Below are 133,625 nucleotides of genomic sequence, written 5' to 3' on the forward strand. Positions count from 1 at the left end.
AAATAACATTGTTCATACCAGAGCGTAGTGTCATACAAGATATGTGACACGGATAATTGATACTCCATATAAGAAAATAAAAGTGTCAAAATGAGAATGTGACACACCAAAACTTCAATGAAAACTACTCTCTCCGTGTTTTAAAAAGTGTTACACTATGTGCAGGTCAAACTGTAACACTTATTAAAACACGGTGAGTTTAGCTTATCTGATAGCAATAGTACGGAAGTTACTAAGCAAAACTTGATGAAATTGGTGGGAAAATCACATTGTGACTTTAAAATTACTAATTTGAGTCTCACCAACTACAAAATGATGCTCGGGAGTAGAGGGATTTCCTTACGTATCCCTCTACTCTCAAGCGTCAGTATTCGGGGTAGAGATGGCAATGAATCGGATTCGGATCGGGTGGAGCTTCACCCGCATCCATCCATTACTTTAATCACTCCATCCATATCCATCCATCATCCGCTTCACCCATCATCCATATCCGTCCGTCCATCATCCGCGGATGAAACGGGTGGAGCGGATGATTAATGGATAAGTATTAAAATGGAAAAAAAACTCACATAAACTCTAAATTCGGTTATTTGTACAATAATTTTTTTTTATTTTATTAATTAAAAATGAAACAATAACAATATATGTTTGAAAAATTAATTTGCAACATAAAAAATAAGTAATTTTCTTGCACATTTCATATTTTATTATTAAAATTCTTAAATTAAAAAATCTAATATATGTTAAATAGGTGGGTGGATGGTTAGCGGATGAAAAAAGTATCATCCACATCCGATTTGATCCATCACCCGCTTCATCCGTCACCGGCTTTTCATCCATTTAATTCGGGTTTTCGTCCATATATTTATAGCGGGTGGAGCGGGTTTGTGGATATCCACTTAATATTGCCATCCCTAATTCGGAGTTAGGCTGAAAAAAACGGAGTAGCGTTATTAAAGAAATGGATCCAAGGTCCAATTAACAAAAATAACAAGTAGATAATCCAAAAGATATTGATCAAAAACCGTTGTGGCTCAAATTCTTACACGAGGAATAAACAACACGACGCATCATCGACTCATCGTCTTCAATTTCTTCATGTTCCCTCAATTTTATAGACACTCAAAAATACTAAAAATAAAATAAAAATTGGAGCTTGGTTTGGTATTGCAGAGCATCAATGGAGGTTTTCAGAGCCACAAATCCTTTGTCTTGGACTACATCAATCTCTAAGCCCCCTTCTTTTCACATTTCCTCTAATTCCCAGGTTCCAAAATTTTGTCTTTCTTTGTAAATTAATCCAATTTCAAGCTTATTAATTGTCTTAGTTTTGCCCATTTTTTTCAGGGTTTCGAGACCAGAAAGTTAAGTTTATGGTGTCTCAGCAAAGAAAATGGGTCTGACCCATCTTCCAAGGTACTGCATTTTTCATAATTCTTCAATTATGAGTGTATTATTTTCTTTGATATTGGTTATTGTTGGTTCATGATATTTTGATGATTAATTTGTGATTGGCATTTACATTGTATTCAAATTATGATTATCATAATCTTCTTTCTTGTAAGATATTCTTATGTTTGGTGGATTGGGAGTTGCAACTAAAGTGATGTTGACTGAGTTTGATCTTAGGTTTTTGATACTAACCCCTAGACTATAACCATTTAAATTATACTTTACATTAGGGAATTGGGGAAGATTAATAGCTGGAGTGGCTAAATGAATTCAAAGTGATAGTAGAATGTGAAATAGTATTACATAAGGTAGCTTATAAAGCATATATTTCTTCAGAAATTCATTTGATATATTTTATTTGTTCATAATCATAGGGCAATCAGATGGTTGTATCAATAACAGGGGCTACTGGTTTTATTGGCAGGCGATTGGTTCAAAGATTACAAGAAGGTAATCAAATGAATGTGTATTGTATTGGCTTTGTATCTTGATAATGATTATTTCTTTTGATTTTTTACATGTTGAGTTGAATTTTTATAGTTTTGGGTGCTATATTTGGACATTTCACTGTTTAATTTTGTTGAAAGTAGGAGCCTTTATGGCTTGTCTAGGTTGCTACAATATAGTCCTTGCTCGAATAGCTAAGCGATCATTCTCATGTAGATTAAGTGATTGGTTATTTAGTTGGCAGTGGGTCTTAGTACTATGGATGAACATGAATAAGAAACAAGTTGAGGTTTAAGGACGTTTTGTAAAAGTGATGATTATGATGGCTAAGACTTAGGAACTATTTGCTAAGAGTAATTCTACCTAAAGGCCTAAACACATTTGGCTTTGTACTGCGCGTAACAATGTTATGGACAACAACAGACTATTTGCTGAATTCATATAATGTTTTTATGACTATTTGCTGAATTCATATATTTTTTCTGTTATCAAAGATATCACAGCTGGTTTTCTCTGTCCTGCACGTGGGGCAATGGTTATGAGTTACTGGGGCTAATTTCCTTCTTATTATTACTTCAGATAAACATCAAGTTCGTGTCTTAACGCGATCCAAATCTAAAGCTCAGCAAATATTTCCCGGTAAGAAGGTAATGATAATGCCTATAATGTATACTAAATGTGTGTGCACAGCTTTTGAATATTAATCTTAGAGTTTACGTCCTATAACAAATAACCGATTTTGTTGTTCTTAATTCCAAAAGACATTTTTTTTTTTGACAAGAAATTCCAAAAGACTATACTTATCCAGTTATCCTTGTTTTTACTTTTTTCATCTGCAGTCAACAAGTTCCCAGGAATTGTGGTTGCAGAGGAACCACAGTGGAAAGAGAGTATTCGAGATTCAAATGCTGTTGTAAATCTGGCTGGTACTCCTATCAGTACAAGGTGGTCATCAGAGGTATGTATTAGTAGCCTCAGTACACCTATATGGCTACATGTATTACTGTATTAGTTTCACAGTCATCAGGATTCCGAGTATGATTTAATTCCATTCACTGTCAATATACATAAATGTCCTCTACCATTAAATCCAAAAGAAGGATCTTTATTTAGCTCATCAGTGAGTCTCAAACCTAATATTGTTATTACCATATTTAAAGAAGTGCAACACAAGATCTCTATCTGAAATACAGTCCAGACCTTAAAATAGTTGATTGCAATTTCTTTTCCTCTATAACAGATCAAGAATGATATCAAGGAAAGCAGAATAAGGGTCACTTCTAAGGTTAGCCCCTTCAGTATATTTTCATCTGCAAATTGCTTCCTTCTTGTTTTTTCTTGGAGAAGTAAAATTGCATATCGCCTTTTCTGTTTATTATAGGATCTAAAAGGTTGCTATACCATTTTCATTCCTTCTTAATTGTGACATTCTTTTCCTTTCTGAAGGTTGTAGAGCTAATAAATGACTTGCAACCTGATAGCAGGCCTTCTGTTCTGGTCAGTGCAACAGCAGTTGGTTATTATGGTCAGTCTGACAAACCATTGTCTTGGCATATTATGTACTTGTATATTGCATCTCCACTGGGCTCAATATCATACTTATTATTTTGTATGTTGCATCTCCTTTGTGCTTGGTATGGTGCTTATAATGTTTTCTTATGTCTTAATATTTTAAATACCTAGGCACAAGTGAGACGCAAATATTTGATGAGAAAAGTCCATCGGGAAATGATTACTTGGCTCAGGTGAATAATATAACATTGATTATGTGCTATTTCATGCTATTAAGGATAGATGCATCAAGTTGTAAGACTTGTGAACCATATTTTTGGATTTAAGACTCTAATATTGTTGTTGCTTGGTATCTAGCATGTTCCAAGGATGAATTTTCGGTTCCCTTTTGATTGTTTTTGAAATGCAGCAATTTGTTTGATGACAATGCATAAGAAGCATGTGGTTTTATTCTAGCCATCTCACAAGCCTCTGTAGTATTAGATCCTTGTAAAATACGAGTGCTTTATTGCTTTTAGAATCCCTTAGTTTTTTAAACAGAAAATCCAACTTAAGTGGAATCGTCTTAACTCTTTAAGAATATGCAAGGAAACAGATATTATTTAGTGGTGGTAGTTCATGATGAGTCAATATTTAAAAATATGATGGTTACTTGTCAGCAGCTTTCCAGCCTGGTGTAACTGATGTTTGAGGCCATTAGATGCAATCCTTAAAGACTTTATTTTCAATTTTTTGAGAATTTCCCATGCTCTTCAACTGAGTATAAGCTTGTGGTAAACCTTTATTATTGGGCTCTGGACATGAGGCAGCCAAGGGAAGTCTCTCTCAATTTCTGGGTCTAGGGTCTAAGTGTTCTCTTTTTGGAATTAGCTGTCCATGTCTGACTGGAAACTATCTTCTACCTTTGATCCTGACCATTGTCGTGGAAGTCTTTCAAATTCCATTAAAAATTTCTCCTGTTGTCCTGGAGTTGGGGGTTTATATATGTTTAACTTTAAGATGTATCCTTTAGAATTGGCCTATCTACAACACATTGTTGGATTTTAGTGTTGAGGATAAAAGTTGTCTGCAATTTTCTTAAGATTTGCCATCTAGGGTCTAATATGCTTGATTTTAGCCTTTGGAATGGAATTTCTTGCATAATGTTGGATCCAGGTGCAACATTGGTCTCAGAGACTAACTCCTCTGAAAGTTGAAATCTGGGCGCCTTGCACTTCTTGTCTTCATGAGATAAGGATGATTTTGTATGCATTAGAAGTTTGTGGCTGTGAATGCTGAGTACCTTTCTGCCTCCTCCCCACTGCATCTTTTAGGATGTGGTAGATCATCCTTACTGACATGCATTTACCTAATCGTGATAAGCAATTCTGTCTTCCTTCCCCTGCATTCTCAAGGATATTGTTTAATTTATCCTTATATACATCATGTACCTAATATTGATAAACCATTCTTCAGGTTTGTAGAGAATGGGAGGCCTCGGCACTGAAAGTCAACAAGGATGTAAGGCTAGTACGTATTCGCATTGGGGTGGTTCTAGGAAAGGATGGCGGTGCTCTAGGTACTCATTCATCATTAGAAACTGGTGTTATCATTTCAGCTGAGCTTCTCTCAAGAGCATTATCTAATGAATCTTTTTTCCTTGCATCATTCCTGAGTAAAAGATTTATGCGATAGTCAACTGATCTTGACTTTTCTTCAATTATCTGCAGCCAAGATGATCCCCCTTTTCATGATGTTTGCTGGTGGACCTATAGGGACTGGAAAACAATGGTATAAAGTTTACTCCTATCTTCACTCCCTTAATCCTTTTTATACATAAATGGTAATGCTCTCAAAAAACAGTGATTTTTCTTTGTTATATTAGGTTTTCCTGGATCCATTTGGATGACATTGTAAATCTGATTTACGAAGCTCTAGTAAATTCGAGTTATGAAGGTTATATTCTTTTTTACTTGGGCTTTAAATCTGTATCATAATTATATCTTGACTGCTTATAGCCAAAAATAATACCGTCTTATGACTCTTATCATTAGTCCTTTATTATAGCCAAAAATAAGATTCAGCCTTTATATATGAAGCTTTTGTTCTGTATTTGATGATGTGCAATTGATATTTAGGAGCTAGGTCGTGTAACTTATCTCATGCGGCTTAGTTGAAAATTTTGGTGTACTAAACAGTGGATGTCATTTAAAATTCAGGTGTTATCAATGGAACTGCTCCAAACCCTGTTAGACTAGGAGAGATGTGCCAACATCTTGGAAATGCCTTAGGCCGACCCTCATGGCTCCCAGTACCAGACTTCGCACTCAAGGCAGTTCTTGGAGAAGGAGCTACCGTAGTAAGTTTTTTCTTCCTTCTGGCTCCCGTGCGCCTGTTCATTACTTCCTCTCCGGGTTGCTATTTGTGCTGATTCGTAATGGTATACGAAAGGAAACAAAAGACTCATCATTCATTCATTTGCTCTTGGCCCCTCGCAGGTTTTGGAAGGGCAGAAGGTTCTTCCTACAAGAGCCAAGGAATTAGGTTTCTCTTTCAAGTATGCCTACATAAAGGATGCCCTGAAAGCTGTCTTATCATCGTAAAGTGCAAAAAATTGCTTGAGAAACTGGTCATCATTCTTTAAAATATTTTTTGGGCAAACATGCTAGAACCATGAAGATCTCTGTTTCAATTGTGTAGTAGACAGAGAACTGGGTGTCTGTTTTGTTTCTCGCCTTGTTGTAGATTAATGAATACTTATACGATGGCTACGTGATGTCTCCGACAGTCCGATCAGAGTTTGTGAAAAATGCGCATTTAAGGTAAACTTCTTTTGTTAGTGAACTGAGAAAGCTAAATTGCATTTTGCTCCTCAGTAATAGGAACTTTACCAATTTCTGCATAATATTCACAATTCTTACTATATACAACTACAAATGTTTCTCATACTTCTGTTGCTGCTTAAAGTGAGTTTTTTTGTTTGCATTTCTGTTTATCAACTACGTCCCGATTAACAAACTAGCTGCCCTGATTAGAACCGTGCTCGGGCTGACTCTTAAGTCCTGATTCCTGATTCGGTAATCCTGGCCAGTTAAATAGTTAATAGGAAGAACAAAAGAAATACTGTACCATGAATCATGAGCAACTACTTTTGAAACTAAACTTGAAATTTGCAATATTAAGAAAAAATCCGGTGCCAGGTGCTCGATTAAAAAAGGGTGAATTATATCAATGTTAAACACGCCTAATTAATCCAAGTTAATACATAAACTAAAATTAAGTACCTCCGCAATTTGCACAACGTTTAACCTGTGCTAGTGATTCAAAGGATATTTACTTTTAAGATGCTCGCTTTAGAATTCCCTCAAAGAGATGCCTACTTTAATGTTTATATAGTTGACAAAATTCGTTTCATATACTATCCCTCAATTTGTAAATACTCGCAATTGTTTTACGCCACGTTTATATGAAATATTAGGAATTTGTTATAGAAATACTTGTACAATAATTGTGTTAGCTAATGTACCTTTAATCAGAAAAATTTTGAGGGTAGAAACAATCAAACGCCATGATCTTGATTCTAGAACACAAAAAGAGCAAGCATAATCTTGATTCTCCAACTAGCTTGACGTATCATTGTCATTTTTGCTAACATAGGGCTCTATAATTTGACAACGTAAACTCTCTCAATCTCCCCCTCTTGTGCTCTAAAAGTCTTAACATGATTGAGGACCCACTATAGATACTTTTTATTTTTTATGGTAAGAAGAAGGCCCATCGAAAGGGAAATTCCTCTTAGAATGCGCTTGGTGAGATTCGACCCTTGGCTTCACGCCTGAAAGTAGGAGAACTAGCCAACTACTCTAGCATCCTATCTCAAACCTACTAAAGATATGAAAGGGCAAAGGGGGTTATTCCTTGAGAATCAGGTGCATACCTAGTGGCCCCTTGACTTCTCTATAAAAGAGTAGACCTAGCTAATACAAATAAACAAACTCACAAACAAAAAAACACATACATACACCAAATAGAACCAAAAGTTTCCAAACTAATTTGCAAACATGCAATGCTATCCTCCCCCTCCAACTCAAGGGTGTCCTCAGCAGCAAGTTTGTCCTCCACAATTCATCCCGAACCACGGGTATGGAGGCGGCTTCTATTCCGGGGGTGACGTTAACCATTCCGGCATACAAAAGAATGGAGACATCAAAGTCGGAAATAGCAAGGTGAAATCCGGTGGTGTTGATATTGATTCCATTGGTGGTAACCATAACAATCAATGTGGACAACAAACCACTGGCAATATTTCATTAGGCAATATTGGTTGTTGATTTTGATTACATATATAAATATCAATTTCATGGCCTAATAATATTACACTTTCAATCGAATACTTACTTTTAAAATAAGACTGCTTGAACACGAGTGAAAATTCTACTAGCTTATTATGTATTTACGTGTTAGCATATATGTACGTACGAAGTATTACTTCGTGTTATCATCTATTATATAAAAATTAATTACTACGATAAGTATATATTATTCCTTATTAGTCTATTGTGAACCTTTTGTTCTAAATTTTTAGCTATAAAAATAATATCTAATTAATTGTTTACTTCATTTGTACTATGATTTTTAAAGTACAAATTCTTTGATGATAAAATGGCATGATGATGAAGTTGACCAAGTGTGAATCTTAATTTCGGTTAACATATATCAACTATTCTATTATTGTTCGATAATCATTTTTTCTTTTTACAAGTTAATAATCATGTTCATTTTTAATATTAAATGTTCATATTTTTTTTTTTTCCACTTTTTTCCTTTCCTTATGAGATAACTCTTATGAATAATGTGTAGACAATTATATCCTCTAAAATGTTTATATACTTTATTACCCCCATTAATGCTAATTAGCTATTTTTTAAACTCTTGACAATAGTGTGCGGACATTTCTACCCCTACAAATATTTGTTTACATACTTTCCCTTATTAATGCTACTAAGTACTAACAACTAAATTTGTGATGTAAGGCCAAACCGAAAGACCTTCCGGCCAATTTGTGATAACTAAATTTACGCTAGCTATGACGCGCGCATCGCACACGTTAGCCACCCTATTATTACTAAATGTTCATTTTAACATGTTTATTTTTATTACTAAATGGTCAATTTTTTACGTAATCTTAATTTTTACTAAATGTTCATTTTATAGAGTGATTTAGTCATCCTTTGATTATATAATAATCATGCTCATTTTTAAATAATAAATGTTCATTTTATTAACATATTCACTTTATAGCGCTAAATATTCTTCATTTTACGTGTTCATTTTTTATTACTAAATATTCATTTTTTTACATGTTTATTTTTTATTACTAAATATACATTTTTGTACGTGTTCTTTTTTTTATTACTAAACTAGTTATTGGCCCGGGCGATGTCTCGGTACATCGTATTTATAATTAAGTTTGATCAAAATTAATTAAAATAGTTAATGTTAAACAATATAGATTATAATAAAGTGATTGATGAAAAATATAATAATCTATATTATCTTTTATTAATATATATACTTAAAATATATGCATGTCAAATTTAAAAATGGAGGTTTTATACATATGAAAAGCTTTTTATGAAAATTAAATATTATTATAGAGAATAAAGTTTTAAAGTTATAGAGTAATATTAATTAACTACACATTAAATACTACATACAGAATTCAATGTAGTGAGAAAAAAAATGATACACATAAGATGATACATGTCGCACTTGCAGTGGCGGAGCCACTATAGGAACATGGGGGGACAACTGTCCCCCATTTTTAAAAAAAAAAATAAAAAAATTATTTTTGTAAGCATAAACAGCTTCAGTAAATAACAATATATATATTATATGTGCAACTAGTACCATAAAGGCTGAATATGGTTTGGTGGTTGTAGGGCTTAGAATAGGGCTTGTTTCTTCCTTCATTTTTAGGATCGAGTCTTCACAAATACATATTTTTATTTAATTTAAATTCCTTTTTCCTCTTTTGAGAATTTTTTATTTCATTTTATAGTTTATACAAAGTGCTCCCATTTAACTTTTTTTTCTTGATTTTGGATTTTTCCTTTTTATTTACTTGTATTTGGATTTCGTTATATAGTGTATGATATATACTTCGTATATTTAAAGTACAGTATTATAAATCTTCAAACCTCTAACTACTCTCATTTAGCTATTTAATCAAGTACCGGCGTACTGCCTTGTTGATAATGATTACTAATGTGTTATTCGACTATATATGATCTTTTGATGAATACATATTTCCGTAATTTTTTCATCTCTTTAATTATGTGCGCTTAAATTCTATTTTATTATTTTTTGTAATTGTTTGGAACTAATTTTACTTTATAGATTACATTGTAATAATTTCAATAGTCAAACAAAGTTGTGTTTATTTTTTTCGAATGTAACTCAAATCTCTTTATATCTATTATCAATTTATTTAAATGCTTGTTATTTGATTAATCATATTTATTACATAACTTAAAATTGGGGTTTACCAACAAAAAATTATTTTTTTGGTTGATAATTTTCTTAATATATATGCAATGAATCTTTTAACCACTCCTCTTTTGTCATATAAGAATATTCGTCATATTTCATATGCGATTTTAATTACATATTAAGCAATTATGTTATCAAAAAATTTTGTCGATTTATTAAACATTTGAAATTTGTCCCCCCGTATTACAAATCCTGGCTCCGCCACTGCACACTTATTGCACTAAATAATAATTAAGGGTGACACATGCCGTTAGCAGGTTGTTCGTATCGTGGAGAATAGCACATATGCGACAATGCTCGACTAACGTTTACGGCAGCCTGTAAAATAGGTTGAACAAAAGCAAATTCCTATTTTTGCATCAAAAGATCAACATCATATAAATATATGTTTGGTATTTCTCCAATAATTATATTCAAAGTAAGATAAGGTTAAAAGTGGTTAAGAAGGCTTATAACCACATATATTCTAAGGCATTGTTTCAGGCATAAAAGTTTTTCAAAAAATATTCCATGTTTCTTCAAAATCTTAAAAATATCAAGTGTGTAGCCACTGTATGTCTGTATGACCAGTATGAGTAAGGTAACACAATACCAATTGATTGTTGGTGTAGTGGTGGATTGGAACTGCACCTGAAAGGGAGGATCCGTGTTCTACTCCCCACAACAACAGTAGGGAAGGGACTGAACCCAACCTCCCATAATTAATCCCCGAATTCAGGTTATGTGAGAGTTGCATAGTTAGCACGATATGATTAATTAATTAATTACATACCAACATATATTGATACTTGATTGTGTTCTAGATCATTACTTGTAATCTTATAATTAAACGAATTTTGTAACCTTAATAATATGCATATTTTTTTAAGAAGGTGACCATTCAATGATGAGGTGCTCATTTTCAAATGTGAGTGAGTGACTAATCGTATCATTGAAGGTTGACTGTTTGATTCTGAGGCTCCATTCCTATGAGTTTATTTCACCCATAAATGAGTGATACACAATTCACTATAAAAATTTCGCCTTTTAGCAACAGGTGAAATCCGTTGCTAATTGCTAAAAATCCGTCGCTGGACATAGCTAGCTACGGATTTATCCACGGAATCACTCCGTTGGTAAAAGCCTTGTCGCTAAATGAATTTAGAGATGGAAAAAAAAAAATTGAATCGAAAAAAAAGCTGCTATTTGGGTCGACCTCACTCGGGTCAACCCGATTCGGCTTTCCATGTAACGCTCTTTGAATCTCAAATGCAATATTACTGTTAGTAGGAGTCAAACCCGTGACCTCAATGTCAAATATTGATACTCTTACCAACTATACCAAATATTATTTGTTTACTTTTACGCACATAATTGATAATAAATGAAAGAAATATTAGAGACGGAATTTAAAATCCATCTCTAGTTTAGAAACGGAATTTAAAATTCGTCTCTAATTTAGAAACGGATTTTCAAATCCGTCTCTAATTTAGAGACGGATTTAAAAATCAGTTTCCAGTTTAGAGACGGATTGAAAATCCATTTCTAGTTTAGAGATGAATTTAATTTACATAATTTGTCTCTAATGTAATATTTTAAATAAATAGTTTCAAAAATTATCTAGAGAAGGAACAAAAAATCCGTTGCTCATATTAGCAACGGAAAAAAAAAAAATCGTTGCTAACTTAGCAACGGAAAAAAAAATACGTCTCTAAATTTACCAACGGAAAAAAATCCGTTGCTAGATTCATCAACGGAAAAAAAAATCCGTTGCTAATTTAGCAATGGAAAAAAAATCCGTTGCTAATTTAGCGACGGAATTTTTAATTCCGTTTCTAAATTAGAAACGGATTTTTAAATTCCGTCTCTAAATTAATTTAGAGACGGATTTTTTTATTCCGTCTCTAATTTAGAAACGGATAAAATTCCATCACTAAAATTCCGTTTCTATATGGACAGTTTTTTGTAGTGAATGGACAACCACGCGCACAAAGATCACATAAGACTAATTAAGGAGGAATAATGAAAAAAGAGCCCTTTCTGTCAAATGACATATATAATTCATGCATCGGAATATATTATTTGTTAAAGGTAGTAAGAAAAATACCCTATCGAGTTAGCACCTAGTACTGTATGTCTGTATATGTTAACTTGTCAAGGTTAGTGAAGGAGTCGAGCTATGGGTAAGGGAAAAAGACCCCACCCCAAAAGAGTTTTGCCTTGTATCATGATTGCTTGTGAGTTGAGAAATACAAATCCTTCTATTAGCTAGGTCAGGCCTTGCTTGATATTTTTTTTAAGATAAGATAAATGATCCTACTGAATCGACATCTTTCAAAGGTTTAGCCAGCTAGTGCTTGATAATAGAGGGAGAAGGTTAGGGGATCCCACTACTCACAAGCATTAAAATTTGTAGTTAGTGAGGTTCGAACTTGTAAAATCAAATTCACAAGATGAGTTTCCCACCAACTCCACCAAGCAGACCTTGCTTGATGCCTTGATGTGTATTGCATAAGAATAATCTAAAGTAGGTAGAGCTGTCAGTTTCTAACCTGAACCGTAAAACCCGTTGTTTCAAACCGATTAAAAAGGAACTGAAACGTTAAAAACCCGTTTTCGAAAACCGAATTTGTGCGAACCGTTAATGACGACCCGACCAGTTATCAACCCGAAACTGAAAACAACCCGAACCAATTACGTCTGAATTCGATAGTAACCCAACCCATTCTAAATAGAAAACTGTTAAAACCCGGTAAAAATCCGATAAACCTGAACCGGTCTAACCCGTAACTCGTTGTGACCGAACCATTTATAACACGTAACCCGTAATGACGACCGAACCATTTCCAACCCGTAACCCGTTGAGACTGAACTGCTTATGACCCGTAACCCATTGAGATCGAACCGTTTACGACCCGTAACCCGTTATGACTGAGTCGTTTACAACCCGTGACCAAATACGTTTATGATTTGATCTGTTTCAACCCACTACTCGATAAACCCAACACTTATTTATGACTTAATTTGATTATAGCATGACCCGTTCCCACCCATTATCTGATTAACTCGACTCGATAATAATGATCCGAGCAACTCGATTTTAACCCAATATGATTTGGACTGAAACCCACTTCAAATTGGGTAAACCCGTTTTCAAATCGACCTTTAATCCAAATCGATTATGACCGGACCCCCGATTTCACCCGATCTGTTTTGAACCGAAACCCATTTTCAAACCAACTTGGTTTAACCCAAACTGATTATAACCCGAACCGATTACAACCCGATCCAATTAGATCCCAAACTGTTTTGAACCGAAACCCACTTTAAACTGGCTAAACCGTTTTCGAACCGACTCGGTTCAACCCAAACTGATTATGACCCAAACCAACTACAATCCTTCCCGATTAGGACCCTCGCGCCTGAATAGAAACCGCAATGAATAAACCAAACCAAACTGAACAATGATTTTAATTTCAAAACTGACCCAAACTGACCCGCTACTCATTTCAACCCGTTATAATCCGAAATTGATAAACCGAACCAATTAACCCAAACCCTAACTGTTTATCCGAATTGACAGTTCTAAAAGTAGGATATCGTCCCGGGCCTCCTGGCCTAGCTAGGATAAATAGGAATATATTTCATGTTTTTTTTCTTTGTGCTCACGAGGGGCTTGTTCCCAGAAAACAAAAATAGGAATATATTTGATGAACGTAAGTCACATTGGTTAGATTCTTATATTCTATTAATCAAAATTATAGTACATTTACTTAGAAATTAGAATCGGCTAGTCACTAGTAAGTGCTTCCTTTACCCCTCTATAAATTGGTAAATTCATCAAGCAAATCTTACACAAAACCATACATTATTATAAACAAAAAAAAAAAAATAGTATAAACAAGCTAATTATTAAGCCTCCTCAAATATAGAAACCATGCAACAACAAAGGAAAAAACCTCAAGGAAGCACATTCAACTCGGGTGGCAACTCAAATGGATCAGGGACACAGACGAATGGAAATGTGAATGTTGGTAACAATACTAAGAAGAAATCCGGGAGTGTTATTCCTGCTGGAAGCGCATTCAACTCGGGTAACAACTCGAACGAATCGGGGACACAGAAGAATGGAAATGTGAATGTTGGTAACGGTACTAAGACTACTAAGAAGAAGAAACCCGCCAGAGTTACAAACAGGAATAATAATCCAGGCGGATATACTCTATGGTGGCCTAGAAGATCGTCCATCTGGGGGTGGCCATGTTAATGCTACCAACATTAACATTATATTGGTGTTAATGTTACCAACATTAACATTATATTATATTGGTGCTAATCAATTATCACATGATTTAAGGCCACCTAATTATATTTATAGATTTCGGTTTGGTGTTGTTCCATCTATCAAATAAGATGTGCGTGCTAAGATTAGAGTACACTATTAGTGACTAATTGTGTACTTAAATTATATTTGTATGTGTGCAATATAGCTTCGAATGTATGAATGCTTTTGTTGTTTAATTTCCTTGTCAAGCTATATATATAAAGCTTGTGTATTATTATGTAATGAGTGGAGTTGAAGCTTATATTATTAAATTATGTAATGACTCTAAGCTATGGTTTGTTGATGAATTGCTAAGTTAAACCTAGTTTTGGTACAACATTTCCCTTGAACAATTAATTATATATCTTAGTGCAAAATCCACCATGCATCATCTATCCGATTACAAAAGATTTGCTATAAATAGAGAATATAAAATGCATGTCATGTTCGTTAGGTCTTAATTTTATGGCACATTTAAATATTCAACAAACCACACGTAAAGCTAGCTTAGGGGGTGTTTGCACTCACCGGACTACCTATATATATATATATATATATATATATATATATATATATATATATATATATACTCCACTAGCACTACAAGAAATAAGATCAAAGAAGGCAACTCTAATCGCCCTCTTAGAGCCAAATTTCGCCTTTTTAGGCAAAGAGGGTGACTTTTAAATCGCCCTAAAGTCGCCCTCTTAGCATCGTTGTATTAGCTTCAGAGGGCAATTTAGATGTTTCGTCCTCTTTGTATGAGATCAAAGAGGGCAAAAAATTTCGCCCTCTTTGAATGAGATCTAAGAGGGGGAAAATTTTTGCCCTCTTTGACTGATTCAAGCAAGGCAACTTGTTTGTTCGCCCTATGAAATCAACTCAAACAGGGCAACTTAGTCGTCCTCTTTGTCCATTATCAAGAAGGGCAAAGCAAAAAATCGCCCTGTTTGTTGATTTTTTTATTTTTTATTATTATTTATTTTTTAAAAAATTAGTTCTCTAGTACAGGGCATATAATAATATTAAAAAGAAAAAAAGTAATACAATTATAAAATTATGTAATCAACATTATTTATTAGCAAAAAGTATATTACAAAAGAATGTCCTTACAAGAAATATATATATAACAAAAAAAAAAAAAAAAAAAAAAAAAAAAAAAAAAAAAACTACTTTCATAAACATGCTACTTGGACAACAAACATAATTAAGCTAACATAATGCACAAGTACAATATTATTTTCACTCCATCGCTAGTGAAGCTGAAATTCGAACAAATTAACTAGTGATAAACCCGAGACTTTGAAATTGATATATTCAATAATATAAGAAATAATACCTGCTAAACTGATTTGATGGAGGAGCTACTTCAATTGGAGGAGAGAAAGATCAGAAGCTGCTTCAATGAAGAAGAAAGCTCGAAAATCGCTTTAATGGAGAAGAAAGCTCAAAATCCGCTTCAATGGAGAATACGAAGTATGAATCCACACATTGTGAGGAGAGAGAAAGATTTTACAATTTTATATTTTTGGGTTTGTCTTACTCCGTAGTGTCTTACTGAGCACTCAGTCTTTGTTATTTGTGCGAGAAAAGAGCAAAAAAGACAATTTTTTTCAATTCGCCCTTGTTGTTTGATCAAAGAGGGCGAATTTAGTTTTATTGCCCTTATTGATCAAATATAAGACAACGATTTGTTTTTCGCCCTCTTTGATAACAATAAAATAGGGCGAGTTACGTATGCCCTGCTTGGTAGTTTATAAGAAGGCAAAATTCAAATTGCCCTCTTTGTCAAAATAAAGTCGCCCTTCTTGAATTGTTTTCTTGTAGTGTAGTAATGGTGTATTTCACTTTTAAGACAGTGGGTACCAATCCATAGTGTAACTATAGATTTAGATATACATTCAAGGAAAGTCCTTAATCTGTTTAAATGTCATTGATTTTCAACAATTATTTTACTATGTATGTGCATACTAAGCTATTTCATGATTGTAAAATACAATTAAATATTTCTACTAGGATTGGCGGCCTTGCTTGGAAGTTGGAATACATGACAATTATATAAGTTTCTGTCATATAAAATATCATATCATACTCGTGCGTGATTAAGACAAAGACAACGTATATATGCATGTCCATGTATGATAACTAGAAATATAATTCATGAATACTATATATTATTAAGTTAACATATACTACGTAAATCATAAACTAATTTAAGTAGTAATTTTATATCAAAACATTTAAAGTTAATACTACGTAAATCTATATTATATATAGATTTCGATTTGCTTGTGTTCAAATAAATAAAGTATATAGAGTTTGCTGCTGTTGTAACAAATCTCGCAGAATCTACGTATATGTACTTGTTTTATGTAACAAAAAAAAAAGTGCAATATAATTAATGTATGCATGGCTTGTGTTATCTCTTGTGTAATATCAAGCTATTATAATATAACTTGTACGTGTTTAAGTGTTTTCCCATGTTATGAATTAAGTGGATAGGAGTAGAAGCTTATTATACATCTATGAGCTAAATAAATTTTTTTTTCCCAACTATTTACTAATTAACAATTTAAATGTACTAACTTTGAAGCAAGGGGTTGTAATGAATGTTATGCATGCTTCAACATTAGTGGACTAGTGCATCTTATTAAATAAAGAAATTATATTAAATTGTAACTTAGCTGATTTTTGTTAAATAACATGTGTTTGTTTGGCAAATTTTAAGTTGTTTGTTTATGAGTTAGTGGGATATTAGTTTTTTTGTTACTAATTAAAGGCATTTTGGATAGGAATTTTTCTTGTAATTCCTCCGTTCCAATATTATTGCAACAATCGGACTTTTACATTATTCATCACCCTTGTTTAACCATATAATATGATTTATACGTTAAACAAACTATAGGCTTGTGGGATTTTATTAGATTCGTCTCATAAAATACTTTTACAATATCAACTTTTTATAATTTTTACTCTTAACGTATGAAATGTGATTTGGGATGCGTAATTTCATCCTTGTTGCCATATCATTGGAATGGAGGAAGTATGTAACAAAGAAAATTCTTGCGGGTTAGAGCACGGAGTAACAATATTTGTTAGTGGGTTCATGTTAACTTGGGGTGTTGCGGATGGTATCAGAGCCATGACCCATTTTGATGTGATGTTATGTTGTGTTGTGCCTTTAAGACGCATTGTCTTTAAAGAATGAGATAAGTTGCCTATGATGCTCCCACATTGGAAGTTATGTAGAACAAAATTTTCCTTATATTGGGACCTTAACAGAGACATTTTGGGTAGGAATTGTTTGATCTTGCACCAAAGCAAATTGTCGCGGGCTAGAGCCCAATACAAAGAAGATAATATCTACTAATGGACTCATATTAGGTCGAACCGAGCTAACTTTGTTTCAACTACGACTCTAAATTAATCAAAGATATTTTATCTTGAATGTGAAGTAGTTATTAATTTATATACGTAGTACAAAGTATAAAAGGGCCCTTGATGTGACAGAAAACAACTACTATACATAATCAGATAAATTATATTTGTTACAATAATTTGCATGCACATTTCTAATTAAGAATATAAAAAAACTGCTAAGTAGAGGAGTTAAATTCTCCTCCTCCTTATTCAGGTTGCCCAAGCCCATTTCATATTGTTTCAAATTGCAGAGTCGCGTAATATTTGATGTTTTATACTATTGTATAACTACAAAAGTAGGATGATATCTCCCTAATGATGATTAGAACACATTATTAGTCTCGAGACCATAATTGAAAGTATTCTAGATGAGCATAAAAAAGAAAGTGAGGTAGATAAAGAGAAATTAGCATCAATGCCCCAACTAACATTTACGGCCTGTGATATAAGTTGAACAAAAGTAAATTCCTACCCTTATTGCGTCAAAAGAACAGCATCATATAGTTATATCAGTATATGTCGTAATATGTGGGTTTGGTTACTTTGGTTTTTCTCCAAGACAAAGTTGTATGCGAATATAAGTTCAAAGGCGGATTTATAATGTGAACCATATATTCTCTCCTAAGGCATTGTTTTAGTCATAAATGTCGATTTAAATTTAACCTAGAAAATATCTAGTACAAGTGTGAACTTTTTTATGGAATTAATGTACATCTTTTATTTCGTTCCTTTGAAATACCAACTAATTTATAATAGATGGAGGTTATGTGACAATTGCATTGTTAACATGCATGGTACAAGTAACTGATTACATAATAGCATATGTTAGATATATATTCTTAATCATTACATGTTATAATCTTTTAATAATAAAATTAAAAAAAAAATCTTAAAAATCATTTAAGCTAGGGCAGACTTAGGGATTGGAGTAACGTTATGAATGCAATCACGAATATGAATATTTTTGAAGAAAATGACCATTCAAAGTGATAGAGTATAAAACATATTCCTGAGCCTCAACCAATAGCTGAGGCCCAGGAATATGTTTTATATTCTATCACAAAGATCCATGAGATGCTCATTTTCACCCATCAAAACTCTAACCATAAAAATTAAAACTTGTGATACCCTTTTTTTCTTGGTTCGTCTAGAGTGACCTACCATACTATTTAGGGGTGACTATTTTATTCCAAGCCTCCTTTGTTGCGAATAATCTCACACATAAATTGAGTGGAATTGATCACACCGATGGCCAATTGAATCCACAAATGGACAACCATGCACACAAAATAAGACTAGGAAGGAATAATGAAAAAAGCAAGAACCTTATCAAATGACATAAATTCATACATTTTAATAATATAATTTATACCAAATTAGAACCTCACAGGCTCATACAGATTAACCTGTCATGTACGGATTTGTGATGGTTAAGGGTATAAGGAAAGTATCTAGAATCCCGGCCCCACACCAACAGAGCCTCGAGTAGGATTTGTGATGGAGTTAAGGGTATAAGGAAAATATTACATCCTCATGATTGTGAGTTACATACCTATATCCATTAGGACAAGTCTCGCTTAATATATACATGAGAAAGGCCAGGTATACGTATAGTACTCTCAGCTCCATCATATCATCTTGTGCACTATTGATACAAGACAACATATTCCCGGCCATGATAACTAGGAATATATCTCAGATCAGCTCAATCATGAACAATAGTAATAGCTCATACTAATTAAAGTAGCAATGTCTAAGTTAGAATCAGGTGCTAATAAGTGCTCCTTTTACTCCTTTATAAAAGAGTTAGATTAACTCATTTATTCACCAAGCAAATCTTACACAAAACAAGCTAATAAGCTAATTAAGGCTCCTCAAATATGGAAACCATGCAACAACAACAAGTTTTTCAATCTCCACCTCAAACTCAAGGCTATACACAACATCCTCAACCATACCATCATCATCCTCCTCCAACTAGCTACTACCCTCATCCTCCTCCTACCCATCACTACGGCTATCCTTCGCCGTATTTTTACCCTGCGGCTCCTCCTCACTACTACAACCCCTCCCCTTTCCCTGCTGGCAGCACGTTCAACGCGGGTGGCAACACGAATGGATCAGGGATACAGAAGAATGGAGATGTCAACGTTGGTAACAGTAATCAGAAAACTGGTGGTGTAGATATTGGTACTATTGGTGGAAATCATGGCAATCAAGGTGGACAACAATCTTCCGGAAATATTACTGCTGGCAACATTGGGTGTTAATTAAATCATTCAATGATCACATAGTTAAATTAAAGGCCGCGATTTCGTGTTGTTCGATCAAATAAAACTTATATCAACTTATATAATTTGCTACTTACTCCCTTTGTGTACTACCATGTGCTACGATATGATCCAATCAGTTCCACTACATTAATCACTGATTGTGTACTTATTTTATGTACGTACCATTATAAATATGTGCAATATAATGTATGAATAATGGCTTGAGTTATATTTCTTTTGTGATATATATCAAGCTATTATAATTAAACTTGTATGTTCTCAAAAAAAAAAAAAAAAAAAAAAAAAACAATTGATCTGATCATATCATGCTTAAGGACTAATGGCTTATTTTAGCTTTTATCAACAAGATAGTAATTTAATGACATACTTTAAGCCATATATGATTGATGAAATGCTAAACTTAGCTTAGGTACAATTTTCCCCTTGAAACAATTAATTATTTTTAATTTGTGCTAATACACCATCAACTTATAAATCATACTCGTAAATAAATTATAAATAGAACTACCTATGATTATTAACCCATGAATTGAAAAGGATTAGCTATGACACCACCTTGCCGCTCCAATTCAGATTGCATATTGGCTTGAACCCGAAATCAGTCAAGTATATATCCAACCACACCAATCTCTCTAGTCATGTTGAGTTTCATTGTTAATTAATTGTAAGGGGTGTAATACTGTGTATAAATCAGAATATAACAACATACTCTAGGGCTTGAACTATGAATGTTTTTATAGTCTTGGTAGTTTTTCTGCCTCCTGGAGCAATGTGTATATTTTCATTGATCACTAGAGTTTTGGGTTAAAACATTTTTTTTTTTTTTTTTAAATATGGGTTAAAACATGTGGATTAAAGAAAGTCCTTAGTCAGATAGCTGAGGACTAGTTCGGTCCAAAGATCTTTGGGCCAAGGATTTCTTGCACAAACAAAAAAACACGTTAACTGGCCTCAGGGATAATCTAAGGAATGTCCTCCGATGCCTGAAGATATTTAGTGCTGGAAGGCTTGAAGCTAATAATGAATGTCTGAAATGGTGGTAAATTGAACAATTTATACCCATGGGGTAGTATATAATGCGGTACCCTCGGGACATGTGGCAACTCTCAGCATATGGGCTGATTTAGAGGCTTTCTATTGTCTTTTGGGCCTTGCTTGCATTGACTTGAGGCTCTAAACACACTTGTTTGACTTATTGGGCTTGAGAACCCAATTATAAACATAAGGCCCAATATGAAGGGCTATTTTGACATCCAAACAATTGGTTTCTAATGTCCATACCCATATTAGATTATTAGATTGGCAATACAAGAATCTGACAAAGGGTACTTGAGGTGAAACTAAGAGTCCGAAACTCCAAGTAGCTAGTATAGCATCACGTACCATTTACCACTATACGTGTGTGTATGTCACCATGTAAGACAAGAGCAACAACATTAGTCTATACCACTTTGACTCTTCAATAAAACTAAGGGATTATGGAGAATACTTCATGCAATATCAAGGAAAGTTACAATATCAATTTCATAAAGCACCCTTAATATGACAGGAAATACTTCATGCAATATCAAGGAAAGTTACAACATCAATTTCATAAAGCACCCTTAATATGACAGGAAATAACACGGTTATACATAATCAGAACATAAAACTTATTCCAACCATATACACGTTATTAAGAATAAAGAGCTCATTTTAATGGAACAAGAATAACATAATCGGCTCATTAAATAAATAACAATTTCATGTTGTTATACTTGTATCATAAAAAATCTTGAACAAATTCAATGAAAACTATTGAAAAGTACTACTCGGATCTTACTTTACTAGTCCAACAGAATCTGATACCCAACATACTACCACCTCTATAAATTATTGAACACTTAATATTAGTTCATCATCAAGCAAATACATACAATCAACAAGTTTTTGAAAAATCAAAATTTAAGGCAATGCAGTACGCTTTTCCTCAAGGTCATCAAGGATATACATATCCTCATTTTCGCGGTCCTGAAGAACCTCGTTACTTCTATCATCACCGTCCTCATCCTCCTCCTACTACTAATCACTACACTCCTCATAATCATGGTTACCCTGCAGCTTACTATCCTTCAGGATCGTCGAACTATATTAGTAACAATCCTTTTACCGGGCACGTGTACAATGCTGGTGGAAACCGCTATGATGGACATGGAATACAGAGAAACGGAAATGTTAAGATTGGAAATAATGGAAGTTCTAAGAAACGCAAAAATCGCAAGACTACAATTGTTGGGGGGTGTCATAACAATCAAGGCGGTCATCAGGTTTCAGGGGATGTAATCTTGGGTGACTTCTACTAGTTTGCTGCTACCACACTACGCGTCATGAAGTAATACTTGGTATTTTCTAGACTTGTGTGCCTGATGTAATAAAAGGTTTACTAACTGAAGTGCTGCTGTATTGAACTGTTACTGTTAGTTCGACTCTACTGATGTATCAGAGTATTTATTTCAGTCTGTACGATGATTGTACTATGTATTGTATGTGTTTTTATTTGTAACCCTACCACTTCAGGCTTCTGCTTAATGTCATAAATCATATTATTTGTAATTCATTTATCAGATAATTAGTCATTCTTATTGATTCATAAGCTACTGGTTTGAGTAAACTGCCTCTGACAATATATGTAACTGACACTTATTCAGTGAGCTGAAATGATCATCTTGGTTCCAAATCGCATAAAAAAAATTGTATTCTTCTAGCTAGTTTCCGGAAAGGCTGTTATCATTGTTGATTGTAGATCCTTCATCCGGATATACTAGTCACTATCCTAGTAAATTCTGGGCACAAAAGTGAGCTAAATCTTAACAGTCAACTAAAAAGTATTGTTTAAGAAATTGTATGTACTAGTATAATTAACTAAATGGTTATAAATTGAATAGGATTAGTTAAAAAATAACAGACTTGCATAGGGTAAAACTAAATAGTCCAGACTTCAGAATTACTGGTAGAAAAGTGGATCGCGCAACCTCAGGAGAACAATTGGTGCAATCGACATAACCACATTATAAGGCTGGCCGGCTAGCTCTCTGGCCTGGCCTAAAATTGTGTCCTGAGTCCTGACCCAATTACTCCGGCCATTTTTCTATGGTGCGATCAAGCCATACTATCTAATATGATAATATTATCATTTTTCTATAGCCTATATTTAGTGTAATGTTATTGATTCAGCCTATATTACTCTGACACGCTTGATCATCACTCGTATTGCATGTCTATGGTCCAAAGTTCAGATTCAGATTCGGCCATGATATGAATTTTCTTTGTACATTATGTCAACATTAAGGTTTTAATAAAATCTATAGACTAGACTACGTGTTGAGTACTCGACATAGACAAGTAGTTGTAATATAATACAGAGTAGCATACAACTATATTATTTCTTAGTGAAGACTAGTCTTATACTCCCATAAGCTAACAGCAGCCTGCACCACTATTTATCAGATCAATATGAAAAGAAATTGATCACATGTCAAGAAACTTCAACCTTATGAATCTTAATCACTCACTTTAGTATTGACAAATTATGATTTGAACAAGAAAAATAAAAGAGACACTAACACTATTGACCACTTTACAGAAATCAAACGTTTTATATGATGATTATGATTTGATCATGATTTTCTCTAATTAAATACATGTCTAAGAATAAAGTGTACATGATAATGGAGCAGAAATTCCAAGTTTTTAAATACTATTTCATAGATTAATATTATTAATTCTACATGCGTTTTATACCACTAATCTTGAGCTAGTACAAAGAAATTATATAACATTAATAAACAGAATCAGGTACCAAACATATTGCTGCATTTGTTTTCTATATAAAGACGTTACAAATTAACAAAACAAACAGCAAACCGTATTAAGCATAACTCGATTCTAAGCCTTCGAACTAAGCCAATGGAGTATAGTTTTTCTCAAGGTTGTCAAGGATATCCTTACTATCCACCACCTTCTCCTCCTACTGATTACTACCCTCCTCTTAGCCATGATATTCCTATAGATTACTACCCTTCTGAATCTCCAAACTATTATTACAATGATCCTTATACCGGGAATTCGTTTAATACTGGTGGCAATTGTTATACAGGACACGGTATACAGAGAAATGGAGATGTTATACTTGAAGCTGGATCAAATCATGGCAGTCAAACTGCTAGGCACAAACGTCGTAATCCCAAGTTTGTTGGTGGATGTCATGGTAATCAAGGCGGTCATCAGGTGTCTGGGAATGTTATCTTAGGTAACATGTAGTAACTGCACGCCAATACAACGCGCAGTTAATGATCATTTTTGCAATTTGTGTGACTGATGTAATAAACGCCAAAGGTCTAAGTTGATTTGAGTATGTAGTGTGTACTGTATTGTGTGATTTTTTTTTGAAGCTATTAATTGTTTCAGGATTTTTTCCAAGTTGATATTGAGTATAAGCTACTGAGTGATGATCATTGTTCTCTCACTATTTACTTTCGTTTTCTTAAATTAGTCTACATTTAAGCACTATTCGTACTCATAGTTCCGATTCCCGAGTTTAAAGTTTATTTTGAAACAGAGGGGTACAATTCTGTTGGGCTATAGGGTCCCTTCCTTTGCGGAGAAAACCTAATATTTTGTGTAATTGTGGAGTCAACTATTATTCTTAGCCCATATTAAAGTTATGTTTACCTTGGAGTTCAATTATTGAATTAGTAGCCATTGGATACGAATTTTCCATAAATGAACTACATGTTAAACTTGGAACAGAAATCCCAAGTTTGGACGCCAAATATACCTCATGAAAGTAGCAAGGGCTTTATAGCACCCGAATGGCATCACAAACCGTTCATACAAGCTTTGCTTTGTCACAAAGTCGGCTTTACACTCATCTCCTTCACAACATTTCCAGATTTGGAGATAACACATGCTTAAATCTATCTCACGGAATATAACCCCTAAATGGCTAGATTTAATTCTTGTGCAAACTCAAAACATAAATTGCAGCACTTTACTTGCAACAGAATCAGTTCTGCTGCATTTTCCCTTGCTCTATATAAAGAGGCAAATCTTACAAACTTCTTAGCTAAGAAAACCTCATTCAAAAAAATGCAGCCCTCGTTTCCTCGAAATTATTACTATCCTCCTCCTACCGCTAATTACTACTATCCTCCTCCTCCTCCAACTCCGCCTCCTTGTAATTACTACGGTCATGTGTACCGTGGTTATAATGTTGGTGGCAACCAGCATAGTGGACCTGGAACACAAAGAAATGGAAGCCTTATACTAGGAAACGGATCCGAGCTCGGCAATCATACTGTCAGGCAAGAATGTCGTCAGGCCACCATCATTGGTGGATGCCATGGCAATCAAGGTGGCCATCAGGTATCTGGCAATATTAACTTAGGTGACATTTAGACATTTATACCTCTTGCTCTTACTATGCGCGATCTTAGTCTTGCCTTGATTGGCTCTTACGAGTAACTAGTTTTAAGCTTTTTCATGCTTTGGGTGTTAGATTACCGTCTGGAAATTCAGTTGTATTTTCATGTACGAAGTATAATTGTGTGTATACATAGATGCCTGATTCTATGCGTTCCAATAATTAATGGCTTTACGTTTATACAACTCTCAATGTCTAGTTAATTCCCAAAAAAAAATCTGTGAGGAAAAAATAAAGAAATGAAACACATACAGAGTACCAAACAACCCATAAATGAAACTATGTGAAAGATACAAACTTGATAAAAAAAAGCAAAAGACAAAAGTCACAGAATCGGATCTTTAAAAATTTTAGGGGAAACATTTGAGCAATTTCGATTCGTGTAGACAGGTGAAAATTTGAGCAAATGCACCAAAAGTCTATAACTTATATAACAGGTAACTAGTTTTTTGGTCCAACTCAAAATCAAGAACCTACTCTAACGTTTTGATGGTACAACCAAAGTGTTCAATTTTTGTGTTTTCAACCGAATCAACACTGCAACAAGTGACATAATTATACCAGTAGATCAACCCCTCAGTGAATACTTCTTTCCTTGAAAAGGCTGGAACTTTGGCTCTTCTTTTTGAGGCTCCTCTGGTTTCTTTTCTTTAACAGGTTCCTGTATAAATCACGCAACATTGGTAAATAATTGATGTGTATCATTTGATCAAAGGTTTCACAGAACAAGATAACCGAAAAAAGAAAAGGCTTAACACGGGGAAAAGGGTGATATATAACAGTACCTTTGGTGCCTCCTTAGTAGGCCGATTGGCGTTGGAACCAAAAACAAGCTTTCCTTGTGATTGGCGATTGGTGCTCTGTGAGCTAGACCCTGCAGTGGACTTCCCAGCCCCAGAGGCAACAGCAGGCTGCTTATCTTTGGATACAGACGTAGAAGCAGGAGAAGGTGCCTGTTGTGCAGGCTTTCCATCCAAGCGCCTTCCAACACCAGTAAAGGGGTTAAACTTTGGCTCTTCAACTGGAATTTCTTCATCTGCACCAATGCCAACATTTACTTAGCTAAACATCTGTTGTACAACTCTTACCAAGTTAACATTATCCCATTCCCAAGTAAATCTAGTGGAATTCCACATAGTATAATCATCACCCTGCGCAAGCCATAAAAAATATATACCTTCCAGGAACAAAACTTACTGTTACGTCAAGCAGTAAATGTCACTGTAAGAACTTAACAAGGTTCAGCATATTAAGTTTGTCATTTCTGGATGATTTTCTCCAATATAGAAAAACTCCTTTATTATTAATCATCTAGTTGAGAAGTTCAGTACAATGAGTTAATAATTCTTGACAAGTTTTTCCCATCCTACTAAATTTTTGAGGCTTTGGTAAGTGGTAAGTTGGTAACCCAAGTAGATCCCAACACTTTGGCCGTAATGGTTCCTACCAAATTCGTTCAAACTATAATATATTCAAAGAAACTCAAAGACAACACCACGAAGATAAAATATAACACTAATCTACTAGTATAAATTAACTACAAAATCATGGGACAAGCACATTCACATTATGTTAACTAAGGAGAATTGGTACAAAATATTTGCTTCAATGGCATTTACTGCAGTCTCATGATTCTCAGCAGCTCCTACCATAGGCTAATAGTTTATTTATTTATGACTTCCAAATTAGTGGGTAAAACTTCTAGAACTATTTGATACATATCTAAGAAAAAGAGAAGAATTCTCCCATATATCAGAAATTAGAATGCAGTTATACTACAAAGATTATCACCCCATCCCAGTATATTTTACAAATTATATAATAAAATAAACTAAAATAAAAAAGTTTGCACAAAGTGCTTTCTACGATTGAGTACTAAAGAAAAAGTCATGTGCATTAGGTTTTGATTACTTCATGCAGCAGTCATAAAGCTATGATTCCCACTATGAAAGAAAGAAGAACCCAGCTATAATAGAGACTCAATAAGATCTCTCAGTATAATCAAACTTCAACTAGGAATAAAGTTTGACACAACGAAATTTATGGGAATGTGAAGATAAGTAACCAACTAAATCAAGGCTTTAAGAGAGGCTCTATACAATCTCCAGCATCAGGGAAAACTCTTGGCAGCCTAGTTAATGGCAACTATATAAAAGCTAAACATATACTACGTATATATTGTCAGAAGAAAAGAAAAGCATATAAACAAGCATGTTCCATCAAACGCAAAGAGAGTAAAGTGATTGTGCATACCTTGAGCTGGTGCCTTGCCAGGAGCAGATACCGCAGGTCTTTCAGGCTCTTTGTAATCAAGAGGAGGGGCAAAGTCTACCTCACAGTCTGTCTCGATTATACTAATTGCATGAGAGGGCTTTGTTTCAATAATGTCAATGTAATACTTCTTATTATTATATGCCACCATGATACTGTCTCCAGAAGTCAAGCAGGAATAATTTCTCAAAGTAGTCTCCAAACTGCACAAGGAATTAAGCAAACAATGGTAAGAAAATCTCGAGTATATTGACCAAGCCGGCGGCAAGCCACACATCATTACAAAAGATGCAGACAGGGGATGTCTAAACTCCAAAATGGGATAGACAACCAACTTGTGAAGTGAAAGAAATAGCCACTACAACACATTAATCATGGATTCAAGCAAGCTATAATATGATTCACGAAGTGTGAGTCAATCTAGCATTCTACTGACATGATCAACCACAAATCTGCCAACTACATAGAACTCCTTATAATCCTGGAAGTGACCATTGATTTCATACAACAATTCACTTGCAAAGGAATTTTATTTGAGGCACTTTCATAAGAATCAAAAGCACAAACATCTTTCCTTGTGTTTTCTCAGCAAAAAAATTTCAACATAAAACCCAAAGTTCCCACCCCACTTGCTCATCCAAATTTATCTGACACAAGTATGAAATGGTAGGAAATACCTAAACAACTGATTAGGGAAGCATGGTCTAATCTAAACAACTAGATAACAATTCACTTCAGCTCCTGAAAACAAAACAAACAAAGGGAGGAAAAAAACTTACATTGCCTTTGGATTGGAGATATCCAAGAAGTCTTGTGTGTGAGGTTGCAGTTTAACATACGTCCCCTTAGGCAGAGACACACTCTTAACCCTAACAATGTCTCCCTCTTGCAAAAGCATGTTTTCCATCATCTAAGACAAATAAATTCAACAAACAATCAGAAACTAAATCGGTCATAAATACAGCATTACCAAGCATATAGCCAAACCAGATACATGACTGCATACCCAATATGGCATATAAATCATGCCTTCCTCAGCGATGAACTCCAGAACACCACAGTGAGAAACTCGATTTGCACCATCATTTCGCAACTCAAAAAGCATTGGGTAGTCAATATGAAGAGAAGCTGCACAATGTAGAATATCAGTATCACAAAATAGACCACAACATAATTCAGAATGCCAATAGAGACTATTTTCAGTTACTGACCTAAACGATCGAGGGCTGAAGGAGGCATGATAACTGCAGCAGTATAAACAGAGTCAATATAATTTCCACAGAAAAAGAAAAAAAAAAAGATGAAATTGCACATATGAACTGGCTTACTTTTATCACCACTTTCAATTTGTGGCTGAAACAGAAAGGCAAAAAAAATATTAGAGGTATATCCACATAAAGAATGATGGCATGCAGAACCATAAATTTTCGCAGAGAAGTGGAAAACATCACTATTTAAAAAGTTGAGAAGGGCAACCAAACACCAAAAGATATCAAAGAGTAGCCAAATGATAAATATCATATTGACAAAACTAAGAAACACCCATAAAGGTACAGTGCAGATGCTATATACATTAAAACAGTATTTACTTCACAAAAAATTAAAGTAATAAGAGTTCATCAGTAATTTCAAAACCATATCAGTATTTACAAAAATAAGCTACTGAACAATTACTTTCTGCAATGTCCATTAGTGGTACAACACAAAAAAAACTAAGATGTCTAGTTACAAAAAGTATGAGAACCTTTTCAATAAAGGATGCTGGGTAACATCGATAGGATTGCTCAAATGACCCTCCATGGTATGGATAACCATTGAAAAACTGCAACCACAGGAAAATAAACCAAAGTCAGCAAAACAACTTCAACATATTTATAAGGAACACTTTACAAGCAAGTCATACAGCAATCAATATCCTCAAATTGAGCATGGTGTAACAATAGGAGCCATGAAGCATGTAACTTGATAATGATTATATGGTACAGTGTGTAAACACAAAAAAGGGCTAGTACTATGTGTACACTAGTTCAAAACACTCATCAAATATTCCAATTATCCCTAAAATACTAAGATGCAATTGAGCAAGAGAACGCTAAAGCTAAAATATACAAAGCTTTACAAACTAACGATACACTATCAAAATTCAACTAATAACATAGATAGAAAAGAACATGGTGCTCGCATTGAGCACCACGACTCAAAAGTATCCCTAGGTGTTTATCTTTGGATCCTATTCTTTGTGATTATAATAAACAATAATAAAGTGCAATATAGTGAACCCCCCACCAAAACCCACCCCTCTAATTTGAGCAGGAATTCCACACATTGAACAACTCGCATTATTTGCTGTTTTCTTTCAGAATACATACACGTTACTGATTAAATATAATTACTGCGGTATTCAATCAAAAGTTTTACACTCTTGCTAGAAATAGGAGTGAGAGATTGTATGTAGCTATATAGTTTGTCATTCTCATACGAAAGGCATCAAAACTGACTAACTGAGTCTTTATACTTATATCATTATAGGGAAAGTTGTCTTCAATTGAATTTACAGGATTGAATCTGTAAGTGTGCCTACATTCCGATTTTCTTTGTACCTAAAGAAGATTAATTCATCTTTTCTTCTTTGAATTGTCTACTTTATAAAGCTTTTTTTTTTTTTCCAATCCTCCTTGTTCTCAAGATTTTATCTTACTCAAAATTTAATCAAATTCAACCAAAATTGCAGTAATTCAACACGAAATCAACCAAAATTAACCTAGAAAACAGTTATTACACCCAAATCAAAGCGCAAAACTAGTAAATTCAAACCTAATTATAGAGTAAAACCTACTAACCATTTTTTCCTACTTAGCTTTAAAATTACGAAACCGCACACCTCAAATACCCTGCAATTCAAAACAAAAAAGATTAAAACTTTACACAAATCAACAAAATTAAATCACCGGAATAATTATAACAATGTAATAAGCTATCAAAATTCAAACTTTATCAAAATTAGGTTTAGTACAGAACTCAATCAATCGATCATAAACCAAAATCCAAACAATTATAAATTATTCGTACCGATCGAGCGAAATTAAGTATCAATACATTGCAGAATAAAATTAACAAATAATGAATTCAATCAAAAGAAAATAAAATTAGAATTGAAACATAAAGCAAGAAGTAAAGGGTACCTGAGTAAGGAGAGAGAGAATAGTGTAGAAGTGTAACGCTAGAGATTCCCAAATTTAGAAAAAAAAAAAAGCAAGAGGAGAGAGAAAGAGAGAGAGAGAGGTGGAGGAATATAGAGAGTTGTGAAATTGGCTGAATTGCAGTTGGATTTGGAAAGATGAATCGACGATCACCTCTCCAATAGGACTTCTTAAGTTCTCTAATTTTTTCACGCTTCTCTAATTTTTTCAGGTTTTTGTTAAGTTCGTGTGTTGTCCGAGTTGTATTATTCGTATTATGTTACGTTTGGGTCTTAGCTTGTTGAATGAAAATACAGAGTAATATGGTAAATTTACTTTTATTGGACAGCAAAATATTACAGTATGATAAATTTTATTTTCACTTAGTTTAGGAAATTTAATTTTGCATTAATGTCGATAAGAATTAAGGTAGTGTTTACTTTTCTTAAATGGAAAAATTAGAAATAATAATCCCAACTTTGTCTAATTTATATAGAATAATCCCAACTTTCGTTAATACTAGAATAATCCGAACTTTGGGGGTCTTCTTTTTCTTTAATCCCAAATACCGGTAACCGGTTGAATGGGTTAATTTTATTTTTTTTGCTAAAGTGACACGTGTCACAATTTAATTGATTAAAAAATAAATTAAAAAAACGAATTAAAAAAACCAAAATTAAAAATGAAAACCCCACCAGCCAAACCCCAACCACCCAACCAATCCGGCCACCTCCCTAGCTGTCGCTGGACAACCGGAACTCCCCCACCACTGGAGTCGCCGCTCCGATTCAAACTACCATCCCCGTCCCCAAAACTCCCACACCACCAGCCAAACCCAAAAACCACCAGCCTCAATCTCGAAAATCCCTCTAAAGCCACTAGCCCTACTCGAAAATCCCCATAAACCACCTTGCCCACATCGGAAATTGGCTACGATTTCGTTGGTTGCGGTTTCGTGGCTGCGGCTTCGTGGCTACAATTCCGTGGCTGTTATTTCGTGGCTGCGGCTCCATGGCTGCGATTTTGGGGTTACGGTGGTTTGTGATCTCGGTAGTTGCGTGGGGTTCGGAGAGAGGGGAAAACGGCGACTCGAGGGGTGGGGGAAACGCGGCGGGCTGGGCTGTGATGGTGAAGGTTAGGGTGTAAGGTGGGTGGCGGGGCGGGCTGTGGTGGTGGAGGTTAGTGTGGATCGGTTGGGGAAGGGGGAGCTGGGTGGTTTTCTTTTTTCTTTTTTTTAAATTTTTTTTTATTTTTTGACCAATCAGGACTTGACACTTGTCAAGTGACCTAATATAATAGGTCATTGAATTTATTTGTTGACCGGTTTGGGATTGAAGAAAAAGAAGACCCCCAAAAGTTCGGATTATTCCACTATTAACGAAAGTTGTGATTATTCTACATTAATTAGACAAAGTTGGGATTATTATTTCTAATTTTTCCTTTGTTAAATATCAACTATGTTACTCCCTCTGTGTTTTTTTAAGTGTTATTTCCGGATGTGTTTTTTCCGGATGTGTTTCAACTAATTAAAAATATCAACTATGTTATTTCCGGATGTGTTTTTTTTAAGTTTTACACTTCCTTTTTTGGCAAAAAACTACATTAAAATATTATATCTCTCTCCTCTCATAGTCTCCACTCAAACCCACTACTACTTTTTTTATTATATCTTCCCTCTCACATTCATTACTGTGTTCGAGTCGAGTTCGTTTCGAGTCGAGTTCGGTTCAAGTTAATAATTTGCGGGTTAGAATCAGGTCGGGTCATTCTCGGGTTTGAGTTGGGTTCGGTTCAAGTCAATAATTTGCGGGTTATAATCAGGTTGGGTCATTTCCAAGTCGGGGCATTCTCGGATTCAAGTCGCGTTATGTTCAAGTCAATAATTTGCAGGTTACAATTAGGTCGGGTCATTTCCAAGTCAGGTCATATTCGGGTTCAACTAACAATAAATAGATAATTATCATTTTTATCAAGCTAATTATTGCCTTTGATTATAATATATATGGCAATATACTAGGGAACTATAGTCTATAATTTAGGAAGATAATTATCTCCTTTGACCATGCATACAACAAATATATACTATATTTAACTCTTAAATTTGAGGATGATGCTCCTTTCTTTTGCTGGCCTGGACCGACTTGATCTCCCAATACAAAATGCTTTAATCAACAATAATAAGATGGTCTAAATTGTTTTTAAATTGATTTGAAATCAGGTCAGGAACAATTTGGGTTGAATTTAGGTCGGGTCAATAACAAGTAGTGTTAATTTTGAGTCGGGTTAGTAACAGATTAGGTTACATTTTTTGGTTGGGTAAGTAATAGGTATGGTAAAATTCGAGTTTGGTCAATAACAAGTCGTGTTGAATTTAGGTTAGGTCAATAACAAGTCGGGTTGATTTCAGGTTGGGTTTGTAACAGGTTAGATTAAATTCGGGTCGGGTTAGGAACGGGTCAAGTTGAATTCGGGTCAGGTTAGTAACAAGTCGGGTTAAATTCAATTTTTGACGGGTTAAAACGGGTTTGGGTCAATTTCGGTTCATTGGGTTCGGTGCAAATTAATTAAATTGGCCGTTGTAAACCGGTAAATCGTTGCAAGTTGTAAACCGGTAAATTGGCCGTTTAAAAGCAAATTGAATGGTTCAACACACCCAATTGGACTCCCGAAGGGTATTAGGGACCATGGTAAAAATTTTGGCAATTTTTTCCGGACGAAAAAAAGTCAAAAAGTTCCAAAATTGAAGACTAATATCCACGCTTTTTGAGAAATTTTGGAAGTTTTTAGGCCCGTTTTGGAAAAGCCTTGAAATTTTATGCGATACATTTCAGGGTCATATAATGCCGTTTGAAACCATATATAATCATTATGTGTTGTCATAAATGTTCGTAGTAGGCTTGAATTAATGAAATCGGTGCAAGTTGTAAACCGGTAAATTGGTCGTTTAAAGGCAAATTGGATGGTTCCACCCACCCAATTGGACTCTTGGAGGGTATTAGGGACCATGGGAAACATTTTGGCAATTTTTATTTCTGGCAAAAAAAAAAAGTCAAAAAACTTCAAAATTGAAGCCTAATATCCACGTTTTTTGAGAAATTTAGGAGGTTTCGTGGCCTGGTGTAAAAAAGTATTAATATTTTAGGGGATAACACTCGGGAACATATAATGCCGTTAAGAACCATATATGATCATTATATGTTGTCATAAATGTTCGTAGTAGGCTTGAGTTTATGAAATCCGTGGAAGTTGTAAACCGGTAATTAAATTAGTTGTTTAAAGGCCAATTGGATGGTTCCACCAACCCAATTGGACTCCCGGAGAGTATTATAGACCATGGTAAACATTTCGGAAATTTTTATTTCAGGCAAAAAAAAAAAGTCTAAAATTTCCAAAATTGAAGACTAATATCCACGCTTTTTGAGAAATTTTGGAGGTTTCAGACTCGTTGTCGAAAAGTCTTTAGATTTTAGGGGATACATCTCGGGGTCATATAATACCATTTGGAACCATATATGATCATTATATGTCATTGTAAATATTCGTGGTAGGCTTGAATTAATGAAATCGGTGCAAGTTGTAAATCGGTAAATTGGTCGTTTAAAGGCAAATTGGATGGTTCCACCTACCCAATTGGACTCCGGCAGGGTATTATAAACCATGGTAAACATTACGGAAATTTTTATTTCCGGGCGTAAAAAAGTCAAAAATTAAAAATTAAAGGCAAATATCCACACTTTTTGATAAATTTTGGAGTCTTCGGGGCCTGTTGTCCAAAAGTCTTGAAATTCTAGAGAATACATCTCGTGGTCATATAATGTCATTTGGAACTATATATGATCATTATTTGTTGTCATAAATGTTCTTGGTGGGCTTGAGTTAATGAAATTGGTGCAAATTATAAACCGGTAAATTGGTTGTTTAAAGGCAAATTGGATGGTTCAACCCCTCCCCCCCCCCCCAATCAGACTCCCGGGGGGTATTAGGGACCATGGTAAACATTTTGACAATTTTTGTTTTCGTGCGGAAAAAAGTCAAAAAATTCCAAAATTGAAGGCTAATATCCATGTTTTTTTAGAAATTTCGAAGGTTTCGTGGCCCGGTGTCAAAAAGAAATGAGATTATAGGGGATACATCTCGGGGTCATATAATGCTGTTTGGAACCATAAATGATCATTATATGTTGTCTTAAATGTTCGTGGTAAGCTTGAGTTAATGAAATCGACTGTGCAAGTTGCAAACCGGTAAATTCGCCGTTTAAAGGCAAATTGGATTGTTCCACCCACCTAATTGGACTCTCGGAGAATATTAGGGACCATGGTAACATTTCTGAAATTTTTATTTCCGGACGAAAAAAAGTCAAAAAATTCCAAAATTGAAAGCTAATATCCATGCTCTTGAGAAATTTTGGAGGTTTCGGGGCCCGGTGTCGAAAAGGCTTGAGATTTTAGGGGATACATCTCAGGGTCATATAATGCCATTTAGAAGCATATATGATCATTATATGTTGTCATAAACGTTCATAGTAGGCTTGAATTAATGAACTCGGTGCAAGTTGGAAATTGTTAAATTGGCCGTTTAAAGGCCAATTAGATGGTTCCACCCACCCAATTTGACTCTCAGATGATATTAGGGACCATGGTAAACATTTCAGCAATTTTTATTTCCGGGCAAAAAAAGTCAAAAAAATTCCAAAATTGAAAGCTAATATCCACACTTTTTGAGAAATTTTAGAGTTTTCGGGGCCCGGTGTCGAAAAGGTCTAAGATTTTAAGGGATACATCTCGGGTTCATATAATGCCATTTGACACCATATATGATCATTATATGTTGTCATAAATGTTCGGTAAATTGGTCGTTTAAAGGCAAATTGGATGGTTCCACCCAGCGAATTGGACTCCCAAAGGGTATTAAGGACCATGGTAAACATTTCGGTAATTTTTATTTTCATCGAGCAAAAAAAAAGTGAAAAAATTCCAAAATTGAAGGCTAATATCCACACTTTTTGAGAAATTTTGGAGGTTTTAGAGGCCCGGTGTCAAAAATTCTTGAAATTCTAGGGATATATCTCTGGTCATATAATGCCATTTAGAACCATATATGATCATTATTAGTTGTTATAAATTTTCGTGGCAGGCTTGAGTTAATGAAATCGGTGCAAGTTGTAAACCGGTAAATTGGTCGTTTAAAGGCAAATTGGATGTTTCTACCTACCAAATTGGACTCCCGGAGGGTATTAGAGACCATGGTAAATATTTCGGCAATTTTTATTTCCGAACGAAGAAAAGTAAAAAAAAATTCCTAAATTGAAGACTAATATCTACGCTTTTTGAGAATTTTTGGAGTCTTCAGGGCACTGTATCGAAAAGTCGTTAGATTTTAGGGGATACATCTCGGGGTCATACAATGCCGTTTAGAACCATATATGATCATTATATGTCGTCATAAAATTTTGTGGTAGGCTTGAGTTAATGAAATCGGTGTAAGTTGTAAACCGGTAAATTGGTCGTTAAAAGGCAAATTGGATAGTTCCACCCACCCAATTGGACTCTCGGAGGGTATTACAGACCATGGTAATTTTTTCGGCAATTTTTATTTTCGGACGAAAAAAAAGTCGAAATATTCAAAAATTGAAGACTAATATCCATGCTTTTTGAGAAATTTCAAATGTTTTAGGGCCTGGTGTCGAAAAGCATTGAGATTTTAGGGGATACATCTCGGGGTCATATAATGCCGTTTGGATCCATATATGATCGTTATATGTTGTCATAAATGTTCGTGGTAAGTTTGAGTTAATGAAATCGGTGGAAGTTGTAAACCGGTAAATTGGTCATTTAAATGCAAATTGGATGGTTCCACCCAATCAGTTGGACTCGTGGAGGATATTGGGGACTGTGGTAAATATTTCGGCAATTTTTATTTTTGGGTGAAAAAAAAGTCAAAAAATTAAAAAAATGAAGGCTTAATATCCACGTTTTTTGAGAAATTTTGGAGGTTTCGGATAGAGCTGGCAATTCGGGTAAATAGGTCGGGTTTAGGTTGGTTAGAGTGGGTCGGATCAACTCGGGTCGGGTCAATTCGGATTACTTCCATAACCTATGTGAATCAGGTTCGGGTTGGGTAATGCTTGAGTCGGGTCATACTTCTTATCGGGTTTGTGACGGGTTTAGGTCGGGTTAATAATAGTTCGGTTTATATTCAGGTTGGGTGAACAATAGGTCGGGTTAAAACAGGTTAGGGTAATTTTCGGATTCTAGTCGGGTTCGGTTCATGTCAATAATTTGCGGGTTGGAATCAGGTCGGGTCATTCTCGGGTTTGAGTCGGGTTCAGTTCAAGTCAATAATTTGCGGATTATAGTCAGGTCGAGTCATTTTCAAGTCGGGCATTATCGGGTCCAAGTCGGGTTTGGTTCAAGTCAATAATTTTCAAGTTATAATCAGATTGGGTCATTTTCAAGTCGGGTCATTCTCGGATTCAAGTCGGGTTATGTTTAAGTCAACAATTTGCAGGTTACAATCAGGTTGGGTCATTTCCAAGTCAGGTCATATTCGGGTTCAACTAACTATAAATAGATAATTATCATTTTTATCAAGCTAATTATTGCCTTTAACTATAATATATATGGCAATATACTAGGGAACTATATTTTATAATTTAGGAAGATAATTATCACCTTTGACCATACAACAAATATATAATATAATTAACTCTTAAATTTGAGGATGATGCTCCTTTTTTTTCCTGGTCTTGACCGACTTGGTCTCCCTAGATAAAATGCTTTGATCAATAATAATAAGGTGGTCTAAATTGCATTTAAGGTGATTTGAAATCGGGTCAGGAACAATTTGGGTTGAATTTTGGTCGGGTCAATAAGAAGTCCTGTTGATTTCGAGTTGGGTTAGTAACAGATCGGGTTGAACTTTTGGGTCGGGTTAGTAATAGATCTGATAAAATTCGGGTTGGATCAATAACAAGCCGGGTAGAATTTGGGTCAGGTCAACAACAAGTCGGGTTTGTAACAGGTTGGTCTAAATTCGGGTCAGGTTAGGAACGGGTCGGGTCGGGTTGAATTAAGGTCACGTTTTTTACAAGTCGTGTTAAATTCGGGTTTTTGACGGGTTAACACGGGTTTGGGTCAATTTCGGTTCAAGTAGGGTTCGGTTCAGGTCAATAATTTACGGATTACATTCGAGGTGGGGTCATCTCCAGGTCAGTTCATGTTCGGGTTCGTGTCTCACATACTCGGGGTCAACTCGGATCCAGGGTTGGTTTCAGGTCGGGTCAGGTCGGGTTTTGGTCACCATTTTTTCGGGTTCAGATGGATCGATTCATAATCGGGTTTGAGTCGGTATTTCGGGTCCGGTCAACTTTTGACAGCTCTACTTATAACCCCTAAAGCAAATGAAAATAAGGTGAGGATGACAAAGTTTAATAAAAATTGAAAAAGATTAATAAATATTATAGTTCAATAAAAACTAAAATAGTTTCCCATAAAATTCAATAAGCTCAAATAAGTTAGAGTATTCTTTAAAAAAAAAAAGTTAAAAGAGTAAAAGCTTCTCTATAAAACTTGAGAGATTATTGTGCTTTAGACACCTAAACATGTCTCATCTCTTTGTTTTCTACTTTTCTCAAATGTCAATAAAATAAATGTCTCATCTTTTACCAATAACAATATTTGTTATTTGATGATCAATTTATTTTATGTTATGGCTCTTTAGACACACTATTCCATTACATCTAAATAATAGTCTTGTTATCCTTCAAAAAAATATATAGCCACATTTACATGTGTCAAAATTATTTGCAAATTCTTAGCATTTAGTATGATTTCTTTATATTTTAAACTCATTATCTTACAAAGTATGACCCATCATCTTGCAAAATAGGACACTTGTAATCCACATACAAAACTTATTAAACAAGCACCTTTCACAAGTCAATAAGTCTAGTTGCACTAGTCAATTTTTGAGGTTAAGGGGCAAGGGAGAATTCTTAATTATATTTAGACGGTGAGACTCGATTTTGACACCTTAAAGAAACAAGGTGAGCCCTTGACCATTTCTCTCTTTCTTTTGAGATATACATTAACAGTAGTTAAGAACATTTTGGAACAAAATAGATGACTTGGATTATAAAGTAACGTGAAAGTACAACTGAAAATCTAAATGTTGATATTTTGAATATCATAGGTAGATGGTGAGACTCAATCTAATCAATGTAAAATCACAAGTTGAGTTGTACACCATTTCTCTCTGTTAGATTTCAGGAAAACTCCTCGAATTGGAGTGTGTACTGTTTCGGGGTTTTCTGATGTCCTGCGGGAGAGTTACAACACCAAGACTGGAACCGGACGCCTGTACCTGCAAAACAACGAAGACTCCTTGTGGTAGGAGCTCCGCCTCCAACGGTCAAGTTAGTACCTGATTAAGGAGTAATAAATGCGGAAATTAAGATGATTTGGTCTCTCTAGGCGAGAGTGATTAATGTTTAATCTGTGAGTTATTCGAGTTCTCTCCCTCTTAATGAGGATTAAGAGAGGTATTTATAGTCCTCGGGAAGCGTGCCAATCTCTAGGTTTAGGGTAAACCTAGGGCTGACTGGGCCTCTAAACAGGATTGGGCCTTGGTGGCCGGTTTTCCCATTTGGCATGGGTGGACACGTGGCGTGTCTCAATTGGTCCGTAGAGGACGAATCTGTGACTGACACGTGGTAGGCTCCTATTGGCCTACGTGAAGGACACGTGGCGGAACCTGGTTGGTCCACTAGTCAGACGGTGATTGGTGGATAAAAATCCCCTAATCATTTGCCCCTCACAGGTGGCACGTGACTGGTCACGTGTCACCTGTGACAGGTGTCGCACGGTGACAGGCGACGGCCTGCTACAGGTGTCACCTTGCGGATGGCCGAGAGATTTTCCCGCCCAAATTTTGAATTTGAAAGCGACCCTTCGCCTTCTCACTTTGCCTATATAAGGAAGTGCTGACTTCGGTCATTTTCACATTTGAGAACTTTGCGAGAACATTCGGACCCCTGAACTTGCTCTGACACTTTGGACTTTTGTTGACTACCGCCTGTTCTGACAAGCCGTTTGCAAAGGATTTCAGAATTTCATCAACCGTCACTCGTTCAGGTAACCGTCGGTTCTCTTATTCTTAATTTCTTTTCTTATTATTATTTTTTGAAATGGCACCATGGAAGCACACGACACGACCTAAGTTAGTGATCAGCCGGTCACCGGGGACGGCTGAATCTAGGACTAGGAGTGCCGCCTGCCCTCTTCTGGACCCATCTTTGCCCTTTATACAAAGTCCGACTGTATCTGTGTCTATGCAGAACGCAATGGCCAGAACAAAAAAGACAGCTAGGATCTCAAACTCGGACGACTCCTCCCAAAGGGTGCCTATCAGCGAAACATCTGACCAGGCGCCAGATGTAAAAGCGAAACAAAGCGGCTGCCAAGCCGACAGTTCTGAGGGAGGGGCCAAGGTGGTCCCTTCCCATTTCTCCGTTGATACCTCTAACTTTTATCCCGCTCCTTCTAAGGAAGAGGAGGCGGGCCCCTCTGGGAGAGGGGAGGAGTCGTCCTCCTCGGACTCGTCAGAGGACGAGTCTGAGTCCAGTTCTTCTGGGCACGACTCTCCAGGCTCAGAAGAGAGACACAGCCGCCTACAAGAGGCAAGGCTCTCCCATGCAGCTGAGAAGGGGAGCAATTGGGCCGAGCCGTCCGCCTCTTACAGAGAGGAGAACACCCCCTACTACTGCACGGTACCCCGGGGCCGGATCACTGCCATGCAAGACAAAGTGGAGAGCTTTATAGCTAACCACAGAATGGGCCCTGGGTTTTTACTGTTCGTGCCGGATCCAGAAGATACTGTCGTCTGGCCGGCTGGTACCAGCTATGATGACGGCTGCTTTGGCTGCTATGCGGCGGCCATCAAAGTTGGACTGCGCTTCCCATTACATCCGGCTGTTCAGCGGATTTTAGATGGGTATGATTTGGGGTTATGGCAGTTAGCCCCCAACTCTTGGGTAAACGTACTCGGCTATGTGGCCGGGTGCGAAATGTACGGGGTGGAGCCAAGCTTCGAGGCTTTCGCCCACATGAACTATCTCAGCCGGACCCCTAAGTCGGGCGGTACCGGCTGGTATCAAATAACCAGCCATAGGGGTTACCTCATGACGAGAGGTAAGGCAAATAAATGGAAGGATTGGCGGAACACCTTTCTGATCATCGAGAGTTCAGACAAGGAGCTGAACAAACGCTTTAACAAATGGAATAGGGATCCGCCTCTCCTTGCAGGCGGACGAAGCATGCCGCCTGTTCCCCCAAAGGCTAAAAAAGAGATCCTAGACAAAGGACTCTTTAAAGTAGAGACTAGGGCGAACTCTACTTCAGGGGTACGAGAGCAAGTACCCCTGCACTGCGTCCCGAGCTTCAAGTGGCTCTATGACGAGTACTTTTTGGCCGCCTGTGGCCTCAGCAGTCGGTGCTCTAGAGGTAGCCGGCCTGACAAATACTCTGCTTTTTACGCCTTTCTTGCTTGGGACTTTCACTAACTTTGCTGTTTATTTCTTTTTTGCAGCTGACGCCATGAGCAAAATAACGTCATCCAAGACTGCGGCGGCCATGTTGCGGGCCTCTCTTATGCAACAGTCCTGTACCGACTCCCCCAACAAGGGGGCACCCTTGGTAAGCTTCGAAACTCTTCCTCTTTTAGGAATTGTCTTATGCATATACTAACTCTTTCTTTCTCTTTTTTCAGTCGGGCACTCCAAGAGCTTCTTCCTCGCAACAGCCGGACCCCAAGGCCCGGAGGACGACTGTTGCAAGCTCTCCTGGGTCTTCCAGGAAAACGGTGGCGGCTGAGAAGCAGCCGGCCACTTCTTCAAAAGCTCCGGCGGGGCCGCCTAGAAGTATGGACAATTTCCTGTGAAAGCTTTCACTTGCTTCTTTCTTGACTTAGCCTAACTTGATTCTTTTTACGCTTGATGCAACCGGCACCCAGGAGCCTGACTTGGTAGAGGTTGCCAAGTCAATGATCAAAGCAGTTCCTCCAGCAGAAAGGGAGGCGGTCAGGGGTGTCGGCACCCTTGACCTTGATGGGATAGCAGGGATCCTTGCTGAGGTATACTTAGCATTTTTGTATTTTTTGAATTCCAGGACGCCTGGTATCTTTTTTGTAAACTGACGCCTGTTTTTTTCTTCACTTAGGCCCTGCTCCGAGTGAACGGCCTTCGCAAGCCGCTTGATCGGAAAAACAAAGAGGTAAAGGCTGCAAAAGCTATGGCCGCCTCTAACTGTGATAAGGCAATGTTTCAAATTGCCCAAAATGAAGTTCTGACAATTGATATTCTTTACTATCAGGCGCAGGCTGCCGCCGCTATCCGGGCCGAGTTAGAGGCGGCCCAGAAGAGGAACAGCGAACTGGAGGCGACCGTCTCCAATCTCCAGGCCGAGCTTAAGCCTCTCCGCCAAAAGATGCTCTCTTACGAAGCCATGGAGAAATCCTTGGCCAACGTAAAGGAACGCCTGGTGACCCAGGAGAAGAGTCTAACTGAAGAGCTCTCGGAGAAAGCCGAGCAAGAGAAGAGAGAGCTCGTCCGAGAGATGATGGAAGACTCTTCCCAGATCCAGCGCATGACCTGGAGCCGCCTCTTCCCCAATGCCGACTTTGCCTCGTGGGAAAAAACATACCGCCAGTGCTCTGAAACATATAATCAAGAGATCCTGGCGGCTGCTGAGGACGAGGCGATGGAGGAGGCCTTGGAAGCGGATGAGCAGCCGGTAGTGGCGCTTGTGCCACTTGGGGACAAGGCATCGAAGAAGGATGCAGCTAAAGCCGAGTCTAGCAAGAGGAAAGCTGACCAGGCGGACGCTGCTAATGCTGAAAACTTGCCCCATTAAGCTTTAATGTATTTTTTCACGGCCTACGTGCCGTTCGCTTGTATTTACCCGGCCAGGGGGCCGGTGTTCTGAATATTTTTCTTCATTAATGAAATCATCATTTTTTTTGCTACAAATTTGTCTAAGTGTTGAATATTTGATATTGCCTTGTACACTATACCGACTGTTTTGCATGGCCGATTGTATACAGGTACGGATGGTTCGCCTATGCCCCTGGACGACTGGTTGTCTGTTTCCAAGCTGGGCGATCAGTCGGCCATTTAGTCAAATGGTATTGGTCCCGTTTAAGACTGGATCGCCTTTATGCAGGCGGTCCTTTTATTTGTAAAATTAACCAAGTAAGAAAGGGTTTTCTTGTATTTTGTAGGCTAGACTTGTAGGCAGTCTCTTGACTGGATTACCTTTAGGCAGGCGGTCCTAGTCGCCGAATGATTGAGCAGTAGAGGTATCAAGCGGTCGGTACCGGTTGTTCCCCTTTATTCGCCAATGTTTGTTGGCTATTAACTCAAAAGGAAAAACCTAGTAGGAATAGTAGTTTGAATGCCCTTGTTTGCCAAAAAACAGGTGGTCTATTCAAACTTTTTAGGTTCCATACCAAGTTTGGGAGGGTGACTGAGTTAACGTTGGTGTTACTCAGTCGTCCTCATTCTAGATTGAGTAGTAGAGGTACCAGGCGGCAGAGGCCGGCTAGACCCCTTGATTCGCCAATGTTAGTTGGCTATTAACTCAAGAGGTACCCCCTGCATTTATCCCAAGTAATACAGGCGGTAATCCGACTCAGATGTCAACTGTTACCACTAGTTGGGTTAGTGATAAAAGTTATCCTTGTCTCAAAAACGGCTACGTGGTTGCCCTTGGGGACAGTCGTATAGGTGCCGTGTGATTAGTTTATAGAACAATGTTCCACCCAAAAGGGAGCTGCTCTCTGCGACGAATTTCATCCGGATGGATGCCGTCGGACGCCTGCTATAATGTTGGGACAGGTCGAATTGAATTTTATATTTTGGTCAGTTGGCTTGACGCCTGGTCTGATCATGTTTTTTGATAGTTCTTGGTGAACTTTATTGTGAGGATAGCCGACCATAAAGGTACGGGCGGCGTGCCCCTTTGAAGATAAGAGAAATACCCAATGTAGAGTAGCCGACCGTAAAGGTACAGGCGGCTTGCTCCTATATAGATGAGAAATTTCCAATGGAGAGTAGCCGACTGTTGGTCAGTTGGCATGCCCCTCTTTAAATAAAAATTAAAATGGAGAGTAGCCGACTGTGAAGGTACAGGTGGCATGCCCCTCTTAAATAAATATGAAAATGGAGAGTAGCCGACTGTTGGTCAGTTGGCATGCCCCTCTTAATACAAAATTGAATAGTAGTCGTTGACTTTACACATTTTCTCAAAAGAAATATTTCTTAAGATTATCTATGTTCCAAGTTCGAGGTAACGGATGGCCGTCTGGTTTTTCCAGACGGTAGGTACCGTCTCTAACCTCTTCATATATTCGGTAGGGGCCTTCCCAATTGGGAGTTAGTTTGCCAGACTCGTTAGCCCTACCAACAGCTTCCATTTTTCTAAGTACAAAATCTCCCACCTTGAGTGGACGCCTGTGCACTTTTCTGTTGTATGACCGAGTCATTCTCAGGCGGTAAATCTCATGGCGTAAGACAGCATTGCCTCTCTTTTCAGGGAGGGAGTCTAATGCCAGGCGCATGGCTTCCCAGTTTGCCTCTTCGTCATATAGCATTACTCGAAGAGTCGGCTCGTAGTGTTCTATTGGAAGAACAGCTTCCGCACCATAAGTTAGGAGGAATGGAGTTTCTCCAGTCGCCCCTTTTTCAGTCGTCCTAATGGCCCAGAGAACATGTGGTAGTTCATCCGCCCATAGGCCGCCTGCTCGTTCAATCTTTTTCTTCAGACCGTCTGAGATGATTTTATTAAAGGCTTCTACTTGGCCGTTTGCTTGTGGACGGCCGACAGATGCGAAGCAGTGTGCAATTCCTTGGTCACCCAACCAGCTTTTGAGAACAGGCGTCTCAAATTGGGGACCATTATCAAAAACCATAGACATGGGAACCCCGAACCGAGTGATGACATTTCTCCAAATGAATGAAATTACATCCTTCGTCTTGATTCCCTTAACAGCCTCCGCCTCTACCCATTTAGTGAAGTAGTCGACGGCAACAAGTATGTATCTTCGTCCGCCTGTAGCAGGCGTATATGGACCCAGAATATCCATGCCCCACTTAGCAAACGGTAGGGGGCTATGAATGGTGGTGAGGTCAGTAGCCGGACGGTGAATCAGTTTGCCAAACCTTTGACACTTGTCACACTTTTTCACCATCTCCATAGCATCAGCTTCTAAGGTAGGCCAGAAGTAGCCCTGACGCCTTGCCCGTTGAGCAAGCGTCCTTCCCCCTATATGTGAAGCACAGTAACCAGAGTGGAGATCGTCTAGTATCTCTCGCCCCTTTTCTGGAGTAACGCACTTTAAGAAGGGTTGTAGGTACCCCCTTTTGTGAAGTTCTCCCTTTATCATTTCAAAATTGGTGGCTCGTCTTTTCAGCACTGCCGCCTGTTGGTGGTCATCCGGCAGGGTACCGTTTGTCAGATATGCCCTAATTGGATCCATCCAGGTTGAGCTTCTGTCTAAGATTCCAACAGGGCCTCCCTCAATGCTTCTCTTCTCCACTACTTCCCAAAAAACGGTTCGGGGAGTATCACAGGAGGCGGATGATGCTAATTTTGAAAGTGCATTCGCTTGGTTATTCTCTGATCTCGGCACTTGGACCAGATGGAAATCCTCAAGGGAGCCGACTGCTTGACGGACCGCCTGTAAATACTTGATCATGGCCGGATGGGTTGCTTCATATTCGCCATTGTACTGACTCACTATTAATTGTGAATCGGAACAGGCGTCTATTTTTCTTGCCCCTGCCGCCTTGCACATGCGGATTCCGGCTAGCAAAGCTTCATATTCTGCTTCATTGTTTGAAGCCTGGAAACTGAAGCGTAAAGCATACTCGTACCTGTCGCCCTCTGGCGACTAACATATGACGCCTGCTCCACAACCATTTGAAGTAGAACTTCCGTCCACATATACTTTCCAGACTTGGTCTGGAACTTGAGAGTCAGGGGGACGAGTCATCTCAACAATGAAGTCAGCAAAGGCTTGCCCCTTCACTGCTTTTCTAGGCTCAAAGGTAACTTCGAGGCTCTGTATTTCTATGGCCCATTTGATCATTCGTCCCGACGATTCCATGGTGGTCAGTGGCCGCTTGATCGGTTGATCTGTATACACGACGACTGAATGTGCCAAAAAGTAAGGCTTCAATTTTTTGACAGCCATGAAGAGTGCAAGGCCAAACTTCTCCACTAAGGGATACCTCAACTCGGCATTTTTCAACACATGGCTGACAAAGTAGACCGGGAGCTGACAGCCGTCTCTTTCAGCAAGAAGGACAGCGCTTAGCGCATGATCAGAGACGGCCAGATACATGTAAAGTACCTCTTTGGGCAAAGGGCTGACTAGCCTCGGCAAGGAGTGCAAATGAACTTTCAATTTTTGGAAGGCCGCTTCAGCATCCGGCCCCCATTCAAACCTTGCCTTTTTCTTAATGGCTTGGAAGAAGTATAGGCATTTGTCGCCTGATCGGCTTAGAAATCTTCCCAAGGCCGCCAGACAACCTGTTAACTTCTGAACCTCTCGGACGGTACGGGGTGACTGCATGTCAATGACCGCCTGTACCATCTCAGGGTTCGCCTCTATTCCTCTCTGATTAATGAGGAATCCGAGAAATTTCCCAGACTCAACTCCAAAGACACATTTCTTGGGATTGAGCATGACATGGTGCCGCCTGAGTGTGGCGAAAGTTTCTCGGAGGTCCGACAGATGATCTGTCTGATGTTTAGACTTGACAATCATATCATCAATATATGCCTCGACATTTCTCCCAATCTGATCAAAGAACACAGTATTTATCATTCGTTGGAAGGTGGCCGGGGCATTCTTTAGGCCAAACGGCATGACCGTGTAACAGTATAACCCTTGATCAGTGACGAAGGCCGTCTTCTCCTGATCCTTCTTCCATAAAGGTATTTGATGGAAACCAGAGTAGGCGTCCATAAAACTTATCAAAGCATGGCCGGCTGTTGAGTCGACCAGACTGTCAATTTTAGGCAGAGGGTAACTGTCTTTTGGGCACGCCTTATTCAAGTCTGTGTAATCTACACACATTCGCCAGGTACCATTCGGCTTTTTAACAAGAACAACATTTGCAACCCAGTCTGGGTAGTAACACTGCCGAATGAATCCTGCGTCAAGTAATTTCTTAACTTCGGCGGCTGCCGCTTGACTTCTTTCTTCGCCATGGTTCCGTTTCTTCTGCCTTACCGGCTTCTTTTTTGGATCCACAGCCAGTTTATGTACCGCCAGCTCAGGACTAATGCCTGGCATTTCATGGACTTCGAATGCAAAGATGTCCTTGTATTCTTTCAACAAATTGTGAAAGTCATCACCCAGGTCCCCTAGAGCAGTCGTCCCAACCTTGACTGTTCTGTCAGGACGCGAGACATCTAAGATTAGGTCCGTATGCTCGCCAGCCGGCTGAGGGCGGAATTCATCCGACCGCTCCTCTGCCAATGATTGCTATTTTTTATCTTTTCTTGCGGCCCCCATCTGGGATGCCTTTCTTTTCTTGCCGCCTGCTTCTTGAACAGGCGCATTGTCCTTGGCATTGTCAATCTTTCCTCCACTGGACCCAGCGGCCATAACAGTGGGCTTGACATCCGAGAGATAACACTCTCGTGCCATCCTCTGATCTCCCCTTAGGGAGCCGACTGTTCCATCGTCTCTCTCAAACTTGAGCAACATAAGAGATGGGATGATTACAGCCTTGGAATTATTCAGGGTTGGCCGTCCCAGAATCATGTTGTAGGCCGAGAGTTCTTCTACCACCAGGAACCGGACTACCATGTGTCGTCCTTCTCCTTTTTCACCCAGGCGGATGGGTAGATCTACTCGTCCTACAGGGTGGACAACTCCTCCTCCAAACCCTACTAAAGGGTGGGAAGCTGGATGTATACAATCAGTTTTGTATTTTAGTTTTGACAGACACTTGCTACTGATAAGATCGGAGGAGCTTCCAGTGTCTATTAGGATTCGGCCAACTCTCTGATTGGCCACTTTACATTCAATGACAATAGGGTCATCATGCGGCCCCCTGACCCCTCCTAAATCTTCTTCAGTAATGACAATCTCAGGAAATGAATTTTTGGAGGGCCGCTCTGGGTGAACGGAATTGACGTCTAGCCGCCTGATATTGTCTTTGTTGCCCCTAATAGTGGGACCTCCTCCTGCGAAGCCGCCTGCAATAGTGTAGACGACTGCATCATCTGTATCAGAGCTGTCGGCCTGTTGATTCTTTTTGGCCGGCTGTTTTTTCTTCGAGGAAGTGCTCCCCGTGGATTTCTTGACAAAAGAGTCAAGATCACCTTGCTCAGCCAGGCGGTCTAGGTACCGCATGAGACTGATGCAGTCGTTGGTGTGATGACCAACGTCTTCATGATAATCACAGAATTTATCTTGGTTCCGGTTGCTTGCAGAACCCTTCATGGGGACCGGCTTCTCAATAGAGATCCGTCCCTTGATTTCTTTTAGGATAGTTTGGCTATCCTTGATAAACGCATACTTTGGGGAGTATGGTTTGAATTCTTTCTTCTTTTTCTGGGTCGGCTGTTTAGAGGAATCAGCCGCCCAGACCTCTTTTCTCTTCTTTTCTTTGTTTGACGACTGTATCTGCCGTCCTTCTTTTCTGTCGAACTTTTTCCCGTCCGACTGTTTCACTGTACAAAGATCAGTTGCCTGTATATAGGCTTCTGCTTCAATCAAGGCCTCCTGAAGAGTCGCCACCCTCTTTCGAACCAGATCGAATTTGAAGGTCGACCCGCCTTTGAGCCCCCTGAAAAAGTCAGTATAAGCTACCTCATCCGGTAACCCTTGAATCTGTATTCTCATCAGGTTAAACCGCCTGATGTAGGATCGAAGCCCCTCCTTTTCACCCTGCTGAATTGTTCCCAAATCAAGGGTCGTCTTCCTCGCAGGAATGTTCATGGCGAAGTTGGAGGTGAACAAGTAAGCAAGCGTCCTGAAATTGTTAACACAACCAGTCGGCAGGTTGCCGAACCACTGCTGTGCAATTCCTTTGAGAGTAGCTGGAAAACACTTGCACCAAGTGGGGTCGTCCAACCCTTGAAGGTACATTAGGTTGGAAAATGCCATCAGATGATCTTCTGGGTTAGTAGTGCCATCATAGGCGCCTACTAACACATTTTTCACTTTGGCCGGCTGAGCGGCTTCAGTGATTTCCTTGGAGAAGGCCGACGGCTGTTCACTAAGTCTAAGCAACCGTAGCTGCCAGTCCAAAGGTTGGACATTTTTAGCTGCGTGTCCACCAAACGGAGGTGACTGCATAAAATATTGTTGCTGTGGTATAAACGGTAAGTTTGGTACCGCCTGGTCGTTATGAAAGCCTGACCGACGGGAGGTGCCGCCTGACTGACTCTCATGGTACGACTGAGTATTCCTCATCGAGGTATTTTGCAAACTTTCTTGAAAATTTGAAGTAGAGGCCGACCCTGACAGTCGGTCACTCTTCTTCTGTTCTAACAGCAGACGAGCGTCTGTGTATGTTTTCTTCGACCCGTCCGCCTGAATGTGACGAATGGGTTTCCTGTTTCCTGGAGTTGGAAAACGGTATTTTGTGAGATCAAGGGCAGGCGGCTCCCACTTCCTGGATCTAGGATGGGGAGTTCCCTCTCGTCCTTGAACCGGCTTTTTCCTGCCTGAGGTGGAAAGTTTCTTAACCGACTGTTCCTTGGCCGGAACAGGCTTCTTATTAAGCAACTCTTGAATCTCTCCCTTGAAGTCCCTCATGAAGGTCATGAGTTCGTTCCTTGTGACAGGAGCAGATCCATCAGTCGCCTGCTGCCGAACAGACGGTGCGCCTGTTGGCTCGCTTGCAGTTTGAAAGTGTTCCCGTTCCCTCCTTTCGGTCTGACGGGTATGTCGGGCCCTTAGGGTCCCGTCTGGAGCTGTGTGAGCTTCAACTTCAAGCTCATTGTCGGAATCATGGTCCGACTGGACTTGAGGGTCGTCCAGGGGACGCCTCTCTTCATAAGTTGGTACAAACGTGGATTCCATCTCAGAAGTACTCTCCCCACAGACGGCGCCAAAATGTTTCGGGGTTTTCTGATGTCCTGCGGGAGAGTTACAACACCAAGACTGGAACCGGACGCCTGTACCTGCAAAACAACGAAGACTCCTTGTGGTAGGAGCTCCGCCTCCAACGGTCAAGTTAGTACCTGATTAAGGAGTAATAAATGCGGAAATTAAGATGATTTGGTCTCTCTAGGCGAGAGTGATTAATGTTTAATCTGTGAGTTATTCGAGTTCTCTCCCTCTTAATGAGGATTAAGAGAGGTATTTATAGTCCTCGGGAAGCGTGCCAATCTCTAGGTTTAGGGTAAACCTAGGGCTGACTGGGCCTCTAAACAGGATTGGGCCTTGGTGGCCGGTTTTCCCATTTGGCATGGGTGGACACGTGGCGTGTCTCAATTGGTCCGTAAAGGACGAATCTGTGACTGACACGTGGCAGGCTCCTATTGGCCTACGTGAAGGACACGTGGCGGAACCTGGTTGGTCCACTAGTCAGACGGTGATTGGTGGATAAAAATCCCCTAATCATGTACCATTGATCAATATTTATAGGGTTACAATGAGAAACCTAATCATATTAGGTAACTATAAGATATGTACAGATATCAAAGATAATCTTATACAAAATATATCCTAAACCTATGATGAGAATATTCTATGGATATTCTCTATCACACCCCCGCAGTCAGAGCGGGAGAAAATTGGATGCTCAGACTGGATCTGAATCACGCATCGAACGGTAAGGATAGTATAGTAACCCATGATCAAAAGAGAAAGTAGTAGAAATGTGCCGGTGATGACGAGAGAAGCAACAGCCACGACCTACATAGAGTAGAGATAAGCACTGCTAGGCCGGAGGAGAAGGAGAAGCGCCGCACACAGACTTGGGCTAAGTTGCAGATCCAGAGAAGAAGAAGCTAAGGGATCAAACCATCATCGGGAAGAAGACACTACACTACTACGTGAAATCACAGTTGAAGAAAAATAAATAAAATTGCGCAAGAAAAGATTAAATCCCACCGCTTGAAATTAATCAATTCTCAGAAGAGAAACCAGGTAGCAAGAAGTAATACTCCACAAAGATTCCAAGTGTTGCAACAATAAAAGGAGCTAACTTGATAGAAAAAGAGATGTGCAAAAGTTGACCTTATTGTGATATACCACCACCCAAACAAAATCTATGTGATTATGTGTTAAAAAAACCAATGAGGCAATGTAAGAATCGTTGTTGGTCATGGGGAGGTGGAAATAGAGTGCGGCACATGGAGTAGGTTGGCAGATGTGGTTACTGCCAGTAGTGGGAGGCGGTAGTGTATGCGATTGCCAACAATGATGGAGGAGGCTTTCGCGATTGCTACTGTTGGTGGGAGGCGCAAGGTTACATAAAGATTCTAAAAAAAAACTTTGAGAAAAGAAAAAAAAAATCTATATGTGTGTTTGCGGAAGCATAAAAAACTTTGTATATCCCGCCGGTGGGTTTAATTTTCTAACCCACCGGCAGGGTGAGAATTTTTGTATATAATCCCAAGATCTAACCTAAGCTGTGATACCATGTCAGATTTCGGGAATATAAAACATATTCCTGGGCCTCAACCAAAAGCTTAAACTAATGGTTGAGGCCCAGGAATATGTTTTATACTCTATCACGCCCCCTCACACGAGAGCCCGTTTGGGCTAGAAGTGTGGATGCAGCATGGGCCCTCCTCATACCCAGCGCTTAATATTTCACCTGAAAGTGGGGGGGTGGATGAGATTCGAACCCGTGACCTTTATGTCACGCTGGCTCCGATACCATGTTAGTGGACCATCTCAACCAAAAGCTTAAGCTGATGGTTGAGGCCCAGGAATATGTTTTATACTCTATCACTCCCCCTCACACGAGAGCCCGTTTGGGCTAGAAGTGTGGATGCAGCATGGGCCCTCCTCATACCCAGCGCTTAATATTCCACTAGAAAGTGGGGGTGGATGAGATTCGAACCCGTGACCTTTGTGTCACGCTAGCTCCGATACCATGTTAGATTTCAGGAAAACTCCTCGAATTGGAGTGTGTACCATTGATCAATATTTATAGGGTTACAATGAGAAACCTAATCATATTAAGTAACTATAAGATATGTACAGATATCAAAGATAATCTTATACAAAATATATCCTAAACCTATTATGAGAATATTCTATAGATATTCTCTATCACACTCCTTATTTAAAATTATACTTTAATACTCCGTAGTAGTTAAGAATATTTTGAAACAAAATAAATGATTCGGGTGAAAGTACAATTGAAGATCTAAAATGTTAATATTGAATATGTGTGTTTTTTTTCCCCAATTTGTATGCCACAAAAATTCTTGCAACTTTTTTATACTGCATAAATGTCGACACGAAATTGCTAGCATCCGATTCATTTGGGCTACTTTACCACATGGACCATGGGGTGGCACCTACTTGGGCCAATCTTATCTTTGGGCCATTAGAAAGGCATCTATGAGTCACAACTCACAAGAACTAAAACTTTATAATAGTCCATCTATGTGATAGCAAATTAATGTCTAGATGCAGTCCATAAGTGAAGAGAACCAATGCTTCCGGTCAAAATTGAGTATATACTTCCTCTGTTTTTTTTATACTTATAACAATTCTCTTTTCACGCTTGTCAATAGATAATTTCAATTGTTAATATCTTTAAATACCAATGTGTAAAAGTTATAAAAATTTTATATTATAAAAGTATAAATCGAGATGAAGTGTGGTTAAATGGTGAAATAGTGGCATCGCTCCCATTTCGTATCCTTGAGGCCTAAGAATCAAACTTCATAGGTCTCATTTGAGAAACTTCCTTTATCTCCCTTCTCAAATGAGCCCCGAATACTTCAAACTTTATATTCTTATCTGATTTATTTATCTAAACAACAAATATTAAATGCTAGTCATTTTCAGAATCTCTATCTATTTCTTTTCAATTTTCAAATGTTTACTATCGCATACATATATCCTTGACCTTGAATAAAAAATCAATAGCATTACCTACACCATGGATGAAATTAATTGCACATGACAAAGTAACCAAACTCTCTTCTTCAACGTGGCTACAAACATGTGCTAGTGTTCTACTTGGTCTATCGTTCTTCTCTAAACCAATCTTATACTATACCAGCATAGATGGGAAACGTGATATACATATAATTTTATTGTACAAGTATATTTTCTTAATAGTCTGGAAGCGAAAATTTATGTATTTTAGTGAGCACGATCTGCACAACCAATGCTTGAATTACGCACCCGAGTCACAACTATTATTATGTCTTTAGACATTTATGTTAATGTTTAGCCTCACTTGTACCGTGATTGAAACATAAGTAGTAGCTATTAGTTAGATGCTGTTGGGCATCATATGCAAGTGCAAGTGCAAGTGCAAGTGCAAGTGATCAAGAATCGACAATCTAAAACGAATGCAGCTAAATCAAGCAGTTGCAATGTATTTAGTCTCTGCTATAACTGGCTGTCCAGGATCAATTCTGCTTTCCAAAGGAGCAAGGTGGGATAACATGACCTGAAAAATCTCAGAATTTGTCATCCCCAAAATATTCGACGGTTTCTCACGTCACAACTCACAAGTCCCAGCAGAAGAGGGTATCCCGTGCTAAAGACCGAGATCAAATTGTAGCATGTGGGCACAACAGGAAGCAACTATGTCTGCTACCAAGTAAATGAGATGGAAAGCCGCCTATGCGCCTACCAAGAATGGCATATGCAGCAGAAATATCAACTTGCATTTCCTTTAACAAGAATAAACAAGCTCAGCAACTAGTGGGCATCTTGCCATCTTCTCTAGGCAGACTGATAAGAGCTAAATTATACCACAAATTAAGAGTATCCAATAAATCATCTTATTCGTAACCCCACCCTATATGCTTGCAAATGTCATAGTCCAACTTGACATTTTCCTTCGACGTTCATCAAGTTTAACAGGCAAAATTCACAACATTCTAGCGTCTTCTACGATATACTAGTAGGCCCGTAAGAGGGTACCACACCAGCACTTGGCTTCCTACAAGCACCGTGCATTTTGTTAACGTGTACTTGCACCAGTATTCCAATTCCAATAACCTCAAGCCACCAACTTTGTGGTCAAGAAAACACGAGCACATAACGCCTTTATGAGCCAAAATAACACTTCGTATGACCGTGACAGTTTTAGACAAAGTCTTGATGTACACAACTTATGCATAAAATATGTTACGATAATAAAAAAAGACAGCTAACTAGGTTCCAGGAATCACACATTAGCTTTCACCACATTCAATCTCCAGCACAATTAACGGGCATATAATTAGTACCATACCAGTCAATTACGGCAAGCAAACTATATGACCTTTCAAATTTTCAAACAGTTATTGCTAAATTAGCTTTACTTACCCCACCAGCCACAAGAAGCTATAGAAAACGTTATCACAAAATCTATATACCATTATACGCCAACAATCCATTACTCAAAAGCGTCGCAAAGTGCAAGTGCAAAGACCGAACCAAGGCCCTACACAAGATCAACAATAAATCTTACAAGATTTCATAATCTGTCAAAAGAACAACCATTCAATTGTAGCAAAGAATTAAACACAAATTTGAATTAGAATGTAAATTTGGACTAGTTCACCTAAAATTGATGAACAAAAGAGGTAAAAGAGCAATCATTCAATTTGAACTAAAACCAATATTAGACACAATATAGTATGTAAAATGAGACTCGATTTCGCCTTGAAATGGTTAATAAAAAAGATCTAAATAACAATGACATGACAGGAGAAAGAACGCGAAGAACACCGGATTTCAACAAACATTAATCCGGGCCTTACCTCCTCCAAAATTTAAACTCTATAGTCCTGATCCTTACACTTTGCCTATGTCATGCAAATTGAAATTACTAATTAAAATGAAACAAGAAAACTCTAATTGAAAAAACAGACTACGGCGACTTCTGATGACGAACTAAACGACCATCCATGGACAGCATTATTGGGGATGTTGGTTATTTTCTAAGAACAGCATACAGCTCTCAAGCACAGACATAAGGCCACTGCTCATCCTCGCCATTAGCAACCTCAACAGCATTGCCGTTGCAGCTATCCTCAGCGCCACAGAAGTAAGGATGATGATACCCGTTGACATTGTTGTTATTGCCATTGATAAAGCCACAAGACGAAGCAATAGGCCCTGCCACAAGGTAGGGCATATTGTTGAAGGAACGGGCTAGCCCGTTAGCTAGGGTAGCAGTGTCATCCTCGTTGTTGTGGAGACACTCCTCAGCCCTGTGCTTGAGAGTCTGGAACATGAGCTCGGGCTCGTGCTGCATCACCCGGAGGACATCCCCACAAGACGGTCCTGGAACAGCTCGCGTCACTGCGAAGCTGTGAGGGCCATCACTCTGCATAACCCGAACAACGCTCGGGCCTCCAAACAAGTTGTGGACTCCTCCAAGTGCCTCCTCATAAGCCCCGCCCAAAAACATCCCTAGATAATACCCATCACCACCACCAAAATTGCCACTCTCTCTCAATTCATGGAGAGGCAAACTCGATTCGCCTCCGATAAACTTATCAATCTTACCATCACTATCACAGGTTAAATCAGATAAAATCCCTCTAACCCCAGGTCTTTGATCAAGCTTATGAATTGGTGTAACAGGAAACAACTGCCCAATCCCCCAGAAATCAGGAATTGAAGTAAAAACTGACAGATTAACATGGAAAGTGCTCACCGAGTCGCTCACACCGAGCGCGCTCGAAACCATCTCACACAGTCCGTCGACTGCAGCAAGCTGCTCCATTCCCAAGCACCCGTCTTTGAACTGCTCAATGCAACGCTGCTTCAACTGATCAGCATACAGCAAGCAAGCATCATAATCCCCATTTGTAACTGAAGCGGATATACTCCTGACATCTCCACGAGCCTCCTCAGGCAACCCCTCGACTAGATAGTTCAATTCCGAAGGCGACATTGCCGGCGGGGCGGCCGCAGCAGTGGAAGACACGGCCTCAAACACCAGAATTGAGTGGTGAGACACAATTGCCCTGCCACTCTCACTGCAGATAACAGGGTGATTCGTCCCTTTCCTGTCACAAACAACCTGAACAGCTCTAACAACAGAGGAGGCATACTCTTCTAATGTGTAACCCACTGATATATCTGATTCAGTCGATTTGGAACCGTCGTAATCAATCCCGAGGCCGCCACCGATGTCGATGACCCTCATACAAGCACCAAGACGGGCCAATTCACAGTAAACCTGAGCACCCTCAGCTACACCATCAGTTAACAAAGTGGTTGATGGGATTTGAGACCCAATGTGAAAATGCAACAGTTGAAGACAATCTAACATCCCAACTGCATCAAGCTTCCTGACAACCCGGAGAATCTGAACAGTAGTTAACCCGAATTTCCCCTTCTCACCGGAAGTCGAGCCGAAATGACCCGAATGCTTGGTCCTGAGCTTAGCACGGACCCCAATTACGGGTCGAATGCCAAGCACACGGCTCAATTCAATCACCAAATCAACCTCCTCTTCTTGCTCAAGCACAATGACAGTATTAATCGCAAGTTTCCTTGCAATAATCGCAAGAGAAATATACTCAGCATCCTTAAACCCATTACAAACCAAGAAAGCATCAGGGTGTCCCTTGCACAAACAACTCATAGCAAGCAAAAGCTCCGGTTTCGACCCGGCTTCGAGCCCAAACCGAAACCCAGACCCGAATTTCACAATATCCTCCACCACAAACCGATCCTGGTTACACTTGACAGGGTAAACACCCTGGTAATGAGACCCATATCCATTCGATTTCACGGCGAAATCGAAAGCGCATTGAAGCGATTCAAGCCGGTGTTTCAGAACATCAGGAAACCGAACAATGAGAGGGAATTGAAGACCCAACCCACCATTCGATTTCTCATCAGAAACCTTCTTCACAACCTTCAAGAGATCAATTTCCTGGTGAGGCAACGTGGCATCACCAAATGGGTTAACGGTAATATTCCCGGAACCATTGACGGAGAAGTAAGGAGGACCCCATTTGTCAATCCGGTAAAGCTCCGATGAATGAGACGGAGACCACTCGGTGGTCATAGCGGTGGCGGTGGTGTTCGTCGGAAAAAGTTCGCCGGAAAAGAAATCCGGCAGGGGAAGAGAGAGATGTTCGACGATGTCGTTGTTGTTGGAAAAGGCGAAGCCCGGAGGACAACCACCACCGGAAACGACGGTGGGGGTGGCAGCAGCAGAAGCGTCGATAATACACGCCGGCATCTTTATCTTCCCCTTCCGATCTGTTTTCTCTCTCCTACAAAAACTAATCTAAAAAATAAAAATTGAAATGGGTTATTTAGGAGGTGGTTTATTCCGGGGAGGAGAGAATATAAATAAGAGGGGAATTTTGATATGTTTTGTACAACCCAAAGGTGTATCAATGGGGGCTTTAAAACCCGCCGAGGCCGAGGCCCCGGCTACCCCCTTCAAACGGAGCAGGAGATAGGGTAACCCAAAGTGAACCAAACCCGAACACAGGTATCACACGGCCGTGTTCTACCCACAACGACTTCAGGAGAAGGTATATCACAACAACGACAATGAATAATAATTCGTAAATAGTTTTATGTAAATTGTTACAGATCTAGATTAAACTGACCATGCAGGAGGAATTGTTTATTATTGATGATTATAGATCTGGGTTAAAGGGGATTGTGGCGGAGAGAGAGTAACAGAAAATGCTAGGGTTTGAATGCGGATTTGTTTGGAGAATAAGAGGAGAGAGAATCGGGATTGTGTTGAATGAGGGAAATGAAAGGAGAGAGTGGCCGAGAATTGCATCAAGGGTTCGAGGTTGCTTTTATAGGAGCTGTGAGCTTCGGGATGAATTTCTATTTTTATTTTAAATAAAAAATAAAAAGAAAAGGAAAAAATTATTTATTTTGTTTGTTACGTGGGGGAGCGATAATGTATTGCTTTTAGTTAATTTCCCATTAATTCGGGTCATTCCTATAATCTCATTCTCATATATATACTTTACTTGAATTGTATATTTGTATTGTGAGAGAATGTGAGATGTGACATTAATGAATGTTGTTCAAAGTTAGGAAATTCAAATGGATTAAAATGACCTACATTTACTTTTAATATGCGATAACTCGTATAACCAATAATCAAGAGTGTTTGAGAGTGAGGGATAGCTCAAGTGGTTTAGAACTTCCCTCTCGATTCTAGGAGATCGTGTGATCGATTCTCACCTCTGTCATTGTGGTTCTTTAAATACCAAAAAAAAAATCAAGAGAGTTTAAATATTACTCCCTCCGTTTAAATATAATAAAAGCTTTCCATAAAAGGAAATAACAGCCGAAAATGAAAAGTGTAGCAATTATTTAAAAACGGAGGGAGTATTGGACTAGATCTTGGGCCAAATTAGTTAAGTCTTTGGGTCATAATTTTTCGATTCCTATATACTCTATATTGCCATTTAATCTAGGATTTGAACGATTGTTAGTTTTATGCATAAACAAACTATACCTAGATAAATGACTCAAATTTGACTTGATCCAAATACAAATGAAACATTAATACTTGGTTTTATATATATATAAAAAAAAAAAAGAGCCTTAATCAAATTTGTAATTGTCCAGCTTCATATCCGACCTAATCACTTTTAAGTTTTAACCAAACAACTTATTTGCTACTACCTCCAAATCATACCCATTCGTTAACTACCAATTTGAAGCCCTCTGGAGTAGCTTGGATGGTCCATTTATCTCTCTCATCCACACATCTTAGTGGATGGCATGATTGTTGGGGATGATAAAGGAAGATAATAGGGAATTTTAGGATTCCATCCATCTACAATTCAGCCTTGCAATTTTTATGCATGTGTCGTCATAACTTTAAAACTTGATTTGAAGACCGATTAGGAGTTCCCCTATTTATAGTTCTTTAAACTTTATTCACAAAATTAAATTTTCCAATAAACTTCAAGTTTACATACTTTTGGTTTAATGAAATTTTGTTCATTATTACACATAATTAAAAAAACATAGTATGTTAAGAAAAAAGATAAAGATACAATAACATGGAGTATAATCTTATGAATATAAGGATATTTCAAGCATATGTGAATAGTACTTTGTATTAAAATCTTTTAATATTACCTCTATTTCATATTATTTGCAACGATTTGACATAAAGTAGAGAGGAAAAATGTCTAATTGTTGCAAATAATATGAATCGGGTGTATATAACTAAATTAATATATATATTGAAGTAAAGGGCAATTAGAGCGAAGTTTTCATTGATATATATGGTAACTTCATACTCCTTCAATAATAAATTCAAAGTGTTTTTTATAACCGTTCATAAGAGAATAGTTTATGAATAGAGCGAGACACTTGAGTATGAGGGTGTAACCAAATATAATTAATATTGTATCTCGTAACATCACTATATGGATACTTCGGGATTTCATACCCTCCTTCTCTCTATGGTGTCTTGTCAATCAACCCGGACAAAGGTTCACCTAGCTAGATTATCAGGTGTCAATTCAAGAGATTAATTATTAATCAAGTCTAATTAGGTTGGATTATTTCAAATATGAATCACAATAAATCATTATTTTTTACTGATCAAATTTAATAGGGTTAGAAATGATTGTTTTAAATCAGTCAGTTTTTTACACATTTATTTTCAATAAAATAAGGAGTATTCTCTCTTATAGTCTTACCTACAAAGAAAGTAACAATAATTGTTAGAAATCAATACAAAAAAAATCTAAAATAAACACAAACATAGACATAACTATTAAAGAAAATTAAAAGGGAATGGGATAGATTGGGATTTGTTCCAAAAATGAAGCCTGAACTAGTTATGACCTTTACATTACACAACAATCATGGAGCCTCTTTCACTCACTCTCGCATCTTCTACTCTCGTGAATCATGGTCCACTTTACTAACTACTCCATATTTCGACATAAAATTATAACTACATTTATCCTATTGAAGAACTTTCCTTGTTTTTGTTTTTTCAATTGAATTGAATTGAATATACACTTGATATTTTTTTAGTTAAACCTCCCTTAGCCTTAGCCGTGAATCTTTACTCGTAGTAGCTTGTGATATGGTTTGCGGTGATTATTCCAATGCCAACATTATTCATAACGTGTTACTTCCGCGTCAACTAATAAATGGTATAGGAATGGGATACTTCCATTGACTTGATGTGATGCATTCACAATTTAGTACACCGTATTACGTATGAGGATATGCTAATTTTATGGTGGGGTGACTTCTAATTCTAAATTTTGGTCATTGACCACTAATTTTATAAGCATGTTGGTACTTAATTTGTACTATTTGATACAATTATTGTTTCGTGATATAAGTTTTTGTAGTGAATGTGGAATCTTGCGCAAATATAATTTTATCGTTGATAAGCCTAATATGTAAGCATTTGAAAATTACATATTAACAATAAGAAATTTGTACTTTGTATGATATAATATAGGAGTATACTTTTTTGAATGTTAACCATGAAATAATTCTATACCTTTTAAAAAAAGACTTAGAAATAAAAAGGCATTATGAGGACATACTACGGTTTTTGGAGTATTGGCTATTGATGATTATGCTTTATACGCTTCACTGGGTTTACTGTACCATCACCGATATAGATGATCATCCTCACGAACGTAGCTACTAGGGGTGGAAGATAGGTTTAAAAACAAAAACAACCGTTGTGAAGATAAGATACATGCAAAATATGTCAACCGTATTAAACTTAATTAGTTCTTGATATTCCTAGTGTATCGTGTATATATATGAAGATTAGATTCATATTGTGAGATAATATCGTTGAAGATTCTCTCTATCTCCTACGTTACTAGGGTTAAATGAGATAAAAGGCTGATTATTACTAACTGTCAATTAAAAACCAAGACATCCCACTACTCTTTATCCTTCCCTTACTTAGCTCGAAGATATTCTCGACACTACAATATCACATCTCTCTTTTTGTTAGAGATATGTGTTATCGGAAAATAGATGTGTGATATATTTTCCATAGATATCATTAAAGGAATAATATATTTAGGTTTATTTTATGTTAAGATATTATTTAGTGAATATATCATTAGGATATATAGTATATCTTTTGGGAAGATTGTTTCCTATCTTATGAGCATAGGTTTTGTATAAATACTCAACCTATTGATAAATAATAATTAAGCAATACAAAAGCTATTCATTATCTTTCTCCCTAATTTGTCACTTTTTCTTTCCTTTCACTCCTACAAATTCTCTTTATCTAGCTCTTATCTCCATTTGTGTATAAGATTTAAGCTAAGAGAATATTTCTAAAATAGTTTTGATGCAATATTAATTGAAGCTCGTTTTCAAGTATGTAGTTTAGTTAGTTATATTTTGGAAATGTAATTAGACATACACTCTCCCGACAATCTACAAAGTATGTCTTCTAGCTAAAAGAATATGAATAGATAGATTGAGAACATATTCACTATTGATTATTTTTGTGTTTTTAGAGAAATAATATTGCCTTTATATAAGCAAACAAGAAACAAGAATAAAAGAAGATAATCAATCATATCACTCACCCACACTAGGCCACTCCCCTGTGCCGCAAGGCATTTATAAAAGTTTCGTATCGCTATGAAAAAATTACGGTGATTGTTATTCTTCGTTTATATATATATATGATGGTTACACTTTAAAATATTATGTTTTTGTTACGGTAAAATTTTAAATATTAATAACTCTAGCTATTTATGTAATTGTTTATTATTTTTAAATTAAATTAAACATTTATATTCGAAGATAAAAATTAATACTCTGTACTTATTACACGGAGTTATATTTTTCTTGCGTTTAAATCACAAATTAGAATCAAAGTGAAACTTATAACTGGTACAGAGTATCAAAATTCAAGGTGCAACATTTTTTTTTTTGAAAGGTGCAACATCTTAAGACACAGGTAAAGTATGAATGGAAGCAAATGCAATTTATTAGTCACCCCAACATAAATAAATTAATCCACCATTTAACACTTATTGTTCTTATTATTAAAGAATGTTAAAAAGACCTTATAGGGTCTTGTAAAATAAAAAGTGCATTTTAATACGGAGTAATTTGGAGTAATGACATGAATATGCAATATGGTGGAGTAATGACATACGATAGTATGACTATATGAGTACTATGTAACACCGTTACACAATATTTTGAACCACTTAAAACAAAGACGTTATGTTTTAAGAAAGGTAGTATTAATTTTCCTTAGATTTTGGGATGATATAAGCATATAAAAAATTGTTTGAGATCATAGAATAAGAAAAGAAAGCAATGATATAAGCATATAAAGAATTGTTTGAGATCATATAATAAGAAAAGAAAGCAGGAATCTCCGTATTACAGTGCAATACACACACTTGTAGAAGAAGAGGGCGTGAGTGTAACAGTGACGCAACTATAAAACGCAGCAAATAAATCCAAACTTACAAGTTTCAACAACTCACGATATATGAAACTTCCCTTGCATTTCCTTCCGCGTATCTGTCACCCCCCTCCTCTTTTAAAAACAATCTAGTGCATTTTAACTTGTTTAACCATAAATAAATTATAGGAAAATTTGTTTAAAAGGTACTTATATATTTACCTTTTTGTGAAAAAGGGTCTTATATGTTCAAAGTGGTTATAAGTTACTTTTGTTGTGAGGAGGGACCTTGACATCGGAATATGACCACCGACTTCACTTTTCCGGCATTGACCATCATGCAATATGCACGTGATGTTTTAAAAATGTATTTTCCTTCTTTTAATCTCTTGATTTTAAGGAAAGAGAAGGGATTTTGAGAGAGAATTTGGGGATATATAGTAAGAGAGAAAATGTGAAAACTTGGGGAAAAAATTGAACAAAAGGGCCTTTTTAAAATATCACGTGCCATGTGAGTGATGGTCAATACCGGAAAAGTAAAATCAATGGTCATATTCCGATGTCAAGGTCCCTCCTCACAACAAAAGTGACTTATAAGGCCTTTTTTCACCACTTTGAACATATAAGATCCTTCTTCACAAAAAAGTGAATATATAAGTACCTTTCTAACAAATTTATCTAAATTTAACTAAGTGTTTGGGTCCAATTTAGTTTAATTGGGTCTGGTCCATAAATTATTCAATTAAAGCCCAAGGCCAAGGATCTAAATCTCCAATCCATGCCAAGTCAAGTCAAGGGTCCGGTCAACGTGGTCAGCCCACTTGGCCTCAAGCCCATTTCTCCTCATTATGCTAAAGTATAAAAGCCTTCACTCCTCTTACATTGCATTCATACACAAAAGCCTCAAGCAATTAATTCTCTTGCATAGCTTTTCTCTCTACACATTTTACTGGCTTTGGCATCAGAGGGGTCTTCCTAAGCACAACCCCCGAGAGGCTAGTTTACGTGTGTTTGATGTGCAGGAAATCCTTGGCCCAACGTCATTTGGACCGAGCCCAGTCTTCAACCACTTCAGAAGGACCTCGCCGAAGGCCCCATTGTTTTACCCGAAACACGAAGTATACTTGATTACTAGTCCGTATTCTACTCTATTAGCGGATACATTTTGCTTTCGACACTATTTATATACTTTGTATATTACTTTAATTTTTTAACTTTTTTATTTTAAATAAACAAAAAAAAAATTATTAACTTTTTTTATTAAACAAAAAAATTGTGTCTCAACTTATGGCAAACGCAAACGAACGCCCCGGGGCGTTGGATAAGCTATCTAAAAGTAGAAAGATTAAATTAAAATAAACATAAATAGGTTAGAACCCGTGCAATGCACGATTTATATATAATTTATTTTTATAATTTGTACATTTTTTTAAAAATGGATAAATATAAATAAGAACATGCAACTTAAAATATTTGTATTTTGAAAATTTTAGATTTTCATCAAAATTATGATATAATACCTGTTCAACTTGCCTAATACATATTTTAATGTAGGAGTCTATTTATTAATGTACAACTTAAAACAAAATTATTTCATTTTTTAAGGATAAATTGATAGGTTGTATTCGTAATATAGAAGCTTATATTATTCAAATTTCAAAATCTATTATATATAATAGATATATAAAAAAAAGAAAAAAAAAAGAAGAAGAGGAAGATGACATCATCTTGCATTTAGGCGGGAATTTTTTTTATTATAAGAGTGATATATGGACAGTGATGACATCAGCAAGTTTTGTTTTAGTAATAGTTAATATATTACACCGATGAACGCGTGATTTTGTGATGCTTTCCCAAATTAATATCATTTTAGACAATATTTTAAATGCTTATCCAACGCTCCGGGGCATTTGTTAGCAAAATCCTTTTATTATATTGATTGCCTGACATTTGTTTTAAAATCCTGTATTGACAAACGTGTTTAAAGAAACATGTCAACAACTATAAAGCAGATGGAGTGTTTATGTAGTGTTAATATTCGTACTATTATTTGGAATTGTTTTACAAAGTCAAAATCTATTTTAAATCAAAATTCATCATTAATGGGCAATTAAATTACATGAAGTGTGTTTTCTAAACTTGATTTATGGAGTAATAATTATTTTTTTTTATTTTATTTTTTTTTATTTTATTTATTTTTTTTATCCAAAAGCTTCCTCTATGTGCATTATTTTTTTTTAAAAAAATATTTGTAACTTCTCTACATTCACTCTTAAATACAATAATTCATTTCTCTAATATCTAATTACTAAGGGTATATTCTCATTGACTGAACTCGGCTGAATTGAATTAAACTGAACTGAATTGAAATGAATATTTTATAAGAGGAAGAAATTACGAGCTGAACTGAACTGAACTAAAGTGAGCTGAAATGAATTTCAACGTATGAGAACAAAGCCTAAAGCATTACCGTTAAAAATTGATATTTGCAAACTGTATATTGATTCAAAATTAACAAACCTACAACAATACTTTACTTTCTTAACTCACTCGTAAGTATTTAAATCGCGTGAGATCCATTATTTTTTCATATAGTAAAAAAACGTGTATTGCAAGTATTGAAAAACAATGTTTCAAAAAAAAAAAAAGTATTGAAAAACAAAGGAAACGTTTATCGGTTTATTTACTCCAAAAACAAATATTTTTCGTACTTGATTAAAGATGTGAAGTGTTTGAGGCTTTCAGCTACTCTTCGGAACAAAAATGTTTTAATTGTTCAACGAAATGATGGTGATTGGTAATTGGTTAGCCGGGCAAGACGCGACCTTTGCGGTTGTAGTGACATCCACGCGGCAACTCGACGGCGCTCTTTGACCCTAACTTCGTCTGACGAATCTCTACTTCAATTACTCCGTACTTTATTTGTCAATATCAATTTACCTAATTTACTCCGTCATTATTTGTGCGGTATTATATCTTCTCCCTTACGGATTTCTAATTTAATACAGTAATGTTCTTGTCCACTAAAATAAGTGCTCAATAAAACAAACGAAGTAATGTATGGTTGGTGCACCTGTGATGGTGCATTCGAAAAGAACATTAGGTATATTTAAAAGAACATGGGTGAAAAAAAAAATCATAGATATTTATCAAGAATGTGAGAATAATATGTTCTTTAAGTCTGATTATTATATTCTTTGAGTTTGAACAATATGTTCTTTATATTATACAATATGTTCTTTAATGTATGTACATTAAAAAAAAATCAATCACCCGAGTAATCATGAAAAAGAACATGTTATTTAATGTTTTATCATGTTCTTTTTGTAAAGAATTTATGTTTTTTAACTAGAGGTGATAAAAGTTAGACCGGCCCGCCTCGATTTCGACGGGTTTTGGGCAGAATTTTTTCGTCCACCGAATCCGGTCGGACCCAGCCCATAAATTTAATTTTTTGGGAGGTTTGGGAATGAGTTTTTATGCAATTTAGTTAAATTACTCGACCCGAAAAACCCGCACGGCCGAACCATTTTGGGCGGGTTTGGGCACAAAAACTTTGGCCCAAAAATCGGCCCGACCCGAGAACTGAGCTAATTTTTTTAACCTTGGTCGATCTAGCCCACTCAATGATTACCGCTATCTTTGTCAAACACAAACATGTTTTTTTTGTCAAATATTATGTTATTTTTCAAATACGTTCAACCACCAAGTAAACATGAAAATTAACATGTTCTTTTTGTTGAAAATTAGATGATACACCCGGGTGCACCATGCTCATAGTGCACCCGAGTAAACAAAAAAAGGCGGAAAGAACATATAGTGTTTGATAAAGAACATACCAATGTTTGGCAAAGAACATACCTTTAATATGTTCTTTGAGTGTGATCAGTGTGTTCTTTGAGTAAAATTATATGTTCTTTACATTATAACTTATGTTATTTAACATATGTTGATAAACATATATGTTTTTTTGGGTTTAATAATACAAAGTATGTTCTTTGAATTTGGCGTGTATGTTCTTTAAGGTCGTAGTGACGCCCAAATTCTATTTTTATTATCATATGTCATATTTAAATTACTTTTATTATCGTACATTCTTTGAGTTTGATTAGTGTGTTATTTAGGTATTAACTATATGTACTTTACAATATAAATTATGTTCTTTTAACATATGGTATTTTGAAATTTGATATTGAATCTTAAATTATTTTTAATTGAAAATAATATTAGAGTAAAAAATAAACTAAATTATTAAGGGAAGTTGAATTTTTTTTGGAAAGATAGAAAACTATTTTTTGGAAAAATGATATCTTTGGTAAGGATTTTTTAAGAGGTGATCAACATTGGCATGACTCGCATCCCGACCCGATCCGGCCCGAAATAGGGTGGGTTTGGGCAAACCTAAAAAATGCATTTTTAGTTAAAACTCAAATCGGGTTAGAAAAAAGCCCGAAAACCCGCTACTTTTCTACGGGTTTGGGCACGATAAATTATGATATGGCCCGGCCCTACTAGATTTTTTATCACCTCTAAATTTTTTCCGTTAATAATGTGTAATTTTTCAGAAAATTTAATTAAGTTTTTATCTCGTTCTTTTAATTATATCTTTATGTTCTTTGGTAATGCATGTTTTTGTCAAATACAAACATGTTCTTTATTAAATACATGTATGTTCTTTATGAAACACAGGATATTCTTTCCGCCTTTTTTTATTTATCCGGGTGTATGATGAGCACTGTACACCCGTGTGTATAAACCACGGATTACTTTTTGTAAAGACTTTATGTTGTTTATAATGTTATGTTTTTGTCAAACGCACACATGTTATTTTGTCAAACACATGTATGTTCTTTTACAAACACTAGCATGTTCTTTTTTTTTTTTTTGTCATGTTCTTTAAAATATGTCTAATGTTCTTTATGGGTGCACCATGTGCATGGTGATGGTGCACTATACTATTTCCAACACGAAGATCTTCTTGTTAGTGATAATATAGCAATAAAACAAACACGATGTATTAGGAATTCTCCTCGCGAAGAGAGTTTTCTAATATTTTCTTTTTTCTTACTCAAAAAAAAAAAAACACTTACACTCATGTCTCTATCTTTTTGCCTCATTGTATTTTTTTTTAATTTAAATCAACGCGTTTTGTGTACGACGGACTATATTATATGACTGCTTGTAATACTAATGACTTAATGAGTAACCCCTGTAATACTGACTGAATAACCCCTAAAACCCTAACCGGATAACCCCTGTAATATTGACAAAGTAACCTTGTAACACTGACGTAAAACAATAAAAATACTCCGTATAATACTAACAACTCATATTCATGTTGGCATACCAGACAATATGTCCAGTCACATATAAGAATTTGTGTTGTCGTATTAGAATATTTTTAAACGTAATAACAAAAAAAAATGGTAAAAATAAATAGAAGTTCAAGTAATTACAGAGTACTCGTGGTAAATTATTCAATTGTTTAGAGGGGAAAAGTTATAATGGAGTAATGTTATGTATTTGTAAATACATAACAATGATTAAAATACTACCTCCGGATCGTATAATATTCTACTTTGGAATTTTTTTTATATCTGACAAATAATACCTCAAATTTGCATATAATATGATCCGGAGCCCGGAGGTAGTATTCTAAAAACAAAGAGAGAAAAGAGGAGAAAGATAGAAAGAGAAAGGTCTTTATGTAGACCCCACCTATTTTTTTAGTTAGATTGTCTCACGTGATGGGGGATTACATGTTGATTGTTCTACTGAAATCTTATATAGTACAATTGAAACTAAAGTGATACTAATTATGCATAAATTTAGCACAACTGAATACATATATAGTATAACCGTATGTTCAGTGATATTATTTGATCATCTAATGATACCAAAATATGCATTCGTATGTACATATGTGCAATTACATAAATGTTCTTTGTTGTGCAACTCTACACATATAACATTCATCCCTTTAAAATCCCTCCAAGGTAGGAACATAGATAAAAGTGATGTCGTGGCAGTATCCAATAGTGAAATGGAGGAAATTAGGTCGTATTTGGATGTGCGCTTATATTGAATTTAGTTGTCTAACAGGGAGTTTGGGATGTGTACAAAACCAAACATATCACTAATAATGAAATGACTCACCTTCAATTTGGGTGGACTTTTTGGTCCTTTCATCTGCAAGATTCTACTCTACTTATAGGGGGCGATGCGACTTTTTCTCTTTTCTCATTTTTTTTTTTAAAAAAAATAAATAAAAGTTGGATTCTGAAGATTCCTGATTAACCCACTGCCAATCATGGGATTCTGATTAGATCAATCCTCCCTTTTAATTAGGAGATTTTGTTTTTTAATGTCTTTCCTTTTTCTTTTTATCATTGACCTCATTATTGCCTTTGCGCTTCATTAGCTGACCGAATTCTAATACAGTATGTATTCCGATTCATGTTAATCATAGCATATTATGTAAACAAGCTTTTTAAAAAGAGATTAGCTTTTATGAAGGCAAAAGCAAATTTCACAAGTAAAATAATAGGGAGTAATACTCTGTAAAATTAGGTAAAAAAAAAAAAACTTCATATCTTTAAAGTTTAGCTTAAAGTTATCTATACATATTACATACCATCTTGTTATGCGTCAACATTAGTTTTTTATTTCTTTTAATTAGTTAGATAACGTTCTAGAAATTAAATACTAATAGATTGAGCAAATAAAAAACGTTATAAATTAGTGCGTATATGAGACTTAAATCACACATAAATGCACAATACTTCCTCCGTTCTATTAATATTGCAACAATGGACTTTTTGCACTATTCATCACTCTTGTTTGACCATATAATATGAGTTATACGTTAAGCAAAATATAGTCAAGTGGGATCTTGTTGGATTCGTCTCATTTAATACTTTCACAATATCAACTTTTTACAATTTTTACTCTTACGCAATTATAGATATTTAGCATATAAAATGTGTTTTGGGATGCGCAATTTCCTGCTTGTTACAATATTAACAGAACGGGGGAAGTATAAAATTCGTCCAACAACTTTATACGTACATACATATCGTACCAGTAATCGATTGGTTTGGTCTTTATGGCCTTTTTTTTTTTTTTTTTTTTTTTTTTTTGTGGTATAGAGCATCATGTTGTTCATTAATTTGGGACAAGTTCTTTATTATTTGTATCAAACACATGGTATTGTAATTTGTAACGTGTTTAGGAACCTTAGGATTTGTTTTTGTTAAGTTTCTTAATCTTAAGTAGTTTTTTTTTTCATACTATATTTATTTGTTTATTTATTCTATTAGTCAAACAAGACACTATTGGGGGAGAAAATAAGAATTTGGAAAGGAGAGGAAGGTTTTTAACATAATGACTTTTATTTCAAAATAGTGACTTTTATTTCAACATAGTGACCTTATTTTAATTATAGTGACCTTTTTTTTTTATTAATAAAACAAAAACAATCATAGTTTGTCTAATATTAGTGGTCCACAATAAATTAGTGTGAACCAGATTCATTTTAGAATTTGTATTAATCTAGATGTAAATCATATAATAGGGAAGTGATAAACATATAAGAAGCTAAAAAAAATGTTGAGGATAAATTAACATTAAACCTATGCGTGATTTTTGTCCTGAATTTCTAACTTAATTATATTTTAGAAAGTATACTAGATGAAGCCCGTGCAATGCACAGTTTGTTTGATTTTTTAAAAATAATTTTTTTTATTTATTTTTTTTTTTTTTTTTTGTATTAATATGCTAAAATTTGTTATATATTTAGATAAAATTCCTAATATTAAAAGATAATATATAATATTTAATTAATTAAAACTTAAAAATTTCATTCGCCAATTTTGCGCACGTGGCATTTTAATTATTTAATTCTAAAACAAATTAATAATTTCTAATTTTATTGGCTACAACAAAAATTTATAATCTTTCGTGGCGCGCTAAGAAAATTAAATCCTACGTGGCTCTCTAAAAACTCGGGAAAAAACTCCCCTCTATATATATATATATTAGATTTAATGCTTAAGGCTTATATACTCGTATATAATTACCTTGTAAAATATCGACTTTTGTAAAAAAATTAATGTATGTATATTGGAAACTGTGGAAAAAGACAAATTACACGTTATAAACAAAAAAATAAAAGTATGATAATGAAATTTATTTGTAATTTGTACTCCATAAAAATTAAATGCCAATTAATGATGGTCTTTTGCTGCATACTTCACAATGCTCCGTGTTATCCATGATGCATTTCGAAGGTGTGAGGATAAAGTTCCTAATGAAGTAACGACTAACGAGAGATGGTCTTTTGAGTATTTAGCTCTGTAAATTCGACTTGAAAGTTGACATGGTTTATGGTTTACTCTTCCAGCTTGGTTGATTAAAAGAGCTGTGTTGAGCTGAAACGCATTTCCGAGGTTGAACTCATCATTCTTATGACTTACGAGTATCTAGCTTATCACAATTTTTCCTGTAACTAACCGTTTGTCTAAAGCAGACGCCCAAGAATTTTTTTTGCGAGCAAGGATGATAGTTGTAAAGATGGGAGCATAAAGATCGAATTAATATGAGAAGGCATAACAAGGGAAAGGCTTTGAAGTAGAAGAGGGCGTTACTTGCAAAGAAGAGATGAGAGATCGCGGGTGCTTCTCTTTATGCATATACTCCGTAATTCCCTAATCATATTTTTTCCCCTCCATCCATGTACATGAATGAAAGCCTGAATTGCATCACGGATGTCTCATTCGACCTCCCAGATCCAGAATATCTCTGAATAGAGACGGGTGGTAGTTTTCAGAGTGTTTTCTTACTAAACAAGGGAGTTAATTTAGTGCTGTAAATTCTAATGCCTCAGTCACACAATCATGAAGAACACAACAGTATATTTTGAAGCAGAAGAAAATCAAGAAATATATAACAGGAGGCCAACACATACAAAAATACTTTTACAACCAAGTCGTTTATTCCACATTCAAAAGCCAAGGATATCATAAATATTCAATAAAACATGAGGCAAAATACATACAATAAAAAGATTGAAAGAAAAATAACTTTGCAAGCAATTTTTATTCCGCAAGAGCCTACAAAATAGCAGCAGAGTATAAAATGAATACGGTAGATCAATGTCTTCCACCATAATGTAAACCAGAGTTTCACCACATGTAACCTAATAAGTTATAACAATTATAAACCTGGATATCTCTGCCCTTCACCAGAGGGGAAAAATGGAAGAGGAAAGCAAGGAGAAAGGGCATAAATGTTGTTTCAATCCGTGTTCAACACTACAACATAACTGATCAAAAGTTCAGTACTGTACTTTAATCTGCTCTTGACTGTCCAGCACGAGATGACAAGATGATGCCGACAATGAGACCGTATAGAGCAAGTGCTTCAGCAAAAATGAGGATAAGAATCATTCCGACGAAAAGCTTGGGTTGCTGTGCATTGGCTCTGTCCAACATAAAAGGAATAAGATGTATTAGTGCCTACAATAAGCAAAATTTAGTGCCACAAACCCACAAAAGTATTATGGGCACTCATTATAAAGACTGTTGCAGGCAGCGGAACAGAGAAAAAGCAAGGCCGGTCACTCATGTGACTCACCCAAACAGACCCCTTCTCTATCTTGAGGAAAAGAAGAGATGGTGTACAGGAAGGAAAAAAAAATACTTCATATACTCTAACTTGCAGTTGTATTATGCATATGGCAAAAGAATGCATTAGTAACGGTGTACGAAAAATATGCCATCTACTTAGATATGAGAGTAAGCGGAAGACATGATTATCACATAAAATACACTAGACAAGAAAATTACCTCTATAGCTACAGACCTTTCTACCAAAAGGTAATAAGAAGGCTGCTAGAATACTAAACCTGCATTAATGAATTATGCACAGTGCTTCACTGCAGCTCAAATTTGCTAGAATTCCATTTGTCCTCTTAATTCTCCAAATTTTCCCATTCCCAATTAATGTGGAAGTTTATCAAATAATCAAAAGAAAATTTGATTACAATTGAGTAACTGACAATGTTTTACATGAAAACATCTCCAATTGAATCAGATTCCTCATCACAAAAGCATGAAATTTCAGAATGGGGGGAATTGTGTGTGTTGGGGTGGGGGTGGGGGTTGAATTATTCAGATCAAGCACAAGTCTTGTTGCCCAAACAATTTAGGCGAATCAGCTATATTTTCTCAAACACTCACCCCTAAGATAGGACAATAGTAACTAATCCAATTAACAGTCTAAAGTCTAAACTGATACACCTTTCATTTTTTAATATCTACACACTAGTACTTTAGCAATTATATAACAAACTCTATTTTGACCATCGTTGGTGATTTATATAAAAGGAAAAACATAATCCTGTGGGTTCTTGATATATTTATCACACTATATACTTTCAATTTTCACTTTCTTATAATATTTACTTATTGATAATTAAAGACATTGGTGGTCAAAGTTATGTGTTGGCAAACATGCAAGCCTCAGTGTAGATTTAAGAGAGAACAATAAAATACATAAAACAGAGGTAAACTTTTGGCTACAGATTGAGTCCGTGTGATTTAACATGCTTCCTTATCAAACTTTCAAGGATTTTGTACAGCAGAAATTGGCTTGAAGGGTTGCGATAATTGCCAACTCATGAACTAAGAAACTTTCAATACAAGCTAATATTAGTGTATAAACATTTCAAAGCATAGATAGAAGCATACTGTTTATGACTTATAAAAGCTTCATAATGACCCAAGAAACCATTTGAGATTCTAATGTGATAAATAAACTTTATTTCCAGGACAGACAGGGATGGGGGATGAAGTGTTTTTCCAGTTTTGAACCCAATTCTATATATATTTGGCATGATTAGTAGGCTACCATATAATCTCAAAAAAAAAAGAAAAAAGAAAAAAAAAAGAGCCTCTGAAGTCAGAACCCACTTCCAGAAAAACTACCACTACCGGCTACTGCCTAGTGCCTAATGTATGTTAGTAGTGTAAAAGACTCCTAACCTTATTATACCCCCTTCATTGCAACTAGAAAAGGGGTTTTGAACAGAGTTTATTGAACCTACTCACAAGCAACATGTATGGATTGTTACACAGAAAATGATGTACACACTAAATATATTAGATCATCCAACTACAGACATATCAATAGAACCACATCGCTGAGAATCAAGATCTAATCACCTCACGACCAATGTTTTGAATAACATAAACCACATTTACTATTGATTCCCAAACAGGTAAATAGGAAAGATATAACCAATACCTTAATAGGAAGTCAAGATGCAGGCAAACTTGCCCTAAATTGGGCACTTGCCAACTGATGACTCAAACAAACAAATTGACAATGAAGCTAATAATTGAAAACAGTAATACTCCAAATAAATTGAGCACTATTAAGAATGCTAAATCCTATCAAGAAGACATTAAAAACGAGCCCAAATCAAAATTTCTTCGATGCTACAAAGTGGTCAAAAGTTGAAACCAACATGATGAGGCAAACATACAAAGAACCATTAGTTCTAGGCTCTAGCAATCATCACAATTTTCTAATCATACGTCCAGGCTAATCCACATTCAGCAAGTCCAATCACATCAATCAAAGGAACCAAAAATTCCACAAAATAAGTCAAAAGCATAAAAACATTGAATCATCAAAACATTCTTCAAGATAATCATCAACAAAAACAACAAAAAAACTCAAGTCAAATCAAATCACAAATCCATATTAACAAGCAGAAAGTCAAATCAAAACGATCAAAGGAGATAAAAGTAAAAATTACCTAACACCAGCATCACCAACGATACCAATAGCCATACCAGCAGACAAACCAGCAAGACCACAAGCAAGACCAGATGAAAGATGAGCATAACCATCAAAAAGGTAGTATGATTTAGCTTTAGGGTTAATTCCAGTACTAATAATAACAGCAATAATCAACCCATAAATACCCAACACTCCAGCCATAACAACTGGAACAATTGACTTCATCACGAGTTCAGGCCTCATTACTCCCATTGATGCTACTCCCACCCCACTCTTTGCTGTCCCATAAGCTGCTCCCATACCTTCAATTCAACAAATTCAAATACCCAAATCAAAAAAATTGAAACTTTATACAATCAAAGGTAAATTAAATTGAAATACCAAATACCCAGATCAAAAAAATTAAAACTTTGTGTAATCAAAGATGAATATAATTGATACACCACCAACCCAGATCAAAAAATTAACAGAAATTGAATCTGAGATTGCTTACAGGAGAAAACTAGGGCAGCAGCGGCACCGAGAAAGCCGAAGAACGGCGCCGTTTCATCGCCGTTAAAGACAGCGGTTGACATGGTTAATGAGATGATCGGAGGGTGTTTGATGAAATGCTTGATCCGATCTGAGAATTGAAAACGAGAGGAGAGGAGAGAAGATGGTGGGGTGGAATATGAGGATATAGAGGAGACAAATTTTTGTTGAATAACAAATTATCTTTTTTTTTTTTTTTTCTCGTGATAAAATTAATAATTTTGAGATTTTATTTATTTTTAATTTTAATTTTTTGGTTTGTTTTGTTCTGGAAAAAAACTGGGAAACTTCGTGGACTTGTCAGTTATCATATGTTGGTTGTCATTTTTAGGGGCTAAAGGTTTGGGCCAGTTGTGAATTTCAGTCCAATTTAGGTAGAGATTTCTTTGATCCGAGATCTGAATGGTGTGTTATGCTACGTTCAATCATCCGATATAATGTGAAATTGTGTAGGGTAAATTCAAGTTTTTTCCTGACATAAATTTGTGAATATATCTTCTCTTATGATCAAATTATTTTCTTTTATTTTTTAAATGATAAAATTAAAATAATAAGGGGCACATAAATTATATATATATATATATATATATATATATATATATATATATATATATATATATATATATATATATATACTAGTTTTGTGCCTCGTGCGATGCCCGGGGTATTTTAAAACATATTATTGATACAAAATGAGTTAGGAATTGATGTGTTTTTGTGACGATTTAAACTTGTAGACGTGTAATGACTAATAATAATAATATTGGTGAAATACATTTCTTGACCCGTAACCTGAAATAATGACCCTGTTTGAAATGACTCGTGACCCGACTGATTGACAGGTCTACACACAGTAATAAAATTATATTAGATTGTGAAGTATATTATTTTAATTGATTAGAATATATTATAAACAATGGATGTGGTACATTTTGAACTAATTCCTTCGCTCCAAAAAAAATATTATGATACAAAAAATAAATTTATATGATAATTCATGAGAGTTATAATCTAATTATTTTTTGAATATAAAATTATAATTCAATTTGTACATATGAAACATTGGTACTTTATAAAAAATAAAATTCTAAATTAACAATTTTATCCTAAAATTCTATCCAAATTTGATTGAAAATAAAATTCTAAACGAAAAGTTCGAACGCCAAGTGTCGCTGCCTCGTCGCCCGGCTAAAATTTTAGCTATATATATATATATAAATTTTTAATCCGCTCACAAGACAACAACACTGAGTTATAACTTTTTAGATAAAAAATCTAAGTTTAGGGTTCGTTTGGCATCATTGTGGTTTCTGTTTTTTATTTTTTTGTTTTCTAAAAGTATATTATATATGTCACATTATGAATCAAAAATCATTTAGACTTATTAAAATCATGATAATTTTGAAAGCTGACAACAGAAAAGTGAAAACACCTTTTTCTTGTTTCTTGTTTTTGGTTATTAGTTTTTAAATAAACAGAAAACTGAAAACCAAAAATGATGCCAAACAAGCCCTTAGAATTTTATTTTCAATAAACTTTGGAAAGACTTACCGGATAAAAATGTTGCTTTAGAGTTTTATTTCCAATAAAATACCATTATTTACAAAAATCATATAACTAATATATAAAGCTAAACTTTTAGTCAGGTCACAAAATAGTGACACTTGGCATTCTAACTTTTCGCCAAGTGTCGCGTCACTTTGGATAGATTTAAATAGATTAATAAGATAAAAAAGTTAGTTAAAAATTCTTTTTTCAATCAAATTAGGATAGAATTTAGAATAAGATGGTTAGTTTAGAGTTTTATTTTCGATAAAATACCAAATAATGTATAGCATTTTAACTTTTCATTAAGAGTCGCACCACGTTGCATAAATATAGATAGACTTTGTAGAAAAAAAAAGTTAATTTAGAATTCTATTTTGGATCAATTAAATTGAATTATAATATAATTTTATCTTAAAATTCCATAAACAACCCGAGCATCGCACGGGCACAAAACTAGTAACTAATATATAAATCTAAACTTTTAGCCAGGTCACGAGGCTGCGACACTTGGCGTTCCATCTTTTCGCCAAGTGTTACGCTACGTTTGATAGATTTAAATAGACTTCATAAGATAAAAAAAAAAGTTAGTTTAGAATTCTATTTGAATAGAATTTTAGGATAAAATTGTTGGGTTAGAGTTTTATTTTCGATAAAATACATATACAAATTGAATTATAATTTTATTCAAAAAAATTATTACATTATAATTTAAAGAACAATCCGATAAAGCTAAACTTTTAGTCAAGCGACAAGACAGCGACACTCGGCGTTTCAACTTTTCACCAAGTGTCGCGCTACGTTGGATGGATTTAAATAGACGATTAAAAAGTTAATTTAATACCAATATTTTAGAGGTACAAATTGAATTATAATTTTGTTAATTTTTTTTGATAAAATATAGCAAATCGTCATTAAAGCACATCAATTCCTAACTAATTTTGTATCAATGATATATTTAAAAATTTGACTTATAGATTAAAAATTTATCTTCAATAAACAACCCGGGCATCGCACGGGGCACAAAACTAGTAAATTATAAATTTAGCCAAACAACGACACAACAACACCTGTCATTTCAACTTTTCAACAAATATTGTGTTACATAGACAACAATTAAATAATTCATCATATAAATTTATTTTTATGTCATAATTTTTTTTGAAGTAAAGGAAGTAGTTCAAAACGTACAACATTTTATTATATATAATTTATTCTAATCAATTGAAATTAAATTTAATTATAGTTAGTAAATCGTGTTTTAATTTTTTAAACGAGGTTAAAATTGGGTGAGAATTAGTGATTAATTAAATTTGATTATTGTTAGTAAATTGTGTTTTAATTTTTTAAGTGAGGGTAAAGTTGACATTTGAGTGTTTTTTTTTTTTTTTTTTTACTAAAGAGGAAATAAATTTTTTAGTTGCATATAACGTTTAGCGGACAAAAATTGTAAAAGTTGCACATAATAATTAACGGAGGTAATACTCTTCATAATTAGACGATCATATAAAGACTCGCCCTATTTATTTATTAGACGCAGTCACGCACCAATTGGATGTTAGTGTAGAGGTGATTGATACTACGCTTGATGGGGGGAACCGTGTTAGATCCCCACAACAACATTTAAGAGGGGACTCAGGGACTGGAATCTAATCACCAGAACATGATCTCCGAATCTGAATTAGCTCAAAGGGTGAAACGAAAAAAAAATAAATAAATAAAATGAAATAAAATTAGACGCAGTCACGCAGGGCTCCAAGGCTTCTATTGGGATTTGTTAAACATCGCCCGCGTTTTTCTACATAAAGCCCACATTTTTTAAAAATGTTGACATTATTGCCCTTGTTTTAATTTTTACCGAAAATAAAATTTTTCACTCATAAAAAATGTGGAGCAGGACTGGATCGCCGAGTGAAACCGAAGAGCCCTCAACGTCGGGTAGATGCACCGGAGAGACGCCGTTGACGCCGGAAAAGGAGGTACGAAGCCATCTAAAACCACGAATTGGCGGCTGGCGTCCTGCCGGGACGCCGTGACCGTAGTGGTGGCGCCTAGCCAGGACGCCGCCACCGTGGCTCTGGCGCCTGGTTAGGACGCCGCCACCGTGGCCGTGGCGTCTGGCCAAGACGCCGCCGCCACGGTGGCGGCGTCCTGGCCAGGCGCCACCGCCACGGTGGCGGCGTCCTGGCTAGACGCCACCGCCACGGTGGCGGCTTCCTGGCTAGGCGCCACCACTATTTTTTTTTTTTAATTTAATTTAAAATTTGTTTATTTTTTTTTTTGTGTTACAATTTTTTTCTTTTTTTTTTGGTTTTTTTTTTGTTTTGTTTTTAATTGTTTTAATTTGTTTTTGTTTTTAATTTATTTATTTTTTATTTTTTTTTTACAATTTTTTTCGTTTTATGTTTTTTTTTTGTTTTTATTTTTTTGGTTTATTTTTATTTATTTAATCTAAAGTTTTGTTTATGTTTTTTATTTTTGTGTTTTGTTTTTTTTTTTTTTTGAATACTTTTTGTTTATTTCTTTGTTTGTTGTTTATAATTTATTATTGTTTTTGCTTTTGTGCTAATGTTGTGTCAAATGTATTAATTTAATCTACTCTTATGTGATTATATTTATATGTTATTGTTGCAGGATTATGGTGGAGACGGAAATGATTATAGTGGGATTTTTGTACACGATGGTCTGTTCGAAGATGCTCAACAAGCGGTTGATTGGGCGAAACAGGTTGCAATTAGATCAGGTTTTTGTTTAGTAGTAGCAACTCATAAATCTCAACGGGATGGTAGAATGGATCGCATTTTGAGATGCGACCGTTATCGCAAAAGGGAGGAACGAGATTTCAGTCAAGCGATTCGGTTTGATACAAAGCGGAAAGGTTGTGGGTGTCAGTTCAGAGTAAAGGTTCGACAACAGCAAAGGGGTGACGGTTGGGAAGTGAAGAGTTACGGTAAATGGGGGTATCACAACCATGAGATGATCGCATATGAAGTGGGTCATCGACAGTTAAGTGGCCTAAGTCCTGCTGCGAAACTAATTGTAAAAGAAATGAGTGATGCTCAAGTGAAGCCTGCTAAAATATTAGCATCTGTGTTGGAGAAATTTCCTGAAGACCAGCCAAACCGAAGACACATCTACAACGTCAGACATAAATTGAGGTTTGAACGGTCAGAGGGAAGGAACCCTATACAGCAGCTTCTACACCAGGCACAAGCACGTGGTTACCTGTACTGGTTTGAATCTGATGAAGACACATCGGAGGTGACTCATTTGTTCCTCTTGCATCCTGATTGTGCTGATATGATTTCGTCTTGGCCATCTGTGATTCTGATCGATTCAACGTACAAGACAAACAAGTATAAGTTTCCACTGGTTGAGATGGTTGGGATGACTCCAACGAACCAGAACTTTTTGATTGGTTATGCAGTTATGAAGGATGAGACGGTTGCGAGTTACCGTTGGGTGTTGGAGAAGTTGAGAAATTACATCGGCCCAAGTGTTCAGCCATCGGCCATCGTCAGCGATTGTGAGGGAGGTCTCTTTGCCCCTATAGCGGAGCTGTTTCCGGAGTCGAGCCATTTACTGTGCACATGGCACATCAACAAATGCGTGAAAGTCAAAGCCTACAACCTTTTCAACAAGAACTTAGAGGGCTGGGATGCGTTATATCATGACCGGGTGCAGCAGTGGAACAATCTAGTTGCCTTTTCTATGTGACCTAATATTGCTATTGCTATGTTTTTCCCATTTATTTAATTTTCGGATTCTAATTTTCGTATTTAGTTTTCTCATTTAAATGTGAACCTGTATTTAGTTTTCGTATGCCCACTAATTACAACTTAAAATAAAAGTTATAAAAACTAAAAATATAATGTCAAATTCTAAGAACTTAAAATAATAATTATAAGAACAGATAATGTTAACTTTTACAAACAACTAGGAAAATGTTTTATAAATGCACTGCCGACATATCAATAATCTCTCTGTGACGCCCACTGCCACTGCTCAAGGGCCCGTTCCAGTTCATCAATAACAGCTCTGCCTGTTGCAGTCGTCATGTTGTCCCTCTCCTCAAAAAGTCTGTGTCCCAACTGCGTCATCTTTCCCATCCACTACACATAACAAAACACATAAAATTCAATAACGACGTATTATGAGACGTATTATATGGAAAAAAACACAACTACAAATGTCTTATGAGACGTACCGCATCCACGGCAGTGGGCGGTGGCACATCATCATCATCGGCGTCGTCGCCGTGGTGGACGTCTCTGATCAACCTCGGGTGCGAGTGCCGGTTGTACCACTCCATGTAGTGCTGGTCACACATGGCAGCCACCCCAGTTGGCGGCCGCTGCAGCTGCTCAATCCATATGCGGGCAACCATCGGAAACTGCTCCCACGTGCCAATCATGCTTGCCGGCCATTGGACGACGTACTCCTTCGACGACGCAGATCGGATGGCCTTACTGGGCCATGCTGGTGGAGGAGGAACAACTTGGACATATCCAAGCTGGCGAAGACAGCGCTGCGGCATGTACGCCTCTACGATCTCACGATACTGAATCAGTCCCGTGTAGAGGGTCCTGGGTACCCTATTACTAGGGTTCTGGCCGAAAGGCATCCAGTTCACCTGCACATTTTTTAAAATTAGTAAGATTCATACAATAAACACATCAAACTATAAAAGTAGAAATAATTTAAACACTTTACCTCTAATGGGGACATCCTGTCAAGCAATAACCGTATCGATCGCAGGCGGTCAATGGACTTCTTCTCGACACGCGGACTCCACGCACAGGCACGTGGCTGGCCATCCCCAATAGGAACCGGGTCGCGGTGTGGTCGAAACGCCGGGAAATACTCGTATATCCACGTCTGTAACAACGTCATACATCCAGTGATACCTGCCGCATCAGCCCGGCTCGAGAATCCTAACTGGCGATACATGTACGCTAATGTAGCCGACCCCCAAGAAAACTGGCCTACTCTGTCGGGCTCACACGCGTCAACTATGTCGCGTGGCCTGAGCTTGTTTCCGCTCTTATCCGGAAACAAGGTACACCCGAGAAGAAGAAAAACATATGCAGCCAGCTGTGTGTCCTGCGTCCTACGTGAAGTGGGGTGCAAACATCGCTGCAAAACTGCTGCGATCTTAACACCGCCGTGATCCCACACACCAAGTGCCGCTGTGTACAGCGCAGCCCTATCCACCGCCAACAGCTCCGCCAATAAATCTGCCTGATCCGCATCTGTGACAACAGATGCTCGGTTTCCCTCTACGGGAATCCCAAGGATGGCCTCGACGTCATGCAACATGATCGTCATCTCACCGAACGGAAGGTGGAAAGAGTTCGTGTCCGGCTGCCATCGCTCAACGAAAGCCGTGATGATGTGCCAGATCTACTAACAAATCTACCATCTCTACCCTTACGCACGTCTACCCTACGCGTCTCATACACATCATCAAGCCTCTGACTGAATGGACCGTAATCATCATATGGTCCACTCTGATCGTCCACATCCTCATCTGCATCCTCCTCCTCCTCCTCCTCATCACCATCATCATCTTCATCATCCTCAGAATAGTGCACCCGTTCTCTACGAGCCGAGGCCGAAATACCACGGGATCTAACGTGTCTGGGCCCCGAGCTCTCCATTGAGTTCATCGTACTTCTCATAATGTCCATACTCTTCCCAGCCCCAGAACGAAAATACGATGCCTAACACAAAATAACAAAACATGTAATATGCAATATAAACATGTAATATAAACATAAAAAAAGTAATTAAAATAAATAAATAAAACAATATACATATGATGGAAAATAAATTAAAAACATTACAAAATATTAACAACCTAAAAATAAAAAAATTAATAACCTAATAAATAAATAAATAAAAAATTGGAAAAAACAAAGCAAAAAAAAAAATTACCCAAAAAAAACAAATTGGAAAAAACAAAGTGAAAAATATAAAATTATAAAAACTTAAAAAAAGAAGAACATCAAAATTTTAAAAAAAATTTATAACAAAAAAAAGGGAACATAAAATTTTTTTTAAGTAAAAAAACTAATTCAAAAAAAAAAAAAACAAGAACAATAAACAAGAACATAAAATTAAAAATTAAAAAAAAAAAAGAGGAACATAAAATTTTTTTTAAAAAAACCAACAAAATTTAAAACAAAATAAAAAAAAAATCAGAAACATAAAATTTAAAATTAAAAAAAAGAAAAACAAATTTAAAAAAAAATCAAAAAAAAAATAATTATTTTCGAAAATTAAATTTCAAATTTAAAACCAAAAAAAAATTAAAAAAAAAAATAAAAAGGCGGCGGCGCCTAGGCCAGACGCCGTGACGGTGGCGGCGGCGTCTAGCCCAGACGCCACTACCACGGCGGCGGCGCCTAGGCCAGACGCCGGTGCCGTGGTTCTGGCGCCTGGGCCAGACGCCACCGCCACCGTCACGGCGTCTGGCCTAGGCGCCGCCGCCGTGGTAGTGGCGTCTGGGCTAGACGCCGCTGCCGTGGTGGTGGCGTCTGGCCTAGGCGCCGCCACCGCCTCCGACCTTTTTTTTTTAATTTTTAAACACAAAATTAATAAAAAATACCTTCTCGCCGGAAAACCGCTGTCCACCCGCCGCCTGTGCCGCCACTTCCTTGCCGGGCCGCCTCGACATCGCTCGGAAAGTTTTTTAGAGAGAGAAAGTGGAAGTACAGAATTGAGAGAAGAAATTGTGTTTTTTACTTTGAGGGCAAAAGTGACAATTCACTCTAATTTTGTGGGCTTTATGTGGAGATTCGCGGGCGATGTTTAGCAATTGAGCTATTCTTACCTCTCTCAGTTATTTCATTGAAGCGCACTCAACGTTCTCCATTGAAGCGCAGTTGACGTTCTCCGTTAAATCTAATTCTTGTATCCCCATTGAAGTAGCTTCTAAGGTAAGTTGTTTGTTGTTGTTATCATCATATCAATTTCACAATCTAGGGTTTATATTTCATCTAATCTAATTTAATTTCCAGTGCTTTATGTTTAGGGTTCGTAAATCTCAACTATTGATTCTAAATTCTTAGATTATGAAACATCATAACCAAAAGAAAAGAAAATTATGAGCTTATTGAATCAAATATCCCTAAAATTATGTATTTTTCGAGATAATTAAATATGAAATTAGATTATGAACTATTTTGTTTGTGTTGTTATGGTTTGTTCAATATGATCATTGCATACGGTCGTCAAAGGGGCATAATTTTGCTCTTAGTAGCTTGACATAAAATATCGATTAAAACAGGCTTAATTTTAATCGATATTCTTTGGTTTTATGAGTTTTTGGATAATCAATTCAATAAAATTATACAAGTATAATACTAGTCAGCACTAGCTATTTAGGCACAACTGGAAATCATTGGGCTACAATGTTACATTACCTTCTTGTGTATGCTGCTAGAATTGGTGTTCCAGAATTTTTTTTTTTTTGGATATATGTGTGAGATTATATTTTGTTTTTAGAATGTTGATTGGTAGTTGTTGCTGGCCAAATTGTTAATTTTCCCACCTATGCAATTTTGCAGTTTCCGGTGTGTTCGGTCGGCTCTGTGCATAAGCTAGATTCTTCAAAATTAGTATGTCTGAGGAAAATGAAAAGAAGACTGAACAAGGTTTGATTCTTTTCCTGAGTATCAATATATTTGCTCCTATTCCTGTTTTATATTTTGATTGTTGCTGAATTTCTATTTCTTGGGCAGTGTGCAGCTTTGTTAAAAAACCAATGGGGAACAAAAACATGAGAAAACGGCCTATAGTTGACGCTGGAGATGACGATAAAGGGGAGAGTTTTGTGACACACTCTGCTAAAAGGTCTGCTACTGGGACATCCAAGCGGACGGTGTCTGAGGAATCAACCAAGGATGAAAAGAATGTGCTGTTTCAATATGAGTCTTCGAAAGAGATTCAGGTGCAGAATGATAGCAAAGCGACAGCTACTCTTGAAACTGAGACAGACTTCTCAAGAGACTCCAGGGCTATTCGAGAGCGAGCTCTCATGAAAGCTGCGGAGGCGTTGAAGGGAAAAACTAACAAGACATCTGGTGATGAAAAGGTATATAAGGGTATGAACAGTTACACTGATCACAGAGCAGGTTTCCGCCGTGAGCAAACTGTTGCTGCTGAGAAAGCTGGTGGGGCTCACGGTCCTCTCAGGGCCTCAGCTCATATTAGAGTATCTGCTAGATTTGACTACCAACCAGACATTTGTAAGGACTACAAAGAAACTGGCTACTGTGGTTATGGTGACTCATGTAAGTTTATGCATGATCGGGGTGATTATAAGTCTGGATGGCAGATGGAAAAAGAATGGGATGAAGCAGAAAAGGCTAGAAAGAGAAATTTAGCTATGGGATGTCATGACAGTGATGAAGAGGATGTTGATCATGACTCGGAAGAGGACGATGATTCCTTGCCATTTGCCTGTTTTATTTGTAGGGAGCCTTTTGTCGACCCAGTGATGACGAAATGCAAGCACTACTTCTGTGAGCATTGTGCTTTAAAGGTAATTGAAAATTTTCATCTGTTTTTTCAATATTATGCTTGCCATGAGTGCTTGTGATTTATGCATACCATGCTTTGTGTTTATTAACAAGTTCTGATTTCTATTTTGCTGCTGATGACTTTTGAACTTTGGTATAAAAGAGCTTCATGCCATGTATTATTGTAGCTCACTCTATTGTGATTTGTGTCCTTATCACACCTAGTTTGAAAAGCAGTTCCCGTCACTCATTTACCAATCATTTAAATGAATGAATAATCTTGGGCTGATTGAAAAATCTTTTGACTCGAAGATTTCGGTGAAAATTGACCTGTGTTTTATGAACTATATTTAGCTGGTGCCAAATGGTTTACAATCTCAAGATTTCACTTTTCTTTACTTTGTGAACTTGCCTTTGGGTCCCTTAAGTATGGAAAAGCTTCAATGAATGCTATACAAGCTAAAGCTTGGCAATGTTAATGCATTAGCACAGTATTGAGGAAAATTGTGGGTGGTAGTCTGGAAGAAGGTTAAATGAAAAGGCAAGGCTGCAAGGTGCCAAGGTTGTCACTGATGGACATGTCTGCTATGGCTATGTTTCATAGCCTCATCGGACATAAATCTTGCACCTACTTCTTCCACACAATTAACTGAAAAAATAATGTTTGTTGTATAACACCCCTCCCCCCCCCCCCCCCCCCCCCAAAAAAAAAAAAGAATAAAGAAAAAAGCAAGAACTTGCTGCTTATGCTCAGTGGCATGGCGTCAACATCTGGTCTATCTTCTGAATTTGATAGTGTTTGTTGACCAGGGGTTTTCAGGATTGAAGCTGTGGCCATGTAGGTACAATAGGGGAAATTAAGGGTACAAAGTTATGTAACTGTAAATTCTCTTTTCACAACAAAAAAAAAAACCTATCCTGATGAGAGAAGAAGGGGGGGGGGGTGTTAATAATGTCAACATATTTCTGGCTATTAATTCCATATTTGAATAATTTAATTTATTACTAGTACTTATGTTTCATAGCAATTGCCATTGTTCTTTTGGGTATGATTTTTTTGTTGGTCATGCGGAAACACTTCATGTACTGTGTTGTGCTAGTAAACCTTTTCCGTTGGTGCAATGGTGTTTTTGACCTTTCCTCTTGGATGTCCCATCATTTACTAATTTGAGCTTTTCTCTTGAATGCAGCATCATGCCAAGAACAAGAAGTGTTTCGTTTGCAACCAGCCTACCCTAGGAATCTTTAACACTGCTCATGAGATACGTAAAAGGGCAGCAGCAGAAAAAAAATGAAGAGTTTGTCAATCTACACTCTTATTCTGTACTTTAGACTAGTATACTGCAGGAAATTTCACTTCGGATTTTCTAGCTACCTGGCAAAACAGTAGTTTTCAAAGAACTACGAGTAGTATTTATTTCTTTTAGGAAATACTTCTGGAAAAAAAATATTTGTCACTGTAATTCTCGAGGGGCTTTGATTATGTAAATGGGTTTTGGTATGTGCTTAGCTTAAGCAACTATTAATGGAAAAACAGAGTACATTGTGTTAAAGAGGCATTTGGCTCTTGCAACTGCTGCTCAACTTCCAGTTTGGATGATCATCATAAACCATGGTTGTAGTTTTTTGACGAGTGGATCTGGATCCTGTGTTTTTTACAAGCTCAAATAGCTGGAAGCTGATTTGACCAAAGTCAAATGGAAAAAAATCAGTTGCTTTACTTCAATTTTGGCACGTGCCATTTTTTTTCCACTTTTTTTTTTTTTTTCTTTTTTTTTAATTGGACATAGAGCTATGGAAGTAGGTGATGAACAGGTGAAATGTATGCTTTTTTTGGCTTTAAGGGTTGAAGTTTTTGGTTGAAGACCGTTGGAAGTACAAGTAGAAAATTTTGAGATAGAAGGAAAAAAAATTACTACTAATAAACTTTTTATACTTGAAAATCAATGTATGATATTAATCCAAAAATGTGAATGGAGAATGCGTCAAAAAAGATTGCAACTACAGTTATGGACATTGTCACAGGAAGAATCAGGGAAGCCAAATCTACCAAACATGTTAAAAAATACTGAAAACAGATTAAATACTACCTCCGTTAACTTTTATTTGCAACTTTGGAATATTTTATATCTCACAAATAATACCCCAAAGTTTCAAATAAAAGTTAATGGAGGTAGTATTAAAATTATACTCAGTAGTAAGATCTTCAAATTCTACAATTCTGAAAAAAAGGCCACTTCAATGAAAATGAACTGTTATATCTAATTACAAATTTACACCTATGTACTTATCGGCTTAATCCGAATTGTGGAGCATTAACAATACTGATCAGCTTATTCCAAAATGTGGATTATTAACAATCAAATAAAGTATTATCTCTTTCACAAATTCCAAGGTTTATTGCAAAACGTTGAATATAACCTGGTACAAAGTTCATATTTTTTATGGACAAATATCATACAATTATTGGATAATTCTGTCCTGCTTTATCATGGTTTGGTGGTTTGTGCATGTCTGATGCACTGAGTCTGAAGCATTAAACACCGTGCACACAAAATCCCAAAAATAAAAATTATATTGTATAAGAGTATGTTGTTAATGGAGTTAGAGAAAGAAAAATGGCGATAAAACTGAACAATGGATTCAAAATGCCCATAATTGGACTTGGAGTTTGGCGAATGGATGGCAAGGATGTGAAAAATCTCATTCTTAACGCCATTAAAATCGGCTATCGTCACTTTGATTCCGCTGGTATTCTCTTTATCTCCTATTATTAAGCTGCAAATACCACATTTATTTTTCACTTGCATGTAGTTATTGATGTCATAATCAATTAATCTTAGGGTCAAACTATGGTTTTAATTTTTTGGGGGGGTTATTTTTATGGGGAGTTTATACAAATTTTTGCATGCCGAATTAATCAAATAAATTCGTGTTTGAATTAAATGAAATTAGTTGAATTTGACTACTTTGATTTGAAACAAATCCATTTGATTTATGGCTTTTCATCTGTGTTAATTGGGTTGAATTTTTTTGTAAGAAATCATTTTAGTCTTTTTTTTTTTTTTTATTCAATTGTGCATGTGTATTGTTGCACTTTGGGAAATAGTTGTTTATGTGCAAGTTGTTAGTAAAGGACTGATGATGAGCCTTGCCTGTTTGTTAGCTACCAGATCAGCTTGGTCAAACCCGATTATAGTGAGCTCGTGTGAAGCTCAAGTTTAGTCTGTAACGTTCTAGGCTGTGCACCACTTTGCTTGGCAATGAAGCTCATGAGCTGGAATCTCTGACTGATTGTTTGAATTGAAAAGAGTAGCTGAGTCGTGATATTAAAAAAGGATTTTACAAACTCTGTTATGAAAGCCTTATAATACAGGCAAAGAGTTAGAAGTAGGAATTTTATAACTTGAGGAAAAGTATGTTCTAGGTTTATTTGGCTGGAAATGGACAAGAAAGATTTAGTGATTGAGTTTGGCTTGAGCATGAGTTGAGTTATGAGCTTGAGCTTGCTCGGCTTCTTATCATCCCTCATTCTGAGCTTCTGACCAGGTCATGAATGGAGGCCTCGTGATGCTGTTGTGATTATGGTTCTGTTTCTTGTTTCAGAATGACTATTAAGTTCACAAAGTCAAGGGTTGTTTTATTTCAGAGCCATCTTACATGTACAAGCCTTAGAATGACAAGTAGAGAACTCTCATGTTCATTACAATGTAATATTATCTTACTGTCTTTGCTAAAAAGATTACAATGTTTAATTGGGTACGATTCTTGCAGCTTTTTACCAGAATGAAGCTGAGGTTGGGGTGGCACTTGCTGAAGCAATACAAACTGGGCTTGTTAAAAGGGAGGATCTTTTCATAACCACTAAGGTCTAAGGAGGACAAAGTTTCTAATTTGGGAGGAACTTTGATCACCGGATGACATTTACACTCACTTATCATGTATAATCCTATTGCAGCTGTGGAGCTCTGATCATGGACATGTGCATGAAGCGTGCAAAGATAGTTTGAAGCAACTTCAACTTGATTATTTGGATCTGTACCTAGTTCACTTACCTGTAGCCACAAAGCATACTGGTAAATTTCAAATTCTGCCTCTTGAACTATGAATTGCCATTTTTTTTTTTTTTGTGGGGGTGGGGCAGTGTTATGAGATGGATAAAAGCAATTTTCATAGTCTCATACTTGATTACGTGAATATAGAGTATGTAAATGCTCAAGAGCTGTGCATGTCTAGGATGTTACATGAAGACTTTTTGATTAGATTTTGATTAATTTCCTTAAGCCATTAGTTGCTTTGCTCATATACTGACATACTGTGTATTATATGTTTTGAGTTTTGGTGCTTCAAATTCACTGAAAAAGCTGATACCGACAGTATTCTTCTCTTGTGGATTTCAGAAGAGTCATGTAGGAATATATATCAACTGATAATTTTAGTGATGCAAACTAAGCTTTTATGTACAATGCTCTTACAGGAGTTGGTACCACTGCAAGTACATTGGATGAGGATGGCGTGCTTGATATTGACACTACTCTATCCTTGGAGACCGTTTGGCATGCCATGGAAGATCTCGTTTCTATGGGTTTGGCTCGAAGCATTGGTATCAGGTAACTCAAATAAAACTACTTGAAACCTTATCTGATTTTGCCTAATCACTCTGATGTGAAAGGTTTGGTCTTCTTGTAATGTAAATAACATGCAAGGGTAATGCTTCACCCTCAAAGGACCTTGCTGTATGAGGTCTATTAATGTCTTTCGTATTCAAACTTTTATTTGAGGAATTGCATCACATCTGAATTTATTGTCATTCACTTCACATCTCATTATTTTCTATGGTGCTATAGATGTTCTCCCGTTGGACTTTGCTGTTTAGTCATCAGTATGTAGCCGGGAGTCTGAACTCTGATGTTTAGATTACTAATTACTTAAATTGGTTGCAGCAACTATGACCTCTTTCTGACAAGAGATTGTTTAGCGTATTCCAAAATTAAGCCTGCTGTGAACCAGATTGAAACACATCCGTATTTCCAACGTGAATCTCTGGTGAAATTCTGTCACAAGCATGGAATCTGTGTTACCGCCCATACTCCTTTAGGAGGTGCTGCTGCCAACACTGAATGGTTTGGATCAGTATCTTGTTTGGATGATCCAGTTCTTAAGGCAAGTGTTTCCATTTGTTCTTATGCAAATATTGTCTTATTTCAGTCGCATCAAGCTGTTGGCAACTTTGCATCTAATCCTGTTTCTTTATGATCAGGGTCTCGCGAAAAAACACCAAAAGACAGTAGCACAGATATCTCTCCGATGGGGGATCCAGCGCAATACAATAGTCATACCAAAGTCATCCAAGCTTGAGAGATTGAAGGAGAACTTTCTAGTTCAAGATTTCGAGCTGACAGAAGATGACATGGAACAGATTAAAAGCATAGATCGTAAATACCGGACCCATCAAACAGCAAAGTTCTGGGGAATAGATGTATATGGATGAAGGTGAAGTGCTTGATTTTGTAACCTAGTTAAAAGAACAAGGGATATGCATGTCTAGTTTATGTATCATTTGTAGCTAAGATAAAAAAAACACAAACTTGGCACATCTTTGGAACACTTTAGCATTATTTCTTTATTACAATGTCTGATAAAATTTATAAAATTCAGTAAAAATCGTGTTTGAATAAAATATTTGTTCTTATACTAGGCCCATTGTGATCACATTTATGAACTGACAATATTGGTAGCAGGCAAAACTATAACCAGCAAGTCACACATGAATCATGAGTGATCCAGAGTAAAATATAAAATACAAAATGCATGGGTTCCACACTCATAATATCATGGTTTAGCAGCAACATTATTATATGGTGTATTAATTATGATTATAAATTAATAATAGTGATTGTAGTTCCAACAACATTCAGTAAGAGAGAAAAATGGCGATAAAATTGAACAATGGATTCGAAATGCCGATTATCGGACTTGGAGTTTGGCGAATGGAAAAGAATGATGTCAAAGATGTTATTCTCAACGCCATTAAAATAGGCTATCGTTACTTTGATTGTGCTGGTATTCTCTTTATCTTTTCTTATTGATAAAGTTGCAATTTTAGCAAATACCCATTTTTCTTGGTGTCATTTTTAGAGGATTTTCTAATTTAGTTTGAAGCAAATCCGTTTAATTATGCTTATTTTACCTGTGTTAATTGGGTTGAGAAGTAGTTGCTTAGTGTTTTATTAGTCTGCTTTTCATTTGATTATGCGCGTGTCGGTGTCGGTGTGTAAGTGTGTTAGGGTGTATGTCCAATGTTGCACTTTGGGAAATACTGAGTAAAGTTGTTACTTGTTAGTATAGGTATGTGTACACTTTACAATTTAAGCTAAGAGTTATGTTCGATCTGGGTATATAAGTCAACTGTTGGGAATTTGGGAGTGGTGTGAGGAAATTAGCTCCGATGGTGAATTTTATTCAATCTTACAGGATAAATTGAACGCCTTATGTAGTAAATGTTTCATACCTTTAAAAGTGTGGTGGGCTGAGTGAATTTTATTCAATTTTACAGGATAAATTGAACGCCTTTTGTAGTAAATGTTTCGTACCTTTAAAAGTGTGTTGGGCTGAGTGAATTTTATTCAATTTTACATGATAAATTGAACGCCTTTTGTAGTAAATGTTTCGTACCTTTAAAAGTGTGGTGGGCTGAGTATTTGTAAGACCTCAAAAGGTAAATTCCAAGTAGATGTAGGCCTCCATGTGTGTCGGGCGATTATAGTTGTTCATGTGGTTTCGGTCTGAGGTGATGCATTGGTAAGGTGTGTTAGAATCAGGGGTGAAAACCGGTATTTAAGATTGTGTGATTATTGTTTAGGGTAAAATTACCCATGACAAATGGACCAATCCGGACCTGCCACGTGTCCACCACGTGGGCCAATCAGCGTCCGCCACTTGTCACCCTAATAGGTCCAACATGGACTAATCAGGTCACATCATGTTGGCCCATTATCCGCCAACCTGGAAAACGGCCATCGCAGGCCCAATTCCCGAGGCAAGCCCAATCAGTCTTAGGTTTTCCCAGAAAACCTAGTATTGGGCACATACTTCGAGGCTATATAAACATGTCATTAGCCTCCATATTCAAGGGAATGACTCTCACCTAGAGAAGTCTAAACACATTGATCACTCCTCCCCTAGAGGAACCAGATCTCCCCCCTTTAATTTCCGCATTTATTACTCCTCAAACAAGTACTAACTTGACCGTTGGAGGCGGAGCTCTCAGGAGTCTCCGTTATTTTGCAGGTACAGGCGGCCGGTTCCAGTCTTGGTGTTGTAACTCTCCCGCAGGACATCAGAAAACCCCGAAACATTTGGCGCCGTCTGTGGGGAGAGTACTTCTGAGATGGCATCCACGTCTGTACCGACTCTTGAAGAGAGGCGTCCCCTAGACGACCCTCAAGATCAGTCGGACCATGATACCGACGAAGAATATGAAGTTGAGACTCACACGGCCCCTGACGGGTCCCTCAGAGCTCGACGCACCCGAAAGGAAGGAACGGGGAGCCTGCCTGGCTAAATCAACAGGCGGCCGAGGGATCTGCCCCTATAACCAGGAATGAACTCATGGCCCTCATGAGTACTTTCAAGGGAAAGATCCAAGAGCTTGTCAATAAAAAGGCTACCGCTCCACCAAAGGAACAGTCGGCCAGATCAAACCACTCCCAGTTGAAGTTACATGCGCCTCGCATGAAACTACTGGGTACAACCGGCAATATACCAACCTCCGAGCATCCGACCAGGCGGCCAACTACTGCAGGCGTCATACGGCCGAATGCAAAGAGTCAGACGGTCAAGCTTGTAAGCTATTTATTATTATCATATCATTATTATGATGAAAAAAAAAAAAAAAAAAAAAAAAAAAAGAGGGGGAGCCGCCTAACTTAGTGGTAATATGTATGGCAAAGCTCCACTTAAGAGCCTTAGGTGGCAATCCACTACAATAATTAAAGCTGAGAAATTTGTACATTAGAGAGGTGTGTCAGGAAGTGTGGCATTTGCAATTTGACGCCTGCTTTCATTAGGGGGCAACCCACTACAACAATTAAAGAGACAAGTACATTAGAGAGAAGCTTGAACATGCGGCACCCCAATGTCGAGCCTCAAGCTAGCAGGAAATATAACAGCCGCAATAAAACCAACCATGATTAGCAAAACAGCCGGCTAATTCATAAAAGTAGCCGGCAGTATCACAAGCATAGCCAACAAGCCTCCCAACTCCACATAAACAAGCGGCAATTATGTGCCAAGCTAACTCTAAAATACACGGCCAAATGCCGAGTTCGAGGCGAAAAGGTTTCAACTCCATGAAAACAAAGCAATCTTCGAATTTTGTTAGACAATGCATAATAAGCAAGTCAACCGGCACTATGTGGATAGCTCAGACACTGGGCAAATAATACAGTCGGCCATCTTTACGCATTTCGTTGTGTATCCAGCAAACTAGCAACCGGCTATTATGGTGGAATGTGGAAACAACCGGCTGTATAAACATTTAGCTTCCTGAGCATTCGTCCATTCAACGCCAAAGCTTCGAATGAGATTAAATGTATGAGCATACATGCGGCTTCCTCTATGCTACAAGCTGGCTGCCAGTGGTCAGGGGCTACTTAAATCACCAACGCACTTAAACAGCCGGCCATCACAACGATTTTGGCTAAGTACGTCAACATGCTAAAAACAGCCGGTCAGGTATCTTAAACTTGGCTGTGTTGGGATGAGGTGAACAGTCGGCTAACCCTAAGCATTTGGTGGTACATTTGGCAAACAAGCAATCACATGTACAGCCTGGAGGTAAGAAAGCTTCGTAAAAAGCCGAAAGAGGCGGCAGCAGCTGCAATAAACAGACGGCCATGTTTAAAGATGAAGCAGGCGGCACCTGCCCAGCAAACAGCCGTAACCACCGGCTTATGTATGTGATAGTCTTGAATTTGACTCTAAAAACAAGCGGTTGTCTCAACAGTCGCATGAATATTCGGCTATTCGATGCCGAAATTTGAATACAATGACTTCATTTCAAAAGCATATAGCCTACACACGCGTGTATGTCTCAATTCTTGCGAGCTGCTAGGAGAATATCAGCCAAGATTATGAGCAGCCGGGTGTGGCCATGCTTGTTTCAAACATCAGCAAGCACGTAAAAGCCCACCTTTAATCAGCCGGTCATTAAATCCATTCAATGTGCAAGGCTGAGTATAGACAGACGGCATGGCACATTATCTTGGAGAGTTTAGCACATGGAGGAGTATTTGAATGGGCAAATACTTGAAGAAGCAGGCGGCATGTCTTGCCCAACTTTGTGATGGGTGGCATGATTGGCTAAACTTGTAATAACAAGCGACATATCAAACGAAGCCATCATGATTACAAACCAACCCAAGTTTGTTTGAACTACACCATCAAGACAAAAGCAAGGCAGCCGGTCACAAAACAAGCTAAGTCAATGGTCTCAACCGACACTCAATAATCCTACAAACGGCAGCCAAGCAAGCGGCATCCACAGCAAACGCATCAAGCCATGCGTGAGATAACATGGGTCTTCATGTTTTTCAGATCACTTTGGTCTAAATAATGCCCAGCGGGATCAAGCAAAATCAACTAGCTCGAGCTTGAGCAGCTGACCTTAATAACAAAGCATCTCCTGCCTTTAATGAGAGCAGGCGGCCATACGCAAAGCTCCATTGTGCTCGGTTTACTTCAGGTTCAAAACAAGAGAAACAATAACGGCCCGACATGCGAGCATATTTATGATCTTTGCTATTTTGATAGAACCAGCCGGTAACATTCAAGCTCACAAGCAGCCAGCCACCCGCCATCTATACAGGCGGCTCTCGCTACCATCACAAGTCAGGCTATACGGCAATTAAAAACAGCCGGCACATCACGGCAGAACCAGCCGGCCTTTGAAATCATCGACAAAGTACAAGGTGGAGCATGGGCACCTATGATTAAAGCATCCGACAGTAGCACAAGCAAGGGGCGAAAGCCGTATGTTTGATAGACTCCTTGCTGAGTGGAAAACTGAAGATGAATTAGAAACACAAGCGGCATAATAAGCCACCTGTGAATATGCAAGCTATATACAAGTGGCTCGGCAATAGACAGGCGGCATGCCAAATGATTATTGAAAACACCCCCTCGTATCTTGGTGCTATGAGAGAGCCAGCTCTCTTTGATCAACCACCAAAGGAGACCGACACCATGCTTGGCCGGATGTGAAGCTTGAGCAGGCGGCATGTAAAGCGTCGTAGCTCAAGCAGCCGGCCTCAAAACCCAAAGAGTAGCCGATTGCTTGTTCATTGCAAGCATGTGAGGGGCTTGACGCCTTGCATATCGTATAAAACTTGCCGCATGATTGTTCAGGAAGTCTCATCTTATGTGTGAGTTGTCACCATAAGCACATTATCATTATTATGATTGCAAGTAAAAAAAAAAAAAAAAAAAAAAAAAAAAAAAAAAAAAAAGCCTAAGGTTAGTAAAACCGGCTGTTTAGGCGGCACCCTACTGAAGACCGTCCTCCACTTATTTGTGTGACAATCTATCAAGCATGCTGAAGACCGTCCTCCACTTGATACTGATTCAGAGGGGCATGCCACTTGTACCTTTACAGTCGGCTACTCTCCATTGAGTTTTTTCACTCTATCCTCAGAGGGGCATGTCGTCTGTACCTTTACAGTCGGCTACTCTCCATTGGGTTTTTTCACTCTATCTTCAGAGGGGCATGCCGTCTGTTCCTTTACAGTCGGCTACTCTCCATTGAGTTTTTTCACTCTATCTTCAGAGGGGCATGCCGTCTGTTCCTTTACAGTCGGCTACTCTCCATTGAGTATTTTACTCACAATACTTAGCTAAAAAGATTAGGGCCTGGCCGACCCTGTGCCTAACAGGCGGCTACCCTTCTTTGACTTAGCACCTACGTTCACCAAGAACTTACCAAGGCCACCGGCCGAATGATCAGACCAGGCGCCAAGCCACCTGATCAATTTACAAAACTAATCCGACCTGTCCCAACATTATAGCAGGCGTCCGGCGGCATCCATTCGGATGAAATTCGTCGCAGAGAGCAGCTCCCTTTTGGGTGGAACATTGTTCTATAAACTAATTACACGGCACCTATACGACTGTCCCAAAGGGCAACCACGTAGCCGTTTTTGAGACAAGGATAACTCTATCACTAACCAAACCAGTGGTAGCAGTTGACATCTGAGTCAGATGACCGCCTGTATTACTTGGGATAAATGCAGGGGGTACCTCTTGAGTTAATAGCCAACAAACATTGGCGAATCAAGGGGATCAGCCGGCCTCCGCCGCCTGGTACCTCTACTACTCAAGCTAGAGTGTGACGGAGACTGAGTAACTCCTAAGTTAACTCATAGTCACTCTCTCAAACTTAGTATGGAGCCTAAAAGGTATGAGGAGTCCGCCTGTTTTTTGGAAAACAGAGGTACTCGACCACTACTCATACTAGGTTGGCTACATTTAAAGCTGCCGTCTGTAACCTAACAGGCGTAGCTACTTTGGTTGGACGTCCTGTCTGACGCCTGCTTCTATGCAGTCACCAAAGCAGACGACCAGCCATCCCCCAACAAAATAAGCTAAGTACCAAACTTAGTATATTGAATCAAAGGAGGCCAACGCCCGAATAATGCTAAACGCTTACCCCTTATGCAATAGTTGACAGTCCACCTGATCAGGGGCTATCTGCATAGTAGGGCAAAGAATCGGCATCTGTCTAGTTCGGCGGCAATCATTATTATGATTGATTAACTTTGAAAATGTCATACCGCCCAAGGTATCAAAATTTTCTAAGTTAATCAAATCCATCTCCCATTAGAACTAGACAAGATGCCGACCTAGCAAAGCTTCGAGGGTCTAACTTTCGAAAGGAGCAATCCCTCCTGGAAAGAGAAATTACTCCTTCCGAGGGGCAAATGTTTAGGGTAAAATTACCCATGACAAATGGACCAATCCGGACCTGCCACGTGTCCACCACGTGGGCCAATCAGCGTCCGCCACTTGTCACCCTAATAGGTCCAACATGGACTAATCAGGTCACATCATGTTGGCCCATTATCCGCCAACCTGGAAAACGGCCATCGCAGGCCCAATTCCCGAGGCAAGCCCAATCAGTCTTAGGTTTTCCCAGAAAACCTAGTATTGGGCACATACTTCGAGGCTATATAAACATGTCATTAGCCTCCATATTCAAGGGAATGACTCTCACCTAGAGAAGTCTAAACACATTGATCACTCCTCCCCTAGAGGAACCAGATCTCCCCCCTTTAATTTCCGCATTTATTACTCCTCAAACAAGTACTAACTTGACCGTTGGAGGCGGAGCTCTCAGGAGTCTCCGTTATTTTGCAGGTACAGGCGGCCGGTTCCAGTCTTGGTGTTGTAACTCTCCCGCAGGACATCAGAAAACCCCGAAACAATTATGATTCTAACCAGATCATGAACGGAGAACTCGTTGCTATGTGCTTGATTGTCAATGTTGTGTGATTATGATTCTACTGGTATACTTTTTGTTTCTTGTTTCAGAATGACTGTTAATTCACGAAGTCTGGGGTCTTTTAATTTCAAAACCATCTTATATGAAAGAGCCTTAGAATGGCAAGTAGAAAACTCTAGGTCATGTTCATTACAATGTTTTTCTATAGTCATAAGCTCTTTTTGTTGAAAAGATACGATGTGTAAGTGTAACAGGGTAAGCTTTCTTGCAGCTTATTACCAGAATGAAGCTGAGGTTGGGGTAGCGCTTGCTGAAGCATTTCAAACTGGGCTTGTCAAGAGGGAGGATCTTTTCATTACCACTAAGGTCAGTCAGTCTTTTTGCGAAGAAGAAAAAGGGATTTTGGTCACCAGGTTTCGATTACACCCATTTATCATTGTATAATCCTATTGCAGCTGTGGAACTCCGAGCATGGACATGTACTCGAATCCTGCAAAGACAGTTTGAAGAAACTTCAACTTGATTATTTGGATCTGTACCTAGTTCACTTACCCTTAGCTACAAAGCATACTGGTAAACTTCAAATTCTTGACTCTTGAATGATGGATTATTGCGTTTTTTCTATTTTTATGTTAGGGACAACAGATGGCTGAAAATCAGGTTGTTACAAAGTCAATTTCTTCATGCAGTGGTATGAGATGGATAAGAGCAATATAAATAGTCTAAATACATGTGTAATTATATATGGTCAATAGCTAGGCATGTCTATGTATGATATTACATGCATGAAGAATGTTACTTTTATAATTGTTTTTTTGTGCAATTGGTTTATGAACATTAGTTGTGGTGCTCGTATACTGTATTCATTTTGAGTTTAGGCGCCTCATATTCACTGAAAGAGAGCTGAAGATACTGATAACATTCCTCTCCTGTAGCTTTTCAAAGGACTTATGTAGGAATGTGTCAACTGATATTTTAGTGATGCACGCTAAGCTTTTTTGTACAATGTTCTTACAGGAGCTATTACCTTTGCAAGTGTATTGGATGAGGATGGTGTGCTGGACATTGACACAACCATATCCTTGGAGACCACCTGGCATGCTATGGAAGATCTCGTTTATGCAGGTCTAACTCGCAGCATTGGCATCAGGTAACTCTGATGAAGCTACTTGATATCTATTCTTTTTTTTTTTTTTTTTTTTTTTTTTTGGGGGGGGGGGGGGGAGGGGGGAGCTATTTCCTGTGTTATATTTTTCCCTTTGTTACAGAGATATCTCGTTAGTTACTTAAGCTTTAAAGACATCTTATTAGTTACGTAACAACAATGGCTATGCTCCATCCTCTAGAAAATCTGTTCGATGAGCCCTAATGCCTTTCTTATCCATCTTTTTTTTTTTATGATTCCAAAATATTTGAATTTATCTAATCATTCACTTCATTATATCAATAATTTCTATGATGCTACAGATTTATATAGGTTGGATTTGGTGTTTAGTAACTATTATGAAACCGGGAGTCTGAACAGCATGCCATCTTCACATTATTTTCCTGTGCTTGTCATGGATACATTTTACTCATAATAGTTGGATCTTTAATTTAGATTACTAAATATTTAAACTGGTTGCAGCAACTATAACATCTTTCTAACAAGAGATTGTTTAGCCTATTCCAAAGTCAAGCCTGCTGTGAACCAGATTGAATTACACCCTTACTTTCAACGCGATTCTTTGGTGAAATTCTGTCAGAAGCATGGAATCTGTGTTACTGCCCATACTCCTCTAGGAGGTGCTGCTGCAAACACTGCTTTGTTTGGAACAGTGTGCTGCTTGGATAGTTGGATGACCCAATTCTTAAGGTAATTGTTTCCTTGTGTTGTTACGCGAATATTGTCTGATATCAGTTGCATCAGGCAATATGAAGTACGAAGTATTATACATCTTACGCCTGAAGTTCTAATAGCACCATTGCATGATAAGCATAAGGGAAGCTGCACAAAGGCTTAGGCAACTTTAAATAAATCGTTTGCTAGGAGTGATGGACTAACTTCGATCAAATTATGATTAGTTTAGAGATTAGGAGTTCAATCTAGTTTTTCATTTTGAATCTGGTTTGATCACTGCATCTAATCCTGTTCCTTTTTATCAGGGTGTCGCGGAGAAACATAAAAAGACAGCAGCACAGATTGCTCTCCGATGGGGGATCCAGCGCAATACAGTTGTCATACCGAAGTCATCCAAGCTAGATAGATTGAAGGAGAACTTCCAAGCTCTAGACTTTGAGCTGACAGAAGAAGACATGGAACAGACCAAAAGCATGGATCACAATTACCGGACCATTCAAACAGAGAAGTTCTGGGGAATAGATGTGTATGAATGATGCCGAAGTGCTGAGCTAAGAATAAGGTTTTAGGACCTAATAAAGGGTCATGTCCCTGTGTTGCTCCATGGTGTTTATGTATCATTTGCAGCTAAGATAAGAAACTAATTTGTCACATCTTAAGCATGTTTAATGTATTGCATTTGTCACGCAAAATGCCATGCTTCATTTCATCCTTAATTCTTCAGCCTCATATGCATCTTATTACATATAGTGACTTGTTTCATGCGTATGGACCTCAAGTTGTGGATTGATGAGGGTTAATAGTCGTCGTTATGATGAAATGACTCACCACCATCATGCTTGTGGATATATTCGTTAGCCTAATCACTTGTTAATTATCAAAGTTGCATACAAACACGGACTATATATGAATATAGTCCGTATAATAATACAAAGTATATTAATGATAAAGATGCATATTTTCAAACAAAACATACGACGTATAAAAAAGATGGAGGGAGTAACTACAAAGACGGACTATCAATTAATTGCAAAATGTTTAGCATCACACGATAGAAAGTTCATCTAATTCCTTTCCCTAACTCCGTCAAAACATACTCGTATACTCCATACAAAATGTTCCAATACATGTAACTTTTTTGGTAGTTACATTCTGTGGTTAAAAATGTTCCTATAATAACAACGACAACAATAATACGGAGTAATATTCTTATATTCCATAATAATAATCACATTAATTAAAAAATCTACACATGATACCGGATTCACAGTGAGTGAAAGGTACAAGAAATAAATACGTGTGCTTCATCTGCTACTGCTCTACGCCTCTACATTGTTCTTGTTCAAACCTTCTCTGTTTTTTTTAGAGATTAAGAACAAAGAAAACAGATAAAAATGGCGATTACACTCAACAATGGATTCAAAATGCCTATTGTTGGGCTTGGAGTTTGGCGAATGGATAAGAAAGATGTCAAAGATCTCATCCTCAACGCCATTCAAATCGGTTACCGACATTTTGATTGCGCTGGTATCATTTTTCTCTTCTTTATTCTTGTGCAAATACCCAGATTCAATTTTTTCATTTTTTTGGTGGGTGTTTCAGATATTTTAAGGGGATTTTGTGGTTTATCTGTTGTTATTTGATTTTTTGTTGGAGAGTATTAAACTATTTATCATACCAAGTATAAATTGGTGTTATGATTCAATTGAAATTAGTTGTATTTGATTGGTTTAATTTAAAGCAAACCCATTTAATTTATGTCTATTTTACCTGTGTTATTGGGTTGAAATGTCTGTGTTAATGTTTTTTTTTTTGCAATTTTTAGTATGCTTATTCAATTGTGCATGTGTATATCTGTTGCTGCAGTTTTGGGAAATACAGTAGTTGTTTCTGTATAAGTTGTTGTTATAGGGCTGTTACAATTTACAGTTTTAGCTGAGGGTGATAATGAGCTTGTCCTGCTCGTTAGCTACCGGCTCAGCTCGGTCAAAACCCGAAATTAGTGGGCTTGAGTTAAGCCAAGATAAGCTAGGTTGAGACTTGAGACCATAATAAATAAAGGTAGTAGGCTGAGTACCTCTTAACTCGGCGGAGAAGCTGATGAGTTGTAGTGTTTGTCTGCTTGATCAATTGTAAAGATTGAAAAGAGTATAGAACGAGTAATGAGTTATGAGTTACGGCTAACAATGGATTTTACTAAATTCTCATAAAGGTCTTGAAATATTGGCAAAATGTTTTTAATTTTTGACAATATTGGCAAAATGTTGAAAGCAGGAATATTTTAACTATAGAGAAAGTGTTTGTTTGGTTAATTGGTTGGAACTCACTATGGAAAGTTGAGTCTTAAGTGGTTGAGCTAGGCCTGAGCATGAGTTAGAGCTATAAACTTGAGCTCGTTCGGCTTCTTATTATCCCTGATTCTTACCCGGTCATGAATGGAAGCCTGAGCCTCATAGGCTCATAGCCCTCCTCAATATGTGAGGAGGGTGGTTGTTGATGTTGTTGGATTTTTGTTTCTATATTGTTGTTTCTTGGTTAGAATGACTATTGTAATTTTTAATTCCGGGGTCAATATGTTTCAAAATGTACTTATATGCAAGAGCCCTAGAACGAGTAGGAAAATAGCACTCATGTATTCATGTTTGTTACAATGTATTATTTTAAGCTTTTTGTTGAAAGGTTATGATGTGTAACTGCGCAAGATTTCTTGCAGCTGATTACCAGAATGAAGCTGAGGTTGGGGAGGCACTAGCTGAAGCATTTCAAACTGGGCTTGTTAAGAGGGAGGATCTTTTCATTACAACTAAGGTTAGTCTATTTAGAGAGGGGACAAAGTTCCTATTTTGGAAGATATCCTGATCACCAGATAACAATTACACTCATATATCATGTATGATACTGTTTCAGCTGTGGAACTCTGACCATGGACATGTACTCGAAGCCTGCAAAGACAGTTTGAAGAAACTTCGACTTGATTATTTGGATCTGTATCTAGTTCACTTTCCCGTAGCTACAAAGCATACTGGTAAAATTAATATTTTTGATTCTTTTATGATGGATTATGACTTTTCTACGGTTATGTTAGGGACAACAGATTGTTGAGGATCAAACTCAAATTACATTATTTGTGCAATGCTATGAGATGGATGTGGTCAATATTCGTAGTTTCATACTAAAAGACTGCTTACACTTGAATTTATAATTTTCAAGAGCTATGGATGTCTAGGATGTCACTTGAGGACCTTATTATTGTAGCTGTAGTTAGATAAACACTCTTTAAGTCATTAGCTGTGAAATTTTTTCTGTTGTAAGTTTTCAGAGGAGTCATGTAGGAAACATATCAACTGATATATTTCCGGTGATACAAAGCTAAGTTCTTTCTGCGCAATTTTCTTACAGGAGTTGGTACCACTGCTAGTGCTTTGGATGAGGATGGTGTTCTCGAGATTGACACTACCATATCCTTGGAAACCACATGGCACGCTATGGAAGATCTCGTTTCTAAGGGTTTAGCTCGCAGCATTGGTATCAGGTAACTCAAATGAAGTTACTTATAACCGCATTTTATTGTGTCTAACACAAGTAGTAGTGTGCTCTTCCTACTGCCTTACGATAAGGTCATGTTTATTCCTTGTGTAGACATCATATTAGTTAAGTAACCCTTAAAGACGTCTTATTAGATACTTCATACTTGCATAATAACTAGGGTAATGTTTCTATTTCATTATGAAATTACAGAGTATCTGAATTTTGGCTATGCATGTCAAATTTCTCAATGTTTTTTATGATTCTTTAGAACTTCTCCTGTTGGAATTTTTTTTTTGAAAGACTTCTCCGGTTCGAATTTGGTGTTTTGTTGGTTATAGGAAGCTGGAAGTCTGTAAAATTTGGCAAACTTCACATAAATTTCCTGAACTGATTATAGCTTAGATCACTAATAATTGAAACTGCTTGCAGTAATTATGACATCTTCTTGACAAGAGATTGTTTAGCGCATTCCAAAATCAAGCCTGCTGTGAATCAGATCGAAACACATCCTTACTTCCAACGTGATTCTCTGGTGAAATTCTGTCAGAAGCATGGTATCTGTGTTACCGCCCATACTCCTCTAGGAGGTGCAGCTGCTAACACTGAATGGTTTGGGACAGTATCTTGCTTGGATGATCCAGTTCTAAAGGTAGTTTCTCTCTGTTCTTATACAGATATTGTCTTATTTTTTCTATAGGCATCAAGCAATATTAAAAAAAATCTTATGCATCCAGTTTCATAATGGAGTCGTGTCAATATTTTCCATATTGCGGAAAGAAAGTTCTTCAAAGGCTTAGGCAGTAAAAAGAATTGTTTGAGACCGCTTTTTATCCCTTTTTTTTTCTTCTTTTTTTTTTTTTTTTCCTTTTTTGTCTCCTGCAAAGAGGATTTCTAGAGTGAGTTTTATAGAATGATTTAAAGTTCCACTTTACAAAATGTCTCAACTCTCAAATACCTGGCTGCAATATTTGCAAAGACAACAACTAACTGTGAGACAAGATCATAGAATATCAGGTGTTATGTCCTTTCTTCAGGAAGGATTTGGTAAACATCAAATATAATTCACTTGGAATCTGGTTGGCTACTACTCATCTAATCTTGTTCCTTTATGATCAGGGTCTTGCGGAGAAACACAAAAAGACAGCAGCTCAGATTTCTCTCCGATGGGGGATTCAGCGCAATACAATTGTCATACCAAAGTCATCCAAGCTTGATAGATTGAAGGAGAACTTTCAAGTTCTAGATTTCGAGCTGACTGAAGAAGACATGGAACAGATCAAAAGCATGGATCGTAAGTACCGGACCAATCAACCAGCCAAGTTCTGGGGAATAGATTTGTATGCATGAAGCTGAAGTGTTCAGTTACGAACAAGACATTAGGACCTATTAAAGGGACATGTCTATGCTTAATGATTGATTCCAATTATAGTCCCTTTGTTGCTTCATGGCATGGAAGTATCAGTTGTAGCTAAGATAAATAAAGAACTTTGCACATCTGTGAAACTCTGAACTTATATAGCTCACTGCTTTTGGCATGCGAATTATCATACCTGCCATCGTATGTTATTAGTGTTTTTATCAAGTTTCCATTGTCACTATGCGCAATTTCTATCTTACTCCTGGAGTACCGTGCACATGGTACTCCAGATTTTATAAATTCATGTTATTTTGATATTAACTTCTTATTATTTCAATTTATATATATGTTATTTTTAAATAAATGTATGTTATTTTGCCTTTTTTCTCAGTCATCTTCCTCCCATACTCTCTCTTCCTCTCTCAGCTACTCCAACTCAAAATCACACACATTCTCTTCCCTTCTTCATCCAATTTTCTGGGTTTCTCAAAAATCAACCTCTCACTCTCTCTCTTCCTCTCACTACTCCAATTCTAAATCAAAGACACTTTCTCTCTCCTCTTTTCTTCTTCCAATTTTCAGGGTTTCTTAGAAATTAATTGATTTGAAGCCATTTAAGGGTTCAAATGTGTTCATGTCAAGAAATTTAATACCTCTTGAAGTGTTCGATTCTCTTTAAACTCAAAGCTGCTAATGTTATTTTGATGTAAAACTTATTATTATTTCAATTTATATACATGTTATTTATAAATAAGTACTTGTTATTTTGTAAATTAAAAATAGCATGAATGGAGGTTGAATTAAATAAGTAAATAACATATTGTTGTAACAAAATAAGTAAATAACACAACATTTAAGCAAAATAACAAAAAGTGTACGCAAAATAACTCAAACATATTTGGAGTATATAATACTAACTAATCTCATTCGCCAATTTTGCTTACATGACATTTGAATTATTTAATTCTAAAAAGAAATTAATAATCTCTTATTTAATTGACTACTATTAAGATTTATAATCTGCGCGCTAGGAAAATTAGAACCTACGTGGCTCTCTAAAAACTCGGGAAAAAACTCCCCATTATATATATATATTAGATTGGTCACTATGTCCTAACCTCACATATAAATAATTCACCGAGATTAACTAAAACTTGAAAAGTTGATTTTTAATACTTTTTGCATAAGCCAAAATTTCTCTTGTTTGTAGAAACGAGGCTTTTTCCCCAAAAAATCTCAAAATAGTGTACACATGACATTATGACCCCTTCGGCCACTCCCCCTGTCTAAACTTAGGGATCACTTATCTACAACGAGGCAGAAAGCAATCGAAGCAGTGTAAAGTATAATGTTTCGAATCTTAACCATCTCAGTATTGCCATTTTAATGTGAGCCGCAGGGCAAAAATTATACATGAAGTTCAGAATCAGTGAACAAATTTGTATACTTTTTTTCTCTAAATGAGAGTTACAACAGATGAATCAGGCATTTTTCAGGTTATAATGTTATATGTACAAACGTAGCACCGATAACTGTCAATAAAGAAAGGGAATAATTGCATAGCGGTTGCTTGGATAGTTGTCAAATTTGCGTTTATACCACCGGTGTGTCTCTGCTGCTGCAAACACAAGATTAGCCATCTGCCACAAACCAGTGCATTAGACCTTCTTAGCTATTACAGATATAGACACCAAGTAAAATGTCAATTGCTTTTCTGTATGCATTTCATTCAAGGTAAGAGGAATTACCACAAATGCAAACATTAACCACACTGTCAGATCTAGGCCTCCACTAGCAACCACAAGACCGGCATACATAACCTTCATGATAAATCAACCAAGAGTTACCAAGGAGAACATATGAAACATTGCAAATCTTACTTTAGTGGCTTTGTGTGTGTGTTGTGTGTGTGTGTGGGGGGGGGGGGGGTGTGGAGGGGGTTGATGGAGGAGAAGAAGCATTACAATCTCAGCAAGATAATGAGGAGACGAGGCAACTTCAAACCAGTCACCATGAGGAATTCGATAATCGTTATCTTGTTCCTTCACTTCTCGAAGATTTCCCTGATATATTATTAGCAATTTCGCATTAGTATAACACTCACCATCTTCAACAGAAAGCTTGTAAACCAAACACAAGACAACTAATAGTCTAATAAGCAGAATTAAGGGTAAATGGGTTATTAATAGCATGGCAAATAATCCAAGAAATAGACTGTCCTCTAATCACTAAAACCAGAAAGCCAAGATGTCAGAAATCCCTACAGCCTACAGAATTGACCCCATAGATATAATCATAAGGCTCCCCGAATAGTCGAAGACACATGGAGACCTGTGATGAAACTCACAGCACTGTACCTTAAAATTTACGATGGAATAAGAGCTATGACATTGGAAGAGAGAAGCATACGTGAATCATCAAAATAATTAAGCTAAGCCAATTCTGAATATTATGGTCTAGTATACAGAGGACTAATGTTGTTACTATTTTTTTCCCACTTATTTAGCTAGGGAAAAACTTGCTAATTGTCATTAGAACAAATACTACGAATCTCAAGCAAACTACTGTAATAATGAGTTAGCAAATCTCAATATCTCTTTTTCAGGCCAGCTGGAAATTTCAAAAAGCAATACTCACAAGAATGGCATGACAACGACACTGATGAAGCCAACCACAGAAAAAAATTACTGCTCCAATCCATTGAAACCAACCAAGCTTCAGTAGAGGACTAAGAAACTCCAACCATTGAAATTCTACAGGTGGCATGTGTTCTTTTCCTTTCACAATAAATTCAGCAACTCTGTTTGCTACAAATGTAAATACTTCAGGTGCACAATTGCAGCAAAGGGACAGTGGTGCAGCCGTGTAAAAACTAAACACAAAATTAAATCATGTAAGGTAAAGAGCAGTCGATTTAAAGTTAATATGAAATAAATTACAGTTGTAAAGCACATCTCAATCTGTTGAACTGTAATTATAAACAACCAATGCAAAGACAATGTGTGTCTCAAGTTAATTGAATCAATCATCAAATTGTTTAACAAACATAAAAGCTAACAATGGCCTACAGAAAAACTTGTCTTAGCAAAGTTACTTCCATGTACATTCTAAAGTGCAAAGCAAGTCTTAAACACAACTCAGGAGCAAACTGGTCCCCTATTATTATTGGATAACAAGTCCAGCTTTTTATAGTCACTCAAGTGCGGAATTAGGATATGTCATGTCAAAGGTCTTTCTATATCCTATCATCCTCATTATTGGTGGCATAAAATTGTGCAGTTTATTAAGCAATCATATAGCTTATGCACAAACCTTGAGCACAGCTAAGAAATAATTTACCAAAACTACAATGAAAGTCTCGGATCAGAAAAGAGGCAACTGCAGATATTAATATTAAAGACAGTTAAACAGAATTGACACAAAATGACAAAAACACTAACACATCCAGAAAATTCATCATTTACCAGGGATAGCACAGATAAGCATTCTTGTGTGTTATTCCTATTATGTATTGTACCAAGCATAAATGCAATACTTATTTACTAAGCCAACAAAATCTCAGTTGAAGCAGGCAGATAAGAGTATCATGAATAAGATGGCTATTCAACTCAGGGAGCTTTGACACATTAGGTATGAGCATCTTACAAGAAACCCGTTAGATATCCGCAGATATGCATTTGGGCTGTACTGCTGTAGTTGAACACATATAGTGACTCATACAAGCGCCGCAACACTTGAAATTCCATCAAAATAAGAAGAAAGACGGATCGCCAAATTCTGTAGTTGTGCTCCAGTGAAGTTGATTGTGTTTTATAAATGGAAAAAATGTGTGAGCCTCCAGTCAAGTAACTGGCAACAGTAGAGTGAGATGTCGCTTCTGAAACCAAGGATCCAATTTTATGTGCATATTCCCAAGTTGCAAGAAGCAAAAATGATGTCCATATTACAGCAAACACATAGAAATGAGAGAAAAATTTCTGCGGCACTGTAAGTTTCTACAAGTTATAGAAGGGCTCATGTTAGAAAGATGAATTCCATAAATAAAAAACCAATCTATAACATAAGAAAAGAGGTTACATGCTTTCAAATAAACATATTTCATACATGTATTAAACTGAAATGGTCAAGCCAACAAATGTGATAGTAAGGATTCAACAAAACACATTGCCATATCTAGCTATGCTTGATATATACAAAACACATTGCCATTTCTAGCTATGTTTGATATCATATGGTAATTATTAATCAGAAGTTTAGAAGTTCAGTTCACATTCCTCAAGCAGAAACCTCTGCAAAAACAGTGACTCAAATATAAATTAGTACTCACATTAACTATTGCTTCCCATTAAAATTATGAGCTCCAACTGAGATAGGGGATCACTATTCACTTCAGGAGTTACCAACTCCAGCTCCAAAGGTAATAATCCCATCTAGGAAATGTAGCTTCATCTCTAAGACGATGATTGACCACAATAAAACCCAGGTTTTCTTCACTATCCCCTTGACATAGATGAACAACTTAATGTGCATTACGCAACAGCTCCTCATTTTCTATCTATTGCTGATCCTACATCAATCATAGTTAATCCAATTACGTGGATGTCAACAAACTTAGTTAGTAAAGTCACGTGGGGGTGATATCTGTACCCATATCCCATCAACATCATTGCCTTTGCGACTCTCTACACACTAATAACTAAAGTTCATCTAATAACATAAGCAAGTGTTCCATCAATCTCTATTTGGGGTACCCAATTCTTAAACCATGTAAAAACCCTTAAATCAAGGCAAACAAACGGGCATCTAATCAATCCAAATTAAAAGAAAAAAGCAGTATCAAATTAAACTCAAACAATTGAAATAAAATTTTGAAAAAACCCCACTTGATAAATATACAAAGAACATAAACCTAAAGTTGTAACATTAATGATACAAAATTAAAACCCAGAACATAAACTGCAATTTCAAACGAACTAAATTCAATCAAATCCAGAAATTGAAATTAAATATACAGTAATTAAAGAGAAGAAGGAAGGATTACATTGAGACGAGAAGATGAGTTGCAGATTTTGCCACGACCAGCACACACAAGAAGAATATGATGCAGAGAATTGAGATGAGAAGATGGAAATGAAACAATTAATATGGGCAAAATCCATGCTAACCATGCCATTCTTAGTAATCTTTCAATTTCTAACTCCATTTTCACCTTAAATCTCTCTGCCCAAAAAAACCCAATTACAGATTGGATTACCCAATAGTTTTTTGCACTGCAAACTATCAAAAGACTCAGTTTTTGATGATTTTTGGTGGGATGAACAAGATACAAAGCTTGGGGCAAGAGCAAATTAAGGGGTATTTTTTGTTTTTGATTTTTTTTTTAGGGGTACCTTAGTTAAAGCTACATCACTACATGTGCTCGAGTACTCTTTACTCTAGTTTTTGAGGGAATTGACTCAATGAGAGGGGAAAAGAAAACGAAAACGTATGAATGAATAATGATGGAGAGTGAAGAGACACTTTGTTTGTGATGAGGGGGTGTAAAGACTAAAGAGTTGGATCATTTTTGACCCGACTCAATTGGAATACTTCGCCCTAGAGACCAGAATTTTCCTTTGTTCTTTACTAGGCGAACCCATCGAAACTGACTCAATATGGCATAGGAGTAGAGTTTGATATTTTTTTATCCAATTTGACTAGAATATTTTACTCAGAGAACGCAGTTCTGCCCAAAAGCTCAGTTGACTTGACTTATTATTAGGCCTAATTTGGAGCGTTAGTTTGTAAGTGATATTGTAAGGAATTACATTTTGGCTGAGAAAGAGTGTACATTGTAATGATTATGTAGTCAAAATTTAATTATAGGTCTTGAATGTTACTAGTATGACTTTAATCTACAAAGTTAGTAACTTTCGACAATAATTTTTGCGCATCCCAAATTGATGAATGAAAACTTTATTAGGTACAAAGATTGTGAATTTTGCTACTCCTAAATTGGAAATGGTTTAGCGGTACACAAATGGTCAATTAAAGTTGTTAAGAACTTTAAGAGCGAACTATTTGAAAAAGTTCAAAACATGGATATATTATGTTAACTCGCTAGATTTATATTGCAATTGGCCTATACAAATGAGTTTCATGAAGCAAAATTGCCACCCATGAACCAACACACATACACCTAAGGAAAAACTGTTAGCCAACATGACACGAGACGCCACGATAAGCTTAACACATGGGTTTGACTGACACGATTTAATTGGAACTGAGTTGTGTCACCCCCACCCCAAAGACCTTGATACACCAATATGACCCAAGTCATTGAAGTCAACTTAAGTAAACTAATTGTTTTTTTTGTTTTTTTTTGTTTTTGTTTTTTTTTGAAAGAAAAGTAAACTAATTGTTTTTTTGTTTATCCAATTTTGATTGAGTAAACTAATTGTCATCTAATAGAGTAAGGACCTATTCTCATTGACTGAACTGAATATTTTATAAGAGAAGGAAATTAGGAGCTGAGCTGAACTGAACTGAACTGAAATGAACAGAACTGAACTAAACTAAACTAAACTAAATTAAATTTCAATGTAAGAGAACAGACCCTAAATTGATTTTGATTTATGTCAAATTCTTACTCTTTCTACGGCACCATTTAATGCAATTGAAATAATTCGGATCAGATAATTATGGAAGAGTATGAAACCGTTTTCCTCAAGTTGTCTAACATTTTTACCACAATTAACAACAACAACACCCAAAAAAAAAAAAAGGGGGGGGGGGGGGGGGAAGTATACTTGTACAATAACACAATTATACAAGTAAGAAAATCCACGGTCCTACCAAACACAAATTGCTGCGCTTTTAGAATTACTCATCTTTCTCTAACTTTCTCAGCAAGGGTTTTTACTGCTGCGCTTCTTAAATGTGGTAATTTTGATCATTCATTCTTTTTTAAAGAATTTTTTGGTGAGTTTCTTCTTCTCTTCCATAATTATATGTCACTTTCTTCTGAATTTTCCTTACAAAATTATTTGATTATTGTCATTCTTCTTGAATAATTTATTTGTGTCCTTTTCAATTTCTCTTTTTGCATGTCATTTAATGTTTTTAAATTACCCAATATTTTGTTGTATCTTTCCTACCCAAAACAATAACGCACAAACTGAGTAATTGGGTGGTTTTATTTTGAGATTTTGTTGCCAAAAATACTAAATTTTTTTAGGGTTTTGATTTTTTTTTTTTTGTTTTTTTTTTTTTTTTTTTGTACTTTCATTAATATGTTGGAGTAGAAATGCAATGTGGGTGGTTGGGTACGATCAAGGAACATGGGTTTGAAAGAACAAAAAGAGGGAATTTTTTTGGTAATTTCTATGTGATTTTACTAGAAATTTTGTTAGTAGTAGAGAATTTTAGATTTTTTCATAATATATTGATGTTATTGACAATGAACTTTGTTGGACTAGTTATTTTATCTACAAAATGTTCTGTACTCTGATTAATTTTATCCGTCCCACTAATAGGACATATTTCTATGTTCAGAGGTTGCAAGATATTAGGTTATAATTTTACCCATTCTCATCTTAATAAGATGTTATGAGTAGGTTATATAATAATGAATTTGCCATAAATTGACTGTTTAGTATCTTAATAAGATGTTTGTTGTTCTCCATGATTATATAATAATCATAAATTATCGAGTGTAATTATAGGACGGAGAAAGTAATTAATTTACGAGTAGAAGTTATTAACTTGTTAGTTGTTGGTAATATCTGGTCTAGACTCTAGAGCATGACAAAGTTGACAACTTTTCCTACTAGTCACTCAGTCAGCCTATGTAACTAGAGTGGAAATTGCAATTTTAAGAAAAGTAGAATTTTGGCTGGTTTCTCCATATTAGATTTAGGAGAAAAAGGAATTTTGTTGGTCATCGATCACAAAATAGTTTTTGTCCGAAGTTTGAGTTGGACTGAAATGTTTCTTCAATGAATTTTGCAAGATCCACTGTTTCACCTCACTCCCGATAGCTTTTGTAGTCTCAAAGAGGTTTTTGATTGATTCATCGAGTCCGAAACAGATGCTCCCCCCTCTAAACTATCTACTGTTCTAATAGTCCCTGCCTCCCTGATATCTGTGATCTTGTACTGAGTTTTTCATCTGTTTTTTCCCTTGACTTGTTTTTTTCCCCCTAGTGATTTAAAACAAGTACTCCCATGAATTTCTCAATGCCTATTTATCAGTGTCATGCTTTCTTTGAGCTGTTTCATAATTACACTGGTCTTCACTGATTACTGGGTCCCTGGATTCTGTACTGTGTTACCAAAAGATGTGAAGCTAATATTATGGCAGTCTAATTTAGTTGCAAGAGGTTGCTATTTAAAATAGAAAAATGAGTTAGTTGTTACAAGATTATTGTTTTTGACATCTAAGTCAAGTCAATATGTTATCTCTTTTCCGAAAAGTGTGGTCATTGCTTGTATACAGTAAGATGTTAATATGCAAGGTCGGCATATATTTAATAACATTTTTATGAAGTCATTGCTGCTTTTGCCTACCTCTATTCCTTTGTTTAATTTTCTTACCATTTCGAATCTATACAATATCCAGTGGTAGAACATAAGTTATTGTTGCTTATGCCAACTGAGGCATCAGATTAGGTATCCAGGTTGACAGCAGGTGCTCAAGAGAGTCAAGACCATATGTTAGAATTTCATCATTTAAGTGTATGTATTGTCTAACATGTTGAAGTTCTCTGTCCTGTGATAATTCATAATGACTACTAAGTGGAAGCTAGTCTAAGATAGGTTTGCTTTACCAAGTGGAAGCTAGTCTAAGATATTGCCATTGGTTACCAAGTGGAAGCTAGTCTAAGATAGGTTTAAGGTTTCTTATTAGATGAGCATGAGATGTTAATTTGATGAAGAATGACCGTATCACTTTAATAAAAATGGCATGCCCAATTGAAGCATAAATTTGTAGGCTAGGAAAGAAAAAAAAAAACTTGCACACCTAGACTGTTGATGAGAGGAAATTTCTTACAGGAAAATTGGTTTCCCCATATTCTTCCATTTAGTTTATGGGGTTGACAACCATTAGATTTGGTTGACTATTTCATTTCCCTCAGGTGGAAACAATTTTCCTTTTCCAAGGAAGAATTGCCACATTTTTCTGGTTTTCTCCCTAGCTCCTCCCTCCATTGCTCCATGTACTCTTTTCCCTTTTCTATGTACCTTATGTGGCAAGGAAGCTAAGAAGCAAATAAATTGAAGTTTGTAACCTAATTTCATAGAGCTAACTTTCCACAGGAGTTAAATTTGGTTTAAAATATTTTCCTCTGAATTAAACACATCCCTAGCTTGGAAATTTAACTGTTGTGCCCTCAACATAAGGGTGTTTTTTTTTTTTTTTTTTCTTTTTGAACCAATGAAATGTGGAAAACCTGGCTACACAAAGTTTTCTTCCTGATTTGCTCTTTTGTTGTAGTTATATTTTTTGAATCTTACCACTATATTTTTCTTGTTAAAATGCTGGTGTGTATCAGTAATCTGCAACAAAATCTGGTTTCTTCCTTGAAACAAACTACTTCAGGTTAGCGATAACTTTGCTAATTTCAGGTTAGCAATAACAAAATCTGGTTTCTATGGATGCTGGGGGGCTGCGAGGAGGTGCAAGACGTAGGTGTGATGATTTCAGGGATCATTCTCCGGTAAGCAACCATAACTAGATCTCTCTTGCTCTTAAATTTTCCAGTCTCCCCTCCTTGAAATAGGAGTTTGGACGAATGCAAGTTTTGAAAAGTAATGCTGTAGTTACACTCATCTCTTTTTTATTACAGTGGAATATGATTGCATACCAGCATCAGATTAAGGAGCAGAATGCTTTGACTATGAACAGGAACCTTTTGAACATCATGGCTGAGAGAGATGCTGCTGTTGAGGAAATGAAAATAGCTTTGCTTGAAAAGAAAAGGGCCTTGGAAGAGCGAGAATTAGCGGTCTCACAGAGAAACTTGGCAATCAAAGAACGTGATGAAGCTATTACAGAAAGAAACAATGCCTACCATACCCTTCAAAATTCTATGAGGCAACCCTTGAGTCCTGGAGTTCAATGTGGAACCAGTAGGTTGGCTGATCTCCCTTTCGTCACTCAACAAATGCAATTACTTGATGCTTTGTGCAGAACTGCAGTTCCATCTGAATGTAACAAGCTGCCTCAGACAAAGAAGGTGAAGGAGAGCAAGAGATGTGCAAGGAAGCCGAGGGAGAAAAAGACTTCTGATCACTTGAAGGTGAAGAATGACTGGGATGGTCAAAATGTGGGCTTGAATCGAGTTGACTACGATGACACCATTATGCCAGCCCCTGGTTGCTCATGTACGGGGATATTTCGGCAGTGTTACAAGTGGGGGAATGGGGGTTGGCAGTCATCTTGCTGTACGACTACCATGTCAGCTTATCCTCTCCCACCTGTCCCTAACAAGAGATTTGCTCGTTTAAGTGGTCGGAAAATGAGTGGAAGTGCCTTCTCAAAGTTGCTAAGTGGGCTAGCATCCGAGGGTTTTGATTTCTCTAATCTTGTGGATTTAAAAGATCGCTGGTCTAAACACGGCACCAATCGCTACATATCAATCAAATAGATATGACAACTGATGACATAGGTACTAATATAGTAGTAATCTTAACTAATAGGATTAATATTCCTCCCAAATCCATATGAGGTTTATTTTGCTTTTAATGCTTGTATCCTAAGTACATTGGAGATACTCCAGCAAGAAGTGTACATATCAGTGCAGTGATCCTTTTGGCTTAAAACTGGATGAATGATGATATAAACTGAATGTGTGGAATGGGGCAATGTTAGCAAGCAAGTTTTCTTTGTTTTGAAACTGAAGTTTTTGTGTGAAGCAAGGCTTTGGCCATATACCTAGGTGCATGCGGCTGTGAACATATCGGCTGCCCCCTCCCTTAATCTGCCGGGTACATGAAGAGATTCTTGAAAAGGCGACGATTAAAATTTGATTATATCATTCACCCAACTGTTTTTGCTCAAAGCTAAAATATACAAGTCGTTGCTCGTTTTAACTATACAAGAAGGTACCTGCCTCTTGCTGGAATAACTAGTCGTCCCAAAGCTACTTGGCCGCCTCATTCAGTCACTTGTTTTGTTTTTTGACGGACTTTATAGTGACACAAGACAATGTAACATTTGAAAAATTAATAAAAATTATGGATTTTAATTGTATTAATGATATACGACAACACAAAGTCCAAATGAAAGAATGTAATTAGAATGTTCCAATAAAAAAAAGTTTGATTCATCCGTCCTTGTGTCTAGTATTGACTATTGGCGGTAGAGCATCAAAAACTATACGCTCATGATGGATGTGTCATAGTTAGGTTGTTTCATGCCTTATTGTTATAACGAATGGGGAATTATTGTTATAATAAATGGAGGAGGAGTGACGAGGGAGAGAAACCCAAAAACTTACTATCAAAGATTCAAAGCCCAAAGCGATGTTTCATCCTAAAACTAATTGATAAAAAAAAAAAGAGTAGTCCGCTTCTTTTCAATGTGGAACAAACAATACTAACAATTGTACTTAACATAACAATACTAATTTATCTTTAAAAAATATAATAAAAATATCGAGTTGTCGCGAGCTTCTCAAGTCAAGCTAAATCTTGCTCTCGTCATCTTGTACTTACTAAAGTTTGAAGTCAACTCAATTCAAGTTGGATTTTGAACACACAATTAATTAAATCAAGTTCGAATCTCTCACAAGCTTTACAACTCAATGAGAGAGAGAGAGAGAGAGTTGTCAAAAGTTGACCCGATCCGAAATACCGACTTAAACCCGATTATTAACCGAACCATCTGAACCCGAAAAAATGGTGACCCAAACCTGACCTAAACCAAACCTAGACCCAGGTTGACCCGAGTATGTGAGACCCGAACCCGAACATGAAGTGACGTGGAGATGACCCGACCCGAATGTAACCCGTAAGTTATTGACTTGAACTAAACCCGACTTGAACCGAAATTGACCCAAACCCGTTTTAACCCGTCAAAACCCGAATTTAACCCGACTTGCTACTAACCTGACCTGAATTCAACCCAACCCGTTCCTAACCCGACCCGAATTTAACTCATTCTGTTACAATCCCGACCTGAAATCAACCCGACTTGAAATTAACCTGACCCAAATTCAACCCGACTTGTTATTGACCAGATACGAATTTTACCAAACCTATTACTAACCCGACCAAAAAATTCAACCCGATTTGTTACTAACCCGACTCGAAATCAACACGACTTGTTATTAACAAAATAAAAATTGCCGAAATATTTACCATGGTCTCTAATACCCTCCGGGAGTCCAATTGGATGGGTAGAACCATCTAATTTGCCTTTAAACGACCAATTTACCGGTTTACAACTTGCGTCAATTTCATTAACTCAAGCCTACCAAAAAACATTTATGACATCATATAATGATCATACATGGTCCCAAACGGCATTATATGAACCCAAGATATATCCCCTAAAATCTAAAGGCTTTTCGACACCGGGCTCTAAAACCTCCAAAATTTCTCAAAAAACTTAGATATAAGCCTTCAATTTTGGATTTTTTTTACTTTCTTTTGCCCGGAAATAATTTTTTTTGAAATGTTACTATGGTCCCTATATCCTCCGGGAATCCAATTGGGTGGGTGGAACCATCCTATTTGCCTTTAAACGGCCAATTTACTAGTTTACAACATGCACCGATTTAATTAACTCAAACCTACTACGAACATTTATGACAACTGATACGTGTCGTTTACCGTATAAAATTAAATATTTATTTTCCTAACTTAACCTTCAAAAATATTATCAACTAGTAAAAGGGTAAGCAAGGGTCGATCCCACGAGGAGACTTTTAACTCTTTAATCAAGGTTTAACTAGATATATTACGGAAATTTACATACTATACATTTATTCACATATGTACATAGAATGGGGGGGTTTGTTTTAGATAATACTAAACTAATAAAACTAATACGGAACTAAACTAATAAACTACTATTGACGACACAACTAACCAATTCCACTTCGGCACTACTCATACTAAACTATTGATAACAACAATTGACCGACTCTACAAAATACTCAATTTAACGATTAGACTAATCGTAGAGACTATAGTAACAAAGACTCCCTATCTCCCTTACTTGAAACCAAATTTGGACTAAGCCGAAATTCACTCTAAACCGATCTAATTAACACAAATATTTCGCAACTTGCATGAGTTAGATACGGAAGCATTAACAACTAGGAGACCTCATTAGTCCTAATTAAACTAATCACATAAATGCTTAGAATAATTAGATTGAAAATGCCCTCTGATTTAAACCAAACCATAATCGCAGACTCGATAAAAATTAGATACTACTTCACTATATAATTCTAACTAAGCCAAATCATATAGATAGCAATAATTCACAACTAATAACATGATAGATAACAATCAATGTCCAATTGCAAATTTAATAATCAAGAACGAGCAAATTTCAAATACCCATTAAATCGAAAAAATAATACTATCAAGAATCAATTATAATATCAATAATCCAATAAAAGTACTTCATCAATTTAGCAAAGAACATCAAATAAATCAGTAGTATTGAACAAATAAGTTCAGAAGAAGACTGATAAAATATACTCTGAAGAACACCCGAATAAACCCGGCTTCGACCCCGCGATTCACCTTTGTTCTTGTTCTACCTTGGATTCGAGACTAAGCTGCCCTCCAATGGCTATCTTCTCTTCACCAATTGCCCAATTACGGACTCACTCGAACTCTCGTACTCTTTGTATAATTATTGGCTAAGTTGTGTGTCCTCTGAGATGATTGTTTTGGGGTTTTTATAGCCAAAAACAACGGCCTCCCATGATTTTCTAGGTTGGAAAGATAAAATTTAAGATGGAAATTCATCTTCTATTTGCTTGAATTTCGGATGATATTGTTGAAGATGAACCTTAATAAGATTTTGGGGTATTGATAGGCCGTCATCGAGCCTACCAAAGATAATGATTCCTATCTTGGTCTCACTAACAATAGTAAGGGTAAGAAAGGGTCGAACCCAAGAGAGGCGTTGAATCAACCACCGAGTACTACCGTTTAAATAAGCTAAATGAATTCTAAATTGGGTTGGTTTTGAGTAACTTCTTCTAATTCAACTCAACTAAAGCTAAGAGGAGATTAACAATATTAAGAGGAATCTAGGGCTCGGGTTATACCACTCAACTTCATCACAAATCACAATTAGCATGCTACAATCAAGGTTAACTAATGGGACAAATTAGGGGAAGTCATCTAAAGCACCCAACTACTCTCTCAAGCTAGAGGGATTACTTGAATCGTGAATACAACCTACTCTCGTGGTTACATAGCATAAAACAAGTGTTAAAGCATAATCACGATGACATAAACATTCCCTTGACCGGTAATCCCTATTCTCATGGCATTTCGGGTCAATTAAGCATAAGGGAGCTAACTCAAGTTCATCTCTCGATCCTTCGTTGAGAAAGCTTGGATAAATAGTTCTAGCAATGGCCATATACAAGAACTAAGCAATTAAACCACTTAAGCTCAACTAATCATCATCCCACAACAACCAAATTAGCACATGCAACAAGTAATTAGTGACTACATTGAGGGTTTTACCCAAACCCTAGAATTTAGACTACTCACAATCCATGGAGGTTAAAGCAATTAGAGGTTTCAAGCAATTCATGAACAAGTTCAAACTAAGGATTAAGCTAATTAACAATCTAAGCATGCAAGAATTAAGCAAGTAATCAACAACAAAGTAAAGAGAAGTAGAAAAGATGAGTAAGAAATGGTTACTATGAAGCTTCAAAGTGAGCAACAATGGTGGATTTTGTCTACAATGATTGAATTTGAATGCTTCCAAGCTAAAAATTAAGAACTAACTAATGATTTGAGAATTTAATGTTCTAAGACTACAAACTAAGAGGAAAGCTCTAAAAAAAATTGTCTCTCCGTACAAATGAGCTCTAAAGGGGTATTTATATGACCCCCAAATAAAAAGGACGGAGAAAACAAGGAAGGAGTTCGACTGCAGGTCTGCACGGACGTGCGAGATTTGGCACGGACGTGCAAGGCTAAGCACGGCCGTGCCAAGTTTAGCACGGACGTGCAGGAGGGCCAAAATGGAGGCAGAAGCTTCTGCCAAGGTCTGCATGGACGTGCAGCTTTTGGCACGGACGTGCAGACTTGCACGGACGTGCTATCATCTTGCACGTCCGTGCAGGATGCCCTGCCTAGACTGCTTAACTTTGGGAAGCTGTAACTTCTACGTTTCTTGTCGGAAATGGACTTGTGACCAGTCGTTGGAAAGCTCTTGAGACGAACTTTAATCTCCAATTTGAATCGCTTCAAAAGGTTGATAAGATCAAAAGTTATGGTTGGTTGAAGTTGACGCTTACGCAAACGACCTTTCAAGGTTCTCCAAAAGCTTTTCATTTCCCTTTAAGGCATTCCTCCTTCTTCCTCCATGGATCTATCAACCAAGCTTGCCCTTATCCTTTCTCACTCATGCTTGATCATGTCCATAGTGCTAAAAATAGCTACATTACATCAAAAACACAAACAACCGGTGAAGCATGGATGGTACAAAATTTGCATAAAAATAGGATAAAAAATGAACTTTGATGTCGATTAATAACGAAAACAAGGTTCAAAAGTACCCTAAAATCATGCCAAATAACAAGTTATCAGGTATCTTTGGTTTTCACGCTCCTTTCTTTACTTTATTTGTTGCTGCTTTCTTATCTTTGCTTTCTTATTGTTTAATGTTGCTAAGTCACGTGCCTTTTTCTTCTTCCCCTTTTTTTTATATTTGCTAGTCTGCTTTGCTATTGGGCTCGTAGTGCTTGCGAATATTTTTCTTCCTACCAAAAACACACAACATAAAATTAAGTATCAATTATTATAAAAATAACTATAAAATAAAATAATGAATAAAATAAAATATAAAATAATAAAAGTAAATAAAATCATAAAATAACCAATATAAAGCGGCCATTGGACTAATATTAGGGACTAAAATTATAGTATATTATGCATTTATCAAATTCCCCCACACTTAGTCTTTGGTCGCCCTCGAACAAACTAAATAAAACTAACCAATAAAAGCAATAAACCTAACTCACTGTCGTAGGAATCACGGTTACGCTTAGCACGTGCAACAAGCCTTTTAAACCCCTAAGTTCCCCCTAGAGGACGAGTACGGTCTCGTGAGGGTTTGCAGTAGACATACCCACAAAGTCTGTTATTCAGAAATTTTCAACTAAATAGCAATAAACAATTTTAAAACACAATTCATAAAAGTTTCTCCAATATAACTTGACAACTTGGTTGGTTAACTTTTATCATTTTTCACCCTCCTTGCTTATACCAATTTACATGTCTCAAATCATTAGGACTTTTAATTTTAAGGTTATCATGGGGGTTTAGGTAAATGAAGGATATGACAATAATTATGGGATTGTGGTGGTAATATTCTATAAATTAGTAGAGCATAGTATGATTACAACCAAATCAAATATTCCTCATAACAAATATTTCTTGAGTGCACATTGAACTTTTATGTACATTGCCCCCTTCTTCTTTTCTTTTTTTCTACTTTTTTTTTTTTTTGTAAGTTTCATGACTCTTAATGTTCAATCTCTGTTGAGTAGTCCATGTAACGAGTGTTCGACCAGTGGCTCCCGGTCCAGTTGGTCCAAGGCACTAGGCTTTAAGATTCCCCTAAGGATCTACTTACTCAAACTACACAAGCAAGAGATAGAAACATCACACGTACATAACTGGGTTTGAATTTATTTATTTATTTTTTTTTTTTTTTTTTGTAATTCACTATATGTGAATTGATTAACACATATACCCAATCATTGGTACGCAGAGCCTTATATTGAAACTTTCACTTTATAGTACTGTATGTATCACCACTGAATATCAACAACCATTTTTACATCACACTTTAATATGCTCTACTAATTTCAAAAAGGTTAACCATTTGATGTGTAAGTAGAGGTACATTTGTGATTTATTCATGGAAAATAACAGGGATAGGCTTTTTGGTTGATGTGGCGTAGAAACTGTTTTAAATGCCTAAATCATTTTCAAAACATGAATTAGTTGCAGTTTCAGAGGGAAATGACAAAAGCTTAAAGGATAGGTTATCAAGAATACCGGAGAATAAAAACACTTTTTTTTTTTTTTTGTATTTTACTGCTATTAACTCAAAATTTCCAATATATAAAAAAAATCGGCAGCATCTCCCCTAAAATGGTCATAGTCAAACAACTTTTTGTTGCTAAAATTGTAACCCAAACTAACATCCCAACATCCAAAATATAGAAAACAACAGTGGCCCCCCCACTTAAACTTTTCATTGTCCTCGATGAAAAAGAAATGAAGAAAAAGGAGAAGAAACTTAGCTGGTTCTGTTCTCTGTTTTGATGACTCAGGTTGGTCTGCCTTTATTTTCTTTATTGTTGTGCTTCTGCTCTATTCATTGAGCAACAGATTTTAAAGTATCGAAGATTTATGAATATGTCCAAAGTTGCAGCAGGAATCTACCATTTTGTGAATCTGGTACACGGCACAAGAAGAAGCAAATTCCTGGAAAGGCATAATTAAGGCAGAATGTCAGTGCACTTTATAATAAGACTGTGATGATAATAAAGGTTGCAATTCTGGACAGAACATTGACACCAAATGAGATATTCTAAGCCACAACTAAACTAGCTAAGCTCTTGCAAACCGACTAGCAAAACTCAGTGTATAGTGAATTTCAGTTGTTAAAATATATACTATTGTAACTAAAATATTCTGTGAGACAGGAGTGAATTAGTGCAGCAATTGCAACTCAGTTATAAGCACAATTTAGCGTAAATATGTAGGGAGTGAATGCTGAAAAATAAAATAAAATGAGTAAAATAAATAAATAAATAAAACTGTAAGGAAAGAAATAATTAATCTTGGGTTGCCTCCCAATCAGCGCCTTTGGTTTACGTCGTTGGCTCGACATTTCTCTCTTCATGCTTGTTCAAATAAAATGTCTTCAATCATGGTCACATAAGCTTGATCATAGAATGGTTTTAACCTGTGGCCATTAACCTTGAAAATTTTGTTAGTATTGAAATCTTTGATTTCTATTGCACCATGAGGAAAAACATTAGTAACAACAAAGGGGCCAAGCCATCTAGTTTGTAATTTTCCTGGAAATAATTTCAATCGAGCATTAAATAAAAGGACTTTCTGGCCAACCTGAAATGATTTTCTATCTATATTTTTATCATGGAAGGCTTTGGTCTTGTCTTTATAGATTTTGGCATTTTCATATGCCTCTAACCTCAATTCTTCCAACTCAAGTAACTGTAATTTCCTTTCTTTCCCAGCAAGATCATAGTCTAAATTACATTGCTTCACTGCCCAATGAGACTTATGCTCAATTTCCACAGGTAAGTGACACGCTTTTCCAAATACAAGTCTAAATGGAGACATTCCTAAAGGAGTTTTATATGCAGTTCTATATGCCCATAAGGCATCACCTAAACGAAGGCTCCAATCCTTTCTACTTGGGTTAACCATTTTTTCCAAAATACCCTTTATCTCCTTATTCGACAATTCAACATGTCCACTTGTTTGGAGGTGGTATGCAGTGGCTACTCTGTGAGTCACGTGGTATTTTTCCAGAAGGGCACCAAATGTTTTATTGCAAAAGTGGGTTCCTCTGTCACTAATGATGGCCTTAGGCATGCCAAATCTATTAAATATATGACTCTTAACAAACTTAACAACCGTTTTAGCATCATCGGTTATTACAGCTTTCCCCTCTACCCATTTAGACACATAATCAACAGCAAGAATGATATAAACATTACCAAAAGAAACGGGAAAGGGACCCATAAAATCAATGCCCCACACATCAAATATTTCACCAATTAAAATTCCAGATTGGGGCATTTCATTTCTTTTAGACAGATTTTCAGATTTCTGGCAGCGTTCACAAGCCTTACAAAATAAATAAGCATCCTTGTAAATAGTAGGCCAATACAAACCACATTCTAAGACTTTATGAGCAGTCCTTTGAGGACCAAAGTGTCCTCCACTTTCAAGACTATGGCAAAATGTTAGTATAGAATCATGTTCAGGTTTATCTACACACCGTCTAATTACTTGGTCAGAGCAAGATTTCCACAAATAAGGATCATCCCATATGTAGTATTTAGATTCCGACTTTATCTTTTCTCTTTGGGCCTTAGTTAGAAAAGGGGAAAACGTCCTAGTTACTAAGTAATTAACCATATCGGCATACCAAGGAGTTTCAACATGATATAAAGAAAGCAATTGTTCATCGGGGAAAAAATCACTTATCATAGGCCAATCTTCTCTAGGGACAATCCTACTCAAATGGTCAGCAACTTGATTTTCAACACCTTTTTTATCCCTAATTTCTAGATCAAACTCTTGTAATTGAAGCATCCACCTAAGTAACTTAGGTGTTGAATGACTCTTCTTTATCAAGTATTTTAGAGCCGCATGATCAGAATAAACAATCACATGAGTACCAAGTAAATAAGTTCTAAACTTTTCCAAAGCAAATATCATAGCATACATTTCTTTTTCAGTCACAGTGTAATTGCATTGGGCAAGGTCAAGTGATTTAGAAGCATAATGTATCACATAAGACTCTTTACCCTTCTTTTGGCCTAAAACAGCTCCTATGGTTTTATCACTAGCATCGCACATTATTTCAAAAGGTAACGACCAATCAGGGGGTCTAATAACAGGAGCACTTGTCAGCTTGGCTTTTAAATCATCAAAAGCTTTCTTACATTCATCATTGAAGTCAAAAACAACATCTTTAGCAAGCAAAGCACATAAAGGTGAAGCAATTTTTGAAAAATTCTTTATAAAACGCCTATAAAAACCAGCATGTCCTAAAAATGATCTAACTTCGCGAACACATTTAGGATAAGGCAGAGAACTTATCACCTCAATTTTAGCTTTGTCTACCTCTAAACCTTTAGCGCTTACAATATGACCAAGAACCACGCCTTGTTCTACCATGAAATGACACTTTTCAAAACTCAAAACAAGATTATTTTCAACACATCTCTTCAGAACACGAGTTAAAGCATGAAAACATCTATCAAATGAATCACCAAAAACAGTAAAGTCATCCATAAAAACTTCCATATCATGTTCGATTAAATCAGAAAATATGCTCATCATACATCTCTGAAAAGTTCCTGGAGCATTACATAAACCAAAAGGCATTCTTCTAAAAGCAAATGTACCAAAAGGACAGGTAAAAGTGGTTTTATCTTGATCTTCAGGGGCAATGGGTACTTGTGTGTAACCTGAATAACCATCCAGAAAATAGAAGAAAGATTGTCCAGCAAGTTTTTCTAACATCTGATCAATAAATGGCAGAGGAAAATGGTCTTTTCTAGTAGCTTGATTAAGCTTCCTATAGTCAATACAAACTCTCCATCCATTAGAAACTCTAGTGGGGACAAATTCTCCTTTATTATTTTCGACAACTGTTATTCCACTCTTTTTAGGTACCACATGTATAGGACTTACCCATTGAGAATCGGAAATAGGATATATCACTCCTGCATCTAACCATTTTAGAATTTCCTTTTTAACTACTTCCATCATTGAAGGATTTAATCTACGTTGAGCCTCTCTAGTTGGTTTAGCATCTTTTTCAAGAAAAATTTTATGCATGCACATGGCGGGACTAATGCCTTTTATGTCAGCTAAAGTCCATCCTAAGGCTTCCTTGTGATTTTTAAGCAAATTCAATAACTTAGTCTCTTGAGATTCATTTCAAGAACTTGAAATGATCACAGGTAGAGTCTCATTATCACCCAAATAAGCATACTTCAAATTAGAAGGAAGGGGCTTCAATTCTAGTTCAGGTGGCTTAACAGTAGAAGGGATCAATTTAGGCACAATAGAAGGTAAAGATTTTTCACATCCATCACAAGAATCAGGTTCAATCACATCAGATGAAACTACAAAAGAATCAACCATTTTTGTTTCCTTAAAATCACCAAACACACCATTTTCAAATAGATTTTTACACCACTCATCAAAAACATCCTGAGCCATCCAGTCACATGCATCAAATGAATCTATAGAACTAACATATGTGTGCAAAAATAAAAGTATTATGAAACTTGAAATATACTTATCCTGCACCCATGCACCAAAGTATTAAGAGAGTTAATCAATAATCATTACTTGCAAAAATTTGGCCAAGAAACAAGCAATGCACTAATTACTACTCCTCTACATACCGTTTCCAAATAGGTTGGGCTAAATTAAGAATTAAACGAAAGTGTACCCAACCTCACCTAATGTATGTTTATTTTGGCTTTAAAAGAAATTAACAACTAATGAAGAAAATTGACACACTTGAAGGCATGAACATGATGTTAAACGAAAGTATATGAAAAGCAGACATTACTTCTAAAAATTGATCATGTATAAAAGATTTTATATGAGTGGAACAGAGTAACTAACACCTCTAACAGTAAGCATGAAGGCTATAATTAGCTAATTCATTCTCCGTATATAAGTAACAACTTATCACACAGATATATAATTAGAAATACAGATTAAATCTTGATTTTAAGAGTTAAAATTTATCTCCCCGGCAACGGCGCCAAAATTTGATACGTGTCGTTTACCGTATAAAATTAAATATTTATTTTCCTAACTTAACCTTCAAAAATATTATCAACTAGTAAAAGGGTAAGCAAGGGTCGATCCCACGAGGAGACTTTTAACTCTTTAATCAAGGTTTAACTAGATATATTACGGAAACTTACATACAATACATTTATTCACATATGTACATAGAATGGGGGGGTTTGTTTTAGATAATACTAAACTAATAAAACTAATACGGAACTAAACTAATAAACTACTATTGACGACACAACTAACCAATTCCACTTCGGCACTACTCATACTAAACTATTGATAACAACAATTGACCGACTCTGCAAAATACTCAATTTAACGATTAGACTAATCGTAGAGACTATAGTAACAAAGACTCCCTATCTCCCTTACTTGAAACCAAATTTGGACTAAGCCGAAATTCACTCTAAACCGATCTAATTAACACAAATATTTCGCAACTTGCATGAGTTAGATACGGAAGCATTAACAACTAGGAGACCTCATTAGTCCTAATTAAACTAATCACATAAATGCTTAGAATAATTAGATTGAAAATGCCCTCTGATTTAAACCAAACCATAATCGCAGACTTGATAAGAATTAGATACTACTTCACTATATAATTCAAACTAAGCCAAATCATATAGATAGCAATAATTCACAACTAATAACATGATAGATAACAATCAATGTCCAATTGCAAATTTAATAATCAAGAACGAGCAAATTTCAAATACCCATTAAATCGAAAAAATAATACTATCAAGAATCAATTATAATATCAATAATCCAATAAAAGTACTTCATCAATTTAGCAAAGAACATCAAATAAATCAGTAGTATTGAACAAATAAGTTCAGAAGAAGACTTATAAAATATACTCTGAAGAACACCCGAATAAACCCGGCTTCGACCCCGCGATTCACCTTCGTTCTTGTTCTACCTTGGATTCGAGACTAAGCTGCCCTCCAATGGCTATCTTCTCTTCACCAATTGCCCAATTACGGACTCACTCGAACTCTCGTACTCTTTGTATAATTATTGGCTAAGTTGTGTGTCCTCTGAGATGATTGTTTTGGGGTTTTTATAGCCAAAAACAACGGCCTCCCATGATTTTCTAGGTTGGAAAGATAAAATTTAAGATGGAAATTCATCTTCTATTTGCTTGAATTTCGGATGATATTGTTGAAGATGAACCTTAATAAGATTTTGGGGTATCTTAGGTTTTCACGCTCCTTTCTTTACTTTATTTGTTGCTGCTTTCTTATCTTTGCTTTCTTATTGTTTAATGTTGCTAAGTCACGTGCCTTTTTCTTCTTCCCCTTTTTTTTTTGTATTTGCTAGTCTGCTTTGCTATTGGGCTCGTAGTGCTTGCGAATATTTTTCTTCCTACCAAAAACACACAACATAAAATTAAGTATCAATTATTATAAAAATAACTATAAAATAAAATAATGAATAAAATAAAATCTAAAATAATAAAAGTAAATAAAATCATAAAATAACCAATATAAAGCGGTCATTGGACTAATATTAGGGACTAAAATTATAGTATATTATGCATTTATCAACAACAAATAATGATCATATATGGTTCCAAACGGCATTATATGACCCCGAGATGTAATCCATAAAATCTCAAAACCTTTTGACACCGGGCTTTGAAACATCCCAAATTTCTCAAAAAAATGGATTTCAATTTTTGACTTTTTTTCACCCGAAAATAAAAATTGCCGAAATGTTTACCAAGGTATCTTATACCCTCCGAAAGTCCAATTGGGTGGGTGCAACCATCCAATTAGCCTTTAAAAAACCAATTTACCGGTTCACAACTTGCACCGATTTCATTAACTTAATCCTACCACGAACATTTATGACAACATATAATGATCATATATGGTTCCAAACGGCATTATATGACCCCGAGATATATCCCTAGAATTTCAAGACATTTCGACATCGGGCCCCGAAACCTCCAAAATTTCTCAAAAAGTGTGGATATTAGTCTTCAACTTGGGAATTTTTTGACTTTTTTTTCCGCCCGAAAATAAAAAATGCCTAAATGTTTACCATGGTCCCTAATACCCTCTAGGATTCCAATTGGGTGGGTGGAACCATCCAAATTACCTTTAAACGACCAATTTACCGATTTACAACTCTCACCGATTTCATTAATTCAAGCCTACCACGAACATTTATGAAAACATATAATGATCATATATGGTTCCAAACGACATTATATGACCCTAAGATATATCCCCTACAATCTCAAGGTTTTTCGACAACGGGCCCCGAAATCTCCAAAATTTCTCAAAAAGCGTGGATATTAGCCTTCACTTTTAGAATTTTTTGACTTTTTTCGCCCGAAAATAAAAATTTCCAAAATGTTTACCATGGTCCTTAATTCCCTCCGGAAGTCCCATTAGGTGGGTGGAACCATCCAATTTTCCTTTAAAAAGCAAATTTACCGATATTGTAGGGAATATTTCAAGCATTACCCCAAACTTGAACCCCATTGTGATCATACACTAAAGTACGGTGGCGTCCAAAGGAAAGAAAGATAGAGCAAAAGAGTCACCAACAAGTTTTAGGAACTTGTAAACCGTTCATGAGGTGAAGGTTACGCCCCTTAACGATCCAGGAGATCGTTAACTCCAATAGGTTTGGAACCATGACTGGAAGTTCGGGGATGAAGGTACAAATCCAACCTAAAAGAGATTGAACCTGCCCTAATAATAGGCCTCTACTTTATTCTAATCGTATTCATGTGCGCTTTCTGACTAACATGCAATCAATAGGTTAACCCTAAACTTGTTTAATCTATGTTGGTTGAATATTAATGCACAAATAAATCTATTATTGGCGATCACTTGGATTATAATCAAATTAACCCAAATAAGATTATTAGTTATCTTATTAAGCGTGATTACAAGTACCAATTCCCTTTAAACATGCATAAAAGGTGTGATCAAGCAATAACAATAAAAATCAAGCAACATAATAATAACCATAATAATACCATCATAATAATAATTATTATTATAATCATAAAAATAACCATGTTAAAGCATAATAATAGCAAGATTCTAGGCATGATACTAACAAGATTAATAACAAACCCTAGCATGTCACTAAACATCAAAGATCAAATATATAGCCCTAACATGATACTAATATGAATATTAGGAAATAAAATAGGAAGCATCATAATAAGCATATTTGATATTAGAAATTATAGTTGTTACCCTAAACATGATATTAGGAAGATCAAAACATCCTAACATGACACTAGGAATCAAAATAACAATCTAGTTATGATTTCTAAATCATAATATCAATAAATCAATTAAAGTACTTACTTGGATGCCTCGTACCTCTTTCTAGTTATGATTTCTAAATCATAATATCAATAAAACAAACAACTAAATTAAATAATTGAAATAGAGATTTGGGACCAAACCCTCATAAATTAAAACCTTTCACGTCTAGAGCGAAGGCAACTTTGAATTTGGCTAGGTGTTTCTAGATCTTGTGAATGCGGAATTTTGTATGCAAAATGTTGGTTAGAAAAAGAGAGAGAGTATCAAGAAATTCTTGATGAGAGTTGGTAGTTGTTGATGATTGAAAACAGAATTTTAGGAGGCTATTTATAGAGAAAATCAGCCGGATATGATAAAAAAACGAATCAGAGTTTCGAAAAGAATAAAACACGATCGCAGTGCCAAACACGCGCGTGGCTCTAGACGCTGGACTCTAGTGCCATACACCAGGTCTAGCGCCAGACGCCGGGTATGGCGCTAGGCACTGGTCCCGTCGTCAGACGCTAGAAATAAATTTCCACGCGTTTTCTTAATTTGATAAAATTTAGCCGTTTGAGAGGGAAAAATCGTATTTTATTTAAAAACACTTCTTTTATTTTGATTAAAACTCTAAAAAGTCAACCAAAGTCAATTTATCAATCCTTTAGGAATGAAAAGAACCTTCTAGAAAAATCTAGAAGACTGTAATCAATTCTACTTGCATTAGGAATGATAAATCCATATTAGACCCTCCTCTAGATCATTGGGCCGTACATAAAGATCAAATCGGGCCCAATTTAGAAATTTTGCCATAACTTCCTCATTATTCATCGGAATTGGGCTTATAATATATCGTTGGAAAACTCTTTTCAAGCCCGACCCAACTACACTATCATTGGACCCTTGCCATGGACCAAACCAAACTGGATTGGTTGTTTTCTTAAAATAGGTTTTCAAAAACATAGAGAAAGAAAAGAAATAAAAACTAACCGCAACACTAGTTTTCCACACTTTCATTTCATTCGATTATGACTCGACGTGAAAAGTACTCATCACTGGGTTTGGTTTTGGGGAGACACAAATGGGTGTCTACAGATATACAACTTGCACTGATTTCATTAACACAAGCCTACCACGAACATTTATGACAACATATAATGATCATATATGGTTCCAAACGGCATAATATGACCCCGATATGTATCCCTAGAATTTCAAGACTGTTTGACACCGAGCCCGAAAACTTCTTTTAGAATTTTTTGACTTTTTTTCACCCCGTAAATAAAAATTGCCGAAATGTTTACGTCCCTAATTCCCTCCGGAAGTCCAATTGGGTGGGTGGAACCATCCAATTGTCCTTCAAACGGCCAATTTACCGATTTACAACTTGCACCGATTTCATTAACTCAACCCTACCACGAACATTTATGACAACATATAATGATCATATATGGTTCCAAACGACATTATATTACCGCGAGATGTATTCTCTAAAATCTCAAATCTTTTCGACACCGGGCCCAAAAACCTCCAAAATTTCACAAAAAGAGTGGATATAAGCCTTCAATTTTGGATTTTTTTTTACTTTTTTCGCCCAGAATAAAAATTGCCGAAATGTTTACCATGATCCCTTATAATCTCAGGGAGTCCAATTTGGTGGGTGGAACCATCCAATTTGCCTTTAAATGGACAATTTATTGGTTTACAACTTGCACCGCTTTCATTAACTCAAGCCTACCACGAACATTTATGACAACAAATATTGATTACATATAGTTCCAAACAACATTATATGACTCCGAGATGTATTCCCTTGAATTTCAAGACTTTTAGACACCGGGCCTCGAAGACTCCAAAATTTGTCAAAAAGCGTGGTAGCCTTTAATTTTGAAAAAATTTGACTTTTTTTCGCCCAGAAAAAAAAGTGCCTAAATGTTTACCATGGTCTTTTATATCCTCCGGGAGTCCAATTGGGTGGGTGTAACCATCCAATTTGCCTTTAAACGGTCAATTTACCGATTTACAACTTGCACCGATTTCATTAAATCAAGCCTACCATGAACATTTATGACAACATATAATGATCATATATGGTTCCAAACGGCATTATATGACCTCGAGATGAACCCCCTAAAATTTCAAGGTTTTTCTATACCGGGCCTCGAAACCACCAAAACTTTTGAAAATTGTGGATATTAGCCTTCAATTTTGAAATTTTTTGACTTTTTTTCGCCCGAAAATAAAAATTACCGAAATGTTTACCATGGTCCCTAATATCCTATGGGAGTCCAATTGGGTGGGTGTAACCATCTAATTTTCCTTTAAACGACCAATGTACTGTTTAATACCTGCACCGATTTCATTAAATCAAGCCAACCACGAACATTTATGACAACATATAATGATCATATTGTTCCAAACAGAATTATATGACCCCGAGATGTATCTCCTAAAATCTCAAGTCTTTTTGACACCGAGCCATGAAACCTACAAAATTTCTCAAAAAGCGTGGATAAATGCATTCAATTTTGGAATTTTTTGACTTTTTTTTGCCTGGAAAAAAAAATTACCGAAATGTTTACCTTGGTCCCTAATACCCTTCGGGAGTCCAATTGGGTGGGTGGAACCATCCAATTTGCCTTTAAACAACCAATTTACCGGTTTACAACTTGCACCGATTTCATTAACTCAAGCCTATCACGAACATATATGACAACATATAATGATCATATATGGTTCCAAACGACATTTTATGACCCCTAGATATATTCTCTAAAATCTCAACACTTTGCGACACCGGGCCCCGAAACCTCCAAAATTTATCAAAAAGCGTGGACATTAGCCTTCAATTTTGGAAATTTTTGACTTTTTTCGCCTGAATAAAAATTGCAGAAATGCATATCATGGTCCCTAATACCCTTCGGGAGTTCAATTGGGTGGGTGGAACCATCGAATTTACCTGTAAACGGCCAATTTACCGGTTTACAACTTGCACCGATTTCCCTATTTACAACAGCCAATTTAATTAACTTGCACCGAACCCGACTTGAATCGAAATTGACCCAAACTTGTTTTAACCCGTCAAAACCCAAATTTAACCGACTTGTTACTATCCTGACCTGAATTCAACCCGACCCGTTCCTAACCCGACCCGAATTTAACCCAACCTGTTACAAACCTGACCCGAAATCAACCTGACTTGTTATTAACCTGACCTAAATTATACCCGACTTGTTATTGACCCGACCCGAATTTTACCAGGCCTATTACTTACCCGACCCAAAAATTCAACCCGATCAGTTACTAACTCGACTCAAAATTAACACGACTAGTTATTGACCCGACCTAAATTCAATCTAAATTATTCCTGACCCGATTTCAAATCACCTTAAATGCAATTTAGACCACTTTATTATTTTTGATCAATGCATTTTGTTTAGGGAGACCAAGTCGGTTTAGGGCTCCAGGCCAGCAAAAGAAATGAGCATTATCCTCAAATTTAAGAGTTAAATATAGTTTATATTTGTTGTATGGTCAAAGGAGATAATTATCTTCCTAAATTATAGACTATAGTTCCCTAGTATATTGTCATATATTTTATAGTCAAAGGAAACAATTAGCTTGATAAAAATGATAATTATCTATTTGTTGTTAGTCGAACCAAAATATAACCTGACTTGGAAATGACCCGAGCTGATAGTAACCTATAAATTATTGACTTGAACCTAACCCGACTTGAATCTGAGAATGACCCGACTTGGAAATGACCCAATCTGATTATAACCCGCAAATTATTGACTTGAACCGAACCCGACTTGAACCCGAGAATGACCCGACCTGAAAATGACCCGACCTGATTATAACCCGCAAATTATTGACTTGAACCAAATCCGACTCAAACCCGAGAATGACCCGACTTGATTCTAACCCGCAAATTATTGACTTGAACCGAACCCAACTCGAACCCGAAATTACCCTAACCGTTTTAGCCCGTGAAAACCCGACCTATTGTTCACCCGACCCGAATGTAACCCGACATGTTATTAACCCGACCCAAACCCGATAAGAAGTATGACCCGACTCAAGCATGACCCAACCCAAACTCAACCCACATAGGTTATGGAATTAGTCCGAATTGACCCGACCCGCTCTTACCCGACCAAAACCTGACCCGTTTACCCGAATTGAGAACTACGTGTACATATATAACTACGTGTTAAAGTGGAGTGTTTTGTTTAAACAATAACTAAGGATTTTATATAAACACTGTGATGCAGAAGAAAAGTTACTGAAATGATCATTGTACTATATAGATACTATAAAGTAAACTTACAATGATGCTCTCAAAAAAAAAAAAAAAAGTAAACTTACAATGATAATAGTGTGAGCTGATTTAAATATAAATCAAATGTTAAATTTTTTGATAGATAAAGAACATAGAGATTATATTATATGAATTGTTTAGTAGTTT

The 133,625-nt window shown here is 36.6% G+C and overlaps 12 protein-coding genes across 12 annotated transcripts; 7 read left to right on the forward strand and 5 right to left on the reverse strand.

The window, feature by feature from the left end:
• Positions 1-978: 978 nt before the first annotated feature.
• Positions 979-6,338, forward strand: LOC110705186 (epimerase family protein SDR39U1 homolog, chloroplastic-like). Its single transcript, XM_021883041.1, has 13 exons — positions 979-1,267; positions 1,348-1,416; positions 1,827-1,902; positions 2,479-2,538; positions 2,739-2,857; positions 3,140-3,184; positions 3,346-3,424; positions 3,583-3,644; positions 4,867-4,969; positions 5,121-5,181; positions 5,276-5,346; positions 5,610-5,749; positions 5,889-6,338. The coding sequence occupies exons 1-13, from the start codon at positions 1,181-1,183 to the stop codon at positions 5,991-5,993; spliced, it is 1,077 nt and encodes a 358-aa protein (XP_021738733.1). The 5' UTR covers positions 979-1,180; the 3' UTR covers positions 5,994-6,338.
• A 13,207-nt stretch (positions 6,339-19,545) lies between these two features.
• Positions 19,546-19,935, forward strand: LOC110704886 (B1-hordein-like). The gene has a single exon (XM_021882699.1). It carries the CDS (start codon positions 19,546-19,548, stop codon positions 19,933-19,935), a length of 390 nt encoding a protein of 129 aa, XP_021738391.1.
• Positions 19,936-25,690: 5,755 nt separating this feature from the next.
• LOC110705187 (ubiquitin fusion degradation protein 1 homolog) lies at positions 25,691-31,115 on the reverse strand. Its single transcript, XM_021883042.1, has 10 exons — positions 30,874-31,115; positions 30,532-30,582; positions 29,436-29,513; positions 29,020-29,044; positions 28,903-28,935; positions 28,698-28,819; positions 28,471-28,601; positions 27,674-27,894; positions 26,206-26,456; positions 25,691-26,081 (listed from the first exon to the last, which is right to left on the reverse strand). Exons 2-10 carry the CDS (start codon positions 30,532-30,534, stop codon positions 25,989-25,991), a joined length of 957 nt encoding a protein of 318 aa, XP_021738734.1. The 5' UTR covers positions 30,535-30,582; positions 30,874-31,115; the 3' UTR covers positions 25,691-25,988.
• Positions 31,116-54,709: 23,594 nt separating this feature from the next.
• LOC110705188 (arginine decarboxylase-like) lies at positions 54,710-57,886 on the reverse strand. The gene has a single exon (XM_021883043.1). It carries the CDS (start codon positions 57,278-57,280, stop codon positions 55,037-55,039), a length of 2,244 nt encoding a protein of 747 aa, XP_021738735.1. The 5' UTR covers positions 57,281-57,886; the 3' UTR covers positions 54,710-55,036.
• A 13,534-nt stretch (positions 57,887-71,420) lies between these two features.
• LOC110705189 (V-type proton ATPase 16 kDa proteolipid subunit) lies at positions 71,421-74,979 on the reverse strand. The gene is made up of 3 exons (XM_021883044.1): positions 74,757-74,979; positions 74,280-74,565; positions 71,421-71,938 (listed from the first exon to the last, which is right to left on the reverse strand). Exons 1-3 carry the CDS (start codon positions 74,836-74,838, stop codon positions 71,806-71,808), a joined length of 501 nt encoding a protein of 166 aa, XP_021738736.1. The 5' UTR covers positions 74,839-74,979; the 3' UTR covers positions 71,421-71,805.
• Positions 74,980-80,084: 5,105 nt separating this feature from the next.
• Positions 80,085-81,672, reverse strand: LOC110705191 (protein MAINTENANCE OF MERISTEMS-like). The gene is made up of 3 exons (XM_021883045.1): positions 81,053-81,672; positions 80,547-80,972; positions 80,085-80,451 (listed from the first exon to the last, which is right to left on the reverse strand). The coding sequence occupies exons 1-3, from the start codon at positions 81,665-81,667 to the stop codon at positions 80,311-80,313; spliced, it is 1,182 nt and encodes a 393-aa protein (XP_021738737.1). The 5' UTR covers positions 81,668-81,672; the 3' UTR covers positions 80,085-80,310.
• A 1,475-nt stretch (positions 81,673-83,147) lies between these two features.
• LOC110705192 (zinc finger CCCH domain-containing protein 1-like) lies at positions 83,148-86,417 on the forward strand. Its single transcript, XM_021883046.1, has 4 exons — positions 83,148-83,280; positions 83,911-83,997; positions 84,085-84,887; positions 86,055-86,417. Exons 2-4 carry the CDS (start codon positions 83,964-83,966, stop codon positions 86,157-86,159), a joined length of 942 nt encoding a protein of 313 aa, XP_021738738.1. The 5' UTR covers positions 83,148-83,280; positions 83,911-83,963; the 3' UTR covers positions 86,160-86,417.
• A 991-nt stretch (positions 86,418-87,408) lies between these two features.
• LOC110705193 (NADP-dependent D-sorbitol-6-phosphate dehydrogenase-like) lies at positions 87,409-90,558 on the forward strand. Its single transcript, XM_021883047.1, has 6 exons — positions 87,409-87,615; positions 88,639-88,733; positions 88,823-88,940; positions 89,342-89,474; positions 89,808-90,027; positions 90,125-90,558. Exons 1-6 carry the CDS (start codon positions 87,483-87,485, stop codon positions 90,353-90,355), a joined length of 930 nt encoding a protein of 309 aa, XP_021738739.1. The 5' UTR covers positions 87,409-87,482; the 3' UTR covers positions 90,356-90,558.
• A 173-nt stretch (positions 90,559-90,731) lies between these two features.
• LOC110705194 (NADP-dependent D-sorbitol-6-phosphate dehydrogenase-like) lies at positions 90,732-99,968 on the forward strand. The gene is made up of 6 exons (XM_021883049.1): positions 90,732-90,927; positions 97,632-97,726; positions 97,816-97,933; positions 98,378-98,510; positions 98,988-99,215; positions 99,506-99,968. The coding sequence occupies exons 1-6, from the start codon at positions 90,795-90,797 to the stop codon at positions 99,600-99,602; spliced, it is 804 nt and encodes a 267-aa protein (XP_021738741.1). The 5' UTR covers positions 90,732-90,794; the 3' UTR covers positions 99,603-99,968.
• Positions 99,969-100,436: 468 nt separating this feature from the next.
• Positions 100,437-104,319, forward strand: LOC110705195 (NADP-dependent D-sorbitol-6-phosphate dehydrogenase-like). Its single transcript, XM_021883050.1, has 6 exons — positions 100,437-100,727; positions 101,914-102,008; positions 102,108-102,225; positions 102,600-102,732; positions 103,158-103,377; positions 103,845-104,319. Exons 1-6 carry the CDS (start codon positions 100,595-100,597, stop codon positions 104,073-104,075), a joined length of 930 nt encoding a protein of 309 aa, XP_021738742.1. The 5' UTR covers positions 100,437-100,594; the 3' UTR covers positions 104,076-104,319.
• Positions 104,320-105,424: 1,105 nt separating this feature from the next.
• LOC110705196 (polyprenol reductase 2-like) lies at positions 105,425-109,876 on the reverse strand. Its single transcript, XM_021883051.1, has 6 exons — positions 109,127-109,876; positions 107,731-108,080; positions 106,723-106,957; positions 106,050-106,148; positions 105,834-105,905; positions 105,425-105,725 (listed from the first exon to the last, which is right to left on the reverse strand). Exons 1-6 carry the CDS (start codon positions 109,286-109,288, stop codon positions 105,621-105,623), a joined length of 1,023 nt encoding a protein of 340 aa, XP_021738743.1. The 5' UTR covers positions 109,289-109,876; the 3' UTR covers positions 105,425-105,620.
• Positions 109,877-112,934: 3,058 nt separating this feature from the next.
• Positions 112,935-114,938, forward strand: LOC110704922 (protein BASIC PENTACYSTEINE4-like). Its single transcript, XM_021882729.1, has 2 exons — positions 112,935-113,782; positions 113,912-114,938. Exons 1-2 carry the CDS (start codon positions 113,717-113,719, stop codon positions 114,710-114,712), a joined length of 867 nt encoding a protein of 288 aa, XP_021738421.1. The 5' UTR covers positions 112,935-113,716; the 3' UTR covers positions 114,713-114,938.
• The last annotated feature ends 18,687 nt before the right edge of the window (positions 114,939-133,625 follow it).

The sequence above is a fragment of the Chenopodium quinoa genome, unplaced genomic scaffold (genome assembly GCF_001683475.1).
Source record: "Chenopodium quinoa cultivar QQ74 unplaced genomic scaffold, ASM168347v1, whole genome shotgun sequence".
NCBI lineage: Eukaryota > Viridiplantae > Streptophyta > Magnoliopsida > Caryophyllales > Amaranthaceae > Chenopodium > Chenopodium quinoa.

What these genes read in the sequence shown, in the direction of transcription:
- LOC110705194 (XM_021883049.1), top strand. Translation starts at nt 90,795, where the DNA reads ATGGCGATAAAATTGAACAATGGATTCGAAATGCCGATTATCGGACTT. An exon ending in TCGTTACTTTGATTGTGCTG is followed by an intron (nt 90,928 to 97,631) that starts GTATTCTCTTTA and finishes GCTTTCTTGCAG; the next exon opens with CTTATTACCAGAATGAAGCT. An exon ending in CTTAGCTACAAAGCATACTG is followed by an intron (nt 97,934 to 98,377) that starts GTAAACTTCAAA and finishes ATGTTCTTACAG; the next exon opens with GAGCTATTACCTTTGCAAGT.
- LOC110705186 (XM_021883041.1), top strand. Translation starts at nt 1,181, where the DNA reads ATGGAGGTTTTCAGAGCCACAAATCCTTTGTCTTGGACTACATCAATC. An exon ending in GGTTCAAAGATTACAAGAAG is followed by an intron (nt 1,903 to 2,478) that starts GTAATCAAATGA and finishes TTATTACTTCAG; the next exon opens with ATAAACATCAAGTTCGTGTC. An exon ending in AGCTCAGCAAATATTTCCCG is followed by an intron (nt 2,539 to 2,738) that starts GTAAGAAGGTAA and finishes TTTCATCTGCAG; the next exon opens with TCAACAAGTTCCCAGGAATT.
- LOC110705188 (XM_021883043.1), bottom strand. Translation starts at nt 57,280, where the DNA reads ATGCCGGCGTGTATTATCGACGCTTCTGCTGCTGCCACCCCCACCGTC.
- LOC110705191 (XM_021883045.1), bottom strand. Translation starts at nt 81,667, where the DNA reads ATGACGATCATGTTGCATGACGTCGAGGCCATCCTTGGGATTCCCGTA. An exon ending in ACAGGATGTCCCCATTAGAG is followed by an intron (nt 80,973 to 81,052) that starts GTAAAGTGTTTA and finishes AAAAATGTGCAG; the next exon opens with GTGAACTGGATGCCTTTCGG. An exon ending in CGCCCACTGCCGTGGATGCG is followed by an intron (nt 80,452 to 80,546) that starts GTACGTCTCATA and finishes TGTTATGTGTAG; the next exon opens with TGGATGGGAAAGATGACGCA.
- LOC110704886 (XM_021882699.1), top strand. Translation starts at nt 19,546, where the DNA reads ATGGAAACCATGCAACAACAACAAGTTTTTCAATCTCCACCTCAAACT.
- LOC110704922 (XM_021882729.1), top strand. Translation starts at nt 113,717, where the DNA reads ATGGATGCTGGGGGGCTGCGAGGAGGTGCAAGACGTAGGTGTGATGAT. An exon ending in ATTTCAGGGATCATTCTCCG is followed by an intron (nt 113,783 to 113,911) that starts GTAAGCAACCAT and finishes TTTTTATTACAG; the next exon opens with TGGAATATGATTGCATACCA.
- LOC110705193 (XM_021883047.1), top strand. Translation starts at nt 87,483, where the DNA reads ATGGCGATAAAACTGAACAATGGATTCAAAATGCCCATAATTGGACTT. An exon ending in ATCTTTTCATAACCACTAAG is followed by an intron (nt 88,734 to 88,822) that starts GTCTAAGGAGGA and finishes ATCCTATTGCAG; the next exon opens with CTGTGGAGCTCTGATCATGG. An exon ending in TGTAGCCACAAAGCATACTG is followed by an intron (nt 88,941 to 89,341) that starts GTAAATTTCAAA and finishes ATGCTCTTACAG; the next exon opens with GAGTTGGTACCACTGCAAGT.
- LOC110705192 (XM_021883046.1), top strand. Translation starts at nt 83,964, where the DNA reads ATGTCTGAGGAAAATGAAAAGAAGACTGAACAAG. An exon ending in TGAAAAGAAGACTGAACAAG is followed by an intron (nt 83,998 to 84,084) that starts GTTTGATTCTTT and finishes TTTCTTGGGCAG; the next exon opens with TGTGCAGCTTTGTTAAAAAA. An exon ending in GTGAGCATTGTGCTTTAAAG is followed by an intron (nt 84,888 to 86,054) that starts GTAATTGAAAAT and finishes TCTTGAATGCAG; the next exon opens with CATCATGCCAAGAACAAGAA.
- LOC110705189 (XM_021883044.1), bottom strand. Translation starts at nt 74,838, where the DNA reads ATGTCAACCGCTGTCTTTAACGGCGATGAAACGGCGCCGTTCTTCGGC. An exon ending in TGCTGCCCTAGTTTTCTCCT is followed by an intron (nt 74,566 to 74,756) that starts GTAAGCAATCTC and finishes GTTGAATTGAAG; the next exon opens with GTATGGGAGCAGCTTATGGG. An exon ending in GTTGGTGATGCTGGTGTTAG is followed by an intron (nt 71,939 to 74,279) that starts GTAATTTTTACT and finishes TATGTTGGACAG; the next exon opens with AGCCAATGCACAGCAACCCA.
- LOC110705187 (XM_021883042.1), bottom strand. An exon ending in TTCAGCCCTCGATCGTTTAG is followed by an intron (nt 28,820 to 28,902) that starts GTCAGTAACTGA and finishes TACATTGTGCAG; the next exon opens with CTTCTCTTCATATTGACTAC. An exon ending in ATCTCCAATCCAAAGGCAAT is followed by an intron (nt 27,895 to 28,470) that starts GTAAGTTTTTTT and finishes TTCCTTGTGCAG; the next exon opens with TTTGGAGACTACTTTGAGAA.
- LOC110705196 (XM_021883051.1), bottom strand. Translation starts at nt 109,288, where the DNA reads ATGGAGTTAGAAATTGAAAGATTACTAAGAATGGCATGGTTAGCATGG. An exon ending in CTCATTATCTTGCTGAGATT is followed by an intron (nt 105,906 to 106,049) that starts GTAATGCTTCTT and finishes TTTATCATGAAG; the next exon opens with GTTATGTATGCCGGTCTTGT. An exon ending in GGTTAATGTTTGCATTTGTG is followed by an intron (nt 105,726 to 105,833) that starts GTAATTCCTCTT and finishes GGTTTGTGGCAG; the next exon opens with ATGGCTAATCTTGTGTTTGC.
- LOC110705195 (XM_021883050.1), top strand. Translation starts at nt 100,595, where the DNA reads ATGGCGATTACACTCAACAATGGATTCAAAATGCCTATTGTTGGGCTT. An exon ending in ATCTTTTCATTACAACTAAG is followed by an intron (nt 102,009 to 102,107) that starts GTTAGTCTATTT and finishes ATACTGTTTCAG; the next exon opens with CTGTGGAACTCTGACCATGG. An exon ending in TGGATGATCCAGTTCTAAAG is followed by an intron (nt 103,378 to 103,844) that starts GTAGTTTCTCTC and finishes CTTTATGATCAG; the next exon opens with GGTCTTGCGGAGAAACACAA.